General features: G+C 51.5%; 1 protein-coding gene and 1 pseudogene across 1 annotated transcript; one reads left to right on the top strand and one right to left on the bottom strand.

Moving 5' to 3' along the window:
- Window positions 1-29,168: 29,168 nt before the first annotated feature.
- Window positions 29,169-126,095, bottom strand: PGBD5 (piggyBac transposable element derived 5). The gene is made up of 7 exons (XM_032841094.1): window positions 125,732-126,095; window positions 62,347-62,774; window positions 53,287-53,421; window positions 38,130-38,310; window positions 35,578-35,775; window positions 30,888-30,993; window positions 29,169-29,623 (listed from the first exon to the last, which is right to left on the bottom strand). Exons 1-7 carry the CDS (start codon window positions 126,048-126,050, stop codon window positions 29,428-29,430), a joined length of 1,563 nt encoding a protein of 520 aa, XP_032696985.1. The 5' UTR covers window positions 126,051-126,095; the 3' UTR covers window positions 29,169-29,427.
- LOC116857215 lies at window positions 107,048-110,703 on the top strand (annotated as a pseudogene).
- Window positions 126,096-143,227: the final 17,132 nt, after the last annotated feature.

The raw sequence follows: 143,227 nt of genomic DNA, 5'->3' as shown, positions 1-143,227 counted from the left end.
CGACAGTAGGAAGCTGTCCTGGGCTGTCATGGGGCAAACTGTGTGTGTCCCGTGAGCTGGTCCCTGGACTCTGGAATCCGGCCTGCCCACGCTGTCCCTCCCTGGCCCAGGGGCCTGCTTTTGGTCATGGAGGATTCTGGCAGGAGCAGGAGACTTGTGTGTTAGGAAGCAGATGTCAGTATAAACCACAAGCCTGTTAGGAACTAGAAGTCATGACAGGAAGAGATGCCCAGGAATGTCCCTACAGCAACCCCCCTTGCCTTTGCGGTGGCCCCACGGTGACAGGGCAGTCCAGGCCTCCTACGGAAGGGCCCAGACCTCCTTCTCCCTTTCCACATGCGTGCTCTGAGACCTGGCCACCGTCCTCTGAGGCTGGCCACCCCGCGTGGTGGGACGTGTGTCAGAAATGCACCTCCTTGGGCCCCGAGGGGAGGGCCCAGGAGGTCACAGAGTGAGAAGTGGCCCCAGAAGATTCTGCTGGGTTGATAGTCTGCAAAGTGCCACTCTCTTCCCTGCCTGTTTCCCGTTTCCAAAAGGGAGCGCTACCTTTTTTTCTTCCTTCATTGAAAAGGCCCATGTGTGTTTGCTCTGGGTCACCGGGATTGGGCGTGGAGGCGTGGCTGGGGGACTGTCCTGCCCTCCTTTTGGCCTCTGCCCAGCAGGCGGACATACGCTCAGTGGACAGGGAGGCCGTGGCTGGGTTACCGCTGCACACCTTGTCTCAGAGGCCGGTGTTGACTACGGGGAGGCCTCGGAGAGAGGGCCGGGTACCCGTGCAAAGCTGTTGAGTGCAAGTGGGGCAGGACACAGACTCAGCCCGGGCACCTGGGTCCTCCTCTCAGACCCTGTCCCCTGTGAGCCACTGCCCGTGTTCACCAGAAAAATACCCCATGGCTAGCAAACACATTTGGCTTTGATGTGCAGCAAATTCAAGTCAGGTCCTTGATGTGTCCTTTCCTCGCACACCCCCACCCCACCCAGAACCCTCATGGCGCCTGTACCATCAGGACGGGCCCACCTGGCTCCTTCTGGGGTTGCTCCTCGACCCTGAGCTAGGGGTGCGGGGGAGTGGGCACGGCAGCCTGGGACCCCGTGAGCCTTGTGAGCAGAGGTGCGGCTGGGCGGGCTCCCTGGAAGTGAGCTATGTTTACAAGACAACAGTGTGCCAAAGTGACTTCCTGTGGTTGCGTATTTCTTAGTCAATGGGACGATCCCACCCTCCCACTCCGGTTTTTACAAGTACAGATTCTCTCTCCTAAGAGCCCTTTGAGCAAAGTGTGGCGAAGCTAGTTGTCCTCTCTGTGGTGGTCTTTCTTACGTCTTCATCAAAGCTAAAATGATGGTCTCTGTGAGTATGTTTTGCAAATTCAAAATATAGTTTGGTAATTTTTTTTCCAGTTGATTTTTAAAAAGAACTGCTGTACAGAGCTTGTACTTTGTCCATTTTATAGATGGAAACCATCCTTGAAAATTGTTTAACTTAAATAAAGAGAAGATACTTTATAGATAACACTCTGGCAACGGCTGCAGTCATTCTTGGTGCGTTACTGGGGGAGGGAGGGTGACTAGCATCTGGGGTGGTGGGGAGACGGTCTTTCTTCTCTGGGGCCCCCGACTCCATGACCATTTCTTTTTTTTTAAAGATTTTGGGTTTTGGGGGGGTTTTTTTTGACAGAGAGTGAGCACTGGGACACAAGCAGGGGCAGGCTTCCCACTGAGTGGGGAGCCTGATGTGCGGCTTGATCCCAGGACCCTGGGATCACGACCGGAGCCAAAGGCAGACATTTAACCGACTGAGCCACGCAGGTTCCCCTCCATGACCATTTCTTATCACACTTTTAAAAAGCATTCGCTGTTTACTGCTGGGCCCTCATGGTGTTTATTCTTACTTGTAATACCATTTCCATCTGTGGAGTATTCGTGATGTGCCGGGCACAGAGCCAAGCCCTGGAATGCGTTCCCCGTGTCTGCTCGCAGTAACCTGTGCGACAGTGCGACAGGCTGCCTTCCACAGCTGGCCCCAGAGGCTGCTGCCTGAAGCCCTTAACCTCCTCAAGGTCAAGGGCTCACCTGCTCAAGGTCATACCACTCCTGAGTGCTCACCTGGAGTCAGCCTGGGGTCTGCTTGTCCAACTGGGCTGGAGGGAGGGGGCAAATATTTTCAGCGCTTTTATGGTATTTAAAATCCATACTTTTGGGTCGCCTGGGTGGCTCAGTTGGTTAAGCAGCTGCCTTCAGCTCAGGTCATGATCCCAGCGTCCTGGGATCGAGTCCCGCATCGGGCTCCTTGCTCCGCAGGGAGTCTGCTTCTCCCTCTGCCGCTCTGTCTGCCTGTGCTCACTCTCTCTCTCTCTCTCTGACAAATAAATAAATAAAATCTTAAAAAAATATAAATAAATAAAAATAAATAAATAAATAAAATCCATACTTTTTTACCAACTATGGGCCTCCCAGTGCCATCTGAGGCTGGCTGAGGTCCTTCCCCCTCATCCTCAGCCTTTTAAAATGCCTACCCTTGGGGCGCCTGGGTGGCTCAGTGAGTTAAGTCTCTGCCTTCCGCTCAGGTCGTGATCTCAGGGACCTGGGATCAAGTCCCACATCGGGCTCTCCGCTCAGCTGGAAGCCTGCTTCTTTCTCTCCCACTCCCCCTGCTTGTGTTCCCTCGCTCGCTGTGCCTGTCAAATTAATAAATAAAATCTTTAAAAATAAATAAATTAATTAAAACTCGGTTCTCCTGACATCTGAGAAACCAAGAAAGCTCTATTGTGCAATGTCCCTCAGAGTGGTTTAGGAGTGTGTGTGTGCGTGCGTGTGTGCGCGTGCGTGTGTCTGTGTGGTTCCTGCTTTGGCATCAGGAAAAAGTTTATTCATTCACTATTTATTGAGAAACTCTGTGTGGTCCTGACTGTCCTGAAGACCCAGCAGGGGAGGAACTATTCGACTCCAAGCAAGGGGACGGGGGCTCTGCAGGCTCCGAGTGGGGTCTTTTCAGAGACATGACTGGGTAGTTGAGTCAGGTGTGGGCTCCCGAATGCTCTGGAAGGAATTTCTGCTGATGGGGAGGGGGCGCTGCTCTGTGAGCTCTGGCCTGGAGTGAACAGGATCCAATTTGCAACTTTTTAAATAATAAAGTGTGTAACCTGACCCAGCTGTTTGATTCTGCAGGCCACTCCACACTTTTAAAAAATATTCAGCCAGAAAAATAAAATCTCTTCTCATGCTCTCCTCTACCTGTGGACCTACCTCAAAGAAAATAAGAAAATTCTCTTCTTAGACTAATTTACTGTTTTTCCTAACCAATTTACCAAAAATACAACGTGTCAGTATTTTGATATTCTGTATTATGGGTGCTGCAAATGATACAAATCGTTTCCAAAAAACTGTGGGACCGGAGGGTCCCAAAGCAGTGATGACCGATGGCTCAGCAGCCCCTCCTGAGCCCCTGGGGACCCACCGTGGGACAGGGCTGCAAAGTAGACCATGTAGGCCTCCCCCCAGGTTACACCCGCGGGGGAGCCAACTCTGAACCAGACCTTGAATGCAGTTTTGAGACTAAAGACTGTCCCAGAAAGGCGCAGGCCTCCTTAGAACCGTCTGGGGGAGGGGGTCACCCCCCGGGGCCTGACACGTGAGACCTTGGCGTGGCCGACGCGGGCTCACTGAGGCACTTCCAGAAATGAGCTGTCCCGTTGCTCTTGAACTGGAGAAGAGTCTGCTGGAGCACTTGGAGTCAAGCGTGAGAAATCTCAATTACGTGCGGTTTAAATTAAAAGAGACATTTACTGTCTTGTATAACAAGGAATCCAAAGGTGACAGGGCTCCAGGTCAACCCCGGGGCCCGCCGTTGTCAGGAGCAAAACGAACGGCTTTCTGCCTGACCAGCCCTGCCTCCACTCCTCCCGCGCAGGCTCTTTGTCCTGGCTTTCTCCCCTTCCTTCCTTCCTTTCCTCCTCACCCTCTCTCCCTCCTTCCCTCCTGTCTTCCTTGCCCTGCCTTCCCTTCTCCCTCCTCTTTTCCTTCTTTCCTTCCTCTCCTCAGAGAAGACACATCTTTCCCAGGGAGCACCCCTTCCCCCCCAGACCTCTCAGGCCCCACAGCCCAGAACCAGGCACCCGGGTGCTTAGCCAACTGGCACCTGTCCTCTCCTGGGGCCTCGTCCTCAGTCATGGATGTGGGTCCTGCTGGCTAGGACAGGGAGGGACTAGCTACCCACTGGGCCACCACCACACCCGCCACATTTGCCATCCCTGAGAGAATTCTGGAAGCAGCTGGATGGGCCCAGGCAGCCCCGTGGTGGCGGGATTCCTGTATCCTCGCTGAGCGGTGGCTTCCGGGTCTCCTGATGTCTGCTGGCAACGGGGAGTTTCTTCTGAGGTTTTCAAATGAATGAAACACATGGCCTGGGATTACAGAGACGACTAATTAGACTGAGACACAATTATCAAAATATTTTTATAACATGTGCTTCTCGGTGCATTAAATAACAAGGCCTCACATCTAATAGCTACCGTAATTTCAAATTTGGGATGAGCATGAACAGCATTTTGAAAAATCTGCCTAATTAATGTAATATGAAAATACCTGTGATTTTTTTTTTTTAATCTAAACTGGTGACAGAGTTCCCAGTTTTGTAATCATATGGAGGTTCGTGGAAATAAAGACGTCATTTTTTTGGCATCAGAGCTTCTGGACCCCCTGAATTCTAAGCACCTCAGTGTGGATGACGTCAGTGAGTGACGTCTGTGGTCTGGGACCCTCCCTCCGCTGGAGGGACTCTGTCTCCTTGCTGCGACATCAGCTGGAAGTGGCCTGGGCGGCAGAGCGAAGCAGAGGGGGACCGGATGTTGACCCGGACCTGGGTTCCCGCCCTGATTCCAAAGGCCAAGTAGGGAGAGGCGCCCCGTGAGCAGACTTGGGCGAGCCGAGCGCCCTGAGACTCCTAGTCCCTGAGAAATAACCGCTCGTCAGTGCCTTGGGCAGCGGGTGTGCGAGGGACCCAGGAGGGGCTGCTGGTCCTCAGAACGTCCAAGCCCCGGTTCAACCTCTGACACGCGGGCGATAAGGGGCTGCGATTTTCTGACCAACTTCTGTCCCTATTGGAGCCACATGGGAAATTCAGGGAGCAGAAGACTGTCCAGTGAGCGAGGAACCGGAATAAGGATTTGGTCAAAGTGCCCCTGATAAGAGAGCGCTGTTTCCCGACTGCCGCAGTGCAGGAACCGGTCACGTCCAAGTCCGCCTCACGTGGACTGCGGATCCGGACCTGCCTCCGTGGGGCCCCTCCGCCACGGGCCTGCGGGGGGAGGGGGTGGGGAAGGAGCAGAGGGTAGCCTCCCTCCAACAGCACTGTTGGCTGCCGCACGGGATGGCAGTGCAAGGACCGGGAGGAAGGCTGGAGGCAGGAGAACCAGGGGTGTGACTCGCCAGACCCTGGAATAAATGTGCCGCCTTTACAGCCCACAGAGCAGTTGTTGCCCATTTCACCCTCGGGGAAACTGAGGCTCCCAGAAGCCAAGCCATTTGTCCAGTTCGCTCGTGCAGCCCAGGGTGAAGCACTGATCATGCCCTTTCCGTTCTCGCCCTCGCCCCGTGGGGGGTGCTGGGAGCCGCGAAGGGCAGGGCCAGGGCACAGAGGGTGGTTAGGGGGAGCCCGGAGCCCGGGTGCACGGCTGCAGCAGGGGCGGGCAGTGGACGGAGGGGGCTCAGGAGCAGGCGACCGGTGCTGGCAGGAAAGGCTGTCGATGGCCCCCCGAGGCCTGGTGGAGGAACGATTCCAGAAGGCTCAGGGGACTTCCCGTGAGCGAAAGGTGAGGCCCAGAGCATTGAGACATGATGCTTCCACTGATAAATGTGGTATTTCCACATTTAACAGGGTCTGTGAAATGGGCACAGTTGGCTCACCTCACAAGACGGTCATCAGGGAGCAGTGAGACGGGAGGGGCACCTCCCTCCCAGGCCAGGACTGCGGCTGCCACGGGCCACCCTGGTTTCCCCTGCAGGCTTGTGGGCACGTGTGGGCCCCAGAGCGAAGGGTGCCCAGAACTGGGGAACCAAGGCCATCCGGGTTAGAGACTGAGCTCTCCGTGGAAGGTTACTGTGTGGGCAAGAAAGTGAGAGGTGTGAGGCCCGCCGTCACATGGCCCAAAAGTGGCACCACAGGCCTCAGAAGACGGACAGCTAAGTGCCTTTCGATTTTTTGTTAAAGGTTTTACTTATTTATTTGAGAGAGAGAGAGAACACAAGCCCTCGCACATGTGCACAGGAAGGAGGAGGAGGGGTGAGGGGAGAGGGAGGGAGAAAGGTGAGAGGCAAAGGGAGAGGGAGAGAGAACCTCAAGCAGACTCCCTGCTGAGCGTGGAGCCTGAACTGGGGCTCAACCCCACAACCCCGAGATCATGACCTGAGCCGAAATCAAGAGTCGGGACGCTTAACCCACGAAGCCACCCAGGCGCCCCAGGTCTCTCAGTTCTAAGTGTTCCCCTCCCCACAGCCACATGCCAGGAGCGAGGCAGGGTGAGAGCGTGGCCCTCGTCTCTCCAGCAGCGGATGACATCAGAGGGCCAGCAGGGAGGGGTGGGCAGGACACAGCCACAGAGTGACGTCACTACGCCGTGTGGACCAGCTCTTAAGAGGTGATAAGTGTTTAAGGCTCATTGTGGAGCCTCCCTTATGCCCCCGACCCCCGAAAAGTGCATGCTAAGGTCCTGACCCCCAATCCCGCAGGATGTCACTGTATTTGGAGAAAAGTTAAAACGGGCTCATGGGGCGGGGGGCTCTAATCCACTGTGACTCATGTCCTTATAAGAAGAGGACATGAGGACACTGACACACATAAGGAAGGTCGCACGAAGATACAGGGAGAAGACAGCTGTCTACACGCCAGGAGCGAGACCTCTAACGGAGCCAGCCCTGCCCGCACCCTGACCTCTGGCCCTGAGCCTTCAGAATTATGAGGAAATACATTTCTGCTGAAAAGCCACCCGTCTGTGGTACTTTTCTTGGCTGACCCAGCAAAATAATGCAGATTCTGGTGCCCGGGACATGGGTGGTTATGTAACAATACCTAAAAAAGTATGGAAGTGGCTTCAGAAGGAGATACTGTGTAGAAGCTGGAAGATACTCGAAGAGAATGTTAGAAAGAGCCTCGATGGCCTTGAAGAAACTGTTGGTGGAAACAGAGAAATGAAACACAAGTCTTTGGAGGGCTCCTCGAGAGAAGAGGAGAGATGCGCGCGGCATCACAAATACGAGAGCACCCGAATCTGGGCACCAGGGAGCTCCCGACCTGTTCACAGTTGGGCGTGTGGGACCAGTGACTGGAAGTGGGAGGAAGGCGGTCCTCGTCAAGAAGCGGCCGTGAACTTGGCTGGAGTGTGTTCTAGCATCCTGTGGACAGCAGAACGCGTGAGTGACCAGCTTGGTGCACCGCTGGCTTCCGAGCAAATGGTCGGAGGGACGGCCTGGTTTCCCCTTGCGGTTTATAGTCAAATGGCAGAGAAAAGAGACAAGTTGAAAAAGAAATCAGAACTTGAAGAGTTGGAAAATTCTCAGCCTGTCTACACTTCAAAAAATGAGAAAGAGATTATGGGTGTCACTTAAGGATCCGCTCCGCCGTGGCCACGGCAGCCAGGAATAGAAACGGGCTTATCCAGGGAGGATCCAGGAAGAGCCTCCCGTCTGACGGCTGGGGCCCATCAGACATCACAAGTGTTGTAAGAATTTCATAGCAGCAGAAATGCCAGCTTAGCCCAAGGGGACAGGAGAGAGGACAAAACAAAGGACGGCCGGTGGGCTGCTGGGATCCTGCAGGACTGGCCACCTTCTCCTTCAAGCAGACAAGAATGACCGTGAAGGCAGCCCAGAGGTCCCAGGGCTGCCCCTGCCTCACTGACATAGGCACAGGCCCCAAGGGACAGAGCTGGCTCTGCCCCCATTCCAGGTGGGTCAGAGCTGAGAGTCGGTGCCAAAGAAGATTATTCTGGAGCCTTAAAATCAAACAGAATTGGTCCTGGTAGGTTTCGGACTTGCATGGAACGCTCACCCCTTTCTTCTTCCCAATTTCTGCCCTTGGGATTGGGGATGTTGAGCCTCTGCCTGACCCATCATTACATTTTGGAAGTCGATCGGTAAGCGCAAGAGCGCCTGGCCTGAGGGTCCCAACAGACCAGGTGTAGCCGCTCACCGCTGACCAAAGCCGAAGGCAGAGACACAAGAAATCCAAAGGGGGTGAGACAAGGAAGGAATTGATTTCAGGGAGGCCGACACGGGCAAGGCTAGCATCTCAAAGACCGTCTCTGAAGCGCTGTAAACACTTCTGGGTTTCTGTCAGGAGAAGGCAAGACAGAGGTCGGTGGGTCCACGCAGCTGGCTGTGAAGGTCAGGTGCATCGCCGTCTGCTGGTCAGTCACTCGGTGTCTTACTGGTTCCGGGGCTGGTTTCCTTTCCGGGCCTGGGATGCTTGCCTGCGTTAAGAGATAAGCTGGGAAGAGTTTACCTAGTACAGATGGAGGCCAAAATGAAAGTCCTCTTTCAGCTTGTTGTCTGGTTTGAGACGGTCTAGAACAATCTTACCTCTAGTCTCCCCTGTACCTGCTTTATGTTTAGATGAGCTTTGGGACCTTATGGTTATGCTGGAATGGATCCAGATCTGTGGGGTTGTTGGGATGGGGTGAATGTATTTTGCATATGAGAAGGACATAATTTGGGGGGTCATAAAGCAAAGTATTCTATCCCTCCCCAAAGTGAATGGTCGCTGGGGAGGGCCCTGATCCAATAAGACTGGAGTCCTTGTAGGAAGAGATCAGGGAACACACACACAGGGAAGGTGATGGCCATCTGCTAGCCAACCAGAGGCCTCAGAAGAAACTAACACCTTGATCCCTTGGAAACCAGTGATCTCAGACTTCTAGCTTCTAGAATTGTGAGAAAATCAGTTTCTGTTCAGTGTGGGGTACGTCGTGATAGCTGCGGCCCTGTAAATTCATATGAAGGCTCAGATGCCCTCAGGAACCCCCAGGTCCCCATGCACAGCTGGGCCCAGCCTCCTGCCAGCTCCAAACCAGATGGGCACGGAGAGAGTACACGGGAGCACATCCCCGGGGTAGCCTTCCCAGGACAGGGCCTCAGAGATCCCATCAGAGGGCAAGCTTCCCAGCATCCCAGACCTCCTTCCAGCACTCCTATGCTGTGCCCGGGCAGCAGCTGGGGGGCGAGACGAGGCTGCCGGTTTATCCGGTGAGAGCTCACCTTTACTGAGAGCCCGCAGTTGGCCAGAAACCGTGCTCGCTGCTCTAGGAACGATCTCATTCAGCGGTCACGTCCGCCTTGTCACCCGGTGCACAAAGTGGGGCTTCATTAAACCATACACACGACCCGCGATCAGCAGAACCAAACCCCACTCTCCATAGGACGCTGGCCAGTCTCACACCCGGTGGCCTATTGCAATTCCTTGGGGAGCTGAAAAACAAAAAAACCGAAAGCGGTGACCCACCCCAACCCTAGAGCGACGGAGCCAAGGGGCTGTGTGTCTGCAGAGCTCCCCAAGCCAGGCCGGGACCCGGACCCCGAGTACCCCGGTTTCTCCAACTTGGAGCTTCGGGATCACCGGGGCGGGATTGGGGGGCCGCAGTTCGTGGAAACAGATTCCTGCTTCCACCTCCAGAGCTTCTGATTTGGGAGATCCTGGGCGGGGCCTGAGAATTTATGTCTCTAGGGAGGTCCCCAGTGACACTGAGGCCTCTGGTCCAGAGACTGCACTTGAGGGAGCAAAGCACGTGGTTAGAATCCCACACTTTTTAATTGAAACGTCTGCTACCCAGTCCCAGGGCAGCGCTGAGAAGCCATGAGGTGGCCAGTGTCCATGAGCTTGAACTTGGAATCGTATGCTCCCGGGTTAAGTGCTCTAAACCTCTCTGTGCTCTGTTTTGTCACTGACAAAATGGGGACATGATATGAACAGAGCTGTACAGGCATGATAATGGGGATCTCGACTTTGCTTGTACTCTGACCTGCTTCGTCAGAAAGCCATTTTCCCCGCCGTCTGGAGCTCGAAGGATTTAATATCACAGATCGTCACTTCGCGATTTCAGTTTGGAATCCTTGGGTTCCGAAGCCTGTGAGCGACAGAACTTATCTTGACAATCAAAGCAGAGGATAAAAAGAATCAGTGGCATCACGCGCTCAAGGACGGACAGCGGGAGCTTCATGGGAGTCAAGAGTCAGGTCCTGGGCCTAGTGCGTACCCAGAAAATCGAATCCCGTCCGGCCTCCGAGCTGCGGGCTTAGGCGGGCTGGCTGCTTTCTCAACTTCGGGAAAGGTTTGTATTACAACAGAGCCGGCTGTAACACAACTGTTCTTTTCCTCTTGGATCAGGAATGTGGAGACCAAGAAAATGACCTAGACTGGCCTAACTTCCACTACCTCCCTGGAAGGGGAAGGAAATAAAACCCAGAAATGTGTCCCAGAAAGCGTTTTAGCACAAACGCTCCCTTTTGATCTATATTAGGAGTTTAATCGGTTTGCTCGTATCCGCTCCTGAAGGAAGTAGATGGGCTTTGGGTCAGTTCTCTAGAAGCAATCGGGGTCCAGTTTGGACACATTCACTCCCCAGGCAAATTTTGCTGCACCCCGCCCAACACAAGAGCTCCCCAGTCTGTCCCTTCCTTACTACAATAAAGCCCCAGCCTTTCCACCTACACTCTTGGCTGCAAGGAGCAGGGAGGGGAAGGGGAGGAAGCGGGTTTCCGAGTCCTTGCCACACTCAGTGAGCAGACTGCTCCCTCCAGGGACCGCCACTGTGTCCTCCCACTGTTGGGGACAGCAGCGCTCCAGAGGGGACCCGTGGCTCCCGCCAAGGCGGGGCGTGGAGCAGTCGCCAGAGTGATAAACACTGCTGTCCATCAGAAGTCTCTTCCCATAATGATAGCTGTGGGGAAAGAGCTGCTCAGGCCCGCAGCTCCCGTCTCACGCACCTGACCCGAATTCCATCAGCCGCACCAGTCTCTCTTGCTCACTCGGGGATCACTCAGTTTTCTCTCCTTTCTCTTTCACTGCTGTCCTGGTCTTTCAGGCACGTTAGCCCAAGAGGCAGAAAACCCAACTCCACATTCAGAAGCCCATTCAGGGACACAGCCTGCCTGCCAGTGGCTGGGGCCCGAAGCCTGCGCTGAGAGGTTGCCTGGGGGACGGAATAGAGAAGACCCCTTCTCCACACTAGCACCACCCGTCCCTCTGTCACACCACCTGCAGTGTTCTCATGACAGTCATTTGTCCCATGGAGGCCAGTGTCTTCCAGAGGAGAGAGGATAGGACCTCAAGAAAGCCAGGTCCACTGTCTGCAGGAAGACGGGGCACACGGGGCAGTGGGCATCCCTACCAACAAGCCTGCAGCTCCTCGAGCTTGGTTCCGGGCTCGCTCTTTTTTGTTGTTTTCCGTTCTTTTCTTTTCTTTTTAGAGAAGGGTTAGGGACAAAGTGGGAAGAGAGGCAGTGGGAGGGAGAGAGAGAGAGAGAGAATCTTCAGCAGGCTCTGCCCAATGCGGGGCTCGATCTCACGGCCCTGAGATCATGACCTGAGCTGAAATCCAGAATCCGAGGCTTAACCGACGGAGTCCCTCCCCCCTGCCCCAGGCGCTCCCCGGGGCTCTCTGTTGTGTCCCATTGTCATTGTGGAAATGAAGACCACCCCCTCCGCCCCGCCGTTCCCATATGCTCCTAAATGCTTTTCCCTAAGACACTTTGTACTAAGGCATTTTCCTGCTAGGAAAACACGTGGATTCTCCCAGCACGTGAGGTTGGACCAAACACCATGCTGCCAGCCAGGGTAGTGGGCTCCGAGCACCTTTTGGACTCCGAGGGCGCGGGCCAGTTCTGAGACTGGGACAGGACATGACGAGCACCCAGAGGAGGCTGGGGGTCCAGTGAGCTGCGCGAGGCACCCCAAAGGATGTCCACAGAGAGCTAGGATGGGGGGGAGTCGCCCTAGGCCAGAGCCCTCCTCCGTGCTCCCACAGACTGCAGCCCTCTTCACTTCCTCAGCCTGGGGACACCCTGGTCACTGCAGCCACTGGAGGAAGGAGACCGATCTGCGACCCCGAGGGAGGTCCCGTTACTCCCAGGAACGTCCCCACCACGAGGCCACTTCCCAGATCGCCAGCCGAGAGGGGCTCTCTGCCCTGTCGCGTCACCAGTTCTGATCTCTTCTGTCGCCCTGTGCCCTCCAAAGAGCGGGCTTTCCCGCAGAGAAACGCCACAAATGTCTACGTGAACGACGTCCCTGCCCGTCCATCTTGCTTGGCCCTTCCAGAAAGCCTCCCACAGACTGGCCTCTTGTGTTGCCCTGAGCAAACAGGTAAAGCTATTTTCAGGAGAGCCTGGTGCCCTCCACCTGGTCCTGCTCCTCGGCGGCCAGCGAGATGCCCGGAGAGTGGCCGGGACGGCCGTGTGCTGAGGGGATGCGGGCGAGGAATGCGCCAGCCCTGAGAGCCCCCGGGGGGAATGTGAATCCGTTCAAAACCGGCTCTGCCTGTCCTTGGCACGACCCCATCACGCCAGCCATCGGTCAGAGTGGACCAAAAGGCCAGGAAGAAAGAAGGGCCTGGGAAGGTTAGTTCAGGAAGGGCCAGGGGGCCTGAGTGGTGAGCATGAGGCAAGCTAGCCGGCCCCGAAGATACAGTTATGCTGTAGGTATTATACTCGGAATGAAAAATGCACTTTGGGACACAGAGTAAGTATCACGAACGGCCACCCACGGGTATTAGGGCCCAATCCCTGGTACCTGAGCCCTCGGCCCACAGGCTTAGCCTCAAGCCACAGAAGTTTCTCCCAGACCTTCAGGCCTAACAGAATCCGCCCTGCGGGGTTTCCAAACCGCTTGGGACTGGGGATCCCTTTTCCCTGTCACTGTGCCCCCTTTCAGGATGAGAATCTTATAACTGTTATTCTGTGCCTGCCCACGGTTTGTGTTTTGGGAACGGATAACTTCTTTTCCAGTTTCATAGATAGACAGGAGTCTTCCCCCGGGATGGGGCACGTCCAGAGTCTCGCCCGTAGCCAGTTTCAATGATGGGATTTGGGACTTTTGGTGAGTTGGAAACGAGATTCCTCAACCTGATCTGAAGCTGTAATGGGCTGAGCCTTTCAGGGACAGGCGAGAGTACTTTGCACGTGCACTAGACAGGGATCTGCGGCTGTCAGGGGGTGGCCCACGGGAGGCTGAATAACGGCCATCCACAGACACCGAGTCCTAGTGCCTGGAGCCTGTACGCAGGGAACAGGGTCTTTGCAGTTGTGATTCTCTCAAGAATCTTGACGTGGAGAGATGATCCGAGATGGTCCAAGGGGAGCCATCCGGTCACCAGGGTCCTTATGAAAGGGAAATTTGACACACACGGAAGAGAAGCCTTGAGGAGACGGAGTCAGAAACCGGAGTGATGTGACCACGAGCCAAGGAGCGCCAGTGGCCATTGCAAGTCACAAGACACAAGGAGTGGACCCTCCCCAGAGCCCCCGGAGGGAGCAGGGCACTCCGCCGCCCCGGCTCCGGACTGCTGGCCTCCGGGATGGTGAGGGAACACATTTCTCTTGTTTGAAGCCACCAGGATGTTGGTCATTTGTTACGACAGCGCCAGGACACGAACGCGAGGCCATACAGGGCACGTTCGCAGACTCTGTTTACCGCCCTTGATGGCGCGGACAAACAGCTCAGCCGCACCTGGAAACCGCTGGCTGTTGGGCTTTAAGACGAGACCCTTACAGTCACCGCTTGAGCTGGGCCGTCTTCTTCCTGTAACCAATGAGGAACCCCAGGCTCGAGGTCGCAGCAGATAAATGGGGTCTGGACCAGGATCCAGAAGTCCCCATGGGCACACTTCCCACCACACCAGGGTCTCCTTCCTCCTGCCCATCTGTGGCCTGTGCCGTGGGCCCAGGGCCACCTCCAGCTCCCCAGGACAGGCTCAGCCTGAGAGGAATGGGTGAAAGGCAGAAAGAGGGCTGGAGGGGCCCGCCCTGCTTACAGCCACCCTGCTGGGCCCAGGAGGGTCCCCTGGAGGGAAATCGTGCTTTCTGCGTCCTTCCAGACCGTCCCGTGTCTCCATTCCACAAATGAGGTTCTATCCCGGCGATGGCCCTTCCGGACCCCCGGCCACCACGGACCAGCTGGCGCTACCTCCCCCTTTGCTTTAGGAGACAGAGAAACTCTGAGGCCCCCACGCAGCAGCTTCCCTGGAGACCAGGCCCTGATCACGTGGGTTTGCCCTTTGCCAGGTTCTTCTAAAATCTCAGTTGGGCCAATGCCCTCCCGACAACCCCAGGGAGGAACTGGAGTGAATTTCCTCTCCTCGGAAGCCCAGAAGGCGATCTGCACGCAGACCTCAGTGCCTTGGGAAGGGACCCGGAGATGCTTGTGCATGACCTGTCCCTGAGTTCTTGCTCTTTCCATTAAAACCCGCTCCTTCTGCCTTCCTGCTGGGCCAGGCCCACAGTCGTCAGGCACCAGGTACCTGTCAGCCCTGTCCCAAAGTCCCAGCTGCCCTGAAATCTCTCCGGGGCCTCAAGTCCCCACCCCAGCGGTTTCCTGTCGCTGCGACACATGGCCTCAAACCCACAGCTGGGACAGTAGGCAGGCGGTGTCTTACAGTCTGTGGGTGGGAAGCCTGGCACGGGGCTGGCGGGGCTAAAACCAAGGTGTCCGCAGGGCTGTGCCCCTTTCTGGAGGCTCTAGGGGAGGATTCCATAGCTGAGGCTTTTCCAGCTTCTAGAACTTGTTCCTGCCCCTCCATTCACAGCCCCTTCCACGTTCAGCGGCCGCAGCCCTGCCTCTCTCACCCTTCCCCCTCCCTGGTGAACACACGTGGAAAAGGGACTCACAAAAACCCCTGTGATGACGCCAGCTCCCCTGGATAACCGGAGTAATCCAGCCCCTGATCCCGCTCCTGACCCCCCCCCCCGCCCCACTCAGCCGGGAGCCACCTTGATGCCGTCTGCTACTTAAATTCCCGTTTGCGACAGGTGGTGACACGGTCCCAGGTTCGGAGGACAGCCACCTTGGAGGGTCTTTGTTCTTTCTACGCCTCCTTCTGTTAAGACGCTGTCTTAACAGTGTCTTTATTTAACAGTGTCTTTATTTCGTAAGATTTTATTTATTTATTTATTTATTCATTTATTTAGAGCATGTGAGCAGGGGAAGGGGCAAAGGGAGAGGGAACCTCAAGCCGACACCCCTCTGAGCCCAGAGCAGACCAGGGGCTCAGTCTCACGACCCTGAGATCACAACCTGAGCTGATATCCAGAGTCTGGAGGCTTAACCCACGGAGCCACCCGAGCGCCCCAAGACACTTGTGTCTCAATAGGCGTGACTGAAAGGGAGGCGTCCCCTGGGAGGGCTGCCACCTTCACCACCCACGCACGCGCGAGGGTGCTGGCAACGGGCCGGTGACAGACTGGGACCCGGGAAGGGCCGCAGAGGGCAGGGGCCTCACCCCTCACAGATGACGGACTGTGTAAATCTGAAGAATTCTGTGCACCGGCTTCCCAGCGCTCTGCACAGAACCGTCCTGTCTGTAAGCCGTGGCTGCCGGGGAGGCAGGGACCGGGGCTTCACGGGTCTTCCTTCCTGAGCTGACAACCAGGAAAGAGTGAAAACCCGCCTCCCTGATTTATGCAAGATTCTTCTGGAAAGACTGGCTGAAAGAATTTGAGTGAATGATAGCAATTAACTATTTCACATTAAACCATGAACGGAAGACAGTCTATCTGTCACCCTCCGAGGGCTGAGGCTTTTCTGTCCCATCAGAGAAGCTCTGAAGTCAAAGGACGGGCTTTGTAAGGTGTGAGCGACCATTCCAGACGAGGAGCTGCCTCCTACGGATGAGCAAAGAACGTGGTTTCTCGAGATGGAAACTCGTCCTGGGGAAGACGCTGTGGAGTTTGCTGGAAAGCAAACAAAGGATTTAGAATATCGCAGACGCTGAGCTGAAAAAGCAGCATCAGGGCTGGAGAGGACGGACTCCTCTTCTCGAAGAAGTTCTGCTGTGGGCAAAGTGCTATCAAACAGCATCGCGTGCCACGGAGAAATCGTCCTTGAAAGGACGGATCTGTTGATGCGACAAAGTTCATTGTTGTCTTAAGAAATGGCCACGGCCACCCCAGCCTTGAGTAGCCACCGCCCTGATCAGTCAGCCTCGAGTCAAGGTGCTCCTGGGTGGCTCAGTCCGTGGTGTCTACCTTGGGCTCAGGTCATGATCCCAGGGTCCTGGATCGAGTCCTGCCTGGGGCTCCGGACTCCACGGAGAGCCCGCTTCTCCCTCGCCTTCCGCCCCTCCCCACCAGCTTGTACTCTCTCCCTCTCTCATAAGTAAAATCTTTAAAAACAAACAAAAACATCGAGGCAGGACCCTCCGGCAGCAAAAGGATCACACCTTGCAGAAAGTTCAGATGAAGGCATTTTTAGCAATGAAGTATTTTTAAATTAAGGTCGCATGTTGTGTTTTTAGATAATACCGTTGCACACGTACGAGACTCCAGTGTGGTGTAAACATCACTCGTATCTACACTGGGTGGGATGCCAGAACACGAGTGGACTCACTTGGGATGCTCGCTCCATGGCGGCGGTCCCGGAAGATAGCCTTCCAGATCTCCGAGGTGTACCTGTAGGGCTGGCACCCTGACGTATTTGCTTCTTCTGTGTCTGCCTTATTTCACTCCTAATAATGTTCTCAAGGTTCAGCATGACATCCTCAGGGTTCCTCCACATTGCCACATGGGGCAGAGTTTTCTCTTTAAACATAGAATAATAGTCCAACTTCTGTGTGGCCCACATTTTCTTTATCCACCCATCTGCTGGCAGACCCTTGCTTTGTGCCCCCTCCTGGCTCCCGTGACAAACGCGGCCATGAACGTGGCGGGGGCGGGGGTGGGGGGTGTGGCACGAATCCTGGAAGACCCTGATTCAAGTCTTTGGATAAACACCCAGAAGTGATGGCTGGATCACTTGGTCGTTCTGGTTTTAATTTCTCCAAAGAAGACATGTAAATCAGCAACACGTATATGAAAACGTGCCGAGAGCCCTCATCATCGGGGAAATGCAGCTCAGAACCACAACGGGATGCCATTTCCCACCTGTTAGGATGGCTGTTGTCAAAACAAGAAAAGACAGCAAGTGTCGTGGAGCGTGTGGGGAAGTTGGAACTTTGCACACCGTGCGTGAGAATGCGAAATGGCGCAGCTACTGTGGGAAACAGCCCAGAGGCTCCTCTGTTTTCTCCCTTTTTGTGGGTCAACACGGCTTGAATCATAAGATGTATTAAAACCTTCGGTTTGGCTCTTCTAAAGCACTTGGACACCTCGGGCCCGCTTTGGGCCCTCTGGGTGCTCTCTATATATCTCCATAAAATCTGCCGTGTTTGGGGCACTCACCCCCGCGCTGTGAGACTTGCCTACGTGAGCAAATCTGAGTAGAAAGTGTCTCTTATTACCAGAGGGAATGGTGGGCTCTCCCTAAACAGGGGCGGCTGGGAAAACACACAGATTTCGAAAGGTACTTTCTTAGGGTTCAAGCGGTGTGCTCAGTAGGGAGGTGGGGGGGGGACATGGGGAAGATCTTCAAGCTGTTCTGACCCTCCCAGCTCCTCAGATCTGGATAGGGATTGCTCCCTACAAGCTCCCTACAAGGCCACTTGCCCCTTTCCATCATCCCCCTCCCCACTTCCCTGGACCTGTAATCCCTTCGTTCCCCCCACGCCCACCCATCTGTCCACATTGGCTTCTTGTTTTTCCCCCTTTTTTCCCCCCATTGGGTTCTCTTGTTGCTTGGGGGTGGAGTGGGCAGGAACAGGGAACATGGGAGAGGCCCCCTGTGGGATTTCCTCTTTTAGAGGGTCTAGCTTTCGCCCCAGAAAGACTGGCCTCTCCCTAGAATGTGTCCTGCGTGTTCTGCGTGTTCCCTGCCTTCTACTTGGCCTTGTAGTACCAGAGGGACCCGTGTGTGCCAGGCCCTGGGATGGGGGGAAGGGGGAGCAGGCCCCATCTTCCCGCAGTGACACTCTGTAACACAAAATCACTGTCTCTGTTTCACAAGTGAGAATAGTGAAGCCCAAACAGGCTAGTAGCTTGCTAAGTAAAAACACCCAGGTAGGAACCCAATCAAGAACTTACCTTCAGAAGCGCCACACACCACAGGCCACGGGACTCCTTTCTCTCTCTCTCTCTCTCTCTCTCTCTCTCTCCCTTTTTTTTTTTTTTTTTTTTTTTTTTGAAAAATCTATCTAGTCACACAACAGGTCTTCCTGCCACTACTACACACACCACACCTGGGGTTGCTCTAGAGTCCTCTTCACGAAGCCACGGTTGCTTGGAAGCCACCATCAGAGGGTTGTGGCCCGGCCTCCAGGCCCCTCCATCCCTCCGCCCCGGGGCACTGCAGACCACCAACAGGCAGCGGGAATGGAGGTTATCCAGGGGACCCCCGAGGTTTCCCTGTGCAGGTGGTTCTCCTAGGCCGGACCTAGGTTGCTTCTGATCCACAAGATACCAGGAAGCGAAGGATGAAAGCTCAGAGACAGAAAAGATCCAGACTGGGATGTCCAGGTCGACTATGGCACAGTTTATTTTAGCAAAGACATCTATCTCTCTATTATCTATCTATCATCTATCATCTGTCTCTCTACCTATGCAATATTAGCAAGCTGATTAGGGAATTAATGTCTCATGTGCTAGCCTTTCCTTGGTTAATGAGGGGACAGGTGCACCAGCCCTGGAACACCTGCTGGAAAGCAGGGCTCGGGCTGGCTTGGCTGCACGGCTGTCCCTGGACTGGCACCAACATCCTCCCTGGGTACAAGCAGCAGGGGGATGGAGAGCAGGTGGCCTGCAACAGGGCTCCCCTCCGTGGGCCCCAGCGTTGTCACTCAGCAGGCTGAGCCCAGAGCGCTGTTAATGAGGACAGCGGTGCCGGGGTGCTCACCTCTCCGATGTCGTCCCAGTGTCCTTGGGAAGGAAGCCAAGCCGGTGTCCTTATCTCTGGAAGCCAAGGGCCAGAGCTGTTGCTGACCAGCTAACATGACAGTCTGCACCTGGAGAGGCTGAACCCCAAAGTCGGGTCCATGGAGCGCAGTCTGGGAGCTTTCCGCCGGCAGGAGCCTCCTCCCCGAGCGGCTGCACCCATGAGACATGGGGGAGCCACACGGAGGGCAAGGCTGAGCGGGCAGAACAGCACCCAGAGGGGTTTCTGAGGATTGGGTCTGCCCGGCTCCCTGCCCTGGGGTGGGGCTGGGGACTGATGGGGCCCTCCCGCACCCCTCCCCTGCTCCAGGCCTGTCCCTGCCTCTCCAGTGACCTGGACCCTGTGTGGGGCCCATCCCTCCTGGGGGGACCTTCCCAACTGCTCCAGGCTGCCCTCTCTCGGGAAGCGTGTGGTACTGCATGGCCCTGCTGCGGGGACACAGGAGGGACCTCAGGGAACCCAACACCATACCCCTGCCCCCACCCCCCAGCAGCTCTCTAGAAACCTCCAGGGTGTCCAGGCCCCATGCAGAGCCCACCGACTCTGTATTTAGTATTTCAGGACTGCTCCCCAAATGGAAGCAGACAGAGTCCCGTTTTCACACCCTCCTGAGTCCTAATCAGAAGCCAGGGCCCACTGGCCTCCTTCAGATAGGGATCCAGGGGAACTGTGGAAAGGAGGGAACAGTTCTGGAAGCTGAGCCCCTCTAGAGCCCGGTCCCTATAGGACCACAGCAGCTTGTCCACTGTCCCCGTGTTCTGGGGAGGATGCCGGTCCCCCGACTGTCCGGGTTTGGCTCCTGGGGGCATGGCAGGAGATGAGGGGAAAGGGTAGGAGAAAGATAATGGCTACTTATTCCCCTGGCCCCCTGCAGGGTGGGCTCAAGGCTGCTCCTACCCCACCACACCCCTTCCTCTCCTTCTCTGTCTCTGCCTCTCCCCCACTCTCTTCCCTTGTCCAGGAACCATTTCCTGTCCTTGGCGTTGCTCAGGCCAGGTCACCCCCTGCCCACTGCTCCTTGCTTGTTTGTTCCCAGGTCTCCTGCAACCTGGGCTGAACCATCTTTGTCCCGCTGGGCTGCGCCTGTCCTCTCTGACCCCGCCCCCGGCTGACGTCCTCGCCCAGCTCCCCATAACCCTGTACAGCCACGCTCTCCTCAGACACCCTTGCTCCAGACCCGTGGTCCCTAATGTGACGGGGTGGGACCTGCATCCCCACGTGATCCCAGCACACGAGGCTGAGGGTCCCCGATGCTTCCTTGGAAGGGGTTCCCATCTGAGCCTCCGAACCTAAGCTGACCCGAACCTCTGCCCCATGCCCCCGCATCCCACGAAACCAATTTCTTCTTTTCCCAAACACCTGACTTTCTTTTAAAATACTGCTCAACTACCTTTGTCTTTCTTGGGTCCCCTCCCTACTGCTAGAATGTAAGCCCCAGGAGGGCAGAGATCTCAGTGCTGTCGGCTGTCCCTCGACGCGCCTGGAGCCTAATCTGCCCCCGGGGGAGTGTTTGCTGAAAGAACGCTGATTTCGGCGGCAGGGCCTTTCCCTTTCCGGGCGGTGACGCGGTCTCAGCTTAGTCTCTCTGCGTTTGTTGACTGAACGCCGGGCCCTCCTCTGAGGCTCATAAGGTGTACTCTGCTGCCCTCTGCTGGGCAGATGTGGGAAAGGCGTCATCTCCAAGGAGGTGGACACATTCCAGGAAGGCCGGGGACGGACTAAAAATTTGGTTGGGAAGGTAATTGAACCAAGGTCAGACCAGGTTGTTAAATATTCCTCTTTTGTCATCGGAACACTGTCGAATTCAAGCCAACTGGACTACATCGTCTCCTTCTTCCCGCCCTTCTACCGTCTACTGAGGGGCAAAAATCCTTCCGGATGGCATCCTGTCATCTCCAGGAATGTGCTTATCTTACAGGTCATGGGTCTCGATTTGGGGGTTTGATTACTCATGCCGCTAGACTTTTTGCCCTGGTGGACAGTGAATGTGTCCTAAAAGTGACTGCTACCACAAGGAAGGCTTAACACAGGCTGCCCAAAGTCAGGTTGGGGCTGAGGGCTGGGAGCAGGGTCAAGGAGCCCCAGACAAGTCTTACTCTATCTTTTTCTAGTTCCCGGGACTGGGGAGACGTGGGGGGGGGGGTGTGCCTGTTACAGAGAATCGTGTGTTCAATTGTCTTTGACTTCTTCAGGAGCAAGTTCCTCCCTCCAGAATGGTCATTTCTCCTTTAAGCACAAATTTTCACATGGATGGACCTCACATTCTCTGGCCCCGTAGCATCGGGGTGATCTAACTGGGGCACAGTTGCTAGGCTTGTACCTATTGGCCCAACATTCTCCCAATGGCAAATCCCACAGCCTTTGCCCTAAGAGGAACCAGCACCACACAGGTTCACTCCATCAAACAAACACACTCCCTTCTGTGAAGTGACCGTCACACCTGACCTCTCTCTCCATACAGATCTCCTGTAACAATTCCTTTAAAAACATTCCGCCCCAGGGACAGAATGTGGTTCAGCCAGCACATCCTCATTTCTCGGTGAGAAAATGTGGTCATTGTTCCTTGATTACTCTTTCATATATTATTATTATCTGATGACATGAGGTAGTTGTGTGTGTGTCTCCCACTACTTGGCAGTCCTTGACAGAAAAGACTGTTCTTGTTCATCCCCGGTGTCTAATGGGGATGAACTTTTATTGAATAAAATAAAGTTAATTAAAATAAAATAAAATAAAAGTTTCTTTAATAAATGGTCTTTGGTCCACTTTCCTCTGCTGACCCTCTCTCGAACCAGAAGACAGATGTTGGATTTTCTGAGTATTCCCATGAGCCCTAAGGTATGGGGCTGGGCCCCGAGGGTCAGTAAAGTAAACCTTGTCATCCGTTCCTGGCTATAAAGGGTCTTCCGTCTCCTTGTCGAAACCTCACCTCTTTCTTGGGTGCCTCTGCCCTCGTGATGTCTTTGATACAAAGATCATGTCCCCCACCCCTACTTGAGAGGAGATAAGAGTCCCTGTGGGGCAGTGAGACTTCAGAACCAGAATGCTGGAGAACAGAAAGGAAGAACCCAGATGGCAGAAGGAATGTCCCAGACTGTCCCCCCCACAGAGAGAGGAAGGTCAGGGAATGACGGTGGGGCTCACCAAAGTTCTGTGGGGAAAAGGGAAAAGGGGAGGGTTAGGGAGGGGGAGAACGGGACGGCAGATGAAGGTGAGAGAAAGTGAGGGAGGGAAGAAAAAGAGAAAGGTAGCCATTTGCAGAGAGAGGAGTCAGAGGCAGAAAGATGTAGAAAGGAAAAGTGGAGAGAGGAGACAAAGATGGTGGTTGAGGGAAGTCACCAACTATAGAAAACGATCACCTCAGGGGCCAACAACACACAACGAAGATCAGTTCATCACTTACTAAAAAGCTGGGCAAGCAGAGATCAGAAATCTTTAAAATTTTTAAGAGTGTTTGAAAATTAGTTTGGGGCAAAATCAGAGAGGGAGACGAACCATAAGAGACTCTTGACTCTAGGAAACCAACTGAGGGTTGCTGGAAGGGAGGTGGGTGGGGGACGGGGTTACTGGGGGATGGCCATGAAGGAGGCCACTTGACATATGAGCCCTGGGTGTTATACGCAGCTGATGAATCACTGACCTCTACCTCTGAAATTAGGAACAATAGAAATTATTTTTGGCTTGCAGAAGAACTTAAAGCTTTGCCAGTATGTGCTGTAGTGTTTTAAATCCGATTTTAAGTTGAAAAGCATATGCTTCTCTAAATCTTTTTATTCTTCTGTAACGAAGCGTAGAAAGAACCCTGGAAAGCAGGATCTGACATTTCACTCTACATAAAGATTTTCCATGTTAATGACAACAACTTCCACCTTCCAGTCTTTTAGGATACTGCCACCAAAGCCAAAGTCACAGGCAGCCCCTTTGTTTCCTTGATGCCCCCCCCCACCCTCGTTCTCAATCACAAGCATTTTGCTTGCATCTCTCGCTTTGCTCACAAGGACCTACCTTCTGACAGCAGACGCTCACCCCAGTTTCACGCTTCCAGTTCCAGAAGCTTCTGAAAAGGGGGAGGATGACAGGCAGTGGGGATAGCAGCAGCTGAAGGAGCGTCAGGCTGCATAATCGGCCCTCGATGGTGGAGACCCTTTGTTCCCACCTGGCCCCCCCACCCCCAAAATGAACAAGATGGGAGGCGGGGGTAGAGAAGGGCTCCCACGGGAACCCCCTCCCCCCCACTTTCTCCAGGATTAGCAGCAGAGTTGAAGGCTCAGGTGTCTGGTCATGCAAACGGCACCTGGGGCCCCCCTGACCTGCCATCCCTTACATGTGAGAGAATCTGTAAGGTGGGTTCACCAGGCTTTTCATGAATTTCCTTCATCATCTCCTCCCTCCCCCAGAGGAACCCACCAGAGAGAAGCAAATGCAATATATCTGATTGTATTTCACCGTCGTTGACTGGAGATAAAGATTGCTGAAGAAATAAAAGTCTAGGAATTAAATCACGTATATAGGGGTGTGTGTGTGTGTACACATATGTGCCATACTTTACGTTTTAGAATTCAGAATTTAGCTCACGATATACAAAATCTGTAAAACTTTATTGCAAGCGTGTCTTAGTGTGAAGTCAAAATCTTGACGGAAGGGTCGGCTTTATCTTCCCAGAAGGGATGGGGTGAACGTGGGGGAGATCCCCTGAGGGCTACTTAGGCACAGTTCATGATGAGACTAAAATTTTACTCCCTGATTCTTGACCGAAAACTGTAAGGAAAAGCAAGACAATACAACAGTGCAAAGAAATGTCCAAATAAAATCGCAATCTTTCCGGATTCCTGGACACGGATTTCCGTTGCCGATGGCCGCTCCCCCTGAACTGAGAGGAAGTGGGAACCTCCCTCTGAGGAAGGGGAAGGAGAGGGGCAGCTGGGAGCAGAGGCATGCTCCGGAGAGAGGCAATCATCTCCACACTTGGGTTCCTGCATCGCCAATGGCCTCTGCCCAGCAGCTCGGGGTCGGGGCTTGGCTTCCCTTCAGGGAAGGTCAGGAGGGCGGCCAGCAGAGGTGGCCTGCTCAAGCCCACAGCCTGGGGTTAAGACCACCTTCTGCCCACAGAACGCCTTCTGGAACCTTCCAATGTCGTGAGCTGCCTCTGGTGGAAGACATTCAGGAGCAAGCAGAGCGGTCCTTGCTTTCTGAGACCCATCCTGGTATGGGGCAGCTCTGGACTCTGGAACTCGCTCCCCGCACTGAGCTGAGGCCTGACTCCCGGTGACCAGCACCACACGGAAAAGGAGACTGGGAAGTCTGGAGACAAGTGCCATGCTCCCTCCTGAGTCAGGGCTTCACCACCCAAGCTAATCACCCTGTTTTCCCAATGGCCCCTACCATTTTGTTTCTATGTGGACCCACTGTCCCAGACTCCAGGACCTCCTAACCGGTTGTCTCTTCCTGGAGGATGATGGCCGGGGACTGGACTCACGGATGGACTGGCACAGGATCGAGTAGAGCATTTGTCCCACTTTGGGCACCGTCCTTCTACTGATAAGTACTGATAAGTGGACATACTTTAAAAAGCCACAATGAACTATAATGGCATTAGGTTGAAATATATGAAAGTGACTCCAAAAATGCCTCCATAAAAAATTCCCACAATCCCACAACTCCGGATCTTAAATTTACACCTAAAAAATGTGTGCAACTATTCTGTTCTCTCTAGTCTATTGCAATACAAGAAACCCCAGCCCCTGCTCCCTTCTTTTGTTCATTCCTCCTACATTCTATTCACCGGGAGGAAGTTCTCAATTATAGAACTCTGATGCATTTTTGGTTTCTGGTATCAATCTAACTGAAAAAAAAAAAAAAAGGCAATTCACTCCCACTTTCCGTCCCCTACTTCTAGCAACTACCTAGATCTCTAGTTCTAAGATCTAGACCTCTAGATCTATGAGCTTAATTATATATATAAATATATTTTTCTAGATTCCACATATGAGAGAGATCATACATGTTTACTTTTTCTCTGTCTTGTTTCATCTAGCATAAGTCCCTCGAGGCCCATCCCTGTTGCCACAAATGGCAGGATTTCCTTCCTTCTTAAAGGCTATGTAATACTCCATTATACACACACACACACACACACACACACGCCACATTTTTAAAATCTATTCATTCATTGATGGACACTTAGGTTGCTTCTATGTGTTGGCTGTTGTAAATTACACTGCAACGAACATGGGTCTGCTCACACCCTTTCAAATTAATGTTTTCATTTTCTTTGGATAAATACCCAGACAGGAATTGTTAGATCATATGGGAGTACAGTTTTGTTTTTTTAAAGTAATATCTATGCCCAACATAGGACTTGAACTCACGACCCTAAGATCAAGAGTCACGTGCTCAGCTAACGGACCCAGGCAGGGCACCCCTGGTACTACTATTTTAAATTTTTTGAGGACTAGTGCATTTTATAGAAAGACGGCCAAGACAAGGGAAAGAGTTAGCAGCTAAAATCTCATCTCCCCAGTGAATGATTTTTTGGTACCACTACTTTTGTTGAAGTTGTGAGCCTTTCTTATTTAAATGAGGTAGGACATTAGGAGTTAAGGAGAGACAAGAGAACGCTCACACCAGCTGTCAGGCTGGAAAAAGAGGGCAGGACCCTATTCCCCTGGAGAAAATAGAACTAAGTGTAAGCCACAAGGGCAAGGAAGGAAAAAACATGGCGTAGCTGAGTGTTGGTGCTTATGAGCTAAGAAACTTTCTTCCTGCTGGGTTATGACTTCTGGAAGAGCTGGGACCACTTTTAACTTGTTGCTCACACGTGGTGCCATGCTTTCCAGAAATACTCATGTAACCTTGGCTCTTGGGGCAAGCATTTTCCAAGGACACTTCCGTGTAATTGGCTGCATGGCAAATTGGCCATTTTTGGTCAGAATCAGTCTGGGTCCAGTCTTCTGAGGAGGCTGGTTCTGTTCTTTCCAGAATAAGCCAAGCCATATCTGGAGTCTTTTCTGGAACAAGCCAAGCCCTATGCCAGGGTAAGTGCCCCACATTTCACAGAAGGTGTGGGCTGCTGTGCCCACGGTGTCTGCCCGCTACCCTCACTGCCCAGTGCTGAGGCCGGGCTCATCGGCCACGCACGATGTCCAGAGCCTTCCTGTCCCTGTCCTGGCACCTGCGGTCTTCTTCTCTACAACAGCTGTAGAGTTTATTCTATTCTGGCGGCTGGGCCTTGCTTGACGGAGCCAAGAAACCAAAAGTCTTTGCCGAGAATGATCCAGATGCCAAGGTTTTCCGACGTGACTCACCAGAGTTTGGAAATAAGGCCTTCGTATTATAATGTTCCACTGACCACAGTCAGACCTTGTTCAAAACTGAGGTTTTGGGGGCCACAGAGTGAGGGGAGAAGAGACAAGGTGAATGAAATAAAGAAACTGATCGGGAAGGCGAACAGAACAGAAGCCCACCCGCGTTCCCTTCTCCAAAGGCTCACCTTACCCAACTCTTGAGTACGGCCGCCGTCCTGGGTCTGGGACCTGGACCACACGAAAGCTCAGTGCACTTGGTCTAAGAGAGCTTTTCTTTGGAGAAGCTTCAAGGCTTTTGTTTTGTTTTCCACAAGGGTCAGGAAGCTCCTTGCTCTGGTTTTCATTTTGAGACCCGCAGCAAAGCCATCTGCCAGGGGAGCGGACGCCGCCACAGCAGGCCCCGGGTAGAAAGGTCTCATTGGGCAGGGACGCACGGGTGCCTGCTGCCTCCCCACCTTTGCCGGGGCTGTGCTGGCTCCCCCTCTGCTGACAGCCACTTTCTGGGCCCTTCCCCTAGCACCAGCAGTGGCCAGCTGCTAAAGGAGTCCGTCCAAGGTCAGGCTGAGGGCTTCAAACCCAGGGGGACACTGGAGCCAGGTGGATTTGAACTGGAATGATTCCCCATGGCTCTCAGCCTCACATCATCAGTGGGGCGAGGTGCCCCTGGCTGCGGGTTTTCCTCATCAGTACTCCATGTCACTCTGTCCTCCTTCCAGAAGGACAGAAACTTCCCAACCTGCAGGGGCTCCACTAGAAGTTACTGTCTGCTTCGAGCCTTCGTCTGAAAACAGGGGCTACCATGTAAAACCCAGAGCCCTGGAACGGTGTAAGTCCCCTCAAATTACTTGGCAGGGCAGAGTCACCCACCCACCGTCCCAACGGCGCCTCTCTTGGTGGGTGTGGAGGATGATGGCGACTAGAAGCAACAAGGAGGAAGCCCGTTTGGCAGGCATGTGCAGATTTTCCCCTGGGCACCTAGAATACAACGTTCTCATAGGGCCAGCCTGTGTGCTCTCCCTCTGTCAAATAAATAAAATTGGGGGGAAGATTTTATTTATTTGAGAGGGAGAGAGAGAGCATGAGCGGGTTGGAGAGGTAGAGGGAGAGAGGAGGAAGCAGGCTCCCCCACTGAGCAGAGAGCCCAACCCAGGGCTCAATCCCAGGACCCCGGGATCGTGACCTGAGCCAAAGGCAGAGGCTTAATGACTGAGCCCCCAGGTTCCCCTAAATAAATAAAATCTTGAAAAAAAAAAAAAAGGCTTAACTGCATTTCTTTTTTAAACTGCTCAGAGGCAAAGGATACTAAAAACAGTTCAAGATTGTATGTTCTAGATGACCCGGTAAGAAGTCGAGTCTTTAAAAGAGGAGCCGGTACTTTTGTCCCTGATGTTGGAAAGCAATCCGCATGTCAACAAAGAATCAGCATCTAAATAGACTTTTATTTTTTTCTTTTACTTATTTGGACAGAAAAGAAAATTCATCAGCTTTCATCAGAGTCTCCCCAAGTGTTGGAAACACATTAGACTCAGAAAGAGTGGACCTCGTAGAAAAGCGTCACAAATTAAAAATATATTTCTCCATGTGGTAAAAGTGCTTTCCATCCAATCAAAGGACACGGTGAAGGTGTTCTGAAACACAACTGAGAATGGGGCCTACAATCCGTGGCATCGAATTCCAACCACAGGGCGTGGGGGTCCTCAGGAACCCGGGACACGGGGATGACGCGGAGTCGGGAGCATGCTGTCAGCCACGCTGGCAATTAGCTGAGTGTGAACAAACAACAAAGTCCCAGAGCCTGAGTAGAAGAGATTTCGCATTTGTAAAAAAACGAGGGAGCTACATAAATTGGGGTGCAAGGGGGGGTCGTGTAATTCTGGAAATCACTGTTTCTCATCTGGGGGCGGACGGACAGACCAGTGGGCCAGCCGGGTGAGGCCTCCCGCGGAGACCCGTGGACCTGCGTTCCCACGGGGCCCAGATGCTATGGCTCAGGTGTGCCAGCCCCGGGCAGACACTGCCAGGTCACCTCACGTGGTGGGGGTGGGGAAAAGCAGCAAGTGTCCTCCCCAGACCTTCTGTCATTTGCTTCTGCGACGCTAACAGGTTTTTCGCCGATGGTGACGTCTGTGACAAAGCGTAAGGCCCACAGGCCCCCGTGATCCTCGGCGGAGTGGGACCGTGTCTGTTCTGGAAGCCGGCCGCCCCCTCTCGCCCCGGTACAGTCCCAGGGCCCAGAACGCCGAACTGTGCTCATGCAGGGAGTCACGGCTGGGGTGGGGGCGGGGAGGGGGCGGAAAAGGAGGGGGACGTTTTCCTTTTACAGAAGATCTTAAGCAACAGTAAGAAAATAACCTGAAGATATATTTAAAAATAAAAAATAGCATCACACATCACTGCGGTTCTGTTGGCATTTTCCCTTTCCCTTCCCACCCCACCCCCCCAACCCCGGCCACCAGCCAGAGAAATGAAATGAGCAGGGACGCCTCATTGATCAGCCAGAACGGGCAGCCGCTCCCCCATTCCACCCCCGTGTCTCATGGCCCCCTGCGTTTCTTATTCCAGGAGACTTGCCCAAGGCGAGTGCTGGAGAACGCTCTGGTCTCCTGCCCGGCCGCCTGAGCGCCACCGGCTTGCTTCTGGTCCCCTGAGGACGAGGCACGAGGTGGAACCAGGTCACCTGTGTCTTGACATCCTCCCAGCGCAGGCCTTTCCAGCGGGACACACTAGGGCTCCTCCCACCCCCGGCGCCTCCGGTGGCGACAGCCTTCCCGGGTCCCCTGTTCTGAGGTGAGCTCCACGGGGGTCACAAGGGTGTGGCGCCCCGCTGGGCAAAGGCCACCCACAGCGCCTGGCCTGCATGTAGAGTCTGAGTTCGGCCCCGGCCCTGGGTGGGCGGCAGCTTCTGTAGGGAGGACGTGCTCTTCTTTGAAGGGGAACCGGGACAGCAGCCATCGTCTGACCAGGCCCACCTTGGGCCCTGCGGAGGCCCAGGGCTCCCCAGTGGGCCGGGCCCAACCCCCCAGGGGCGCCCCAGGACTCTGGCTGGGCAGGTCAGAACGGCAGTCTCTCTCCCTCCTCCAGGCTCCCGTCCCTGGTCCTCCCCTAAGCCTGGCCGTGGCGGCATCAGTGGGTGGGGGAGGCCTCCTCCAGGCCCAGCAGCTCCCTCACCAGTCTCTCGCCAAACTGAGCCCGGCTGTACCTCTTCACGTGGTAGGCATCAGACATCTTGTAGAGGATGTAGGCGTTGTTGACGGCAATGCTGACGGCGAACCAGAACACCTGTTGCCAGGTCTTGTTCGGTTTATGAGAGATGAAATACCTACGAGGACAGAGGAGTCGGAGAGGCTGACCCCGGGGCTCACAGGCACCCGGGGCGGGGTGGGGCGGGGCAGGGGGGTGGGGTGGATGGTCCCAAAGGGCCTCATCATGGTCAGTGCTGCCACGGAGCCATGGGGTGGGAAGCTGGCCGGGGGCCGGCTCCCGCCGAGGCTGTCACAGGGAACTTGACCTAAGACTAAGAAGATGAAAACTGCTCCTATCAGAGGACTGGGGTGGGGGGTCGCTGGAGATGCTGGAACGGGGAGCTGGCCTTCCACGGCAAGGCTCGGAAGCTCCCAGGGAACAGGGACCGAGGGGCGGCCCTCTTTGCCTAGAGCCCTCCTCAGACGCTGTGTCCCAGGCACACTGACCGCTTGCACGTCCCAAGGGCAAGTTCATCCTCAGCTGCAGGCATCTGTAACGTGTCCCCTTCCTCCCAAGTGCACGTCTCTTTGCCACCCCCGGCTTCCCTTCAGATCTAGGACGGATGTCACCTCCAGGGCCAACCCAACTTAGGACTGCTCCCTGCACGGTGTCCCCGTCACTCGGCACCTGAGGGGTGTCTGAAGGTCAGTGTCCTCACCGCCAGCAGCCCAGTGTGGTCCCTAACGTGTCTGTTAAGTCAAAGCGGGTTTCTCTGTTGGAACCGCATGGAATCAGCAGGTTGCAGGCCGTGAACACTGGCTCATGGACTCTCCATGGAGTGGGGCTCCCCTGCAAGGGAGCCCGGGGAGAACTGGGTCCTCGGTTTTCTCTCTGCGTGAAGAAGCCCTCTCTGCGTGAAGTAGGCTGAGTCAACGCCCGCCTGTCCTGGGGGTTACTCCAACTCTGTTCTAGGTTGTGAGGCTCAATCCTGGCAATTAACAGTCACACTCAGGCTCACTAGCAATCGCTCTTTGGGTTCCTGTTACGGTGCCATGGGTGTGCACCTGCTGCGGACATCCAGAGGGGAAAGAATTACGAACCTGCGCTGGGAAACGGGCTGCAGCTGTGAGGGACGGGGGAAGGGCAGTCTGGCCGGGGTGGGGGCAGGGGGGCAGGCTCGGGGCCCAGTACTAAGAGATGGCCACGCCCGAGTGAGTGGAAGGACGGCCACCTCGGGCAAGGGTGGCGGGGAAGGAGACAGGGTGCCCCGATGGCCAGGACGAGGGCTTGAGATTTTGTCTCCCAGGGGCCTGCTCTGTTCATTCTGGAGCGGGGACTCCTGAGCACCCAGCCACCTCTAGTCCGTGCTCTCCCGTGGCTGCGAGCCGCCACGCACTCACTTGCTGTACTTGTCATCGTATCTGCAGATGTAGCTAAGGTGAGCAGCGAACGCCTCCACGGCCAAGGGGCAGGGGATCCCCCCACTCTTCCTCCTGATGATTACCCCTGCGGAGAAGACAGAAGGTCACACCCCCGTCCGCACGGTCTCCTGCCCATGCCCGCGGACACAGGTGCCTATCTCCACCCTGCCTGGCCCTCCGGGGAGCCAAGGGGGAGGGGGAGACAGAGAAGCTGGATGCCAGTCCCTAAAAGCTTCCGGGGACTTGAGGACAACATAAAGTGAGGTGGGTGTGCAGGGGTGCTGCGGGCACGCGGGGTGATGACGGGACCAAAGGTGGCTTTACGTGGCACCAGGGAGGGCGAAGCACCTGGCTGGGCCTTCAGAGAGCAAAGGGGAGGTGCAGGACTGACTCTCCCCTCCTCCCCCCTCCCCACATGAAGGCTGACCCTCCCCAAGCCTTCAAACACCTTCCCTCTATTGAATGCAAAAGGGAATGTGTCCAGGGACATGTCCCACTGACCAGGTGTGAGGAGCAGATCAGTGAGCCCTCCTCACCCCGCTGCCCGAACTGCTGCGGGACGACCTCGTTTCTCAGACCCACCCACAGGCCCACAGCTGCCGTCCAGAGGTGACACAGGAGACGTGAGAGAACGCTCAGGTGAGGCTGGGGTTTGCTGCCATCTCCTCCGGCCAGCCTCCCCACACAGTATTACGGGATTATGACAGAAGCCATTTTTTGGTGTGTATATATATATTTTTTAAAGGGATCACTCTGAAGGATTGGCAAGTTTGGGGACTACTTGAGTGGACAGAGTTGAAGTACAAGAGGAGGTCCCCTGCGGGCCTGAGGGGCTCCACCTAGTGTGTCTCCCGCCCTCTCACCAAGGGACCACGGGACACCAGCATGCGGGGACCCATTTGCACGGACTGAGCCCTGAGCGGGGGTCTTTCTGTTTCTTTTGGTTCCTGTCCCCCAGCCATGTCCCCCGATACTGGTTTTTCACACCAAGAAGTCCCTGGAGAACTTGAGATTGGGTGACCGCTGGGGCTATAATTCCTGGACTGCCCCGTCCCAGCCTCCCCAGCCCCGGGGGGCCTGCTCCAGCCCTTCGTTCCCTCCCCACCACTCGGTGAGGCTCTGCTGGAAACCTCAGCAGAGCGGCGGCTTCAAGGCCTGGGTCTGCGCCCATCTGCTTGAGCACTTCCCCCACTTTGTGAATCCCCCGTCCCTGGCAGTACTGGGGATTCTCAGACACTGTTCCAGCTACAAAGGGTGGGGCTGCTGTCCCGTTATATCCTTCTCCGAGCACCAACAAGCCCGGCCGTGGGACACGTTGACAAGAGGTTGTGTGACATTTACTGGCTTTGCTGACGTCGCCCTGGGCGGGCCTCACACAGTCATGGCTGTATGCCAGTCTCCGTGCCTAGCTGTGCTCTACGCACGTACCTCCGCGGCACCCCACGATCTGTCTGACCCGGTGAGACGTGTGCTCACGCACAGTGGCAGTCCTGTCCTTCCCCTCCCGAGGCCACCTGCGGTGTGCTGATGTTCCTTCCGCCACCCCGTGAGGCTGAATGAGCCAGGCCCCGAGTCAGTCCCATATGCACGTTCTGTATGTGCGTGGGTCCTGTGGAGTCTGAACCCCACATGGGCAAAGGCTCTGGTAGGAAGAGGACAGCTCCAAAACGGACTTCAGAAAGAGAGCGGGATGGCTGGGTCCTCCGGATGGATGTCCCTGGATATGGGATTTCTAAGAAGCCAGTGACCGTGCTCACGCTCTCTGAAGGAAGGGACATTTCTCCTTAGAATCCAGAAGGAATAAGAAACCGATTCCTAGAATGTTCCTGACTGGTTGTCTATTTTCTAAAATTAGAAATTCCCAACTTTTAGAAGAGCGCGTACATCTATGATCACAGCAGGAAAGAGTATGAAGCTGAGAGGCAGTCTTTCCGATATTTGAGGCTTCCTCTTCTGAGTGATATTTTTAAAAAGTAGAAGAGTTTTTCTGTAAGTGGTTCAGGCACGGAGGCAAAAACCGCTTGGTCAGGCCACTCTTTACACTTAATTTAAAAAAAAACAAAACAGTAAAAACCCAGCTGATAGTGGGTTACTGGGAAGAGCGGAGAGTCAGGCTGTATGGTAAGCAGGTGATCTTAGCCGTTATCCAGCCTTGGCCCAGAGCAAGAAATTTTAGAACAAAGAGCGTGATCAACAGATCTGCCCGTGCAGAAGGAAACGCAATTTTAGGTTAAAAAATACCAGTCATAAATAAAAGCAAAAATAAAACAAATGCAGAAAAATACCTGCTATAGCATAAAATAAGCTTTCAACAAGCGCTTCAAAGGACAAACTGAGAATACGAAGAAATCACTGTAAACTGGAGGCAAATACACAGATGCTCAACCCCACCAGTGGTCCTGCAATTTAGATCGAAAATTCTGTAGCATTTTCATCCCCCAGACTGACAAGTTTAGGGGGGGAAAATGTGTTGGGAAACTCAAGAGGAGTGTTGGTCTCACCAGAGCCCATCTCAGGGGTTAAGTGCGGTCTTTGGGCAACACATCATCAAAGGTCCTCCAGATGTTCTGACCTGGGCAGGCACTGCACTCCCAGCTTTATTTTGAGGAAATGATCAAAGATGTTCCCCAATGTATGGAGATAATCACTATTATCATTATTCATATTATGAAGAAAATGGATTATGAATCGGGGGGAGGCAGAAAAATGATGACATTTAAGAAATGAAATACTTGGGCACCTGGGTGGCTCAGTGGGTTAAGCCTCTGCCTTCGGCTCAGGTCATGATCTCAGGGTCCTGGGATGGAGCCCCACATCGCACTGGGCTCTCTGCTCAGCAGGGATCCTGCTTCCCCCCCGCCTCTCTGCCTGCCTCTCTGCCTGCCTGTGATCCCTCTCTGTCAAATAAATAAATAAAATCTTAAAATTTTAAGAAAGAAGAAGGAAAAAAGAAAGAAAAAAAGGAAGAAAATGAAATACTAAGTGGTTTAAAAAAAAAGAAAATGAAATACTAAGTGGTTTTAAAAAATCATGTTTTTTAAGTACACTGAAAGGAAAATATCTCCCTCTGTTACAAAAAAAAAAAAAAAATCACCTGAAGATGTAGACTAGTTAAAGGATGTCCCGCGGGGAGGAGAAGTGGGACACCCAGCCTGGGCACTCCACACCCCCTCCCCTGCTTCCAAGTGCTCCTGGGGGTGTTGTCAGAGGGCTGAGGCATACTCCCTGGGGTTTTTAAGGGATTCTAAGATTTGGGAATTTGTGAAATTTTTTTAAAGATTTTATTTATTGGAGAGAGCATGAGAGAGAGAGAGAGAGAGAACATGAAGCGGGAGGGAGAGGGAGAAGCAGGCTTCCCACTGAACAGGGAGCCCGATGCGGGGCTCCATTCCAGGACCCAGGATCAGGAACTGAGCCCAAGGCAGATGCTTCACCGACTGAGCCACCCAGGTGCCCCAGGACTTTGTGATTTAGAGTACTTTAGAAATGGAAACCATAACTGAAGGAAACACAAACACTAAATTCTGGCATATTTAAAGACCAATCCTACCAATTTTCTCTTCTTCCCGATCAACATCCTCTTTGCTGATTCCTTGGTGACGGATTTAAGGCTCCCAGCCCTTGAGATTGGGGTTTTAAGGTTCTGTCATCTTAAATCACATTGCATAATTTATAATCTGTTATGCATAACCTGGCGGGAGGCAGCTCCTACACTGTCTTCCTGAATGCTCTCCCTGTGAATTCTCTTGCCGCATCAGGAGAGTATAGAAGTCCAGCTCAAAGTCTCACCTTTGGCTCGCAAGGTCAATTCCAAACATTCCCTCTAAGTGCCCTTTGCACAGCCCTGGAGAAGCTGGCAGCTTTCTATAGCTCTCTACACCTAAGTCCCACGAGCTTGTGTCCCCAGATTCCAGTCTCCGCTGAAATGGGATGTAGGTGTGTGTGCCAGGCGTGAGGAGCAGGAACAAACGAACAGCAGTTAATTAAGCACAGCCCCACAAACATACACACCACACGTGTGCAGACCACGTATGTCTCTCTCTCTCTTTCACACACACGCCCCCCCCCCCACGCAACGGAGCCCCCGTGGAGGTCCTTCCGAAGTAAAGAGAAAAGATGTCTCAATCAAAGGAATATAGAGGATTTTCAAACACACCCTGTAACCACAGATATTTCTGTCAAGTGCCTCACTGTCCTTTCCGGTTCCTTGTCAGCAGTTCAAAAGTCCTTCAGCTGCAGTGACCCGAACTCCAGAGTCCTCGCTCGCTAAATCCCTCTGCTACAAACCGATCCTAAACCCCACGTGAAATTAACGATGGAATCACCCGAATGCCCCACCATGCCCGCGGTTAACCTCTAAGGAAGACACCGAAGGGATAAGACAGTGGGTACCCCCCTCTCGTTAGAGAAGATTCTTCAGAGAATCCTAATGGGCGGGTGATGGGGGACATGCCATTCGGACACGGCCACTCAGAGCGGCCGCACACGAGCCAGGGGACACGTAAGTCCCACCGTCGTGGCTTCCCTCCCCGCTGCAAAGCCTGGGGGGGCAGCCCGCGGGCCCAGGTGGCTCCTGCCGCCCTGCCCCTCCCCGACCCCAGCACCGACGTGGCCGAGGAACGGGGGCTTCCCGACTCCAGGGCGGCCCAGAGCCCCCGCCAGCCCCCACCTTGCTGCACGGGCGAGTAGGCATTGGTCAGGAAGCGGAAGTGCCCTTTGTTGTACCAGCAGATCAGAGACATGTTGCCCTTCATCTTGATGCGGTGCTGGCCCCGGGCCGGGGGCGTGGCCGGGTTGGTCAGCATGGACAGGGGCAGGCCGGTGCAGTCGCTCTTCCTGGAGCTGAGCAGGCCGCAGCAGTAGATCTCTGCAGGGACAGGGACAGGGACACAAAACTGGGTCCACACGGTCACAGACAACCCGCGCACGCCGGCACCGAAGAGGGACTGCCTGGCTCTGAGGCCGACACGCTGGGAGGACGGGCCGCCTAGAAGTCCCGCAGGGGAGACCGCTACAGTTCACGACTTCTATCCCAGAGGACTTCTCTAAGGACCTTGAAGATGACACGCGAGACCGTCACAGGCGCCATGAATCGGCAGTACCTCAGGAGTCTCGTCGCGAGCGCTCACGACACACCAGGCACGGCGCTGAGCGTGAGCACCGATTGTCCTACCTGCCTCTAGAAACTTCTGCACTCGGGTTATCCCACCCACACTGAAGACGGACTGCAGCTCCAGAAGTCCCCAGGCTCCCAGCGAGGAGGGCAAAGGCAAGGACTAAGCCCAGGTCTGTCTGCTGTCCAAACCTGACTGCACTCAGGACCCAAGGAGCCCCAGGCCCAGACGGGTGCTTGTCTGCATGGCACCTGGAGGCAGCGTGCAAAACGGAGCCACCGTCCCCTGGGAGACAAGTTAACCCCAGAGGAAAGAATCATCGAGCGACATGCACCAAGCCAGCGTCCTGCCTCTGAACACAGAGCCACTAAAGGGAGGAGTGGCAGTGTGGCCTTCCACACACAGAAGCTTCCATGGGGCAGGAGAGATGGTAAGCACAGGCCAGTGTGCACAAGGAGGCCTCGTTGAACTCCGCCCTGGGCTCGAGGCCTTGCCTGGCCCTCCCCTCGCACATGCAAGCCTGCTCCACTGCTCGGGTCCTGGGAAGCCTGCTTCTCCCCGCGGCCAGCTCTGGTCCGGATGCCTACAGACACTTCTGACTGAAGTCACTGGGGACGGTCTCGTCCTCCGGGTCTTCAGTCAAAGACTGAAGGTCACTGAGGACTGACACTGTATCGTCAGTGATCTGAAACATTCTGTACCCCATGTGCATGTTTCCCTCGGCCCTGCATGTCCACCCCAAGGCAGTTCCAGGGACCCCAGGCCTTCCTGGCCACGCGCCCACCCTGGGACTGGAGTGGGCGGGCAGGTGGGCGGAGATGGCAGCCCAGGCTCTCATCATACCGCCTACCATGGGAGCCCATCCTTATTCCCAGGTGGCTGGTAACACATGAGGGCCAATTTTCTGCAACTTGACTTCCACGGACCCTCTTTGCATAGTCTGACCTCTGCACCCTGAGTTCTCCCCACAGGTAAACCCCAAGCCCTGTAAGGGTTCACAGAGGACTGAGACCCAGCAGAGCTCAGAGTCCCAGGGCTGCTGCTTCCTTGCCGTGGCCGAGGTCAATGTCAGAAGCTGCTGGCTCCCCGTGACTCGAGAGGATTTTAAGGCCAGATGTGTGACCCGTTGCTAAGCAATAGGTCTGCAATTCTAGCGGCTGCCATGGCAGGAGAGAGGCTTTTTTTTGTCTCTCCTGACTTGATATAAATCCCCCAAATGTGGGACGAAGCAAAGGGTAAGCAGCTCACCCTTGGGCTCCTGGTCTCGGTCCAGATCTTTTTCAACAGCGGCTGCTTCTGCCAGAGCCATGAACGGATGAACAAAGCATCCCGGCACCAAGAGCCACAAAGAATTTCCCGAGACCCACCGCACAGCAGCCTGTGCTAATCTGCATAAATCCCTGCATCGTCCCTGTCAACCGCAGGGCCCTCACTGCAGACAGGGCTGAGTCTAGACTGGAGATCTTCCGTAGGACCAGTGTCTAGGTGCACAGAGCAAGTGCGTGTGTCCCCCCCAAATTCCTCGGCTGAAAGCCGCAGGCCCCAGAGGACGGTGTTCCAGGTGGGGCCTCTGGGAGGGCCCGGGGTCACAAGGGTGGAGCCCTCATGAATGGGAGGAGTGACCTTGAGAAAAGGGACCCCAGAGAGCCCCCTGGCCGCTTCTGTCACCTGAGGTCTGCAACCCAGGAGAGGTCCTCAGGCGACCATGCCGGCGGCGCCCTGACCTGGGACTTCCGGGCTCTAGAGCCACGAGAAATAGGTGAACTGCCAGCAGTTTATGAGCCACAGCGTCTCAAGTATTTGGTGACAGCAGCCCGAATGGACCAGGACGCCAGGACAAGCCCTGAACAGCCACGGTCTCACCAGAAAGGACACAAAGGTGCCGTGGGCAGAGCACGAGCCCGTGGCAGGTGTCCCTTCCGATCTCTGGTGCCCGGCGGGGTCCAGGGACAGGGCGGGCACTCGGCCGGCTGAAACCGTGTTCCCTCCTGGCCAAGGAGGCCTACGGTCCTCGCCGGTCACGACCTCGCACCTGCACCCCTAGGGCTCCCCACAACTTCTCCGGGGGGCAGGGGCCCCGCTGGCACCGGCGCGCCACACAACCAACCTTGCTTTTCCAGCTCCTCGAACAAGGTCAGGCTGGTGATGCTGGGCCCCGTGAAGATGATGTAGTTCTTGCCCGCCGCGTTCCGGCACAGGCTCCGGGCCACTGCGCCGTGCAGCTGTGGCTTATTCTTCAGCGCGTCCAGCCCGTCGGGGCCCCCGCCGTCCTTCAGGTGCACGTAGATCTGGAACAGAAACACACAGCGGTCAGGGAGCTCGTGCGGTGCCAGGCTGGGGCCCAGACTGCTCTCGCTGGGCCCCAAACGGGTGGGAAAGCCACCACTCCCTTGAGCCACTGGTTCCGCAGCCCCTAACACATCATCACCTCCTTGGCCTGTGGAGGCTCCCGGTCGCCCCCAAGGCCACCCCACAGTCGAGGCGGCAGTGGCTCTGCCCATGACTTTCCGGTTTGGAAATGTCAAAGTAAAGAAGAAAAATGTCAAACTAAGACGAGCAACGAATCTGGCAACAAGGTCCATGCAAACACACCCCCCACTGGGAAGCACGGGAGGGACTTCAGTTTATGAGAGACGATAGTTTAAGACGACCTCACCTGTAAGGATAAACTTGTCCATGTACTTTCCATTTGAATACAATTGTGGGTTTTCTATGGGGTGGGGGGAGTGAGAGGAGCAGAGGGAGAATCTGAACCAGGCTCCACGCTCAGCACAGAGCCCGACACAGCTCAGTCCACGACCCTGAGATCATGACCTGGGCTAAAACCAAGAGACGCTTAACCAACTGAGTCACTCAGGGGTCTTTTTTTAAATTCACAAAGTGCGTCTGCATTCACTGCTGCCTTTTTCTCTACAGTAGACACCACAGAGAAGAAGAGGAGTCAGGATCAAGGATTAAAAACTCACCAGCAAAGAGGACATGCTGGGATTAGCAAACTACGCTTACACTCTTTGTCCCGTGAACGTCTTCCAGGAAGATCACCGAAGAGGAAATCACAGGAAATGGGAACGGATTCAAGAAGGGTGTAGGCCTCCCAGTGACGGACCGAGTCAGGAAGAAGAATCTGTCATACGGGCACTAACTACTGTTCTCCTTACGGGAGAGGAGTTCTTCTTGTGGAATGTTCTAGGTGCCTTCACTGGCAGCACTTCACCAGCTAATGGTGCTCACCTGTGCCAGTCAGGGGCCCCAGGGACAACAGACACTCAGTCGGCAAGGAAGTTAGCCCTGCCTGTCCTCCGACATACAGAACTGCCCAGTGCACGTCTGTCCACGCAGACAGTCGACGATGCTCGGCTGCGAAAAACCAACATGGCCCCAGGAGGACCCAGTCCCGTCCATAACACCCTTCCTTGCTCAGATGACTTCGATCACATGCTCTGATGTTCCTGAGGCCAATGAAGGCAGGCAAATGTGACTCCAATTCCAAAAGAAGCTCCTCTTCTGAGGGCTAATCCTTTTCCAGAAACTCACCTGAGATGTCCTCATGGAGGACCCTACTTTCCTGTGCCCTGGCAGGCAATGGCTTGATGACACAGAACATCTTTTTAGACAACTCAGCAGCACTCCCAACATTTCATTTTGGAATCTCTATGGCTCTTCCACCTCAATTCCCAGAAGAAATCTCTTTGATACAGAAGAAAACACAGAGATAGAGCAGCCAAGCTCTGCTTCTGTCACACATCACGGGTGATTCTGGCTCAGCCAGGCCATTTCTCAGAACGTGTCTTCCCTCCTTCAGCAACATCCAATCTTGCGGCCACTACCATGGGTTTCTGCACCTAAGGCTTGGATTCATACCTACCTCTCCCAGAGAGCCTACCTGAAATCCCCTTGTACCCACGCTGGGCACTGTGTCCCCTGAAATCCACCGCAGAGACAGTGTTTGTCCCATGTGTCATTCAAAAGGAAATCCTCCGTCCAAACCCCAGGTTCCCACCAGGGAATGGGAGGTGTGTCGTGGGCACGCCTCAGGCCCAACCATGATGACACCGCACGTGGCTTCTGAGGGCCTCCCTGGGGTATGGGGCAGTCACTGGCTCACTTGGCCCAGGGCAGGCAAAGTTTAACAGGACCCCATGGAAATTCCCTCAACCAAGCTAAAAAGCAACTGTATTGTGTACAAGATGTAAGACATGTGACGGAGCAAGAATAGTGTTAGCAAACAAACTCGAAAGCCTTTGGACATGGTCACTGGGTACCCTGAGCAGCCAAGTTGGCGGGATCTTGGCTTTTTACCATGGCTGCTGACCATCTCACTCTTCTCTGCCTGAACCATAATCAGGTCTTCTAGCTGCCACTCTTCACAAGGCGTAAGGAGAAGGGTGGCGGGCTGATGGGTCAGTCTACTGGTCGGCATTCACAAAGTACCACAAACTGGGTAGCTTCAACAACAGAAATGCTCTTTTGCCCAGTTCTGGAGGCTGGAAGTCTGAGATCTGAGATCGAGGGGCTGGCAGAGGCCTCCTTCCTTGGCTTGCAGAGGGCTGTCTTCTCCCCGTGTCCTCACAGAGCATCTTCCTGTGTCTCTGTCCTAATCTCCTCTTCTTGGAAGGACACCAGCCATGTTAAATAAGGGTCCACCCCAATGACATCTTTTTAACATTGATTATAAGTTATCTCTTTAAAGGCCCTATCTTGGGACACCTGGGTGGCTCAGTGGGTTAGGTCTCTGCTTTTGGCTCGGGTCATGATCTCAGGGTCCTGGGATGGAGCCGCAAATCGGGCTCTCTGCTCGGTGCGGAGCCTGCTTCCCCCTTTCTCTCTCTGCCTGCCTTTCTGCCTACTTGTGATCTCTGTGTCAAATGGATGAATAAAATCCTTAAAAAAATACATAAATAAAAATAAAGGCCCTATCTCCAAATATAGTTACATTCTGTAGGACTGGGGGTTAGGACTCAAACACATGAATTTGAGGGGCGCGGTTTGGTCCATAACAGAGGGAAAGGCGCTAAACTGGGAGAAGGAACACAATGTCAGAGAGAAGAACCAGACCGCACACACAACAACCTCAGGCGTCCCGACAAAGCTGCATGGCAGACAAGGCCCTCTCCACATAAACGTGCAGCCCTGGGTTCATGTGGGATGGAAGACTGAGGTGAGCAGGCCATAGGGCAACACTGCCCCGAGTCCTGACAGCAAAGAAAACAAGGACTTTCTCCTGGATCTTAGAATAACCTAGAGGAGATCACGTCTTCCCAGTAGTTTGTTGCCGGGAGCTGTCCCGGCTGGGGCACTGGGCAAGCCGGGGACCCATCTCATCTCATCACGGCTCTAAAGTCAGCCCTTCGGAAGGCAGATTGGCCGGGTGCCTGGCTAACGGGCTTCAAAGCACGGCGCACCTTCAAAACGTCGTCCCTCTGATTGCCAGACTAGAGTCGGTTGCTCAGACTGGTGTGCTCTCCCTTGCTCTTTGCATGCTGGAAGCGTGCATGTCCTTGGGGTGGGGCGTGAGAGCACACAGGGGCTGCGTGGACCCGTCATAGTCCTGCTGGGGCGATGCTCTAAGGGAACTGGAGAGCTTGACCTGGGAGCCAAGAATCCCTCACACGCACACTCGAGGAACGGGCCACTTCTACTCACCCCAGGACAAGAAGGGAAGCGTGGAGGCAAGTGGCTGAAGGTGAAGGGGGTGGGGGAGGGGCACCTCCCAGCTCAGTGGGGGCAGAGGCAGCCGAGGCAGCGGCTACAAATCACCAGCGATCGGCAACCCTTCCCAGTAACCGAAGCTGGAGGCCATCCCTCCATTGAAATCACCTCCAAAAGCAGCTTCCCCACATCCAGGGCCGAGGGTAAGGGCATGCGTGCCACCATTGGTACAAACGCCCGCGTCTCTAACCGAGGTGGTTTCAGGCTGGGTCGTGACTTTCAGGGGCCCTTCCGCTGTCCTGCGCCTCTCTCCCTCCATACGGAAATTACATTTTACATCTGCGCCGGTGTAAAGACCAGTACATTCACAGGATATGCTAAAGCACTTTCCTCAGCTTTAAAGGTGGGTGTTTTTTTTTCCCCTTCTGATTTAAGGAAAACAGAAAGGCTTTCACGTTTTCCCTGAAAGTGTTACGGGAATAACTGGGAGAAGGTGTGCGCGTACTGGGGACAGGAATCTTTTGAGCGTCTTCAAGACCTGCCTACTGCCCCATACTGCTTCAACAGCAGCATTTCTATGCACCTGATGAACTCCAGTTTTTTTTATAATGGCAAAAAATTAGCAACAACCTGGGGGACCTGGATGGCTCAGTCAGTGAAGCATGTGACTCTTGGTTCTGGCTCGGGTCACGATCTCAGGGTTGTGAGATCGAGCCCTGCACTGGGCTCTGCACTTAGTGGAGTCTGCCTCTCTCCCTCTCCCTCTGCCCCTCCCTGTGTGTGTGCTCTCTCTCAAATAAATAAACCTTTTTAAAAAAATTAGCAACAACCTAATTACCTCCCGTGAAAAGGAGGCTGATTAAAATCAGTAGGTATAACGGAACACAGTGTAATTTTTCAAAATCACGACCTAGAAAAGTTACTGCATAACATAGTAAAAGGTTCACAACATCTTCGTAAGTGAAGTAACAAGATTATAAAATGGGGGGTTTGTGTGCGTGTTTATGTAGATATGCTGACTCTATCCTCAAATGGCTGTCTCTCTACACCAGAATTACAGATATTTTGAAATATTTGTTTTTAGATGCCAAACATATAATACAATTTCATCACAAAATGACTAAACATTATTACAAAAGAACTTCCCTATCAGAACTACTCAAGCGTGGGTGCATTCGGAACTTGCTGTATTTGTTCCCAAAGGCAATCCCGATCGAAGCTAGCGACTGTTAACAGACCCTGAGCTAAGCACATGTGTGCAGAGGGTGACTGCTCTTGGTTGGGGCCAGCCTCTTGCTCCCCTGGGAGACACACAGTCCCCAGAAGCTAGTGGCACGCGGTCCCGTTAGAGGGCCATCCTGGACTTGCGGAGCTTAGTCTGTGCACGTGGGCCCGTCTGGACACTGGCATTTCCCAATGTCCTAGCCAGTCTCTTCCCGAGGAGCAGGCGCTTGGTTGCTCCAACACAGGAACAGGGGACAGGTGTGGAAATCAAAGGTCTTTGAGTTCCTATTAGGAGATCTGGAGGAAGACCAAGGGACAACCGTCCAAGTCCAAGGATGGTCCCAAATTTGGGGCACTCACTACTATAAAATAATGAGTTTATTTTGTTTTTTTGCTAGGCATGATTTCTTAAAATATTTCATTGAAGTTTAGTTGACACATAACAACACTGTATTATTATTATTACTATTAACTACATTATTATAGTATTACATGTAATGTACTATATATAATAATATACTGATTTCAGGTGTAATGACAATCACAAGATGTGTAGTCACGATCTGTCACCAAAGTTATTACAATATTTCCGACTATATTCCCTATGCTCTACTTTTTTTTAATCCCCATGACCTACTTATTTTATATCTGGAAGTCTGAACCTCCTAACCCCCACTCACTTATTGCTCCTAGCCCCCACCCCTCTGGTGTGAGTTTATTTTTAAAGTGAATATAAAATTGGATCTACATTTCAATAAGGAACACATAAAGCTGTAACTCCCCGAGTCCCCGTCGAGGGGCACAACTTGGAAGAACGCTAGCTGGGCGGTCAAAACCCAGCCACGAAAGGGCTCGGCCCGACAGGCGCGGCTCATCTGAGGGTCCGTCCAGTCCACTACCCCACTGGTCAGGGTGGGCTTTGATGGAAGTACTTCAGTGGGCCGAAGATGTCAATGTGGAGTCCTCAGCTGAATGAATAAATTACAAGGCTATGAACAAACCATCGCCTTCCACACAATCTCATCCCAACTCCACCGTCACAGCAACTGCTGCAGACACACGAATGAATCGTGTCCAGGGTCGAAAGCCGGCCCTAAAGATCATAATGGGAGAAAGACAGCATCGCTGGCCATCCGCACACACGCTCATACTCCATGCGGGGTGCCTTCTGCAAGAGCCTCGGACGGCGCTGTAGGAAATACCCCTCCGGGAAACGTGGACCTCCTGGCTGGCATGCCTCCCACAAGTCCCGTCTCACCTTCCAGGCCTCTGGAGCAAGCATCCTTATGCTGAAACAGTCCCACCAGCACACAGAGGCAGAGAGCATCATCTAGCCCTGTGAACTTGGAGTATGCTGCTGTGAACTTTGGAGTTTGTGGCTCTAGAGAGCCACAGGCTTTTTGGACTAGTCTTTAGGGCAGAAAAATGTATCTTTCAATTGCCAAGCTTTTCCTTTAAAAAGGTTTTTCTTGCTCCCGTGGTTTATTAACTTTTAAATATATACATTTATTAAAAAAGGAAAGGAAATTGATATGCAGCATTATACTTTGCCCCAGAATATTACTCCAAATGTTGCGTATTTTAGAAACATTGTAACAGAAAGGAGCATAGGCGATATGGATTATAGTAATACCTGCGGGGACGCAACCCACTTCTATCTCAGCCCATTTCTGTGATGCCCCGAGACCTGGAGAGGAGAGGCCTGGCTCCTGTGCCCCTTCCCCACTCCACCCTCTTAAAAGGACCCTGGTGACAGCCGCAGTAACTGACGGCTTGAGAGCTCATTAAGATGTACCCACAAAGCTGTCACTGGGGTTTCTGCACTTTCCCTGTTTTGGGGTAAATTTGGTTCAGCAATGTTGGTCTTGAACCATCAGAACGGAAAAGAATCTGGTCTCCCTGTTGCTGCCATGCCCCCGTCTGAGCGCGGCATATCTGGGGATGGCGAAGTCACTCATCATTAGGGTCTGTGATCCTTGCTCGAACCCTTTAATCAGCAGCCATGCCGGACACAGGTGGAGGGTGGCATTGTCACAGCGGGAAGCAGGGGGCACGGGCACGGTCTGTGCTGCCTGAAAGGTGGCAGGGTGAGCTCCCGGGGACCTGGGAGGCTGGTGACTGGGGCATCCGACGGCGGCCACCTGTGAGAGCTGTAAGGTGTAAGTAACGGTCACTGGCCACGAGAGGAATGGAGTCTGCCACACAGAGAGGAGTAAGGCAATTTCGGAACTGCTGGGTTCCGTGGGCATGGGCTCTGCCCTTCACTGGCTTCTGCGGTTTGAGGCAAATTACTTAATTGCTCTGAGCCCATGGTTTCCTCATTTATAAGGATCACTTATGCTCTGTGTACCTCACAAGGCCACTGTCTGCAAGCGAAAGCTGTGTGTAAAGGTGATTTCTTTTTAAAATAGCCAAGCTCCACACCCACTGTGTAGCCTCTAGACGCACACGTCGCTGTTCTGTGTTAACCAAAATTAAGTCAAATGAGACATTCAATTCCCAGTCATACCAGTTACATTTCAAGTACTCAACAGTCATATGGCCAGTCGTTGCATAATGGAAACTTCTAGGGACAGAGCTGCTTTATGCCTCCTTTGGTTGATTAGCCTGGTTATTTTCCAGCAAAGTCTGCAAACCACCACCTGAGTGTTGACTCCTGCCACCAACCGTCTCTTCTGCTGCCTCTCACCTTGACCATGGTGCCAAGGCTGTCCTCTTCGCTGGCTGGACCTTCAGCACCACGGACCCTTGCAAGAACTGGGCTCAAATCTTGATGAGGTGTGGTGGAGGGATGGGTGCTAGCATTCTGTGGGCTTTTTGCACCCACCCACATCAGCACAGTTGTAGAGTCTAAGTTCCTTGGGGGAGAAGGCCATGGTTCGATCTGGTCCAGCCAGGGCCTGACTCCCTACGATGGGCACTTAGTACTGCATTGTCTCCTCTGAATCCTGACATGGTGACGAGGGCTAGGCAAAGGAGCCCTACCCAAAAAACGAAGGAAGAAATGAGTCCTCCACTACTTGCTTGAGGACACGCAGAGATGATGTGACAGATGTCTCGTTCCCCAGCCAACTCCATCCTGTGACATAACCACATCCAAGCCGGCCAGGAGGGAGGCTCGCGTCCTCCCCAGGCGCAGTGAAACAGATGGATGGACGCCCTGTCCTGCCCGGTTTTGGACTCCATGAGCAAAATCCACTCTAGTGGATTAATCCCACTAGGACCCTCACATTCAAGCGAATCCAGTTAGTGATCAGTCAGGACCAAATATAAAAAAGACTAAAAATCAAACATGGACAAAACCAGCACTGACTCCTCAAGTTCTTTCAATCTACGAAGCAAGTCTCAAAATAAGAGAGAGCAGTGACAGCGGGTAAGTAACAGGTACGTGGTTTCTGTCTACAATGCAGAAAATTCTCTCAAACAGCCTGGTGGGTAAGAGGGTGGACCCTGGGATCAGAAAGGCCACCTTTAACCGCAGGTCTTCTGCTTTACGGCTGACCCGGTGGCAAGGCAGCTCACTTCATCGTGCACCATAAGGTTCTGGGGAAGAAAAAATGAGTAATGCAGAGAGTCCCTAAGCACGGAGCTGGCACAGAGCTGGCACTCCGCCGATGCTAGTGATCCTTTCCTGAACCCCAGAAGAGGCTGTCGTGATGCCACAGATTAGGCTGAAAGAAAGAGAGATGCTTCCAGATCAGCGAGTCCCCCAATACCATGCGGGGCAGGGACCTCCACAGCAGCCCCCCTCACAGACGCCCATCTGGGCTCAGCCTGGACATGCTGGGGGATGTGCAGGGGGTGGGAACTGGGGGTCCGTTGGCCTGGGAGTTTCCATCTTGAATTCTGGCTTCTGGCTTCTGAGGTTCAACCACCTCCAGCGAACGTCAGTTCCTTGAGCCAGAAACCAGGGCTTTGCCTGGTTCTGTCCCTGCCCCACGCGGCAGCCATTCAAAGCCCTGGAGACGGCCCAGCCTCTCCACCGAGTATCCCTTAAGGCCACGCACAAAGTGCGCTCATGGGCATGTGTTCCTCCCACCCCCTTCTTGGGGCTCTCCCGCCTGCCAACAACCCTCGTGGGAACCCTGGGTCTCACCCTGCAGAGGCAGGTGGCCTAGCGCAACACATTCAGGAGAAATTTGCTCTTTTTAACTACAATGCTTTGCTTTTTTTCCCTCAAAGAATCTCAGGGCTCTGTGGTCACCGTGGGTCTATGTAACATTAACCAAACTGTTGGCCAGTTTTTTCCCACTGGATTCTCCATCTTTCTGACCTAGTGGAGACAGAACAGCAGTCTGTAGAGACAGCGTCTCCTTCTGACTCCACAGGAAGGTCACAAGCTTCCAAGATGAGCAAATGTTAAGGTCTCAGAAGAAGGAATTCCAACCTGTCGATGACAGGGCTTTCCCCTGAGACTGGAAGTCTCAGCTTCTGTATAAATCTCTCCTTTCAGTACCCCCCACCCCCCCAGCTCACAAGGGAGACTGCACAGGAGGGGACAGGTCTGTCTCCTCGGCAGGCTCCCTTTCTAAGAGACCCTCTGCAAATGACACGAACTAGAGGATGTGCTGGGGCTGGGGACAGCTCTTGGCAGACCTGGGACACAGGACACACAGAGTATACTCTTGAGCATGCCGTAATCCTCAAATCTGAAGACAGCAGTGGTTCTACCGAAAAAGAAGGCATCGGCTGTGGTCTCATATGGTACAGAGGGTTTAGAACCCAAGGAGCTATGATGTCTCGGGATTTTCAGAGCCTTATTTACGGGACTCCCTGTTGGCTCACTCCACCACTGGGAAAACCTGGGGTCAAAAGCCTAAAGATCTTCCATAAGCCTATGCCAGGGTGTGGGCATGGGAGGGATGAAAGGAGCCTCCATTAGCCCTGGTAATTTTCTACTGTAGATATAAACACACCATGATCCCCCTGATTCCCCTTAAGTGGACATCTGAACGGTGAGTCCCAGAAATACTGTCCCTGTGGACTCCCATGTCTGAGAGGACAGATGCCCCACACTGGGCTGTTACTCCTTCCTCCCTTCCTGAGGGCCCTGGAGAGTGCGACGCAGGCTGCACGGAGACCACAGAACAGGGAGCTCATCAGCCCTTTGGCTCCCATATCGGCTCCACAGCCTCTCGGCCTTGAGTCTTGGGGTAAATGACACACACTCTGGGAGCTTCCATTTTCCCAGGTGTACAGTACGGACAAGCAGGCTCAGCAGACGTGCCTTGGCGTCTGGCCTGCAGGGAGGGATGCTCCTGTTCCCGCCCTTCTACTCTTGCTGCCACAGGCGCCTTCTGTGTCGGTACATCCCATGCCCTGCTCTGTACCCCCGCAGAGCCCTTCTTAGCCCCCAGGTGCCCTCCTATGGCCTTGTAACACTATGGGCATTTCTCACGCTGGACCTGCCACACTGTACTTACGGATGGCTTTAATACATTTGTCTCTCCTATGAGATCACTCACCTCTAAGCCAGGTGGAGGGCAGGAGAACCCTCTGCAGTAGAACCAATACACACACACACACACACACACACACACACAATCACTTCCCTCTACTAAGAGAGAGAGAGATTTATTTAAAAAGCAATTGACTCACATGATTATGGAGGCTTGGTAAGTCCAACAGGACAGGCTGGTGGGTGGAGACCCAGGAAAGAGCTGCAGGCCAAATCCAAATCCAAATCCAAATGCATTTTTCTAGGAGATTTCCCTCTTCTTCCAGGTAGATCAGGTTTTGTGCCTCCCCACCCGCCACCCATTAAGGTCTTCAACTGATTTGACGAGGCCCACCCCTTGTGGAGCATAATCTGCTTTACTCAAAGTCTACGGATTTGTTAATCTCATCCAGAAAACACCTTCACAGACACATCAAGAATAGTGATTGACCACATATCTGGGTACTGTGGCCCAGCGAAACCGCCACACACAGTTATTCATCACAACCTCTGGGTCCCGCGGAGGTCAGGGGGTGACACCAGAAAGGCCAAGTTGGGAAGGGAGTGAGGCGGAGCAGGTATTCCCCGGCACCTCGCATCCTGCAGAGCTGCCCGAGGACAGGGTGATTGACGCCGAGGTCCCTTCATGGGATGCAGGTGGACGACAATGGGGCCCACGACCACAAAGCACATTCACTGTCCTGGTTACTCCACTATCTGTAGCTGGGAATCCATTGGCCCACAGCAAGAGCCTGGGGCAAGCCTGACCGGGGGTTCATGATGAGCTTGGAGACACGGTGCTGAAGGCGCAGCCAAACCCAGGCACCAGGGACCCTGGCTCCGGCTTCAGCAGCACCGGCACCGGAAGTGCAGGTGGAAAGTACCTTTGCTCACAGGGAGTTCACTCTTTCTGCGTGACAGTGTATGGTCCCCCAGCTAAGACCTATGCTCCCAGATGCCTGGGATGATGAGAAAGTTCTGGAAACGGACAGTGATATGGGCTGCACAGCACTGGGAATAAACTTCCTGCCACTGAACAGACACTTACAAATGGCTAAAAGAGTAAACTGTATATGCTGTGCACATTGCGCCACCATAAAACAGAAATGCTCCTTGAGGACAGGCCCACGCCTTTCCTTAACAACCCCCCCACTTCACAATACGCATTCCACTCCTCACCATTCTTCCTACTAGAGTCCACCAGATGGCCAAAGGCAAAAGGCCCGGGGCGTAGCAGCGGGAACTGACTCCACAGAGTAACGTGAACGGCTCTGAGCGTCGCAGGATTCAGGGTCAAGTGGCCGGTGCATGGTGGACCACCAAGACAGACATTTTGGGCGGAAGGACTCTGAAGGTGAGTGGACCTACAGGTCAGCTCCACGGACGCCAAGTGGGAGCCCAGGTCCAGCCGTCTGAGCCAGAACCTCCGTAAGAGCTGGCTGGGAGAAGGTCCAGAAATGAGCTCTGGGGGCAGAAGGTGTCACTGTACCCAGTGGGATGCCGCTGACATGGGCGTCCCTTGCACCCTCTGCAGCTCCCAGAGCTCAGCAGCCCCATCCGCTGCTCCTTCCTCCTGAAAACGTTTTACCCCCACCTCCTGCACTCTCAGAAATGGCAGACTATGAATCCTTAACTTCCAGACTGAGTCCGTATAATCTCTCCTTCTACCTCGCTCCTACCACATCTCTCCCCCATAGACCTTTCCTGGGAAAACACTGAAAAATACCAAGAGTTCTTCTAAACAACCCTCACCATTAGTCTTATTATGATTTTTTAAAGATTTTATTTGAGAGAGGGAGAGAGAGTGAGCACACAAGTGGGAGGCACAGAGGGAGAGAATTCCAAGCTGACGCCCTGTTGATCGTGGAGCCCAACGCGGGGCTCGATCCCACAGCCCGGAGATCACAACCAGAGCCCAAGCCAAGGGTCGGACGCGCAACTGACTGCACCACCCAGGCGCTCCAGTATTATTTTTGTCTAGCTGTTGGCACGCCCTCGTCTCCCAGATGCCCTTGTGGGGAGAGAAGCCCCCACCTGAGGCACAAACAGGACGAGTCGGCCACGCTGAGCTCCTGCTTCTTTCCCACTAACCCTCCCTGAGCCGCCAGAGAAATCACTGACCAACGTGCAACTTTCTTCCCCTCCCCGTCCCTTCACCCAGAATGTTCCAAACAGAGCTCATCCTCAGCCTGATGGTGGTTCAGAAGGATGCAGTTCAGCCAACGAAAGCTGAACCTTGGGGGGATGAAACAGCCAAGTCGAAGCAAGGCCTTGGTTTCTGCTAGAAACGCACCTACACGCCCACGGTTCCTCTAAGACATCAGCTCAGTACGATCTCAGTAGCTGGAAGGGAGCTGCCCAGCCGGCTCTGCGGGCCCGAACTGGTGGGCCCTGGGTCTTTTATGTCAACACAAAATCAACTGCTACAGAAGCTCAGTGGCATGTGGAAAAGCCCCACACCTCGTGGGTTTTCAGACCTGAGGGATGTGGCCTAGACACCCTCGTGGGCAGAGTAGAGAAGCCCAAGGAGACTCCCGCACGGGTTGGCTTGGATTTCCTCATGTGTCTACTCCAGCTCGCATCCCACTGGCCGCAGCAAAACATGCAGCCAACCTCAGACAGGCATGGCGGGGCAGACGGCTCCCGAGGGAAAGCAGCAGAATGGCAAAGGGCCTTTCGTGACAGAGGCTGGCCGTGGCCTCCCGAAGGCTCAGCAGCCAGGCTTCTCGGCTGCAAAGTCATGGAGGAGAACATATTTGACAAGCTAAAATGAAGACAGTGTTCTTGTGCACCCAGCCCCACACATTTGCAAAGAGGGGGACCACAGGATCCTGCAGCAGCGGGGACCTCGCCGATGAGCAACCCCAGCCCTTCCCTCCGTGGGGAGGATGCTCAGATCCAGAGCCACACTGTGAAGCGGCAGGAGCGGGACCGCTGCCGGCCCCCAGGACGGGGAGGGCAGAGGCGGCCTGGGGGGTCATGGGACAGCAGCAGCAGGAAGTGCCAGCTCTGCGTGGCCCAGTGTGAGCCTCGGTGGGCACCCCACGTGGGCACCCGGGGTGAGCACCTCCAACGACCCTCCAGCGCTCACACCGCACAGGCTGACGGGAGATGTGGGGGGATGGAGGCATGCAAGCTCTCCTGGGGAAAGTACTGCTCACCCCACCCAGCTGCCCAGGCTGCTGACTTTCCAAACTCCTCAGACCAAACTCAGGATGTGGAGAACCAAGGGAAGGGGAACTAAAGAGAACCCTCCCCAGGCCACACGGCACTCCTCCGTGCGCCCCGGCTCCTCACAGGGAAGGCGTCCTTCCCCGCCTTGCTGCCTACCTCGGGCCCCTTCCCTAGGACCAAGGGACAAAGAGGCCCTGGGGAGACCAAGATAGTCCTTGGCCCACCCCGTCACAGGACAGCCTGTGGCGGGAGGGTAACGGCTCGTGTTGCCCCAGCCACGGTGTAAAGCCTGACTGCTGCTCAGTTCTGGCTTTGAATACAGCCCTTTGCACGGCAGCAAAGACTCCTAAGATCAGAAAGTTCTAGAAACACAAGGAAACTTCAAGGTACCCATCCAACCTTTTTGTCGATGGGGATTTTATAGATTTGACCGAAATTGGGAAGAACATGTCCCGAGGGAGAGTTCTGTGGCCTGTCCAGGTAATAGGCCTGACCTGTAGCCACTGAGTGCTTCCAGAGAAAAGTGGTGCAGAAGCACACAGAGCCTACAAGGGCAGGTGTCCGAGGAAGCAGGGCTGTGTCTCCACGTCCCGGTGTCCGGCTCAGCACTGCAGTGGACAGGTGCTCGGGAAGTACTTACTCCAAGGAGGACCAATGTTCCTTAAGGGTTATATAAAGCGAACCTCACTCCCGTCTCCAGTGAGTGTCACTGCAAAGGACACCATGGAGGTGACAGGAACCACTGGACAGGGGGGCCCAGGCTGCACATGCAGAGTAAATCCCGCTCAGGGACAGGTCCACTGTGTGAACAGCCGGAAGCCTATGCTCAAGCTGGTGCAAATCTGGGGTCCCACTGGGGATCCCAGCCCTCGCCCAAGCTCAAGGTCCCCCACGCCCACAGGGAAAGCAGGGAAGGTCCTTCTTAGCAGCCACGTTTGCCTGGAGCATGTGTGCTTCCCTTCCTGTGGCGAGGAGATGCCCCCTGAATCTTCCCATGACTCCTCCTCTGGCTCAGGGGGGAAGGAGCGTGAGATCCCTGGGCCTTGGGTCTGGGCCAGCAGCCCGGTGAGGACGGTGAGGTGGGGTCGGCTGTGACTGCCAGGCTGGCAGGACTGACAGATGGGAGAGGGTATCCCCGCGCGGCAGGGCAGAAGAAAGCAGCACAGGGCCAGGAGCTGTCACTCAGGTGCACGTTCTGGCCCGGGCCATCTCCCACCTTCTCCTTTGTGCACACCACATCCCGGCTGATCCCGGCAGCCAGACACCGGACAGGACACTTTCTCCTCTCCCGAAAGCCACATCCGTGCCTGCCTGAAGCAGAGCGGAGCCCGGGCGCGGGCGGCCCTGCCAGCTCAGAGGACAGGTCCTCACGGAGCCCCATCTAACCAGCTAGCTGCTGGGGGCCTGTGAAGAAGGATTCCTCAGGACAGGAAGAGGGGAGACAGAGACCCAGCAGGTCAGGGGCAGGAGGGGTCTTCTGGGACCGACACACATTGTGTCCTCAAGAGACATGGAAGTCACCTCCTGTGACCAGCTCTTTGGGTGAAGCCTCCAGCCTTGAGATCAGGGTCCGAGCCGTGATGAGGGTTTATTGTTGTTACTGAGCCAGAAGGGCCGGACAGGATGGGGAAGAACATAAGGGGCAGTGTCGGCGGTACCAGTGTCCCCATGAGGAGCCCCAGCCTGGCCCCAGTCTCTGTGGCAGGTCCTGGGGAAGCCCCGGAAAGGGGTAAGTGAGCGAGCTCATCCCTGGGCCTCCCAGGGCTGTCCCCAGGCTCACCTGGATAATGAAGCCAGTGGAAGAGCACTGCCTGACCCAGAGGCTGAATTTCCGCTTTTTCCTCTTTCGGAGTTCCCGCTCCGTGCACGTGGCAATGAACACAGGGTCCTCGTCAATCAGGGGTTCATGTAGCACCTGCCAGGAACAAAACAGCAGAGATGCTCATGGAAGGCAACATGAGCTTGGGGTGGGGTCATCTGATCAGTGCTCAAATCGAGTCCCTGCCTTTGACCGGCTGTGTGACCTGCATCACTGTACCTCTCCGATCCTGAGTCTCCTCATCTGTAAGAGGGTAACATCTACGCCAGTGTTTTGGGGAGCACAGAGTAAGAAACCACATGCATGGGACCTCACATGGGCCTCGACGTACAGCAGGTATTTAGTGAACGGAAATTTTAAAAGTAATTTTATTTTTATTTTACATATTTATAAAATGATACATATTTAACGTGTATACTTATATATTCATATATTTAATGTGACAATTATAATAATAATTATCATTATTAGGTCCCAAGTGCAAGCTCTTTCTTGGTAGCGGGATCGCCATGGGACCTGACTCCGAGCTGGGCCTGCCCAACTGTTTTCAGGAAAGACCCTCCTGACGGACACCTCGCACTGCTAAAAAGTCCTTTCCCTCACAGATTCAGATTTACCTGCATTTAATCTAAGCCTACTGATCTGACTTCTGTCCCTGTGAAGAACAAAGGAAAATATACACTATTTCTTCAGGCATTCCAGACCACTCTCGCACTGGCCCACAACCCCCTTGCTCCCCCAGGGCTCAGCGATCTCTCCTTCGAGCCTGCCCTGAAATGAAGCCGGTGTCTTGTGGCCTTGTCGCCACAACCCAGCCTCTGGCTCTCCTCCACACTGTCGTGTCCTTCCGAACGTGGGATTCCCAAGGCAATTTTTAAACCTACTCCGCCTTTTCCAATTTCTTTATAACATGGTTGGAAGACGTTGTCAATGACAAGACCATAAAGTAAAAAGAAATGGCTCCGTGGGGTGGTCCAAGTTTGGCTTCTTCAAGCTGAAGTGTTTCTGGGGAGACTTTTGGGTACATTTAGGAATCCACTACACTTCTCCCCACCCCGATCCTATTTCAAGCCTAACTGTCATTGGCAAGTGTGTCTGAATTTCACTGAAATGAAGCGAAGGAGAAATGACAGGATTCCCAGACCTCAAGCCTATGCCCTAGATCCGGGGCCAGCAAACTGTGGTACAGTCTGGTTCACTGCCTCTTGCAAATAAAGTTTTATTGGGATCTGCCGTGTTGTCAATGGCTCTCCTGGACTAGGAAAGCAAATCACACAAGACGCAGCAGAGACCAGCTGGCCGCTGACAGATGACGTGTACCAGCCCCAGCTCTCCGCCGGGGCTCCTGGAACTTTAAGGAACAAACCAGTCACCTGCAGTCTCCCTAAAGGGCAGATTCTGATTGAGTCACTCTGGGGCAGGGCCCGAGCTTCTGCACGTCCAGCGGGCTCCTGGGCAATGTCAGAACGCGCTCCGACAAGAGCCGACTGGAGGACAACACTCACCGGACGTGGACAGTACCTCCCACTCCTCCATTAATGCTCCCCTGAATTCCACTCAAAAAACAACAACAGACCTGTGGGGTTCAGTCTGGTCCCCAGGCTGTTCCGTTGTTGAAAGCACGCAGACAATAAACTTGGCCACCCCATCGTGTGCTCACACAGGGGAGGGCTGGCGAAGCTTATGGGCCACAGTGCCTCCCCAGGCCCCCACGCCTTGCCGACTCCGTGGGCTCATAAAACATTCAAAGCCCCGTTTGGAAACACTGTAGCAAAAGGGAGAAGTCCCACAGGCTGTTGGGACAGGGAGCGGGCGGGGGAGGGTGGGGAAAGGGCAGAGAGAAGCTCTGCGGCCGCCCGCCTGCTCAGGCTCAACGACCGCAGCTCAAGAAGCAGGTCCTAGTCGCCCCCCTCCTTGAGGCCACAGTGCATAGAAATGGTGTCGCTCCCTCATCTTCAGGAAACCAATGGAGCTTGAGTCCGTGTGCACTTATGCAGAAGCAGCCGCGCACTGTGTCCCATCACACGCCCCACCGAAGCACGCCGCACGAAAGTCGGGCGGGCCAGAACGCCTCTTCCCTCTCCTCCAGGGTGCCGGCCGGGCAGCAGCACTGTCCCCCGGCTGTGCACCGAGTCCCCCCACTCTGTCTGACAAGCTCATTTTGCGTGTGGAGCGATTATGGTACAGGAAAGACAAAGCAGCCGCTTACCTACTTGCATAATCCCCTCCCAAAAGAGTCTTCTAATGACCCTGTCCAGTTTTGAGGAAATGCCTCATCTCCCCCCCCATTTGTGCATAAACGTGTGTGTGGGCACGCACGCGCACACACACACAGGACACGTGGCGCGTGGGGTACCGTTAGACTCCGAGAACCATCGGGCTTCTGAAGGGCCTGTGGAAGTTCTAAGCGCATCTCAGAGGGTCACATTTGCCGGAGGAGATGGGCTCCAGAGATGGAAGGGTCAGGCGTGTGTGGTGTGCGAGGCAAGCGTGCCATATGTTTCGAGGACGGAGTGTGTGTGAGGCAGCAGGATGTGGACGGACGCCCGGGAGCCTGGAGCAGATCCACCCACACGTGACGGAGAACTGTGCCCGCGGCTCTCAGCAGGCGGAGGGAAGACCCTTTCCAGGGACCCTGAGGCTCCGGCGTGACGCACGGCCACCCTCAACCAAGCACACCCTTCGATCCCCTTCTACCTGAACGAACGTTCCAGAGTCTAAACAGGGGCTTTCCGCAGAGGAGAAAAGGTGCAACACTGGGAAACCTTTGGAACTTCCAGCTTCTCCCATCAAGATCAGAACAGGGACCTTTTCTACGACACAGAAGCATCTTCAAGAAGAGAGTAAGTGCTGGGGGGGCTGATGCTGGGGGCCAAGGGAAAGCGCCCCTGCCCCTGGGTGAACTCACGGGAGGCTACAGTCTGTTCCACACAGGAAGGCTAATGCTTTCAGGTATACACAGGGCCAAGCTGCTTATCTGCAAAGGAAGGCGTCCGAGGACTTGTAGGAACCCCCGGCTAACAGGAAGGCCTAATCATGTTCAAAGTCAGTCAGACACTGCCGTTCATGAGCGTGTATCCTCTGGTTTGACCCTGCGCCTGCCTGTGGATCCAAGGCTGGCTCAGCGGGGCCCAGAGCCAGGAAGGAGATGGAGAAGGAGAGGAGAATTCCGTCTGATGATCCGCCAACAGAAAAACTGGTCCAAGGGATCTTTGAGTTTCCCGCTGCCTTGTGCTCCTGTCTGTGGGGTGGAGAGTCCTGGGTCTTCTGCTTACCCTCAGGATGTGCGTCCCATCCTTCCCACCCCACACTGTGGCCCGGAGGCCAACCTCTTCTAACCCACACCATCCAGGTCCCTGGCCCAGTGCTGGACTTGTTTGGCCAACTTGGGAGGTGGGAGCAAGGCATGGATGAGGTCTCCTGTCTGCCCACGCTGTCACCCCTATGTTCCTTCGCATGCCCACTCTCTCCCAGGCCCACAGTTGACCTCGGGTTCCCACTGTCACTACCACCCCAGTCATGTCCCCCGGCCCTAGCCACGTGACTCTCCACAGTCCCCGCATCCAATCTTCCTCAGCTCTTCGTCTAGAACACAGGACTGCTTCCTGCAGGGACCCTGACCCACAGAGGGCACTGGCTACAAAATGGTAGCAAAAAGAAAACAACTTCACAAATACAAAGGTAAAAATAAAAATCAAATACAAAGTCTATTTAAAAAAAAAAAAAAAGGAAAGTGGAAAAAAAAAATCCCCAACATGACCAGGGAGCCCCTCCCCAAACTGAGACTTTCTCAGGACCTTCTCTCAGCCTCGTCAACCAGATGCAAGAAGACAGGGTTGGCACCTTGCTTAAGAATGCTTGGATCAACCAGGAGATCAAAGAAGAACTTAAACAATTCATGGAAACCAATGACAATGAAGACACTTCGGTTCAAAACCTATGGGATACAGCAAAGGCAGTCCTAAGGGGGAAATACATAGCCATCCAAGCCTCCCTCAAAAAAATTAAAAAAGTCAGAATACACCAGCTGTCTCTACATCTTAAAGAACTGGAGAATCAACAACAAATCAAACCAACTCCACACATAAGAAGGGAAATAATCAAGATTAGAGCAGAGATTATAGCAGAGATCAATGAGGTAGAAACCAGAGATACAAGAGAACGTATCAATGAAACTAGAAGCTGGTTTTTTGAAAGAATCAATAAGATTGATAAACCATTGGCCACACTAATACAAAAGAAAAGAGAGAAAGCCCAAATTAATAAAATTATGAATGAAAAGGGAGAGATCACAACTAACACCAAGGAAGTAGAAACAATCATCAGAAGTTATTATCAACAGTTATATGCCAATAAGTTAAGCAACCTAGATGAAATGGATGCATTCCTGGAAAACTATAAACTCCCAAAATTGAACCAGGAAAAAACTGACAACCTGAATAAACCGATATCTAGTAATGAGATTGAAGCAGTGATCAAAAACCTCCCAAAAAACAAGAGCCCAGGACCTGACAGATTCCCTAGGGAATTCTACCAAACTTTCAAAGAAGAAGTAACACCTATTCTCCTGAAGCTGTTTCAAAACATTGAAGCAGAAGGAAAACTTCCAGACTCTTTTTATGAAGCCTGCATTACCCTGATCCCCAAACCAGGCAAAGACCCTACCAAAAAGGAGAATTTCAGACAAATATCACTGATGAATATGGATGCTAAGATTCTCAACAAGATCTTAGCAAACAGGATCCAACAGCACATTAAAAAGATTATCCACCATGATCAAGTAGGATTCATCCCTGGGTTACAAGGATGGTTCAACATTCGCAAATCAATCAATGTGATAGAACAAATCAGTAAGAGAAGAGAGAAGAACCACATGGTCCTCCCAATTGATGCAGAAAAAGCATTTGACAAAATCCGGCATCCGTTCCTGATTAAAATGCTTCAAAGTATAGGGATAGAGGGAACATTCCTGAACTTCATAAAAATCTATCTACGAAAGACCCACAGCAAATATCATCCTCAATGGGAAAAAGCTCGCAGCCTTCCCGTTGAGATCAGGAACACGACAAGGATGCCCACTCTCACCACTCTTGTTCAACATAGTATTAGAAGTCCCAGCAACAGCAACCAGACACCAAAGAGAAATAAAAGGTATCCAAATTGGCAATGAAGAAGTCAAACTCTCTCTCTTCACAGATGACATGATTCTTTATATGGAAACACCAAAAGACTCCACCCCCAAACTCCTAGAACTCATACAGCAATTCAGTAACACGGCAGGATACAAAGTCAATGTACAGAAATCAGTGGCTTTCTTATACACTAACAATGAAAATACAGAAAGGGAATTTAGAGAATCGATTCCATTTACTATAGCACCAAGAACCATAAGATACCTGGGAATAAACCTAACCAAAGAGGTAAAGGATCTGTACTCGAGGAACTACAGAACACTCATGAAAGAAATTGAAGAAGACACAGAAAGATGGAAGACCATTCCATGCTCTTGGATCGGAAGAATAAACATTGTTAAAATGTCTATACTGCCTAGAGCAATCTATACTTTTAATGCCATTCCGATCAAAATTCCACCGGTATTTTTCAAAGAGCTGGAGCAAATAATCCTAAAATTTGTATGGAATCAGAAGAGACCCCGAATTGCTAAGGAAATGTTGAAAAACAAAAATAAAACTGGCGGCACCATGTTACCTGATTTCAAGCTTTACTACAAAGCTGTGATCACCAAGACAGCACGGTACTGGCATAAAAACAGACACATAGACCAGTGGAACAGAGTAGAGAGCCCAGATATGGACCCTCAACTCTATGGGCAAATAATCTTCGACAAAACAGGAAAATATATACAGTGGAAGAAAGACAGTCTCTTCAATAAATGGTGCTGGGAAAACTGGACAGCTATATGTAGAAGAATGAAACTCGACCATTCTCTTACACCGTACACAAAGATAAACTCAAAATGGATAAAAGACCTCAACGTGAGACAGGAATCCATCAGAATCCTAGAGGAGAACATAGGCAGTAACCTCTTTGATATCAGCCACAGCAACTTCTTTCAAGATATGTCTCCAAAGGCAAAGGAAACAAAAGTGAAAATAAAGTTTTGGGACTTCATCAAAATCAAAAGCTTCTGCACAGCAAAGGAAACAGTCAAGAAAACAAAGAGGCAACACACGGAACGGGAGAAGATATTTGCAAATGACAGTACAGACAAAAGGTTGATATCCAGGATCTATAAAGAACTCCTCAAACTCAACACACACAAAACAGATAATCATATCAAAAAATGGGCAGAAGATATGAACAGACACTTCTCCAATGAAGACATACAAATGGCTATTAGACACATGAAAAAATGTTCATCATCACTAGCCATCAGGGAGATTCAAATTAAAACCACATTGAGATATCACCTTACACCAGTTAGAATGGCCAAAATTAGCAAGACAGGAAACAACGTGTGTTGGAGAGGATGTGGAGAAAGGGGAACCCTCTTACACTGTTGGTGGGAATGCAAGTTGGTGCAGCCACTTTGGAGAACAGTGTGGAGATTAAAAAAGATTAAAAGAAATTAAAAATAGAGCTTCCCTATGACCCTGCAATTGCACTACTGGGTATTTACCCCAAAGATACAGATGTAGTGAAAAGAAGGGCCATCTGTACCCCAATGTTTATAGCCGTAATGGCCACGGTCGCCAAACAGTGGAAAGAACCAAGATGTCCTTCAACGGACGAATGGATAAGGAAGATATGGTCCATATACACTATGGAGTATTATGCCTCCATCAGAAAGGATGAATACCCAACTTTTGTAGCAACATGGACGGGACTGGAAGAGATTATGCTGAGTGAAATAAGTCAAGCAGAGAGAGTCAATGATCATAGGGTTTCACTTATTTGTGGAGCATAACAAATAACATGGAGGACATGGGAAGATGGAGAGGAGAAGGGAGTTGAGGGAAATTGGAAGGGGAGGTGAACCATGAGAGACTATGGACTCTGAAAAACAACCTGAGGGTTTTGAAGGGGCAGGGGGTGGGAGGTTGGGGGAACCAGGTGGTGGGTATTAGAGAGGGCACGGATTGCATGGAGCACTGGGTGTGATGCAAAAACAATGAATACTGTTACGCTGAAAAGAAATTAAAAAAAAAAAAGAAAAGACGGTGTCGGAGGGGGGAGGGGTAAGAATGAAGCGAAAGGGTCTTGGCGGTCCTTGCTGCGCATCTGAGCCATGCAAGGGAGGGCAGAGCTGCCCAGGGGCGCTGCAGTCACCCATGGCTCGGGGATGGGCTGCACCCCCTCAGGGCACCCATGCCTGGGCTGGGAAGGGACGGGCTCGCAATCTCGGATTTTGCCAGCAGGAACTGCCGTGTGCCCACAAGCTACCCCAGGCTCCAGACACACACATGCACAGGGATCGTCCTGGGGACGGGGCTCGGGTATCTGACACCGCAGTTTCCGAAGGCAGACAGCATGGGGCCAGCTCACAGCAGCACACCCCAGACAGGAGCGTAACTCTGAATAAGCCTGGCCTAGTCGAGGAGCTAGAAGAATCCTCAGCACTCTCGTCTTTACATTGTTAAGTATCAGTCATCCAAGCAGCTGGTTGTTGCGTTCTTAAGAGATTCTCAGCCGGAGCGAGCCCACAGCCTCTGCCAGTAGCTGTTCAAATGTTTGACCCCGAAGATGGTCAGAATACTGCTCTTTTCCATTTGCATCCAGCCAGTAGGGCTCTGGTCTGGTTCATTTCCAATCACGCAAATATTCAGTGAAACAGACCAAAAAACGTGCCGAGTCCTGTGCTTGGTCCTGTGGGGCCTGTGTAAGGCAGGGCTTGTGTCCCGAAAAGAGTCCACCTCCTGTTTGGAAGGTAAGAGCCACAACGGGAGACAAGGAAGAATGGGACTCAGCTGCCCTATAAAGAGTGGGGGAATTCAGGAAAGAGGAGCCAGCATGGGAGCGCAGGCCTTGCACTGGACCCCGGAGACTGGGTACATCTGCTGAGGCGGAGAGGAGGGAGAAGCTTCCGGGAGTCAGAAAGAGCATGGCAAACACCTGGAAATCATAATGAGCCCAGCGCATTTGCAGAACAGCAGGCGGAACGCTTCCAGAAACTGGTTACAGGCTCCCACAGACCTGAAATAGGACGATATCTTCCCCCACAAAAACCCTGTGATTTTTCAGCTGCACAGGAAAAAAAGGCAAGATACAGAGTCAAAAAGGATTTGAGCTTTAGGAAGAAGGCCCTTAAAGGAAAAGCCCAAGAAAGAGTGGGGTAGACTGAGAGCCCTTTAAGTGTACAAATAAAAATGATGTCAGTTTTTGTTTCTGCATCGAACGGGTCAGGGAAATCAGACTCCCATGGGCCAAAACCTTCCTCTAGCTTCGGTTAGAGGCATCCCCGAAACAAGCCACCTCCTCAGTTGCTAGACCGGTTCTCCAGTTTTGAGGTCGGTTCTGAACCTCGAATCTCCCTGCAGCCCGGGGTACCGGCCACACATCAGCACCAGCAGGCAGGGGCTCGGGAGCTGAGAACAGACAGCACCTTCTAGAAACAGGGAGGGAAGCTGGGAAGGGGGCCATAACGGCTAGGTGTGGGGCTCTACTGGACCCCCGCACCCGAATGACTCCCGGGTACCTGACGAGTGGCTGAGATTCCGGCCTCCCTCCCCGTGCCGCCTCCCCGGCCTCACCCCTTCCACCAGCAACAGCGGGGTACGCGCTCAGAGAACACGGGCTAGTTACCATCACAGGTTCTCCTTCATGGAAGAAAATGCACATCGGCCTGTCAAACATGGGACCTGGAAAGACAGCAGCACTCCGGGGAGGGAGAGTGTGGGTGAGGAGGAGGGAAACCGAGTCCAAGCAGAACCCCTGCTTTCTGACCTCCCCGGGGCTGGGAGCGCTGAGTCTGGAGTGGGGGCTGGGGGACAGAGAAGGGCAGGGGCGCCCTCCGGGTGACAGCGGGCTGCCACCGGGGAGGCCCGGGGTGGGGGCGCTCACCTGGGTTTGGGAAGGCCTGAAGGCAGAGTCGAAGCTGTTCTGCAGGGAGTCGAGGAAGGGCTGGACCTTGTAGAGGCCGTGCGTGGTCTGGCTGGAGCGGAAGGCCACCACGTGGAAGTACTTGAGAATCTTCTCGAAGCGGGCCTGGCTCATGACCAGGGCGAGGCTCCGGTTGCTGTAGAAGCCGCCGCTCCAGATGCTCAGGACCGACTCGCAATGGGAGATGCTGGTGGAGATCATGTAGCCCAGGAACGCCTTCATCTCCGTCAGCGTCACCTCGGCCCAGGCGCCGTCGCTGCCGAAGCGCTCCTGGAACTTCTTGGCGTACATGTTCGTCTGCACCACCATGTTCTTGAGCACGTTGTCCGGGACGAAGAGCTGGAAGAAGTCCATGGCGCTGGCGCCGGGCGGCATCTTTCGGGTGGGGCCTGAAACAGAGGCGGCGGGGGTTGGGGGCGGGGCCGCACCGTCCCCTGCGCGCCGGGGACCCCGCACTCCCCGCACCGCACAGCCTGCGCCCCGCGTTCTCTCCCGGCCAGCACGGACACCGCTCCGCCCAGAAAGGGACATGCGACGGGCGGAAGGACACCAAGGGAAGGTCACCGCGCGCCAGCCCGGGGGAGGTGACTTCACTACGGATGCCGGCACCCCTCCGGGCCTGAAATGCCCGGAAACGAGACTGCCCTCGCTCTGCCCTACAACTGCATGCCTGGCAACTTGAAATGTATTGCTCAATCTGAAGGGGATCCTTTAGATCATTTCACCAATGTACAAAAACCTCACAGCTCTTGGCTAATGCAGGGAGAGCCGTTGGAAATACACACATGCACCCTGAAGAGATAGACTTTCACTCTGGACAACAGCATGGAGGTTCCTCAAAAAGTTGAAAGTAGAGCTACCCTATGACCCAGCAATCGCACTACTGGGTATTTACCCTAAAGATACAAACGTAGTGATCCGAAGGGGCACGTGCACCCGAATGTTTATAGCAACAATGTCCACAACAGCCACACTATGGAAAGAACCTAGATGTCCATTCACAGATGAATGGATAAAGAAGACATGGTGTACACACACACACACACACACACACACACACACAAATGGAATACTATGCAGCTATCAAAAGAAATGAAATCTTGCCATTTGCAATGACATGGATGGAACTAGAGGATATTATGCTGAGTGAAATAAGTCAATCAGGGAAAGAGAATGATCATATGATCTCTCTGATATGAGGAATTTAAGAGGCGGGGGGGGGGGGGGGGGGTCCGAGGGGGAAGGGAGGGACAAATCAAACAAGACGGGACTGGCGAGGAAGACAAACCGTAAGAGACTCTTAATCTCAGGAAGCAAACTGAGGGTTGCCAGAGGGTGTTGGGGGGTGGGGTGATGGACACTGGGGAGGGTATGTGCTATGGTGAGTGCTGTGAACTGTGTAAGACTGATTGAATCACAGACCTGTACCCCTGGGGCAAATAATACATTATATGTTAATTTTAAAAAAGAGAGAGAGATGGCTTTCAATTCCATATAGTGATTTAAACCAGGCTAACAGTGTGGAGGGATTTGTAAGAGACAAGCTTTTTCTTTTTTTTTTTTTTAATCTTTTTTACATAATCTCTATGTCCAACTTGGGGCTCGAACTCATGACCTGGGAGACAGGGATCCATACTCCACCGACTAAGCCAGCCAGATAACCCTGCAGGAGATGGACTTTGCAATTTCTAATAAAAGTTATGCACGCTCTTCAGAATTTTTACCATCCCCCCCTTTCTCCACTAGTGGTGTAGGCAGTCTCTGAAAAACAAGTTTTTCCCAGCAAAATAAGACAATGACAAGGCAGTCCAGGTTTTAGGTTAGACAGATTCGGGAGCCGAAACCCTGAATTTACTTGTAGCTAAGTGCACAGTCTTAGATAAATATCCCCAAGTGCAGTGCCCCACGTGGAAAATGGAATGCCTGCTTTTTGCAAGGCTGTTGTGGAAACCTGGAAATCTTTCCTGAGGCATCAGCCACAGAAATCCTGTGACTTGGGCTGAGGGCTTTCAAATGCTCTAACTGCCCTCATTTTATAGAAGAAAAAGAAGAAGAAATGGAGGCCCAGACAGCCAAGCGGCCACCATATTTACGGTTGGTCACCAGCCATTTTTTGGGAAGGGCATCAGGCCATCTAACTGCCCTTGGCCACAAGCTGCAGTGACACTGAGGCCAGCAGTCAGTGGGGCCCCGGGTAGCAGGAACAGCCTGCTTCCCCACACCCATTCTTAGTGGAAATCATTGTGTTTCAGCTTTCAGCGAAGACTTACAGCCTCCAGTGGGTGAAGGCATAAATTATTCAGGGGTAGCTCTCAAAGAGGAGGAAAACCAGCATTTTAATTGCTCCATCATGCTGAGTAAGCAGAATGAAATCTTCTCTTCCAAAAGTTAGCTTTAAAGGAATTTTGGCTCCCAGGCAATTTCCAAGTGAGTTCTCACAGCAAACTCTGCCCTGGCCAACTGCTTCAGGAAGCAACTGGGAAGTAGCCAGCACCCTCTTATCTGTTTGGTTTGGATTTCTGAGTCCTCTACTGTCCCCCTCCACTCTGTACCCCCCCCCACTTCCTATTTGAGAAGTGTTGGCACAGGCCAGTCACCAGGAAGAAAGGAGGGAGGGGGGGAGGGAGGAAATGCCATTCAGATTCAATCCATATCACTACCTTTGTTAATATGACCATTGAATAATATGGCCCTGGGGGTGGGCAACATCCCCAGCCAAGTGAAGCCGCTCTTATGTTTGATTCATTTATAGGAGCTTTTCCAGATTCTACCCAGGTGAGCCTCACAACGTCCTCGTCCTGGTGGATCACCATCCCCTTCGGCAGGTGAGGAACTAGAAGCTCTGAAGTATTGGGACACATCCCCAGGTCACTCACTTCTAAGCGCCTTACAGTGAACGTGACCTTCATCCCACCTGGCCCAGAGCCAGTCCAAGAGCACGTGCTGCCTGGCGTAATTATTTCAAAGTGTCCCTTCTGCTCTCGTGAGCAGACAAGGAGGCATGTGGCTGATCTGTGCACAGCGTGTACACACACACACACACACACACACACACACACTTCAGCCAGGTATGTGGTCTGTGAAGCCCACCAGCTCCCTCCACATCTGCTGGGCACAGCTTTCCCTGTGGGGGATGGAGGGTCACGGCGCACAGCCAGAAGGAACTCTGAAGGGAAAGGGAGAAACTGCATTGCCAAAAATGCGAAGGCAACATGGGACTGGGCATGCGGATGGGGGCAGGCTGGTAAGGGAGGGCCCAGAGGAGGAAGAGCAGGTGTGGGTGTGAGCCCTTAGTGTCTGGGCTGGGGTACAGGGCTCTGCAGGTCCATGGTGCCGATGCCGTACTGCCCCATCACAAGCTCGTATCGTCTCCCTCCTCTCCGCCTCTCCGCTCCCCTCCCTACCCCATCATGTCAGCCCTCAAGGCCCCATCACAATTGCCCATCTGGTTCCCTCGGCCTACCAGGGATCACGTGCTCCCTCAATCCCAGGATGCCACAGCAGGCCCACAGAGCCAGGGTAGCGTCGAGAATGGCTCAGTGATGGGCTGCCCAGGTGCGCAGTCTGTTGCGCTTCCAACTCTTGGTTTCCCCTGAAGTCATGACCTCTGAGTGGTGGGATCGAACTCTGTGTCGGGCGCCGTGCTCAGAGGGCAGTCTGCTGGAGATTTTCTCTCTCCCTCTGCCCTTCCCCTCCCCCCCCCCCCCATGCTCTCTCTTTCTAAAATAAATAAATCTTTTTTTTTTTTTTAAAGGAAGGAAGGAAGAATGGTTCACTAATGCTCAGATCTCCCAAAGAGACTCCTCCCACCACCCCAAGCTAGGAGCCAACCCCTCTTTCCAGGGGTGATTACAAGAACAGGTGTCTTGTTCAGAGAGGGGACTTAAGGCAAGGGCAGCTGTCAGAACCACTTACCCAGTGAATACCTCAGGGTCATACTGATCCTGGGGACAGAAAGGAGTAAGACACAGTGTTTTCCCCCTGGGCGTTCTCAGTGTAATGACAGGAGCAGGCAGCAGACAGTGACCCAGTGATGTCAGGCAGGGGGATGGGGGTGCCCATAAGAGGGACCTGAGTCCAGACGCTGGGGAGGTGAGGTCTCTGAAGCTCCCCAGAAGGGCTGCAGAGATGGCTGTGGACACGGAGGGGCACAGGGCCGGGACGCCCCCCACAGAGCACGCGGGGCTGTGAGCGCCGCAGGCCATGCTCATGCTTTAGGACGAACCCCTGCATCCCCTGCTGCATGCGGTACGTGGGGAGGGCCTGGCCTGTTCCTGAAGCCAGTGAGCTCGGGCAGGGACCTCACTGAGGGGTGACCACAGCGGCCCCCTCTTCTGGTCCTGCACCTCTGTGCCCCGCACCGTGCTCCACTTCCCTATACGTGTGCTGGGCGGGGGAAACGGACTACAAGTGACCCAGGGTCCTACAGGTGACCTGAACCCTGGGGCCAGGGCCTCCACCAGCCAGCGGCCCTCACCGGCATATCCTTTCCATTTGCACCAGGACATGAGCGAGGCTAGTATCTTAAACCACACGAGTCCGAACTGAAACTCCAGATCCCTCGTCCTCTCCCTTTCTTCTCCTCCCCGCCAGCTCCCTCTGGTTACTTCAGGCAGAAACCTGAACCACCGTGGATTCCTCCCCCCACACCCCCACTCCCACATCCAGCCCGTGGGCACATCCGGCCACCCCCACCTCTACAGTGCGTCATCACCCAGGGGCCACCACTTCTGGCCTAGAAGACAAAAACAGCCTCCCCCAAATGATTCCTAGCAACAAGAAAAAATTTTTAAGGAATGTAAACCAGATCACAACACTCCCCTGCTTCATTAAAACTCTCCTGTGACTTAAAGCACATGAGGCCCTGCCTCCCAGGCCGCTCTCCAAGGCCAGGCAAGAAGGTGCGCAGGCCCCGCCAGGGGCAGGCCCGGCCCTGGCGAGCCCCTTCCACCCCAGAGCCCATGTCCACGAGGACCCATCTGCCAGATGCAAGCCCTCCTGGAGCTCTAGCTTCCTTAGGTGGTGAAGCGGGTAAGCGGGGAGGGTGAGCGGGGAGGGTGAATGGGGAGGGTGAGTGGGGAGGAAGGGCATCTTTGCTGACCCCAATGGGAAGGATCTGGTTTCTGGGACAGCAGCCCATGTTAATGCCTGGTAAAAAGAACAGCTAGAAACATCTGTGTGGAAGAAGATGCCGGCAGGGCAGGGGTGGGCGAGGCTGGAAGGGGTACAATACTTTGCAGCTGGGCTCACCTCGGCTGACTGTGCAGGGAGCCGGGACAGCACCTGCCCCACCTGCCCACACCTCCCTGCAGACACACGGAAGGTCTGGGGAGCCAGGCAGGGGCAGTGTGTAAATCCTGGGGAGGGAGACCACCTGGGAAGTGGGAACAGCTGATCAGTGGGCAGGACGTGGGAGGGGGAGTGTCACCGACGACTTCTGGGTCCCCAGCTCAGGTGGGCAGGCTCTGGGTATTGTTTTGTTCAACTTCCTGCCTCTCTGAACTGGTAGAAATCACTTTGGAACTCTTTCTGGTCCTCCCCCTCTGTCTACAGCTGCTGGTTATGTGACCTTGGGCAGGCCACACACCCTCTCTGCACCTTGGTTAACTTATCCATCACATGGGAGTAAGAAGCACTGAGGAGTGAATAAAAGTCCCAGGACCTCAGACACAGGCCACGGCCCATCCTGGCCAGTCCACCACGAGTCCCACTGGGAGTGAGCGAGGGTCCTGTGGGAGCAGCCTTCCCTGTGCCCACTGCATGACCACATCCGCATGGGGCCCGGATCCCCACCTTCACGCTCTCTGGAAGGAAAGTGTGGCTTTCTGAAGTCCAACCCTCTGGAGACAAAATCATTCACTTTGAGAGGAGATCGGCGTTTTGCATACAATGGCATTTGCGGTATCAATTGTCTGTAGTCTCATGGCACAGATAAGGATCGCTTAATATTCAGAATGAAGGGATTAAAAAAATGAAATCATTATCTCCAGGCAAAATCAAGCGGTTATAAAAATATAAAAGAACATCCCCCATTATCACAAAAATATTCCTCTCAGTGTAGAGGTTAAAAAAAAAAATTAAGATGTTACATTCTATAAAAGGGTAACATAGAGCGTGGTCAAGCCTTTGTCCTCAGTGCTGGCTGCAGCTGGGTTTTATCTTCTGCTACAAGGATCCTCAGTTCTCTCCATTTCTTTCTTGCCACAACGCCCCAGCGGCTGACGGACGTGCCGGAGGAGAGGTCTGTCTGACAGTCTGTGCGGGCCCTCCACGGTCTTGGCTGCAGAAGCCAGCCACACGCCCCTCTAGAACCCCAAGCCTTCTTTCCTGGTTTAGCCTCGTGGCCCACAGCTAAGAGAGCAGTAACAAGTTCGATTTGTAGCCAGATCAAGGAAGTCTGCACACTCCCGGGCGGGAGCCTCGGGCATGGGTCCCGGCCCTGCTCCTGGCCACCCTGAGGCTCGGCACCTCATCTGTGTGGCCTGATGGGGTCGCCCACACCTGTGTCCCCGGGCAGCTGTGAGTGGCGTCCAGTGCCCTGTCCTGTTGTGCTCTAACCCGCAGTGCTTACCCAGCTACCGACGCAGGCTCAGATCACAGTCCTTCCTCTCCATGGTGCCTTTCCACGGAGCACACGGCAAGCTCCGAACCATTCTCCGGAACCCTTAGAAAACACGCAGATACTCGGCCAGAGAAGCCCAGGGGCAGCATCAGCTGTGCTCCTGCTTGTGGGGCCCCCGTCAGGACACGGAAGAGGACACTCTGCCTGTGGTCTTCCTCAAGGAACACAGCACTGCGGCTGCCAAGCACAGCAGCAGCACAAATAAACAGTTCCTGAATCGGACCCCTGAGCTGAACTGATCGTAGGAAACACGGGCCCCAGAACAGAGGGTGTGCGGCTCTTCCAGAAGGGGGCTCGTGTGTTGGCTGATGCAGACATGAAATCTACTGCCGTGACCAGATGTCACGTGACAAAGAGCTGCTTGACAGAGAAGGGATAACGTGCACCTGAGGTGGCCACGTGAAAACTGCCCAAGACAGCTCACCTTCAAAACCACTCGCCACCCAGGGCACCTGTACACATACATGAAATAGTCTTAACTTACATGAAACATACAATTCTATTCAAGTGAGACGGCCAAGGCAAGTACTTGATTCCTGCAGCTGACCCTGTGAAGCATCTTCAGGGGCGAGGGGTGCTCTGCTGGGCAGAGGTGACCCTGACCACCCCCACATGCAATGAGCTCACGGGCAGCAGCTGAAACAGAAAGGGTCAACTCAGCGCCACCCACCTGGGCCCGAGGACCTTCCGTGTCCTCTCTATCCAGAGCTGTGGCTGGTACACTACATTCCAGGCCAGGACTCTGTTAATGAACAGAGATCTGCTCCCACCTGCTTGGACAGACAGAACAAGGGACGTTTACCACCCCCCCCCCCCCCCCCCCCCCCCCCCCCCCCCCCCCCGCCCACCGGATCAGTTTCAATGCAAAGTAACGAGGCAGGAAGGGTGTTAACAGAGTGTCCAGCACACACACGCCTACAGAGCAGCAGTTCTGAAGTCAAAGGGGTGAATGAAGGCTAGCAGGTACAGAGCCTCACTGTGACTTGGACTCCCTTGGTGGCAGGACCCTAAAGGCCGGGTGACAAGTCTATTCCATGGCCATCCATGAGTTTGTGAGCCCTCCATGGCTAAGTGTGCTGTATCCTTCTTCGGTCCATGTGGCCACTGAGAATGGCTGGTCCAGGCTCAGCCCCTCCACCTAGGACCCACCTTAGGCACTAGGACACTACCCCACCCCCCACCACCTGCCATCCCCACAACCACAGATCTCACTTCTCCTTAGAGCTGAGCTGAAACACGGTCGAGAGAGGTGTCTGTAAGGATGACAGGTAGAGTCAGCTGCAGTTGGGGTCAGGGGGTGAGAGGGACTGGCAGGAGCTGGCTCTGTTCCTGGTTCATCCACTGTCTCACTGAAACAGTGGGAAATTGAAGTTTCTCTGGGTTTCCGTTTTGGGTTGATAACCTGCTTCATCTCCCTTTCACGACTGATGAAACAGTAAAGACAATGATGGAAGTACCCTGAGGAATGTAAGAGAACTGTACGAACGTCTCCTATCACACGATGTTGAAATAGTTGTTGTCCAGGAAAGTCAAGGACCCAGACCGGGCTCCAGCTCCGGAGCTCATGAGCTGAGAGACTTAATCTCTTAATTGTCATGCGTGGGGACCACCATGACAGACCAGCACAGGCTGGGTGGCCTGAACAAGAGAAATCAATTACCCACAGTTGTGGAGAGGAAGTCCAAGATCAGGGTGTTGACAGACTTGGCGTCTGGTAAAGGCCACTCCCTGGTTCACGGAGGGCTGTCTTCTCGCTGTGTCTCCATGCAGGGCAGGGTCCGGGGAGATCTTGGGGCTCTCTTTTCTGAGACACTTATCCCGTCATGAAACCCCCTACCCTCATGACCTAAGCACCCCCCCCCGAAGGCCCACTTCCTAATACCATCACCTTGGGAATTAGGTTTGAGCACAGGAATTGGGGTGGGGGCAGAATCATTCAGTCTATAGCACTCGTTGAGCCGCAGTGTCCATGTTGGTAAAGCGACGCTAACGTACCATGACATTCACAGCTCGGACACGGATGGAGTGGGAGGCGCCTCTCTCAGCCTCTGCTTCTCCATGCGCGCCCAGTGACGGGAGTGAATCACACGCACATCAGCGGCTGCCGGTCCCATACCCCCGGTTTCAGTCCCACTTCCCAGAGCGGACGTACCAGATGGCTATGACAGAACAGCAGCCATAGCAACCACAGTTTATATTTCATTCAGACACTGCGTCTCTTTTTCACAGGAAGCTGTATTTTTAAAGCCTCTGCTTGGATACAGAAAGGGCAGCAGGAGCGTGTTTCCCACCTGGGAAGAAGATGATGGGGAAGGGACATGGCGCTGAGGGGCTCCTGGGCCACCCCACCTCAAAGGCCCCATTTCGTGCACAGTGACCAGCAGGGAGGGGCTGCACAGATAATGTGCTCATTTCCTCCACAGCTTCACAGCTTTTCTTGCTCCCATCTTGCTGCCCCAAGTACGCCCACAGCGGCTCTTCATCCCGAACTAAACCAGGCTCACATCCGGGTTCTATCTGGAGTGCACCTGCTTCCTCAGCTTCCTTCCCCGAACCTACCTCCTCCCATGCGCTGGGCCTTAGCTGAGCCCACAGACTGAGCCCGACCCCACCTTGTTGCCAGCTCTGGCCAGTTCCACGTGGCATGGCACATGTTCGCGAGGACCACCCTAGTCCTTCCTGCAAGAAAGGCAACAGAGAGAGGGACCATGTCGCAGGCACACAGGGAGAGTGTGAACAATGAAAAGGATGGGCAGTTGCCTGGGCTTTAAGAGGTGTGTTCCAAATATGTACCTGACCGAACAGAAAACCCTGGTGTGCCTGACAGAAGGTCTTCCTGGCATCAAGCACTACAACGAGCAATTCCCTGACCACATTTAATTATCACAGGAGCCAACCCAAGAGGTCCTGGGACACCCACTTTGCAACTGTGGAAGCAAGAGCTCGGGAAGGACCTGCTCAAGGTAATAGGAGCTGGTGAATGAAGGAGCTGACGTTCCCTTTCCCACCACCACGTGCATCCCACACGTGTGGGCATGAAGACTCCCAGATGGCTGAGTCTTTCTAGGCTTGTGGTTCTTCCGATTTTCCGCAGGTGTGATGAAGTTCTGACCCTCAGAACGGATGTGAGGGAAGGCACAGAAGCATCGGAAGGAGCAGAAAGGCTTAGGGAGAGAAGACAGAAGCTGAAAACTGACTATTTAAGTATGTATGGACTTGGGAATTGTTTTCTCGGCTGAAATAAATTCTTAGAAAGAACTCTGAGCTGAGGCACATCGCCACCCGCGCCCCCAAAAAAGGCGTGGGGATGGGGACCACGGGGGCCGCCAGAGCACACACCGCCCATGGGTCCGGCTGCTGGAGAACAAACGGGAAGTCCCGCGTGATTCTGGAGGAAGTCAGCAGGGACTTGATCATTCACGGCGAATGCCTAGGGAGAAGTAAGCAGAAGGGGTGTGTGTGAGGTCCACACGGAAGGGGAGTTTTGTCTGTCGGGTTCCCTGCTGTGTCTTTACCGCCTGGAGCAGTGTCTGGTCCACTGAGGGCTCAGGAGAGATCTTGCTGATGAGCGAAGAGGGAGATATATTCAAAGGCTAATGATCGTTCATATTTCAGGGTCACCAGCAGCATCCTGCAGCTCACGGAGGTCGAGAGCACTGAGGGGGCTCATGAGAAAACGTTGAGGGAGAGGAAGAGACTGAGAGGGTCAGGTCCATGACGCCTGCCCGGGGTTTGGGTGCCGGGACCCCTTGCAGGTCAGCCTGAGGCACAGGGAGGACCACACGGTGTGCACGTGCGCAAGCAGAAGGCGGCGTGCGCATGCGTGGGCCTGAAGAAAGGGGCAGGGGTGTAGGGGGGACCCGCGCGCCTGCATCGCACAGTCCTCGAGACCCTGGATTTAGACTCTGTGCTTATCTACTAAGGAGACTTAAACACAGAGTTACAAGGAAGCACAGACAGGGCTGGGCATATAAAATGTGCCATTTTTGTCATCCAGTCTTAGCACTGAAAAAGTACTGGGAGCCCAAGGAAGCAGACAGACAAAAGGCCGTTGGCACCGGCCCATCGTGACCTCCGCAACGTATGGGCCCCAAGCCAGAGAGAATGCCAGGGTCTGTGGAGAAGCCAGAAGGCTCTGCGAGGCCCCAGGAAGAAAGGGCCTGGCACTTACCAACCCCGAAGAGAAGGTACTGGTCACACCGCCACCTGAACCCAGCTAGTGGCATCAGAAGGGCGGCCGGGACTTCTGCTCGGGGGCTGGAGAAGCGGCTCCCGTGTGACCACGGCCAGGGTCAACAACGCACAGGAGAGCAAAGACGACTACATGGAACTGGGCCTCCGGGCAGATGCGAGTGGGAACAGCTCCTCCACCACCGGCCCCTCCCGTCCAGGGTGGCCTGGCTCCTGGGCTCCCCTCCCCATGCAGGCAACTGGTTCTGCCGGATCCGCGCATGGAGGCAGGGGGATGGTACCCGACTCCCTCCCCCAGAAAAACCTGTTAGGACTAGGGTGGTGGCAACTCCCCTCCTGGCTCAGCATCACCAGCACAGCCCACTGCCGCCTTTCACAGCCCAGCCCAGGTCTGTGGACCGCACACGTGGCTCCTCCTTTCATCAGGCCATTTGTATTTGTTGTGTGTGTGTGTGCTGGGAGCACCAGAGAGGGGGGGCACTGCAGGATCACCAGGGTCAGGAGGGAGAGCAGAGGGCGTGCCTTCCAGGGAGAGTGCCCATCCCCCTTTCTACTACCTTGGGCTAACCATGGCACTCTGCAGGGACAGATGGTACCAGGCCCTGTCTCAGCACAGCTGGTCCAAGAAGAACGATGGCAAGCTGGAGGGGCTTTATCCCTGCGCGCTAATTATATCCCTCTAATTCGCTGCACAGCTACCCACACCCTGGGAGAGGGAATGTGAAATGAGAAAACTTAAGACAAAGGGGAGCAGGGATAGAGAAACAGATACCAGAGTGATGGAAAGAATGGAGTGCATCCTGGTAATGACTGTCCCCAGGCGAGTGAGCAAGAAGCAGCCCGGGCCTTGGTGTCTTCGTCCTAAAATGAAGGTAGGGCCGATGCCAGATAGGGCAAGAGACAAGGGCAGAGCTGGCCAGTTAGCGTAAGAGTCTGTGTTCACGCTACAACTCACAGAGATAAGCCAGTGGGGGGAGCACTGGAGGCTGACCCCGTCACACCCGCCACCCTATAGCCTCCAGGACAGGTGGCACCGACAGCCTCACTTTCCCAGGAGGAAATAAGGACGGGAGAAGGTCAATGTCATGGTGACTGAGTGGAGGCAATTCTGGCCTCCAGGCTCCTACCATCCTCTCCTTCCTAGAGCCTTTCGTTTCTCAGGGTCACACGCCCCAAGTCCAGCTCCACAAGGGTTGTTCCGGGAGGGGTGGATTTTATTTATTTTTCAGTAAATACGGAAGAATGTGTATTTTGTTTAGCATACACATATACATCACTTCTGTTTTATGTGCGTTCTGCTTTATACATGGTAACTTTGTTCACTTATTCCTGGATGACAGCTCTGAGAGATCTGTACCATCACTGACCCCCTACCTATCCGATGAGGAAACCGAGTCCCAGGGTAAGGGACTTGCCTAAGCCAACAACCAGCAAGGGGCAGAACCAGAATCCATGCCCAATGGCTCAGCCTGAGTCCACGCCTTTGACCACCACACTATGGTACCTCTTTCTGGAAGATTCTCCCAGTTCTGATGGCTCCCACGACACCCCCCAACACATGCAGCTGACAGCCGCAGAGGCCTCTACAGAAACGAGGCAGAGAAAACCAAGAGCCTCCCCGCAGACTGCCCATCTGTGATCTGACTCCATGTACTAGCTGGAAGGCACCCCCCCCACAAGACGTCTGCAGGAGCTCATTCTACTTCTTTTCCAGAATATGCTCCATAAATGTGGGCCTCCTTTCCCAAGCCTCCAAGTCTGGGCTTGGATGGGACCAGGCACTCACAGACACAGTCCAGGGTCACAGCCCAGCTCAGATCAGGAGGACCAGTGGCTGTCTCACCAGCACACGCTCTGAGGCTCGGCTCACCCGTGCCATGTCCTAAACTGCGGCTGATACTTGCTAACACAAAAGCCATTGCAATCGCCCTTTCTTATGGCAATATTTTGGGGTTTTTTCCCCCTAAACTTCAAAGTAGGCTGCTTCAGGGTGAGGTTCTTAAAACAATGCAAGCATCACAGAGAAAAAACAGCCCTGGCCAAGAGCGGCAGCTTCCACTTGGGCCAGTGGGGGCTGTCCCTGAATCAGTCCTGGGGGCCCGCTTCTAGCCACTGGAAAGAACCTGCTGCGACATGAATCCTAAATAATTCCGGGATGTTTAAGAAACACCTGCTCTTTGAGGATGACACACAGGTGACGGCCACCTAGCCCCAGGCCACTGCATCAAGGAACTTAAGAATAGAAACCCAGAGTGTGTTGTGCCGTGCCCAACAGATTCGTTCGAGTTGGACAAAAGGCAGATTATTCCTTCTGGAAGGAAGCCTCTGAGGTACATTCTTTAATTCCACAAGGTACTGAAGTTTGAGGTGTCCAGTGTGGGGAGGGGACACTAACCTTAGTTCAGAGGTGATGATGTGCCCATATGGATTTATGTACGTTGACACCACATTTCTAAGGGAAGTTTTGCAGACGTGGAAACAGACACAGAGCTTGGGCCACCCGTTCAAGGTCCGAGCATGGGTATGAACCCAGGCTGCTTCCGTCCCCCACGTGGCTGCCTTGCCATGAACACACACCACCCCAGGCAGCTCCCCACGTGCCGCTTCACGGCAGGTGCCAAAGCACGGAGGATGGGGAGGGTGACGGGGTAGGGTGGAGGAGAGAGGGGCACGCTTCCCACTGGGAGAAGCCCTACCCAGCCACGGCAGAGGCAGACAGACAGCAGGGGGAGAACTGCCCATGAAGCCCAGGCAACTGCATTTCCAAGGTCATAAGTCAGGAAAGAACAAGCTGGGGCGCTTATGATGGAAAAAGCAGGGTCCTCGGTGGCTCAGCACTTCCCTTCCGACGGATTAGATTCCCACCAGACTGCACTGCGACCCCATTTAGACAGCACTTTCGTAGCTCTTGGGTGTCTCCACATCCCCTTCCCGGGCAAGGCGACCCCACGCTAAAAAGGTCAATGGCAAAGCACATATACCTTTTCCTAATCTTCATGCATAAAGACCCAAAAGCTGGAGTGACTCATCAGAAGGGGAAGCTGCACAGAGACACAGAACACTACGCTATACCCAGCAAATGCCGTCAACGTCTTCCTCAATCAGCCCACAAATGTTCTCTTCTTGAGAAAGAGGTTCCTCCTGGAGAGTAACCCACGGAAATGCTAACAACACAGAATTTACCCTTCAAACGAAACCCTTCAAATCAGGGTGCATGTGGGAAGGCTGGCACGCTTCCATATAAAACCTAACTTCACATCTTCCTTACACAGGGGTGTTCTCTGCAATGGCCCGTGAGCTAAGTGGTGATGGAACGGAAGCTACTACCCCACTCAGTCCCGTCACACAGCAGTTGCTGAACGGAAGCCGATCAGCCCTTGTGAGATGTGGGTCCCTTCCCCGGGCCCTCACTGTGGCCAAACGAGGTGTGGGCAAGGAGGTTCTGGGGACCCGGAGCAGGTGGCTTTGTTTCTGCTGCCACCTCCAGCTGGCCCAGGCTTTCTCCAGGGTGAACCCCCCCACGCGCCCCCCATGACCCAAATTCTGCAGCACTGCCAGGATCCTGACTGAGAACTGGAGTACCAGCGGGTCATGCCTTCACGTAGGACCCTTCCCGAGGGAGTTTTCCTTTTAATAAAGGCTTCAATTTCCTAGATCGCTCCAGTGGTAGATGGCAAGTGACTACCGAATGACAGGGACTGGGGTGAAGCCTGGGGGATCGCGGTCTTGCAGAGTATCAGCCATGGCGCTTCCCCTACACATACCCACTCACCCCCCCCCACCCCGGGAATGAGTAAACCGAGAGCTGTGCACACCTCTTCAGAAGCGATGTCAGGCCCTGATTCAGAGACGGCAAACGGGTTCCGGCTCTTGCGTCAACATGAGTAGGCAGTACCCGCCTGCATACACGTTAAGGAGGACAGCGAGGTCTGTGGCCAGGGGCAGGGTGGCTCTGGGATGGACGAGCCGAGCCCACTGAGGCTGGAGGTGACCAGGGAGCTGGGGCCACGCATCTGCCACACGTAGTGGGGAAGGACAACACGAGACAATACTCTCCCCCAAACGTTCACACATATGGCAAAGACCAGCCCCAGTATGATCTCGAGCTCACATAAACATACTGCTTATGCAAGTATAAGAACTCCCAACATTTCATTCCTTCACTCATTCATTCACTGAGAGAGAGAGAGCATGTGGACACGCTCTTGAGCATGAGGGAAGGGCAGGAGGACAGGGAGAAAATCCCCAAGCAGACTTCCCGCAGAGAGTGGAGCCTGACGTGGGGCACCATTCCCGGGCCCCGAGATCATGACCTGAGCCAAAATCAAGAGTCTCACAGGCGGGGTGCCTGGGTGGCTCAGTGGGTTAAGCCTCTGCCTTCAGCTCGGGTAATGATCTCAGGGTCCTGGGATCGAGCCCCGCATCAGGCTCTCTGCTCAGCAGGGAGCCTGCTTCCTCCTCTCTCTCTGCCTGCCTCTCTGCCTGCTTGTGATTTCTCTCTCTCTCTCTCTTTCTCTGTGTCAAATAAATAAATAAAATCTTAAAAAAAAAAAAAAAGAGTCACAAAGGCACCTCAAAGGCATAAATTTTTTAAGGAGAAATGAGCTTTTCCAAAGCATTCACAAGCTTGGATGTTATTCTAAGGGAATATTCAGAGATGTACATGTGTTTTACAAAGGAAAAACAGTCCAGATAAACTAAATGTCACCAAATAGGGAACATTCGTGATATGCAATTCTCTAGACATTAAAAAGGAATGTTCCTGAGGACTATTTAAGTGCATAAGAGAACTGTCACGAGACCATCTTTAGAAAGATTAGAAACCACAGTACAAATGGTATTGTCCAAACTTAAACAAAAAAGGGTCTGTAAACTCTAAATGATGGAAAAGATTTCAGTCAAGCATTCCCATGATATCACCTTGGAATGGTAAGATTATAAGTCATTTCCATTTTTTTCTTTATGCTTCTCTGAATATGATTTCTGGTAACAAATGATATCATTCAATGTATGGCCTTTAGAAGCAGAAAAAGAACAGTGGGGGAGATCCTGATGTCCTTCTAACTTCCCTTTCAACATCAAGGGTGGTTTCATTTGCAAGACCAGAAAGAGGGCCTCAGAGATTTCTAGAACCCTCCCTGATATCCTGTGTGCGGTGGCCTCGCTGCCTCAGACATCACTCTCCATTCCTTACACAGGAGGTCACAATAGTCCATGAGAAGCAGGAGGGACCTCTGGTCCCAGGTCACCTTTCCAGAGCCTGCAGCTCCAGCTCTGTGCCTGGAGTGTCCCCTGCCTGCTAGCCCCTGCCCCCATGCTGAGGGGGCTGCAGTGAATTCTCTCCAGACAATTCCAAAGTCTTCCAGCCCCCCTTTCTACTTTGGGATTTCCTCCTTCCCCTACGTACATTTCTAAGAAGGCCTGAGAGCAGACAGACAAAAACACCCCAAACTTATGGAGACTGAAAACAGCAGAGACCTCAGGGGATGAATTTTTAATGAGACTACAAAAAAAAAAATCAAAGAATCCCAAAAATGTTAACATAGCAAACACTTGTTTTGTGCTGGTTATAAATATTCCTCTTTGTGGCAGGGGTATTGTTTGTCAAGACTCTGGGAAGGAAAGGCAGCTGTTAGCAGCTGCAGGCAAAATGCAAGGAGAGCCTTGCCTGGTGGGGTGCGGGGCTAAACCCGCAGAAGGGAGGAGGGCGCAGCTCTAGCTCAGTGCCAGAGAGGCAGGGAGGCTCCTCCCACACTCTGTGCCAACTGTCAGTGGCCTTAAAGGCAGAGAGCAGGTGCGCCGGCTGAAATTTCCTCCCTGGATGCTGGAGATGAACCAAGGAAGATAATCCCCTACCTTCCTCATCCCTTACGTGTGAGATACATAGATGGCCAGGCAGACTTGGAGTTTTCAAAGACACGAGCTCATCTGAGCTTTCTCTCGTTCTCTCTCTTAGAGGATGGAAGAACCTCACAAAGATAAAAAAATATCCAGGAGGATGTGGGCAGAGAGCAGGAAGGAGCGTCTCCCTTCCCTCCCCAAACGTGTACCCATTTGGTACACGTTTGGAAGTGCTGCTGAGGGCGCAGACGCTAGCAGCAAGAGCCTGGCTGTGCATCTGGCCACTGGTGAGCCATGCGGCCCGGAGACGGGCTACCTGCCCGGCAGCGCAGCAGGGAGGGCTAAGGGAGCGAGGACACATCGGAGCGTGCTCAGGCGCGACGGGCACTCCTCCTGCCGCTGACCTCGTTATTCTGTTGTCAGGCACAGCCCCCTGGTTTGACAGGAACCGGCAGAGCAGAGCGTGCGCAAAGCGCCAGGAGCCGTCCAACCCGGGGCGCGCAGGTTCCTTCCTTTCTACGCAGTCACCGTTCCAAAGGGATGCTTCAGAGAAGAGCGGCTTTGTGAGCGGCTTTCCTAGCACACTTCACTAAGGAGAGAATTCCAGCTGGCTGGGAGGTGCTGCTCCCCGTCTCCCACCAACCTGGAGCTCGTCCAAAGTGTCTCTGCGGAGCCCAAGCCTCCTGGCCTCGGCTCGCCTTACCTCCTCCTTCCACACTCTGGGGTTCCTCCAGAGCGCTCCAGAATGACAGCAGAACACAGAGGGACCATCCACACCACTGACGAGTGGGCCAACAGAAGCTGCCCCGGTTGTCCCCCCGGTAGCCCCTGCCTGGTGTGAAGCTGCCCCCAGGGCTGGCACGGTCCTCATTTAATCTGTTCCCGTGACCATGACTCAGAGGTCACATGCCAATCCCGAGGGTCACTGTGAATGCACAGCACAGGGCCAGGACTTGATACAGAGCCTGCCCCATGCCGCCCAGGTAGGCGCCCGCAGTGTGTGAGGACACCAGCGGGGGGTGGGGCATGATGTGGGGAGCAGCAGACAGACACAGGAAGGTGCCAACCCAGTGTCCCCACGGAGGAGCAGCCCGATGCTGGGCACAGGGCTACTTCCCAGGAGGGCAGAATGAAGGGGTTGGACTAAGGCCATCTAAAGGTCTTTCTGGCTCTTTAAAACACACAGCTGTTGTCCCCAGTCAGGAAACAACCCTAAATTCATGTCTACAGCCACTGCCATAAGAAGGGGCTAAAACTGTCCCACTCACAGGATGGTGGGAGGGGGGTGACAGTGACATCTGAGCACTTCTTGGGAACGCCCTGCCTTGCGTGTACTGAGTGCTCAGCTAACAGCAGCTCTGATGAGCATCAGGTAGGAAGGCGAGCCCTCACTGAAGGAAATCTCATTCCTTCTAAGTGAGTGAAGAGCGGCCCTGCCTCTGGTGGGAGAGGGAAAGCCCCTTCCTGACTCCGAGTGTGGTCACCCCGCCGTGGGACAGAACCCTACATGCACGGGTGCGAGGTGTCAGGTTTTGATGCAGCAAATTCCCTGAGGTAATGGTGGCAATGGCGCCTTATCCCCAAGCACACGGGGGACAGAAGTCCCACAGATGACTCGGTCTTGATCCCGATGCCATGTGGCCCTGGGGCTGCAGAATCGGAGAGGGGAGCGGTGACTGCCACAGGCACAAAGAAGAAATGGCATTGCAAAGGCAGGCTGATGCCCCTGGGGACAGCCCGGCTGGGATGACAATGAGGCCGGCAACACCGTGAACAGGACCTGGTTCCTGGCCATGGAAGGGCCTTTCTGAGACAGCTCCGCCCGACAACCGAGCACTCGACCACAGAGCCTGGCCGGGCACGAAGCTGAGACACGGCAAAATCTCCAGAATGCTCTGTGTGAGCGGCACGGGGGCAGCAGCCAGGCGGCTCTGCCCCATCTGTAAAGTGGGAAAGCGGACAGCACCCGCCTCTAAGAGCGATCCTGAGGACGAAATGAAATGCTACAGGTGCAGCAGAGCGCGGGCCACAACCACGGAAGGACAGAGAGAACCTGAAGCCGACTCTGCTGAGTGCGGAGCCCGGAGGGGCTCAGTCTCACAACCCTCAGATCGTGACCTGAACCGAAATCACCAGTCGGACGCTTAACCGACGGAGCCACCCAGGTGCTCCGCGCCTCCCACTTCTGATGACGATTTAAGTCCCCCACACAGGACATGGCCTTCCCTCCGCTCCCACCTTCCACGGCCTCTCTGCAGAGACAGGACCTAACACAGCACCAAGGAATCCCATCAACTCCTTTACGGGGACTATAATAAAAGGGGTCATCAAGTAGTTCTTTCATTAGTAAGATCTGCTATAAAGCTCATGCTGAGTGCAAAGGAGGGAAAGTGCCCTTCACGGCTCGCCCTCCACGGCCATACCTGCCATTCCTTCTCCCTCTGCAGACACAAACCTCCCAGCCACCTGCAGCGGAGGGGCCAGGTCACACGTGCTCGCCCACATGCGCTCATGCGTTCTCTAGTGTCCCAGAAGGCACAGCACTCGGGGTACCGCCAGGAGCTGGCGGGGCTGGGTTAAATCCCATCTACGTGTGGTTCCTCACATGAAGGGGCTGCTTCTCTCTTCACCTCCATTTGAACCTCCTACCTGCTCCTTTTCTGCTCTATATAAACCTCGCAAGGACAAATGTCCCCGTAAAAGCTCCTCCTGAGCTGCCACGAAGCCCGAGCACAGAGGCTTCCCCTGCGGCTGGATGCCAGCCAGACCCAGAGCTCCGTGCAGATGAGGAGCCTCTCACAGGCCTGCATTCCCTTGGCCTTCTCTGTAGCTCTGCGGGTTGGGCTGACTTTAGCCTCCTTTATGGTTAAAGACACTGCTGAGAATCAACCCAAGACAGCTGTTGTCCGGGTTCCTCGGTGACATACACAAGATGGGAAGGATCTGACTGCCAAGCCACCTGGGGGTCCTTTTCCTGGCCCGTAAAGCCACCTCAGAAGGGGCAGGACCCGGAAGGGCCTCCTGTGCTGCCTCACCACCAGCCGCAGTCCTCAATCTGTGACCTCCGCCCCTCACCCCAGCTCCTGCCGCCCTCTGGGCTGTCCACCTACATGTCCACCCCGGGGATCGCCTAACGGGTGACCCACTCAACCCTCGCTGCTCCTGCTCTCCCTGCCAGTGGCCAGCACCTCATCCCAACCATCCCCTCCCTGGACCCTCTTCTCAACCCTCCCGCCGCCCACTCCCCAGTCCCAGAACGACTGCTCCCGCCAATGTCCCCGGCACCTCCCCAGGAGAGGCTCCCAAGTGCCCTTAGTCAGTCTCTCCAGCTCCACCATCATTAGTGCCAGGCTTCACGTGGGACAGCGTGACCGTCATCACGCCACAGCCCTCCTAGAAATGCCCCTCGGCCCCACTCTGCCTATGACAGAGAGGCTGCCTCCCTCTAGAAGGCTCTGCAGGTCTGGTCTGCTCCTCCCCTTGGGGTTTCTACCTTCACTCTCTGCACCTGCCATTCCGGTGGGGGCGGCCACACGAGCAGCTCCTGTTCACCGACCTGCCAGGCAAGTCAGGCCTCCTGCCCTCAGTCGGCGCAGTCGGCGCGCCCGGTTCCACGTAATCCTACTGTCCCTCGTCCTGCGGCCCAGCCAGCCCCTCACTGCTCCGTCTGCGCTCCGATCCTCTCCTGTGATCATCGAAACAGCTAGCAGAGGAGGTCAAAGGCACAAACTTCCAGTTACAAAAGAAATAAGTCCTGGGGATGTACTGCAGGGCAGGGTGACTGTAGTTAGTAACACTGTATTACGTACTGCAAAGTTGCTAAGACGGTGGATATTAATAGTTCTCAGGCCAAAAAAAAAAAAATACTGTAACTTTGTATGGCAGATGTCAACTGCTTACACTGATCATTTCACTGTATATGCAAATATCAGAGCATTATCTTGTATTCCTGAAACTAATCTTACACGCCAGTGATACCTGAATTTTAAAAAGCCAGCAGTTCCTTCGCATCTCCAAATAAGAGCCAGTGCTAAGCCCTGATACATTTAGTCTCATTTAGTCTCCACCCTACACTTTAAGAAGTTACTGTCCCCATTTTAGAGATGCAAGGAACTAAAGCAGGAGACTCGGTGACTTGTCGAAGTGGCTGGATCTGAACCTTGAAAGTCTGGCCCCTGTACGCTTAGCCACAGTGACCCATTTCCTGTTCATCGGTGGCCGCGCTTGGCTAGTCCTGCTGGGCAAGGGGCACGTGCTACTCAGGATGCAAACCCAGGAGCCTCTGCCCCAGGGCAGACGGGAGCCCACTGCCAGCCAGGAACGTGTGCTGGATGCCTCCCAAGATATTTAAACCAAATGGCCCTCCCGGGTAATAAGGCATGGAAAAGCCTCACGTGGGCGCGAGCCGTGGGGAGGAAATGAGCAGTACGTCCAAGCCATTTTCCTTTACTTCATTACACAGAGAAATTAACCCCCGTGCAAGTTCCTAACTCAGACCCAACCAGTGTCCCAGCCAAGCGCCAGGGACTGCACCTCCCAGAGTGGGGCCCTCAGGGCACACGGAGACGCCCCCCCCCCCCCCCCCGCCTGCTGCAGCCCTCCAGGCCAGCCCCCAACCCTAGCCCTCCCTCTTACTCTTGCTCTGCACAGAGCTGCAGGTGGGCGGCTCAGGGGCAGGGGTGAGGGGTGAGGGGGCTCCTGCCAGAACAGCCCCTGTGGGTTGTTGCAGAGAGGAGCAACAACGAGGAAAACACCCTCCGTGCACACAGCGCTTTACAGTTCATAAACCACTGCCACACACGTTGTCTCTTCCCATTTTCACGTCAGACCTCGGAAACAGCTATTCCTCTGCCCATGTCACAGATAAACCTGAAGGCTGAGTGACACTGAGGAAGGTACATGAACTATAAAGTCAGAACCCCAACAGATCCCAAATTTTCTGTCTCCAAGCACCAAGAGCGCTTGCCTTGTCAACTCAGCCCCCCCACCCCGGCAGAGGCTCAGCCATAGGACAATCCTACGGCCCACAAGTGTTCCTCATACCCCTCAGGGCCAGCAGGTGCCACCAGCCTCCTTGCCGGGTGTCCCTGGGGAGAGCGGCTGACACTGCCCCAGCCTGGAACCTGGAGCTGCTCTCCTCCCTGTGTCTGTCCCGGGGCTGCTGAGGTCACTGTCGCCTTCTTCACTGCAGAGATGGCCACTGCAGAGAGCGACACTCCTCGGGTGCACCCAGGCTCTGCATCCTTGAGGGGGGTGTGGGGAGGGTGGGGGTGGATGTGCTACCCACCCCCCGGCCCCCTGTCCAGGCTCACCCATCCCGCGAGCACAGTGCCCCGCTGGCCTGCACGGACCCTGCCCTACAGCGTGCAGCAGGTACCCCGACCGCCACCCACTTCGGTATAAGCAGCACCCTGACTGCCAACCTGGGTGAAGCCCTGTTTGTGGGAGCCCGGGAGCCCCTCTGCATTGGTCCAAAAACCACCACCCTTCAAGCCCAGGCCCTCCCAGGGCCTCCACACTCCACAGAGCCCGGCACCCAGTACAGAGTGCCAGCCGCCCCTTCCTACCTTGCCCATCTCATTGTCTACCTCTCCTTCACCGTAACCCTCACCGACCCCAGTGTAAAGGACGACCCAGGTCTCCAAGCCTGTGCCCAACGCCGTTCCCTCAGGAGAGCGCACCCATCCGGCCCCCTCCAGCCCCATGCATCCATTCTCTACCCAACTGCAAAACCGAGCTCAGCAGGGACCTTCCTCAGGACACTTCTCCTATTGTCTTTGTCTTCAGACAAAATGCACTCCTTCCTCTGGATTCCCAAGCACTTTACACCTTTCTGGTACAGATTTTAGCTTTTTTACTATGGTCTGCTCGTGTTTACTTGGAGATAAGGGGCCTCTGTCCTTATCTCCTTCCTTGGATGTCCTCAGCAAGTCAGCCAGCCCTGCCTGTTTTGGTGCAGAATGACCCTCTTGTTGTTCAAGAAGGTACTGAAAGCATATCCTGTTCACAGCCTCTGTGAGCCCCAGAGCAGGTGGAAAATACTGCTGAGGGCTCCCTTCCTGCCAAAAAAGGTGAGCCTCTTTCTCCCCACCAGCCCTGCTTCAGCCACCTGACCCAAGGGCCCAGCCAAGCATGCCAGCACAGCCTTCTGGCGGCCCTGCATGCCCACCGCCAGCCTGCTGGGCTCCGAGAAGCTAGGGGTTGCTCTCCGAGTCTGGGGGCCATCTGGGGCCAGCTTGGACTCTGCCTGCTTCGTCCTTTATTCTAATTCTGAATCTAAACCACACCAGCTCCTTAAAAAGCAACTAAATCAGGGTCAAGAGAGAAAGGTACTTTCAGTAAGGCTAATTTATTGTTGGCTCAGAAATAATGAATCCTGGAAATGAGGTTATAAGTAAGGTCGTTTAGAAACATGAATGTCTTCAGAGCACATTTCTGGTCTATGTCCCTACTCTCCAGTTAGAAATGTTATGATTTTATAGAAATGAGACTCCATATATACTACTACCCATCCACTATGATATAAGGTTTATTTAAAAAATTAAAAGTTCTTCCAGCTCCAAATTCTTAAAAAAAAAAAAAAAAAAAAAAAACAACAACAACAAAAGAAAACACAAAACACACACAAAAAAAAAAAACAATCCAGCATCAAGAAATAAAAGAAACTGGGAAATGCCCTTGGTCAAGTTCAGTGAGGTTCTCTGGAACCCTAAGGCAGCTGGGAAACACTGCCTTGGCTTAGGTTTGTTCAGTGAGAACCCTGAACCCACTTTTTCCCTAAGCAATGATTTCCATGTTGGTTGAGGAGAAAAGGCTCTATAGTTACCATGCATGTACCCTCCCAGTTCAGGCTTCCTTCCTCAAAATCTCTTCCTGCTTTTGGAACATAATCAAATGCTGGGACAAAACATCATGTTGGAAATGTGAAGTATATTTGTAACACATTTCAAAGACTTAATATCTAAATATACCAAGAGTTCTTACCATATCAAGTAGAAAAATGACAAACCACCTCAAGGAAAAACAAAGGACCTAAACAATTTGCACAGTCAAAACAAAAGGCTAATAAGTAAATGAATTCACATTTAACCCCACAAGTATCAGGCACATTGCCCACTGGTGATGAGGTGACAATTATTTTTATCAAACTATCAAAGATTTTTTATAAAGGTAACTGCCAGAATCGCCTTGGGAAAACAGACACTCCTACTTCTGATGGGACGGAAATTTGGCAACTTTCATCAACGATCTTAAGAGGGGAGTCCTCTTCGACTAAATGTATCCCAGGCTATATATTTACTGAAAGATATTTAGTTACTATATGATTTTAAACAGGGGGAAAATTAGCTTACAAATAATAGAGTACAAGCTCATCTTTAAATTAAACACACAGGGACGCCTGGGTGGCTCAGTTGGTTAAGCAGCTGCCTTCGGCTCAGGTCATGATCCCAGCATCCTGGGATCGAGTCCCACATCGGGCTCCTTGCTCGGCAGGGAGCCTGCTTCTCCCTCTGCCTGCCATTCTGTCTGCCTGTGCTTGCTCTCTCTCCCTCTCTCTCTCTCTGACAAATAAATAAAATCTTTAAAAAAAAATAAAAATAAAAATAAACACACACACATACACACACGTGCACACATGCACAGCATCTAGAAAGATGTTTACCAAAATGTAAACAGTGCTTAGCTCAGAGTGGTGGGAAACGTGTATTTTTCCTTTTGCTTATTTGTATTTTCTAACTTTACCCACAAAACGAAACAAAACAAAAAGTCTTCCTTATATACCCTGAAAACAGTGGGGCATAACTTGACTCTGACTCAGCACACTTGCAACACGTGGTGCCCTTCCAAGATGGCCCTGACAGTGGCTTAGGACTTTCCTGTCCTGCCCTTCGCTTCAATGGAATCTCAGTCAGGCTTCCTCTTCCAAAACCCCTTTTTCCTCAGGAAGGAAGGTGGAAGTATTTCAAGGGTTCACTTCCTTTTTCCTGTCATGTAAAAGCTGCGAGTCTGGCTCTTTAAAATGCTGCTTAAATTTCTCCCTTAAAAAACAAAGCAATTACTTGCCAATCCCCTACTGTAGGAAGGAAACCTTGTAATTACCAAGCATCTGTCTCTCTATTCAAAGTCAAGGCTGCACAGCCAGAAGACACTGTGATTCAGCAAACAGGAGGACAGAGTGAGCTATGGGGGAATCTGCATCCAAATCCTAAAGTCCCCTCTGCAGGAGACTAAAATTTCAAGGCCAAAGCTGGGCATGAATATATCATGAGAAAAAAGAAAGCCCATTCCACTTGCCACGCCAGGCCGATGGGCATAATAAAAGGCAGTAATTTTAACTGTCACCTTTGCAAAGAGCAAAGCTGAGTTAAGTGACTGAAAACATATTTATTTAACAACAGTCCTTTAACCTGGGTCCCGACTACGGCTCAGGATAGAGTAACTAAACTGAGACACCTGGAAAGGCTCTGGACCGACACCGGTATTTCTGAAAACAGTTTTTTGTTTTTTTTTAAGATTTTTTATTTATTTTTATTTGACAGTGAGAGATCACAAGCAGGCAGAGAGGCAGACAGAGAGAGGGGAAGGGAAGCAGGCTCCCTGCTGAGCAGAGAGCCCAATGCGGGGCTCGATCCCAGGATCCCGGGATCATGACCCGAGCCGAAGGCAGAGGCTTAACCCACTGAGCCACCCAGGGGCCCCTGGAAACAGTTTTTAAAAAAAATATTATTGAGGTCTAACTGACACACAACATTGGTTTCAGGTGTGTAACATGATTCTGTATTTGTATACACTGCAAAATGATCACCACAATAAATCTAGCTTCCTTGTTACCATATACCATTTAGTTACATAATATACACTACGGTATTACCATGATGTAACTTACATCCCCATGACTTATTTATTTTATGACTGGATGTTTGTACTTTTTGACTCCCTTTCCCATTTTGCCAGGCCCCCCATATCCCCTCCCCTCAGGCAACCACCAATCACTTGTCTGCATCTCCAAGGCAGATTTTGTATTTTAGAATCCATGTATAAGAGAGAACATACAGTATCTGTCTGTGTCTGACTTATTTCACGCAGCATAATATCCTAAAGGTCCATCCACGTTGTTGCAAATGGCAAGATTCCATTGTTTCCGATGGCCGAGTGGGATTCCGTTGTATTTACGTGCTGCAACTTTATCCATTCATCCATCGATGAACACTCAGGCTGCTTCCCTGTCTTGGCTATTGTAAGTAATGCTGCAATGAACATAGGAGTGCACATGCTATCTCAAACTGGTGTTTCCATTTTCCTCAGAAAACTACCCAGAACTGAAATGGCTGGATCATATAGTTCTGTTTTTAGTTTTTTGAGGAACCTCCAGACAGTTGCCAACTGTGACTGCGCCAACTTACGTTCCCACCAACGGTGCACATAGGTTCCTTTTTCTTCATATCCTCCCAAACACCTGTTACTTCTCGCTCTTCAACGACCGCCATGCTAAGTGTGAGATGATATCTCACTGCGGTTTTGACTGGCATTTCCCTGATGCTGAGAGATACTGAGCATCTTGTCTTATGCCTGTTGGTCATTTGTGTGTCTTTTTCGTGTGCCCGTTCAGATGCTCTGCCCATTTCTATATCAGGTCAGTTTTTGTTATTGATTTCTAGGAGTTCTTTACATATTTTGAATGTTAAGCCTTTATTGAGTATATGATTTGCAAAGATCTTCTCTCATGCGGTAAGTTTTGTGGATGGTTTCCTTTGCTGGACAGAAGCTTTATTGTTTGATACAGACCACGTGTTCGTGCTTAATGCCATTGCCTCCGGGGTGCGTCTACCTTCAGCTCAGGTCCTGATCTCCAGGTGCTGGGCTCAAGTCCCATGTCAGGCTCCCTGCTGAGCGGGGAGTCTGCTTCTCCCTCTCCCTGTATGCTCCCTCTCTTTCTCTCTCTCTCTAATGAATAAATAAAATCTTTAAAAAAAATTTTTTTTAAATATATTGCCAGGAACAACAAGGGAGCTTACTGCCTATGTTTTCTTCTAGGAGTTTTATGGCTTCTGGTATTCTATTCAAATCTTTAATCCATTTTGAGTTAATTTTTGTGCATGGAATAAAACAGTGGCTCAGTCTTCCCAATATCATTTATTGAAGTGACTGTCCTCTCCCCAGTGCATATTCTCAGGTTCTCTGTTGTAAATTCATGGACCACACATGCTTGGATTTCTTCCTGGGCTCTCTATTCTGTTCCCTTGATCTACGCATCTGATTTTATGTCAAAACCATACTGTTTTGATTACTATATCTTTGTATTGCAGTTGGAAATCAGAGCGTGATACCTCCAGCTTTGCTGTTGTTTCTTTTTTTTTTTTTTTTTTTTTTAAAGATTTTTATTTATTTATTTGAGAGAGAGACAGAGCATGAACGAGGAGAAGGTCAGAGGGAGAAGCAGACTCCCCATGGAGCTGGGAGCCCGATGTGGGACTCGATCCCGGGACCCCAGGATCATGACCTGAGCCGAAGGCAGTCGTCCAACCAACTGAGCCACCCAGGCGTCCCTTGCTGTTGTTTCTTAAGATGCTTTCCACGTTCAGGATCTTTTACCGTTCCATACAGATTTTAGGTTTGTTCTAGTTCTGTGAAAAATGTCATTGGAATTCTGATAGGGACGGCATCAAACGTATAGATTGCTGTGGGTCATATGGACATTTTAACAACACGACTCTCCCAAGGCCATGAGCATACAGCATCCTTTCATGTATCTGTATCTTCGATTTCTTTCATCAGTGTCTTGTGGTTTGCAATGTATAGGTCTCTTCCGGCTAAATTTATTCCCAGGTATATTATTCTTTTTGATGCAATTGTAAATGGAACGGTTTTCCAAATTTCCCTGATAGTTCATTTTTCCTGTGTACAAAAGTGCAACAGCTTTTTGTATATTAACTTTATATCCTCCAACTTTGCTGAATTTATTAGCTCTGATGGTTTGTTGGCAGAGTCCTTAGGGTTTTCTCTCTACAAAATCATGTCACCTACAAGTACCAACAGTTTCTCTTTCTCCAATAGGGATCCTTTTTATTCCTTTTCTGACCTCAATGTTCTGGCTAAAATTTCCGATACTCTGTTGAATCAAAGTGGCAAGACTGGGCATCCTTGTCTTGTTCTTGGTCTTAGCGGAAAAGCTTTTAGCTTTTCACCACTGAATGTAACGTCAGCTGTAGGCTTGTCCGGATGGCTGTTACGGTGAGGTCCATTCCCTCTACACCTGCCTTGCTGACAGTTTTTAATCATAAATGGATACTGAACTTTGTCAGATGCTCCGCTGTCCGTTCCCTCCCTTTCTTTCTCCCTTACTTCCTTCTTTCCTCCCTTCCTTGGAGCAAGCACGCAGGAGTGGGCAGGGTGGGGCTGGGAGGGGCAGAGGGAGAGGAAAGGAATTTTAAGCCCACTCCGTGCTGAACAGGGAGCCCAACACAGGGCTTGCGGTCTCTCCCAGGCTCGAGAGGCTGGTCACAGAGGGCCTGGGGTAAGTGTCAGCCAGCTGTCTCTGCAGTGTCCTGGGGAGGACGGCCTGCCGAGAATTGCCTCTCCAGTTGTCCCAGGTCTATGGGGCCCAGAAACACAAGCCCCCTGGGCACCAGAGCCACGTGTTCAAGGGGGGTTCCCTGCATGGGCTGCCTGTACTCGCTGGCTCTGGCAGGGGTGTGGGGAGCCCTGCGCTGGGGCATGCCTGCCTGACACGTTTAGCAGCGTGGAGCCACAAGGAAGCACCGGGCCAGGACAGGCCGCACAAGCAAGACAGAGGAAGAGCGTGGACATGGTAACCACCAAGCACCTCCACTCCCCGGAGAGACTTACACCACAGTCCCGCCCGGCCAGCAGATGCTTTAAAAAGTAGTCAGTGACTTTCCTTCCCATATGGGCTAAGCACTTGCAACAGGCTCCTTTTGCACGCCATCCCAGGGAGAGTGGGTCTGTGCATGGGCCCTATAAGAGCACAGTCTCGGTTTCACAGCCCTGTGGGTCTCCTGGGTGTAAGCCTTGTCGGTTTTCAAAGCCAGAAGTTCTGGGGGCTCATCTCCCCAGTGCAGGTCCCAAGGGCTGGGGTGCCTGAGGTTGGACTTGAACCCTTCACTCCTCGGGGAAGTGATCTGTGGTCTGTGACATCTTTCCTGCTTATGGACCGCTGTGCTGGGGGTGAGGGTTTTGGCAAGACTGTGTCTCCTAGCCACTCTGATGTGGCCTTTTATCCTCAGTTGTGAGAGAGCTGTTCAAATAGCTTTCAAGGCTTTTTCAGAGGGAATGTTCCACACGTAGCTGTAGGTTTGGTGTACTCATGAGAGAAGGTGAGTTCAGGGTCTTAGCTATGCCTCCATTTTGAATTGCCCTCCTGGAAATAACAAAAAACAGCTTTGCAGAGGACTGAAGAAACACGGAAAGAACAAAGGAGATGGGGAAGGGAACCTCCGGGTTTTTCCTCCCCATGAATCACTCCTATCCTGAAGGCAAAAAATGATAAATGACCAACGGCCCCGAGACCCTTGTTCTGTCCTTACCCCCTATAAGATGCTGGATGAGCCACTATTATCCTCTAAGTTTCTGCTTCTTCATTTGTAAAATGCACCCAAGAGAACGACTTCCCATACCCGTGAGGTTGAATGGAGGGCACATCTGGTGATTTCCCGGCAGAACGCCTAGCATGTGTGTGCTCAGCAGAGGGAAAGCACTAACAGGAAGGGTGAGGCTTTGCCTGAAGACCCCAGATCTGCGTGCCAGAAGCAGGATTTGAACCCATCTCTCTGCACACGATCTCACTACATGTTGCATACAAGCCGGGCCATGCCTCCAAATCACACAGCCCTCAGAACCCCTCTCCTTTTCCCAAGTCCCACCCATGCAGTCAGAAAACTACCTTTCCCCAAACTAGCCGAAGTCAAAACATCAAAAGTATTAACACACATTCGCTCCTTGGCTACTCTGCCTCCTGGTCTTATCAATACGACATTCAACGATAATCTTAAACCAGACCTAAGTGGTGGAAATACGTGATCCAATACTTCCCCAGGTGTCAAGTCACCTCCCCCACCCCTTTTCCAAAAAATGTCCCCCAAAGAAAGCAGGCATCTGCCTGGCCATAAAGCTTACTGACCCCTTTTAAGTCAAGAAGGTTTTCCATGGCTTGACTGGACACAAAGGCACTTTTGCCTGGAAAGGACAACTACGCCGTTTCCCCGAGCTCTGCCGCCAGCACTGGTAATTCCTGACCTCGCCAGGGGCTGAGCCTGTGCTGCCCATCTCCAGCTTGGCTTCTCTCACCGTTTCCTTTCTCATCTCTGCTCACCCTGTCAGCCCCAGAGGCCTCTCGTCCACAAGGCAGAAGCGCAGAGTGCCTTCCCCCAGAATAGGTTTTGTCAGAGAAGCTGGGAATGGAGGTCAAAACCAGGAAAAGCCAGCCGACGGTCAAGTGCTTACAGCTCTGCTGGGCTCTGAGCCATGGCGCTCGCTCTCAAATGTCCGCAGAGCTGAGAGCTCTTCAAAGGCCCCTGGCTGCAGAGGCTGCCTCTGTGTCACTCCTAAGATCAGGCACCATGAGGTTCCCGGGAGACAGTGAGTGAGCTCGGAAGCGCTAGCCACACCAGCTCACTGCCATCAGCTCGAGTTTAAACAGCAGGCCGGTATCCTCGCAGTGAGGTGGGACCGACTTCTGACATTTAAGGGCTCTTAACCTTGGCACATGTTTCTAAACAGGCACTTCTCCCACTCTCTGGCGACCAACCATCCTGTTCTGTCTACAACCAACCAAGTTTTAGGGCTGCGAGTCCTGCATCCCAGGAAACCCTCGGTCTCATGCAAACCTGGATGGCTGGTCACCCTCGTACCCTCAAGGCAACAAACGAATGATCCAACTCTGTGAGATCGGGGGTGTCGATGATGAAGGCAAGAGCTTCACCTGGAGGCATCAGCTGGGTCTGCACAGTCTTGTTTGGTTGCCCACAGCTGGTAAACTATGAGCCTGGCATCCACAGCCCTTCTCTTTACCATGGAAAGTTTCTCAGCAGTAGAAATTCTAGAAATTCCATCATTAGAACTTCACTCCTCTGGGTCAAGACCCTTGTCTCTGGTTAAAAGTTAAAACACCCCCAAGTGCTCAGGTAGGGAAATACAGCATTAGCATGAACACCTTCCCAGAAAGACTTTATTAGATCTTTCTTAAGTGTCAAGACAAGCTTTTGTAGGGAAGAGGGAGGAGAAATGGCTCACACGAGGGTGAGGTCAGCATGGGACCTGGGCTTCCAACACAAACCCCACCTATCTCACGGTAATTCAATTTTACGTACCACCAGCTTTAAGCGGAATGGCTGAGACAGTCCTCATTTATTTTATGCATGCCATCTTATCTCGAGGTGGCACCAGGAGAGATCCAGGACAGACATTAGACCAGGCCTCTTTGCCAAGATGATTGCCATCCCTCAGATCCATTCCCTTCACTGAACACACAAATACACAATGAGCAGGGTTCCTGAAACTCATATGCGCCTAGAAACCTCTATGGGACTTCACTGTGCTGCTGCTGACCCAGGGGACCTGGGGTGGACCCAGATCTGCTCTCAAACTGCATTTCCAACCAGCCTCAGGGATTCACCCCCACCCCCATTATAAAGAAGGGAACTAGTGTCCAGAGGAGGTGGGCAGGCGAGAAAATCAAACAGAGCCCTGAAATTGCTGAAGCCGGGCTGGGATACTCCCCGCCGAACTTAGGATGCCCTGGGATGCAATAAGCATCAGATGAGGCCATCCCGTCGTGTGAGGGGACACCAGGCGGAGGGGCACTTTGCAACCATCAGAATAACTAAGCATCTTCTGCTCCGTCTACCACCGGTGGCCACTGCCGCTTTGCCCATGCCATCCCAGCCCCACGGCAATCCTCTACCTTCCAGACAAAATGGACGAGGCGCTCTCCTGCTGATGGGTCCGGACACCCCCCAATGTAGAACTGGCCTCGGCCTCCTCAAACCTGTTGGAAAATCACCCAGCAGAAGCCCGATCCCTGCACAGAGCTCCCTCCAAGGCCCCTCCTCCAAGCCAGCCAGTCTGGGGCACGTCCTCAGGGCAGCAAACTCAATCAACCATCATTTATTCGGCAACAGTTGTGTTCCTGTCTGTCTTTGCTGCTGGGCTTCGACAAGAGTGAGGGCAAACTAAGTCTAAAGCTAGGGGGTATGTCGCCCAGAGCAGCGATCCGGGCTCAGAACTATCGGAGCGTTTCCTGCCTCCACTCCCCAGCCCCCCACCTGCCCACTCCAGGGAGCCCAGCTTGCACCTGCTGTTCCCAGCAGCTGTGAGGCCGACTCAGCGGGTGTGGATTTTAGCAGGGGCTCGGGGCCAGCTTCTCTACCTCCACTTCCTACCGACTGGCCAGAGTGACCGGCTTTAGTAGGTCACCAGGAAAGCAGGGCCTCATCGCCAAGGACAGGGTTTGCTGAGTATGTGTGTGCTGAGTGAGGGGAATGGGGAGCTACTGCCAGCCTGTCTGTCACCGACAGCCGACATCTGGAACAAAGCAAATGGGGGTCAATTCACAACAGGCGAAGTGAGGGTCTCACACAGGGTCCTGACTCACGCTCTTGGTCATCACAACACTCAGGAAAGATTCAGAAACTGCATATGGTACTACAATTTAGCAATTTTCCAATGCTGCCCCCTCATTTTCTCTCCTAGGGGAAAAAACATGTTTGCTCTGTCCTTCCCTATAGGGAGGTAACAGAGGGTTTACAGAGAGATGGCTTCTCAAATGGCGTCCTTATAACGTGGCGTATATTGTGGCGCAACCCACAGAGGACACCAGTGTCCGTGGAAATGATAACACCCTGTACAGATGTAACAGCAGCCCCGCCCCGCCCCCCACAAGGTCAAAGCCTTATGTGCTAAGTTACAACACGCCTTCCTCTCTGTACTAGAACACCTTCTGGGACCAAACCGCGTGCTCCTGCGAGGACAAAGAGCGGTGCCTGGTCATCCACAGAACACGGCTCCTGGGGTCCTTTTGGCGCAACTAAGAGGGTGTGCTCTTTTCCAGGGAAATAAACCTCACCCGTGCCATTTCTAATAGCCCGTAAATAGAACGGCCCTTACGATTATTAAGCAGCACCAAACGCCTGGCACTGATCTTCAAGACAGCATTAGATGAAATTGAGGCCACAAACTGCGTGACTTTCTTCCAGGCTCGCTGGCAGCCCAAACCTGCCCCAGAGAAGGGGGCCACGGGGCGCCAGCTGCCGGCGTCCTGCTGGGCATTCGCTCATTTAATGATGTGGTGAGAAAAGAGCAGAGATGAAATGAACTTTTTACAGGAAAAGGCAGGATGGAAGCTTACCAGGACTGTGAAGCTTCATACCCAGATCTCAAAACCTAAATGAGAATCTTACTTCCTTTGAACTTTTTTCTTTTAAAGTGCCTTGGTGAACTTGCAAGGTGCTGATCGCAGCTGCTGAGCGGGCCCTCCTCGGGCTTCGGAGAAGCCCCCACAATCGGGCGAGGCCGGGAGGCGCGGAGCCTCCTGGAGATGGCGAGTGAGCTCGTTCCTGCTTCTGGCCAAGAGAGGACCCTCCTGATCAGTGGGAGGGGGAGGCCACTGGAGGCATTCGTGTTTACGGGCTTCTCGATTTCACACATCGGTCACAATTTAAAAAACTGAAGGGAACCCAAATGGCTCCAAAGACTATTTTGCCAGGAGTCCCCTCCCCCACCAATCCTCAATCATGATTTTAATCATTTTAACATAAGAAAATTTAAAAGAATGGAATTGCAATCAAAATCACGTTTGGGGGGCGCCTGGGTAGCTCAGTGGGTTAAAGCCTCTGCCTTTGGCTCGGGTCATGATCTCAGAGTCCTGGGATCGAGCCCCGCATCGGGTTCTCTGCTCAGCAGGGAGCCTGCTTCCCCCTCTCTCTCTGCCTGCCTCTCTGCCTACTTGTGATCTTTCTCTCTGTCAAATAAATAAATAAAATCTTGAAAAAAAAAAAACACGTTTGGCCTTACGCAGCACCCCAGGGTCCTTATTATTCCTCTTAACTGGGGACTGACAATAACTTGACCGTAGACCAGCTGTGGTTTGCTGGGGAATCCCCAAAGAGGCAACACGTGCCCCTTCCCACTCCCCCGAGGGGCCTTCCGGACAGTGAGCACACACCCACACGTGGATCGAGCTGGGAGCTGTGGTGTCAGGCCAGGTCTACACCTAGAGCTTAATCTCTCGGGATCTCAGCTCCCTTCTGTCTGTGAATTGAGGGGTTTCTATCTCTAACACAATGAACGCTGAACACCTGATTCCAGGCTGAGCATCTTCTTGGTGCCCCAATCCCCCCAGGGGCTCCCTCATCTGGGGGTGCAGGGTGGGGCCCTACCCAGGGCCAATGAACAGAGGACGTTCAGACAGAGGACCACACCTGCATCGGCATCAAACACTGCTTCTCCATCTGCCTCCTGCTCCCTTCCCTTGCCCTGGGTCCTGAAGGCTGGAGCAGAGAAGGGAACTGCCACTCGGGTTTCTACCAGGCCCTTCCATCGCAGGGCTTGAGCCCTCACTGAGGAAAGTCTACACCCATAGCATGTGCTAACTGCAGTGAGACAGAGAGAAGAGAAACTCAGAAAAGGACAGAAGACACATGTTGGGCTTGGTCTTGGACACCCACTCCAGTTGGCCTCCTGGTCCCCATTCCACACAGGGCTGTGCTGAGAAGTGTGGAGAGCCCCGTATAATGGGGGCGGGGGTGGCCCTGAAGAGGAAGCCGCAGGGTATGAGGATACCCAGGCCCACCTCCACTCGGCACCAGAGTCTTGGGCTGGGATGACTTTGCAGTCTGACCCACTGGGTGGGAACCAGCGGCTGGGGACGGCCAAAGCCCAGTCGGTGAGGCAAAAGGCTTTGACGACAGGCCACCATCTGAGCCTGTTTTAAGTTAAAGCTTCAAATGTCTTTTACTTCCAGGCAGCTCTTCCCCCAGCCAAAGTTCATTGAAAAAGCACCTGGAGCTTTGTCACTGTCTCATTCACTCACAAGAGCCCCAGAGGGCAGCACCATGGCATGGTGCCCAGCACAGCCTCACCAGGACTCTGTCCGACCCTTTTATCCTCTCGTCCATCCTTCCAGAGCACCTCGGAAACCCATCCTCTACCAGAGCAGTATAGAGATTTCCAGCACCCACACCATTGCTCTGTGGCCCCGAGGGCCCCCACCTCCTTCTGGGTCCACATGGCCCCTGTCCGTGACCTGTGTCCCCAGGGCCTGAAGGGTTCCTCCTCTGACCCACACTCCCATTCCAGCTTGGGATCTCAAGTCCCCCTCCAAGCCTTGCCATCCACCCCACGGGGCCTGGGGAATAATGCAACAGACCCCACAGAGCTTAACCGAAGAACCTAGAGCAGCAGGTGGGTGGTGAGACAGAGGGGGACCCTCAGTTTGAAGGGGGGTGGTGAGAAGGGGGTATGCGGAGGTGAGGAGGGAGGTGCTGTGGAATGAGAGAGGGGTTGGGGAGGAAAAGACAGGAGGAGTGTGTGAGCTCCGGAGCAGATGCGAGTTCAATGCTGTGACAGGGGACACCAGAACTCGGGAGCCGCATGGTGGACAAAAGGAAAGGAAGGACCGACTCTGTGACATCCCATCCGGGAGGGTCTGGCCATCCTACAGCATGGACCAACCACATCTGCTCCGAGAGGCTCTGGCCCAGTCCCAGGATCCATGACAGGCCAAGAAAGGAGTTCAGAAAAGAGGGGCTATCCCCTGGGGCCCCCACCAGTCCACACTCTGCTTAATCCGGGTGGATTTGAAAATGTCTGCTCTGCCCCCTGCAGGCTCCCGGCTGCAGAGTCCACCGCTGCAGCCCCCAGAGCCCGCCCCTGGCCACAGCCCCACAGCCCTGGCTCCAGCCGCTCCTTCCTCTCTAGCTCTTTCAGTCTCCCTGGCTGGACTGTAAATCTTCCATAATCCCAGCCTTCTCTCATTCAAACCCTACCTGGGGCTCCTCAAAAGAACCAGTCCCATATGCTTTACCCAGGTTTTCAACAAAATGCGCTAATCTCTTTTTAATCTCCCTGGAGACCACCTACCCCTTGGTTGGGACTCTTTCCAGAGCACAACAGGTAAGGTGCCCCCTCCCACCCATGACTGTGAGCCAAGAGAGCACACGGGGTGAACTCCGCCAGCCACCCTCACAGCCCCCACGGACTTCCCCATGAAACGTCCAAGGGACTGTCCTTCCGCCGTGCTCAGCAGCGTGTCTGAGGGCCAGGAAGGCAGATGTTCCGTCTCTCGGCTCCCATGGCTCCTACTTCTCCTTCCCCCGCCCCAACTCCTCTTTCTCCCCAACCCCCACTTTCTCCCCAAGTGCCTCCTCCACACCCCAAGCTCCCGCCCCCTTTGGGGTCTCCACCTTAGGATTGCAGGACTGTTTCCTCTATAGGGTGTGGGGAGGGGCGCCTCGGTTGGCCAGCCAGTTAAGCATCCAACTCCTGGTTTCTGCTCAGGTCAGGATCTCAGGGTTATGGACCACCGAGCCGGAGCCCCACATTGTCAAGCTCCCTACTTGGTGGGGAGTCTGCTTCCCCTTTCTCCCCCTCTGCCCCTCTCCCTGCTCATGCACATACACACTCTCTCTCTCTAATAAATAAATAAATCTTTAATAAAAATAGAGGGTGGCAAGCCTCCATAGCTAAGGTGTGCCCAGGACCCCCCCGGCGGTACACATCCATTCCCAGAGTTGGTGACCCTCCACATGGACTCCACGATGCTCCATGGAGGCAGAGGACAGCATGCACGAGGGGTGCCACAGAAGACCCTGGGCTCCAGGCTTGCAAAACCCAGGGTGCACCTGACTTCTCGGGGCCCGTGTGAGCCTCTATCCCTTAAACCAGGAGTAAAGCCTCCCTGTGGCACAGCCGTGAGGATCAGACAGATGAGTGTAACAAGCTTGTTCATAAGGTACTGTGCAAAGCACTCACTCAGCTCTCTAAAATCAGTAAATCAGACGGGGCTTCTTGAAAATTCATGCATCTACAGACCATGTCTAGGAGTCCGGAGTTACACTCCAGGATCCCTTTTTTTTTTTTTTTTTAAAGATTGATTGATTGATTGATTGATTGATTTGACAGACAGAGATCACAAGTAGGCAGAGACGTGGGCAGAGAGAGAGAGGAGGAAGCAGGCTCCCCGCTGAGCAGAGAGCCCGATGTTGGGCTCGATCCCAGGACCCTGGAATCATGAACTGAGCCGAAGACAGAGGCCTTAACCCATTGAGCCACCCAGGAGCCCCCCAGGATCCTTTCTAAGTTGATGGCTGGGAGGCACGTTGGCGCTCCTGGACACACAGTTCCCTTCTGGTTTATGCTAAATCCTCAGCTCTCTACGGCTGAGAGAGGGAATCGAGACTCCACTGAGGTCTACAGCCACCTACCCACGTGCACACACACAGGTGCACACACATGCACATACATGTCTACATGCCCACATGAAACCGTCAACCTCGCCACCTTCGACCCTGCCTCTGCGGATGAAACCCCCTCCTGTCTGGTCAGCTCAGACCTCTGTAAGGCCAGTGGGGAGGGGAGGGCAGGCTTTAAGCCACACTGATGTGCTGAGTGGAACTACCATTTGGCTTTGCTAATAACCTCACCAGCTAACTTCTCCAATTTAAGTTCAAGAGACTGTTTCCCTAACTATAGAATCTAAAGCAAAAATCTCCCCAATACCATCCAAATGGAAAAAGTAGAAATTCTACGAGACCAACAACCTAGAATCAAGTTTTGCTGTCTCCCCCTCCAATTAACCCAAGTCTTCAAATTCCTATTTTTTTTTTTAAAGATTTTATTTATTTGAGAGACAGAGAGGGAGAGCATGAGCAAGGGGAGGGGCAGAAGGAGAGGGAGAAGGAGGCTTCCCGCTGAGCAGGGAGCCCAATGTGAGACTCGATCCCAAGACCCCAGGATCATGACCTGAGCTGAAGGCAGATGCTTAATGGACTGAGCCACCCAGGCACCCCTCGAATTCCTAGTTTTTGACTGGCCAGGTTGTATTTGTGAATTCTAATTACTCAAAGATATCTCTGCCATAAAAATAGCTCCAGGACAATATTATTTTCAAAACCTCCTCCAGGAACACACGGGCACCCACATACGCAAAGATGCATCGAGCTGAGACTTACAATCGTGCACTCTTCTGCAGGGATGTTACAGCTAAAACACATAAAGGAGTTCAATCTCCTCCTGGAAGATCAATAGTCTCAGAGCTTCTTAAGTGACTTGCCTTCTGTAGCGCTCACACGAAGATGCCGCCAGGAAGAACCTAGCTCCAAAGCTGTGAGCCTGAGAAAACACAGAGCTGGCTCTGGGGGCAGAGGGCCCAGCATGAGCTCCTGGGCCCTCTGGCCAGGAACCACCAAGGCCCGGGCTGGGGACCAGATGAATCACGGTTCACCTTCCCCTCTGACATGGCGCTTCCGGTCCCGGGAAATCCCACAGGCTCCTGATGGTCCCAAATGGCAAAGGCCTGAGAGGCACACACCACTGAGGCCGCCTCCCTCAGCCCCTGGAGTCCCGCCTGCCTGCCTTGGTGACTCCTGGGTCTGTCACACTTCCTTGTGTCGTCTGCCAGAGACGCTCTAACAAGTATCACAGACCTGGGGGCTTAAACAACAGAAATGTGTCATCCCTCAGTTCTGGAAGCTAGAAGTCCAAGATCAAGGTGTGGGCAGGGATAGCTTCTCCTGAGGCCTCTCTCCTTGGCTTGCAGATGGTTATCTTTTTGCTGTGTCTTCTCCTAGTCTTCCTTCGTGGGTATCTTTTCCCCAATCTCTTCTCGTAACAACACAGTTGTACTGGATAGGGCCCACACTGACTTCATTTTAACTCTATCATCTCCTTAAAGTCCTATCTCCAAATACAGTCACGTTCTGAGCTGCTGGGAATTGGGACTTGAACATATAAATCTGGGGTGGGGGGGACATGATCAGCTCATACAGACAGGAGGTGGTATCTAGCAGAGCAGATGCTTAGGTCTCCCCAGAACAGACCATAAGCCCTTAGAGGACAGCGCCAGCCCAAGGCGTCTGCGCTCCTGGCACCTGATTCCACCCCTAGAGTTCCCAGTCCTGGGTTTGCAGGGGCTAAAGACCTCCCTCAGGGCCAGCACCCTCAGATCTGCTACAACTTAAAACCCAGCAGGGGTTCCACACCTCATCCCCTGGAACAACTCATCTGGTAAAAACAGAAGAGGAAGGGCAGGACACACAGGGTGCTCTGATCCGAGCTCAGCAGGAGGCCCTGACTCTCCGCCCAGACAACGGAGACGAACCCAGACAGGAACCCAGCAGAACCTTCTCCCCACAAGATTAAATGCTTCTTTCAAAGTCAAGTCCTGTTACTTGGCAACCCTGGCAGGTAACTAAGGTGGCAGACTCTGTCTCAGGGGCAGCCCATCAATTAGCAAGAACATGCCAAGAGAGGGTAGCCAGATTTAGCGAGACGTAATACAGGATGCCTAGTTCCATGTGAATTTCCGATAAATAACAACAGGTTTTCATAGGGACAGGCCCACTGACACATTTATTATCTGAAATTCACACTGAATTGGCATCCTATATTCTATCTGGTGAACCTAGTCTCCCCCCCCGCCAAAAATCTCTCCCCGTCGTGCTGATGCCACCTGGTATCTCCTCAGGGAGCCAACTACTCAGTGAGCAGAAGGTTGTGCCCAGAGATGCCCAGGGGAGCCCTTCTTCTCAGGAGGGTCCTTCTGCAGAGCTAACCCCTCCCATCGGTCCAGCGACTTCAGCATGTGCTCCACTTAGAGGGGAAAGGGGTTAGGCCCACCTCTTTGACACCAAGGATCTCAGCCACCACGGGCTTCTACACTGGTGCTCGGACAGCTGTCGTCAGTACTGCTGTCGCTGTCGCCGTCGCTGGTGACGATCATCTCAGGAGGCAGCGGACGTGACCGCACAGGGTCAGGAAGACGCTGTTGAGGGCACCTTCACTCACTACTGAATGTAAACTTCTAGCAAAACGATGCCTATTTCCTCTCAGCACTGGCGGGGATTCCTCCAACGCTCGGTTCCCAAGGTCGGATCGGCCAGTCCATGCGCGTGCCTGGCTGGGCTAGGTCCAACACACACCTCAGATCTGCACACCTCGCAGCGTCCTCTCCTCCCCCATCTCCTATCAGACTGTGGCGGGGGCCACATGCTGTGCTTGCCCCCGCCCCCCGCCCACCCAGTGCTCCAATCTCAATCCTGTGCTCAGAGTAGCTTTTCCGAATTTACACTGGGCCACATCATCCTTTCTTAGGAACACTCCAAAGGCTCTGACTGCACGCCAAGTAAAGAGTCACGTCCTTAAGATGCCCTAGAAGGCTCCCTATGAGCCATCTCCACCCTTTACCCTCGAGTCCTCCTCCTCCTCCCCCCTTACTCCCTCCCCAGCAACCTGCCCCCCTGGCACCTGCCCTCCTGGCACACTTCCACGCGGGCCTCATGCTCTAGCCACTTGCCCACCTGGATAGGAGGAAGACCCACCTCCCAGGTATGCACTTGGCCAACTCCCTCGTGTCCTGAAAGCTTCGCTCAGATCTTATCTTCTCAATGGGGCCTATCTTGTCTGCTCAATTTAATTCCATGATTGAGCCCCCTTCCCTGGTCCATCATTCCCAAGCCCCCCGTCCTGTCTGCTGTTCCTTCCCTCTGAAACACCTCCATTCTGATGTCCAGATGGTTGCTTCTCTGCTTCCCCCTCCAGAAGACAAGGATCGGCTTTGTCTACTGATGTACCTGCACGAGGACACACTCAATAAATACTTGTTTGGTTCACTCTCCACCGTGTGGCTACAGAACACCAGTAAGAGGACAAATGCCAGCCCTCACTGAAGACCTCATCTGTGCCAGGCACTATGCAAGGGACTTTATCTACATTAGACACGTTCATTTTCCCAACCATCCTCTGAGTCTGCTTGATATTCTCCGCTTTATGAGAAAATGGGCTCAGAAAGGTCCCTGGGGGCCCAGGGTTGGGATTCTGACAGAGCCAGTGGGGCACCGGCGATTTCTCATGACTGTCTACACTGGAAGACCACTGTCCCCTTCAGTGCTCTGTCCCTCCCACCCGACTCCTGGCATCTCCCAGGAGGGACTGCTCCCTGCAGGCTGTCACACAGGGACAGGTTGTATGGTCTGAGGAAAGGACATTGGCCTTGGCTCCTGACTCGCAGGAGCCCCTGGGGTCACAGACCCCCCAGGTAGTGAGCATCCTCGTGGGTCACCTTGACTCCAACCCTCATCCACCGTGGGAGGCAGACAACACACGTCAGACACAATGACGCTCACAGCCCGTGGGGGGGCATGAGGGGGTGGCCCAGGGCTCAGTGTGCAGACAGGCTAGGTGACTGCTGCTGACAGCCAGGCCTCTCCTCACGGGGAACTCCTGACTGTCCCCAGAGGGACCTCGGCACCAAAGGCTCGCTGTTGGGGCAGGAGAGGAGGGTGAGCAGCAAGGCCCTGAGCAGAGCTCCAAGCAGGCCCCGAGAACAGGCCCCTGTCACACAGCCTGCTCGGAGGCCGGAACGCAGCCACAGGGCCCAGAGGGCTAGGTCCCTGGCACGGTCAGGCTGGGGAGCTGCCCGGGGCTTCCGGCTCAGAGCCCCCAGGGCGGCAGCGCTGGGCCCTTCCCTCTGAAGGCGGAGGTGGTGGCTGGACCCAGAATGAGGAAACACTGCGTGAGATGTTCACTCTCCGCTCTTTTCCAGAAGTTGGAAGAGACTGAAAGCATGCCGGCATTAGAAAGGAATCGGGCTTCACACTTCCTCGGTTTCCTGCTCTGGGACTTCTGCTGCCTGGCATCTCCCAAACTAGAGACCTCCGGCCTCCAGCCACATTCCCTGTCACTGCTAGTCCCTGGCATCCCCCTTCACCCCCCGCCGTGCGCGGGCCTGTGTGGGGCCCACCCATCCACTGCCCCCGCCTCACCCCCCACCGCACAGCGCTAACACCTGCCAGCCCCCGACAAGACAGAAGGTGACCTGGACAGGAATGTAGTGTAGAGAGAGCAGGGGTTGGGGGCTCAGGGGCTCCCAGACTGTCTCACCTTCTAAGACAGCAGGCCCCCAACCCAGAAGCCCCTGCCAGGAGCGATGGCTGATTGCTGATGGGGGGAACTGCCGTTGGGTTCAGCTAAAACCTCTCATTTCTCAGATATCCCCAGTCTTTCCTGGAAAAAAAGAAATGACTAATGCCAACCATTACTCATCAGATTCTATAACCAAATCTCATGAGCAACAGATTCCCTGAGGATTGACTCTAAGTGACACTGACATCCACGTACACATGTGAGTAATCACCGCAAAGGGAGGAAGCCTGGGGTGCTCACTGACCAAGCAAGCCCGACAATAACTGTTTACCCTTAAGAAAAGCCAGAAAGGGTTCAAGCAGCAGAGGGGAGGGAAAGGGACGCGTGTTCACAGAGGATTTTCTATGGGCTTGATGCTACACATGCTTTACAGACACGTGATCCCTTCCAAAAAGGCAGTAAGGTAGCTACCATTCCCCCATTTTCCAGATTAGAAAACTGAGGCTCAGATTAGGTTACTTTGCCAAGCAAAATCAGTAGAGACAGGAAAGTTGGAGAATTCCAGGATTTGGCTGGACTCAAAGGAGACTCAGGAATTTTGACTCAGAAGTCTCTTATTCTTTAAAAGTCTCAAACTTAACCCGACATTACATCAGAAATGTCCAGGTTCCCTCAGATCTGGCACTGGCTAAGCTCTTTGGAGGATGCTGACATGGCCTGGGCAAAGGTCTCGCAGCCCGGCTGAGCCCGCATCAGGAAACCATGCCCGCCTCCTCTTGGCTCTGAGAATCTGGTCTTTTAATCTCCAGGTAGAAAGTGAGGAAAATAGGTCAAGCTAACCTAAAAGACCAAACCCAAAGCCTTTTATGTTCGCAGCAGCAACCTTTTAATATGCCTCAATTATGTAATATTCAGTAGACGTAGAACGCATGCCACCCCTGCCAATGGCAGCTTCAAGCCTCTGCTTACACGGTCACTAAACCTGGTATTTGAGAATGAGGTTCTTTGGGGCAACTTCTGCCCTCAATGGCTTCTCACATTCATCCAAGCAACTACCAGACCAAGTCCTTGTTGAAAAGTTTGAATAATGGGCCTTGGAGTGCCTGGGCGGCTCAATCGTTTGGCATTTGCCTTCAGCTCATGTCATGATCCCAGGGTCCTGGGATCAAGTCCCGCATCAGGCTCCCTGCTTGGCGGGGAGTTTGCTTCTCCCTCTCCGACTACCCTTGCTTATATTCCCTCTCTCGCTGTGTCTCTCTCTGTCAAATAAATAAAATAAAATCTTTAAAAAAGAGAGAGAGAGAGAGAAACAGAATGAAGGTGAATCCAAATATTACAAATATTAAGAGTATGTTGTCCAGATAACTTTAGAAAGAATATCTTTCCTTTTAGAACTGATGGTTGGGGGCACCTGGGTAGCTCAGTGGGTTAAGGCCTCTGCCTTCGGCTCGGGTCATGATCCTGGGATCAAGCACCATGTCAGGTTCTCTGCTCAGCGGGGAGCCTGCTTCCCCCTCTTTATCTCTGCCTACTTGTGATCTCTGTCAAATAAATAAATAAAATATTAAAAAAAACAATTATATAGAACTGATGGTTGTTCGCAGTCCAGGATGTAAGCACAGGAGGACTGTGAACTCCCCTCTTCCCACAGACGCTCGGATCTACAGCTGGGTATAAAAAAGCTCCCTCTGAAGACTTGAAAACTAGCCGAACAGCTCTCCCACAACAGAGGAGAAAAGGCCACATGGAGGTGGGCAGGAGAGGCGGAGGCATGGTCTTGCCCAAAACCCCACCCCAGGGCAGTAACCCACAATCAGGAGGGCTCTCATAAAGTGGGAGCTTCTCCCTGGGGGGCCGGGGGTGTGTGCCCCACAGCAAACATCCAACCACTGGGACCTGCACCAGAGAGATGAACCCCCAAAATGCCTGTCTTTGAAAACCGGCAGGGCTTAAGTCTAGGAGACCCTGAAGGCTGTAGAGGCTGCACACTTGAAGGGCTTGGGCACACACTCGCTCATCCTGGGGACCAGAGCAAAAGCAGCTCCACGCTGAGCACGGAGCCTGATGCGGGCCTTGATCCCACAGCCCTGAGATCACGATCTGAGCAGAAATCAAGAGTCAGATGCCCAGTCAGCTAAGCCACCCCGGCGCGCTGTGAAAAAGACGTCTGATAATCTTTAAGAGTCGGCCAGAGGGGCAGGGTCCCGTTGGGACTCTCTCCTGGATGGAAGCACTGGTGGGCACCGTTTATGCACTCTTCTACCTTGCTAGCGCTGCTAGTGCAGGCAGGTATGTGTAGTCCTGGCAATCCCCCCCTGCCGGCCAGAGTGGGGGGTGTGCCCACCCCTGTACTCTCCAGCTGCTTCACTAAAGCCAGCGAGCGAGCGCGGACCACACAGGGGACTCTCCTAGATGCCCCAGCGGGGGATCTTTCTTCCTGACTCCCACCCGACTGAAACAATCAGAGAGACAGCTCTTGGCCGGCTGCCAACCCCAGGGCACTGCACAGACAACCAACTGAACGCACACCCAGATTTCCTGTGGGGGGGAAAAAAAAGGCCTCTTCACGTGTCCTAGAGCTTCGGCCCGAGAGGCGGCCTTCAGATTTTCCACATGTCTTGAGGCTCTGAAGGTGCTCTCAGAGAGCAGAGCCCAGGACACACCATCTGCATGCTCCATAGGTCCTGCTGTAGCTCACAGTACCTCCCAGGGAGGAGCGGATACATTCATCTGGAGCCCTGATTTTTGCACCTGCTGCCCAAGGTCTGTTTGCAGGTCCCAAGGGATCAAACCCCTCACTCCTTGGGGAGAAGCTCCTACTTCTGTCAACCTCTGGGCTGCCTAGTCTGGAAGCCAGCAGGGTTCACAACGGCAGCCCCATGGGACTGTCTGTAGCTCCTCACCTTAGGAGCGATGGGGTGAGGTTTCTAATCAGTCTGAAACCAGGAGCCGACTGAGATCCCCCCGCCCCCTAGCTTTGGATCACTGGCAGGTCCTGGCACACGCCCAACAACTGAGACCTATTGAGTACAAGAAACAGACTGCTTCGGCCGTCACAAAGGTTCGCTAGACAAGCAAGGGCCAGGGCAAGGCTGACCCACCAGATTCATCCCCTAGGCTAGCCCGCTCCGTCAAGACTAGGAGTGGAACTGCTCTGCCTAAGACATAAAAACAGCCAAGCAAATGAGGAAACAGAGGGATACGTTCCAAACAAAAAACAAGAAAAAAAAAAAAACAGGAAAAAACCTTAATAAAACTAAGATGAGTAATATACCTGATGAAGAGTTCAAAGTAACGGTCATGAAGACGCTCACTGAACTCAGAAGAATGGATGAACACGAGCCTGGGTGGCTCAGTCGGTTAAATGCCCGACTCTTGATTTCAACTCAAGTTGTCATCTCAGGGTCATGAGATCGAGCCCTGAGCTGGGCTTGTGCTCAACAGGGAGTCTGCTTCTCTCCCTCTCCCTCTGCCCCTCCCCCAACTTGCACTCAACTCATGCTCTGTCTCTTAAATAAATAAATCTTTAAAAAAAAAAAAGGGGGGGGGGAAGGATGAACACAGGGAGAACTTCAATAAGGAGACTGAAAAAAGTACCAAATAGAAAAAAGTACTAAAAGTACTAAAAAGTACTAAATAGGGCGCCTGGGTGGCTCAGTGGGTTAAGCCGCTGCCTTCGGCTCAGGTCATGATCTCAGGGTCCTGGGATCGAGTCCCGCATCGGGCTCTCTGCTCAGCGGGGAGCCTGCTTCCCTTCCTCTCTCTCTGCCTGCCTCTCTGCCTACTTGTGATCTCTGTCTGTCAAATAAATAAATAAAATCTTTAAAAAAAAAAAAAAAAGTACTAAATAGAAGTCACAAACTGAAGAATACAAAAAAAGATGAACCCCAAAGACATCCACGCCAAGACTTATTATAATTAAAACGTTAGAAGTTAGAACTGACAGAAAACTTAAGCAATGATATAAGGCAGAATAATAGAGATTGGATGATATCATAATTATAATCTTTATAGAATTACTTCATGTATTAACCTTCATCATACTAAAGCAAATAGCCCTAAAGAATTTAATGTTTTAGTCACTTAATTCAGGCTATGTGTATTTTTTTAAAGATTTTTAAAATTTATTTGCTTGAGAGAGGTGAGAAACACTAAAAGATCAGGAGAAGCACACTCCCCACTGAGCAGAGAGCCCGATGTGATGTGGGGCTCGATCCCAGGACCCTGAGGTCATGACCTGAGCCAAAGGCAGACGCTTAGCTGAATGAGCCACCCAGGCACCCCCAGGCTATGAATATTTCAAGAAAAAGTCCTATTTGCGAATTCTTCATCTAGTGAAGATGAATTAAAACCAGAAAGTCAACTCTGCCACCTTAAAAATCCAGGAACAGAAAAAAATTCCACGAGCAGGTATTAACACTATCCACAATAAATCACTTTCAATCCAGCCCTGAAAACTAATACAGAGTAGGAAGAAAGCATTACAGAAAAATTTTGTTTTCCTTAATCAAGCTGGAAAATAATGGGCCTTATACGAATGCCCTTTAGGAAGACAATTCTTATAGTTTTATGTGAACAGAAACTAACGATACATTCAAAATGGATGTTAAAACGATGACCGTAGACTAACTACCACTTTCAGTCGTCAGAAGATGAAAAATGGTCAAGAGTCACCCAAACTGAATCCTGGTTCCTCTTGGAAAATGTGTTCCTAAATATTTTTCCCCTGAACTACTGTGCTCTTTCTGTATCTTAGACAGCAGACACCGTGACACACAAACTCATCCAGAAGGCCTTTGAGGGCTGACAGCCTGCTGGAGCAATGAGGAATTCACCCGGGTTTCTGTCTTTCTGCCGGGCCCAGAGAATTCTGGGTAACCAAGGTGACGGGTCATGAGAATACAAGTGTTCCTCACACCATACGTATCATCTCCTCAGAGTAGACACCAAAATCCGTGTTCGTATATGAAAATCTGAGAGGCGTACAGAAATCAAGAGTGATTTTGTCATCTTGAAAGAAAAACACACTGTTACGATGCCACATGCCTCATTTCCCTCAAGTGACTGCAGGAAGTAGCAATTGCAGTCAGAAATCTCAGAAAGAAAAATTAGAGTAAGGGCAACACCTGAAGTTTACTCCTGAAAATACTTCGAGAACAACTGTGAGCAATAAACCAGGGCTTAGTTCATGAGACTGTATCAATGAGCTTATACCATCCCATGTCCTGGTCAAATCCTCATGTCTGGGAGATCTTCCAGAGCTACTATTAGGGAAAAAGGTAGAGACAATACTGACAGAAGTCCCTACTTCAGCAGGAGAGCCAAAAACACCTTGCCCCTCCATAATCCCAAATGAAAATAAACATCTCGGGGTGCCTGGGTGGCTCAGTGGGTTAAGCCTCTGCCTTCGGCTCAGGTCATGATCCCAGAGTCCTGGGATCGAGCCCCGCATCGGGCTCTCTGCTCAGCGGGGAGCCTGCTTCCTACTCTCTCTCTGCCTGACTCTTTGCCTACTTGTGATCTCTGTCAAATAAATAAAATAAATAAAATCTTTAAAGAAGAAAAAAAGAAAAACAAGAAAAAAAAAGAAAAGAAACATCTCATTTTACTAGTGTGCAGCAGTGACTATGCAGCAGGAGAAATTATTATTATTATTATATATAATATATTATATGTAATATAATATATAATACATAATATAATATTATTATTAGATAACATATTATATTATGATTATTATTCTTGTACTGTATTGTCAACCTTTTGAATTCGGACACCTGAAATTTTTAATAAAATATGAAGGCTTTTTTTAAAGAACAAAAACTTCAGACTATATCTTTATCCTAGAAGTTCCCGCCACAACTGGCTTCTGTCTTGGCCAACATTTACCCATTCAGATAGAATCCGTATTTAGTGCTTCGTGTGTATGCATGTGTAAAATAAGAGGATAGTCATAAATCTTTAAGATTGTGTATAATAACAGTGAAATAAGGATTCTTGATACACAAGGTCTGGTTCTGGGGAAAACAGCTGGAGAACAGTATGCTGTTTTCAAAATGACGGAGGGGAAATACGCATTCGGTTATGAGACAGGGAAGGAGAACAAGACCAAATATTATTAAAAGGGAAAACAGCTTTTTCTGCCATCTTTCCATGCCGCAGTAACAGTGTGAAAGAATGTCCCACAGATGCCCTCAAGAACATTAACAACGCTGAAAGGAGAGGAAAGGCCAGGTTCTTAGGAGGCCCTGCACCAAAGTCATCGTCCTGTTTCCTCACTGTGATGACGAAGCAGGAGTACATTGGCAAATTTGAAATTATTGATGACCACAGAGCTGGGAAACCTCACGGGCAAGTTAAATAAGTGTGGCATGACCAGCCCCAGACTTGATGTATAACTGAAAGGTCTAGAAAAGTGGCAGAATAACCTGTTCCCTTCCCCTCAGTTTGGTTTCACTGTACGGAAAAATTCTGCTGGCATCATGCACCATGAAGAAGGAAGAAGCCACACAGGAGGGAAAATCCTGGGATTCCTTTTTCCTAGAAATAGAATATACTCGTGCACGTGAAATGCCTCAATGGGGAAAAAAAAAAGGGAAAATAAATTACAGTCAACTGATGTTCGACAAGGGTGCCAAACAATTCAATAGAGTAAGAACAGTATTTTACTCCCAAGCAGCCACATGCAAATAATGAAAGAGGAGCCCTGCCTCACACCATACAGAGAAAATAACCCAAAATGCATCAAAGACATAAATGTAAGCATTAAAATGATAATGTTCTCAGAAGACAACACAAAGGTAAATGTTAGTGGTCTTGAATCTAACAATGGCTCCTCAGCCATGACACCAAAGTACAAGCAACCCAAAAAAAAAAATAAACAAATAAATGGGACTCCACCAAAATGTCCCAGTTTTGTGCTTCCAAGGACCCCACTGACAAAGTCAAAAGACAAGCCACTAAATGGGAGAAAATATTTGCAGATCATATATAAGGAACATACGTCCAGACTGCGTGAAGAACTCTTACAACTCAAATAAAAAGACAGCCCAGTTAAGAAATGAGCAAAGAACCTGAATACACATTTCTCCAATATTCAAATATATACATAAATATATAAATGTATATATAAATATATAAATATATTTTACATTATTTTATATATTTATATAAACTTATATATTTATGTAACTATATTTATATTCTTAAATATATATTTAAATGTAAATAAAATATGAAATATATAATATATATTTATAAACATATATATAAGGTATATATAAAATATATGGGACAATAAGCACATGAAAATAAGCTCAACATCACTAATCATTTGGGAAATGCAAATCAAAACCACGGTGAGATACCACCTCCCACCCATGTGGATGGCTACTATCAAAAAACCCAAAAGCAAGTGTTGGCAGGATGTGAAGAGCTGGAACCTGTAAATTGCTGGTGGGCTTGGAAAATGGCGCAGCCAACAGGAACAGTAGTTCCTCAAAATGCTGAAGACAGAGTTGCCATATGACACACCGATATCACTCCTGTGTATATAGCCAAGAAAAATAAAAACTATGCCCACACAAACTCTCGTGCATGAAGGTTTGGAGTTTATTCATAATAGCAAAAAGCTGAGAACAACTCAGCTGTTCATCAACTCATGAACAGATAAATAAAATGTGATCCATCCAACCAGTGGAATATTATTCAGCCTTGAAAAGGAATAGAATTTTGATACATGCAACGACACAGAGGACCCTTGAAAACATTCTGCTGATTGAGAGAAGTCAGTCACAAAAGACCACATATTGCATAATTTAATTTATCCGGAATTTCCAGAATAGCTAAATCTATGGAGACCGAAAGTAGATTAGCGGTTGCCTAAGACTGGTGGTGATGGCTAAAGTTTTCTTTTGGGGATGATGAAAACGTGCAAATAGTTCAGTATAGTATAGTTAACTATACTAAAAGCCATTAAATTGTGCACATCAGATGGGTGAGTGGTATGGCATGTGAATTATATCCCTATTAAGCTGTTATCGAAAAATGCAAAGAACTTCTATATTTATCAAGTAGAAAAAGAATGAACTTGATTAAAAACATCAGAAATGGGGAAAATAAAAACAAACCAAATAAGATGGGAGGAATAAAATCATGACTATTTACCATTACTTTAAATGTGTACAGACTGACAACTTCTACTAAATCAAAGCGCCTATCCGGGGGTTACAGATCCATGCTGTTCAAGAAACATACTTAAAATGGCAAAAGGGATTGAGAATGTACTGGGCGAGGAGATACCATGCAAAAGAGAAAGCAGGAATGGCAAAATTCATCGCAGACAAGTTGGGTCTAAAGTTATAGGTACTAAGATGAAGAGGGACATTTTTAAAGGCAGAGTTTGGAAAGAAGATGTAAAGGTATAAGCAGGTATACATCTAACAACATAATACCTAAACACTCTAAAAATGCAATAACAAGGTAAAATTTTAGCTTTTCAAATGGGAGTATCTACTAGAGGGAGGGAAAAACAAGGACACACAGAAAATAGACATCCTTATTTCCCTCGGAAAACATTTCTTTCTTACACCTAGAAAAGCCATATTTGTAAAGATTAATTGCATACTTGGCAACAAAGAAAACCTTTACAAGCCTTCCAAATTAAAGATTTAAAGAACAGTTCTTTGATCACAATCCAGTAGAATCAGAATTAGATAACTAGGTAACAAAAAATTGAAACTACATACAAGTTAAGAAATATAGTCTTCAATCAAAGAAGAAATCATAAGAGGACTGAAGAAAATCTTGAAAGCAATGGAAAGGAGACTATTTCATACCAAAACTTACAGAAGACACCAGAAGTTATACTCTAAGGAGACTTTAGTGTCAAATGTCTTCAATTTCAAACATTTTTTTAAATAAAAGAAACTGTACTCATTTAAACCCATCAGAAAAGGGCAGCTCAATAAATCAAAAGAAAGGAAGTAATTATAATAAAGATAAATTTTTAAACTAATAAAAAATATAAGAGGGGCAAATAAACTCAAAGTTGTTTCTATGAAAGACTAATGAAATAATAAAAAAAACTTCACATTCCCTATTAAGGATAAGAGAAAGGGAAGATGGGGTGTGGGAGGAGGTGGGGAGAGAGGGAAGGGGGTTGGGGAGAGGGGGGTTTCAGGGAGGAGGGGAGAGAGAGAGGAGAGAGAAAGAGAGTTGCAAAAGAGATAAGGATTGGGAACAGAGATATAAAAGCAAATGCGTAATATAAAAGCAAATAAAAGAATCACTAAACTGCAAGGCACTTTATACTAATCAATTTGATAACCTAGAAGAAATGATGATTTCTGAGGAAAACAAAATCATCAAAATGATTCAAGAATGGAAAATTCAGAAGATGAGTACCAAGACCAGACAGGTTTGCAGCTGGATAACCGTCATTCTACTGTTAAATGGCAACAGGCAATTAAACAATAATAAGCCAATTCACTTTATGAAGCTGAGCACAATTTTAATACCCAAACCTGAGAGGGAGGAGAGGGGAAGCTATTAACAAATCTGGCTTAGGACCGATTAGTTAACAGAAACTGAACTAATGTTAGCAAATAACAGAAGTCAGGCATCTATCAAAGGGCTATATCCTGACACCAACTTGGATTTATTCCAGGAAAATAAAGGGAGCTCAAGACTAGAAAATCAATAAGATTTACCTCATCACTAAATTAACTGTGAAAAAACTCTAAGACCATAGCAATAAATGTATTTGATAAAAAATAAAGACACCTGATAAAAGGTGAGCAGCCATTCTTTATAAAAATGAAGATAAAAACAGAAGGACGTTATGCATGAGGGATTATTAAACGGGAAGCACTAGATCAAGAGGTAGATAAAATGAGCCCGTATTTTTAAACAATGACAGAGCCCCGTGCGTGCGTGGATATGGGCAAATGTGCTCATGGATGAGCACCAGGCTGTCAACAGGGATTACAGGGACAAAGGCAGCGGTGAGGAGAGGAGAGTCTTAACAACAGGGAAGAAGGTAAAAGGAGGATTGCAGTTAAAAACTGTGCATGATACAAACACGTGCAAATAAGACCGGATATTTTCCCATGTATAGTTTTTAAAACCCTGCGCACAGTACTAGAACTACCAACTCTTGCTTTCAGCTCTGCAGCCCTCGCGTGCTTTCCCAGTTCCAGGATGCAGGGGAAGATCCTCCGTTGGTGACATCCTATGTCACTGTACTCCTTAACGGACAGGTGAATCAGCAAAGGGGCTGCAGGTCGGAACTCAGGCATCGCCACGCCCACACCAGCTCCCTGCTCTCCCAGCTCCCACTCTGTCTCTGAAGCGGCGGGCACTTGGAGCTGTTAAGAAGCAGGGATCTGAGCAGTTCTCTGGTTTCCCCTGGAGCCATCTGCATCCATCATCTTTCCCACAGCTCTCTCCGAGTGTTGGTGCTGGCTCCCCCCGAGTGTTCCCTCAGCTCCGAGCACACCCTTCTTATGAGAGCACCTAGTACTCCATGTCACAGTGCTCTGTCGATCACCCGCGTCCACTGATCGACTCTGTGCTGGCTGAGGGCTGGAGCCCCCTCCTGCTAACTTCTCAAGTCCGTTTCTAGTGCAGCAGCACCCAGCGCATGAGCACCCTGTCAGTATCTGCCAAATGAATGAAATGTACTCAAAACACAGTATGAAGTCTGCGCTCTGAAACTCCTTTTTGGAGCCGTTTGCTTTCGTTTTCCCGGGCAATTTAAAATCTCCAGCCTTGCTGCCAGTAACCTGAAGGGGTGAAGGAATGCCGGCATGCCCCATGGGACACGTCACTCTGGTTGGTCCTTTGGCAGCAGGGACGTTGATACCGCTCTTCCACACCCAGCAAGATGGTGGAAGGGGTACGTGGCTGAGTGCCTCCTGTGTCTGACCCTGTGTGACGCCACCTGGTGCCTGCAGCTGCCCTCTGGACGGTGTTGCTTTAGCAGCAGAGCCGGGAGGGCACCGAGCATGTGTCTGTCTCCAAAGTCCTGGGCACCACATCACAATGCCTTCCTGAGAAGCAGAATCAAGGACAGTTGCTGATCTTCATTCCTTCCCACCAAAGGTATCTCATACACCATCTTTGGAAGTTGGGGCCAGGGGGCGCCTGGGTGGCTCAGTCGGTTAAGTGTCTGCCTTCAGCTCAGGTCATGATCCCAGGGTCCCGGGATGGAGTCCCACACATCGGCCTCCCTGCTCAGCAGAACCTGCTTCTCCTTCTCCCTCTGCCATTCCCCCCACTTGTGCTTTCTGGCTCTCTGTGTGTCAAATAAATGAATAAAATCTTTTTAAAAAGTTTGGGTCATACTCTTCAGCCATTCTAGTTTCCCTGGGGTAATTTGCCACCTCCCTGAATTTACCTGCATCTTTCCCAAAAGCTACTTCTTATCTTCCAGCCTTCTTGACCATAATGAGTCTATAAATTTTCAATAGACAGTGTGAACTTACACTTGCTAATAGTTGCATAACATGCACCTCTTTCGATCTCAAGGAAAAGCTTCACACCGCAATGGTCTCTAATCTCCAATTAGGTTCTGTTCCAGGATCCCACTGGAATTCTGCGCACATGTCCCCTAAGATGCCATAAATTGTGGTCCAGTTTCCCAGCCAGCCAAGGAAAGCACATGGGAAATCTTGCTGAAGTATTAGTAAGAGCCAATGAAAGGGAACATATTTACCTGCCTCGAATGCTGGGACCTAAGAAAAGCAAGTTTCATTACAGACAAATCAGGAAGGAGGTGCAGATTGCTTTATATGTCACTCTGGAGTGGAGGTCTGCTCACTCACAGAAGCTCAGAATCTTCACATAGGACAATGCCTCACCCCGAGTCAGGTGGGGGTTCTCAGGAAACCTTTAATTGAAGATATTATGGATTCTCCAACTTCCCAAAATGCAGGAGGAACATCTACAAGCAAGACTCTCACCACTGTTAGACAATTACACTTATTTACATTTTTTCCTCCCAGAAAAATCATCCTTTTTCCCAATCCCTGATCTTCTTTTTGTAACAGTTTCCTAAAGAAGGAAACAGGTGTCCTCCCATTCTAGTTCCATCCAAAATAATAAAAATAAAAATCTTTAAAATTAAAAAAATTGTGATTTTTTTGAGAGAGAGCACGTAAGCAGAGGGACAAGCAGACTCTCCCACTGAGCAGGGAGCCCGATTCGGGGCTCGATCCCAGGACCCTGAGACCATGACCTGAACCAAAGGCAGATGCTTAACCAACTGAAGCACCCAGGAAGCCCCAAAATAATTCAATTTTTAATCATTTTTGCCATAAACACTTTTGGGTGGCTTTGAAACATGAGAATCTCATTGACATATCAGTGTCCTCTTCACCACCTCAGAAAGGACTGGGCGCCTCTCAGAGACCTCTCTCCACTCCTGACCCAGGTCCCAGCCAAAGGTCCTTCACATTAGAGCATGAGGAACTGAGGGGCTGCTGGGAAGCGGGGTGGAGTGTGGAAGCACCCTGGGGTGGGGGTGGGGGGCTCTGGGGCCCTCCCACTCCCAACTTCAAAGACAGCACCTGCTTTCCCCTGCCTCATATACGTACCCTGGGTTTGCCCTCTTTAAGGTTCCTGGTTGCTGAAAAGTTCTGAAAATCTCCAAGTAGCACAAAAGCCGTCATGTGCATTTTGGCCACACGGGACAGAGGGAGTTTAAAGGAAGAAAGATAAAGGTCCCTGGAATGAGCCAGCAGCTCTGGGCTTCCCCGCACATCTTTCCTGACCCTCAGAACCCTGGGAAGGAGCCCCTTGGTGCAAAGTCGCAGGGTGAGCCCACGCACAGCCCAGGCCTCCTGCCCCAGGTCCTCTCCAGCCATAAACTGACCCCCTAGCCCCTTCCAAACCGTCTACAGCCTCAAACCACCGACGTGCGGTTCAGCACCCATCGCCAGAGCACCGGACGCACGTGGCTTTCTGGCACCCTTCCCTGGCCGCTCCCAAAGTTACCGTGGGAACGTCCCTTCGAGGAGACAGGAAATCGATTTGTATTCTCTGGGTTGTCTTCCCTCGTCGCCCCTCAGGAGTCCCCATGCAGCAACGCGGCGTGGGCCCTACTGCTCTGCATCACTTCCCCCCAGGAATCCGCTTTTCTTCAGCGTCTGTGTCGGCAAACCCGACTCCTCTAACAGCCCCCACCAAACGTACCATGAACCAAACGGGGAAGGAGTTCATTTCTGGCCGACAAGCATTTAGTCCCCGACAGCTGTGGCTGATGCGGGAGCAGCTTTTCTCCAAACGGTGATTTCGATACGAGGTCCTTTTGCCTGCCCCCCCAACATCCCTTATGTGTGGCTCCGAGGGGCCTCCACGCGGCTAGGCCTGAGAGTGGAGCCCACCCTTGGGCTCATTTTCCACTGCCCTGAATCCAGGCAGCGGCCCCGTCTCACTACAAAGGGTGCTGAGAAACGAGGTGCCGCCACCAGGAAGAGAGGCAGCAGGTCAAACAGATCTGGAGAATGACACTGGCCTTCGAGGGCCCCTCACAAGGGACATACCATTTTAGCAGATCTGACCAGATATACTGTGTTCCACATTCACGCTCTAAGGATGGGGTTTCCTCGACCCCTAATCAAGGGAACTATTTTACCCGAGACCACTTGACCAATCAGTGACTCAGTTTCCTTATACTAAAAGTGGGGATAATAATACCTCACAAGATTGTTTTGAGGAGCACACACGTTACAAAGTGTTTAGGGGCGCCTGGGTGGCTCAGTGGGTAAGCAAGCATCTGACTTCAGCTCAGGTCACGATCTCAGGGTCCTGAGATAGGGCCCTGTGTCAGGTTCCTTGCTCAGCGAGGAGTCTGCATGTCCCTCTCCTTCCCTCTTCACCTCCTGTCCTCTCTCTCTCAAATATATAAATAAAATCTTTAAAAAAAAATGAAGATCTTAGAACACTATCTGCACACAGTACAGGACACACAAGCACTTGTTAAACAGATAAAAGGGTACAAGAGGCTGGCTTCCCTTCAAATTTCTAATAGGCTCCTGTCTGGGGGTCTCTAGCTCTTAGGAAGTGGGCAGGCCACAGAAGCCCAAGGTTGCAGAGTTCCTCCGAGGCCAAGTTCAGTTTTCTATGCAGGACAGAAAACCTGTAAAATACATCCCAGACTTGCTTTGCTGCTTTCCTAGTAGGGAATCCATTCCCTCAAGAGCGGTCCAACCTCTCTTCCACTATTTGGGATGTAGAAAACGTTTAGCTCCTTGTAGACATTTCTCCATTGGTGCTGATTCCATCCTCATTTTTAACAATCTAGCTGGGTGTTCATCTGGTCTTCTGTTCGTTCCTTTATTCAACAAACATTGAGGACTCACCGTGTCCTAACTGTGACCAAGACATCCAGCATCTCATCCCACAAGGGAAACGTATTAGCCTATGTGGCAGCGAAGAGGGACGGGGTAAGGCAGTGACATCTGAACCAAAACCAAACTAACAAGCAGAGCCTGCCATGAAGAACGTTCCAGGTACGGGCCCCACAGGCATGAAGACTGAGATGAACAGATTTTGTGCAGATGGCAGGACAGGGGACTACAGGGGACACGGGAAAGGAAGGCTGCGGAGCAGCTGTGGGCATTGGAGGCCTTGCAAAGGACTCTGGAATTCCCTTTGGCTTCAGCCAGAAGCCATGTGAAGGTTTAAGCGGGGAATCAGCAGATTAGCTTATGTTTGTAAAAGATCGCTCCTCTTCCACAGAAGAAATGGGAACGGGGTGGGGGTGTTCACCAGACTAGAAGCTGGAAATCGAAGCAGATGAAGTTTCCAATATCCTGGCCAAGGAGTGAGTCTGTCGCAGTGAGAGTGTAAAGATTTGCAGTTCTAAACTTTTTAGTAAAGTGGCTTATTAAGCAGACAGCTAACCATGGCCCGGGGTTCCTACTTTTGTAATAAGTTTTTTCTGAAACTCACAAAGGGGAGAGGGGCTCTCTGCACCACGTGCCAGTCGGGGCGGAACATCATCGTCACATCACAGGGTGTTTTCAGAGCCTGTTATCCTTTTAGTACGACATCCCTCCCACCCCAGGACAGTACCATGCTTCCTCCCACCAACGCGAGTTGAGTTGTTCCCTTTCCCTCTTCCTTCTTTCGAGGGCAGACCTCAGGGCTTCTCCACTGATTCCATCCTCTCCAAGTTCGTATATCTCACCGAGCCAACCACATTCCCCTCCCCGTGGGGGCCAGGAAATGCCAGAAACATCTGTATCTGAGCCTGAACGTAGGAGCTCAGATCTCATCTACAGTTACTTGCGCTGTGGTAACGATGCCATCATGTCACGTTCCAGGACATTTTCGTCAAAAAGGCCTCAGGTTGGGATGCTCAGGGTAGGAAAAGGGTGGGCCCGCCCCTGGGCCGAGTGGCATACCTTCTCTCTCCTCCTGGCCTTTGCCTGAGTTGGAGATGCCCTGTTCCTTCCTCTTCAGCTGAGTAATCTTTATTTGTGCTTCAAGAAGCCGCTCAGGGGGCCACCTCCATCAGAGAGGCCACCTCCATCAGAGGGGCCACCTCCTCCCCAACCCCGCTGGACCAGGTGGACCCCCCTGGAATCCCATATAAATCCCTGTTAACGTTGATCCCACTGCTTCCCAGAGGCTCTTTCTCCTTGTCTTTACTTTGTCTCTCCTGCTGGACCCCAGGAGACAGGGCTCATTCATCGTTTTATCCCAGCAGGGTTCAATATGTTGCTGAATTAACACATGGCATGTCCCGCACATCACTGGCGGCTGGATGAACTGGAACGCAGTGTGGCAGCATGTACTGAAGCAGGGGTTCTCAGAGCACCAGGGGGCTCGGTCGGTGAAGCGTCTGCCTTCGGCTAGGGTCATGATCCTGGAGGCCTGGGATCCAGCCCTGCGCCGGGCTCCCTACTCAACAGGGAGTTGGCTTCTCCCTCTCCCTCTGCCCCTCCCCTCCCTCTCAAATAAATAAATAAAATCTTTTCAAAAAATAAATTTAAAATAAATTTTTAAAAAAATTAAGCAGTGGTTCTCAGCTGCAGGTGATTTGGCTCCCCAGAGGACCTATGGCAACGCCTGGAGAAACGTTTGGTTGTTGTAATTGGAGGAAAGGGCGCCACTGGGCATTCGGTGGGGAGAGGCCGAATGGAGGCGGCCAACATCTGGCCATGCACAAGATAGGCCTCCTCAGCAAAACATCAGCCCAGCCCATGAGGTCAACAGGGCGGAGCGGGAGACCCGCATCTAATCTAGGACCTGGCAAACCTTTGCCTAGGTTTACGTGCTCAAGGGAAATGTATCTGTCCGCCAAAAACACGAGAATGTCTGAAGCAGCTTATCCACAGAAGCCCCAAACTGGACGCCACGTAAAAGACCATTAACGGGAGAGCGGATAACCGACTACAGTACTTACATGACCAAGACTACACACGATATGAAATTTAAGACACCACATACGCAACAACAAGAAGGAATCCACAGATATCCTGAGGAACCAAACCACCAGAGCAGGGTAACAGGCAAACTTTATCACTGGTGATGGAACAGGAGCGGGGAGCAGGGAGTGACTGCTGGGAAGGAGCAGGAGGGAACCTCTGGGGTGCTCGGAACGTTCCTGATCCTCATTTGGGTAGTAGTTACATACAGTGCGCCACGTGCTAGGACTCACACGCTGTGTGTGTGTATTACACCTCAGCAAGCTTTACCAAAGGCAACGGTCCTCTAAGAGCCCCAACGGGCAGGAATCACGCACTGAGCGGGTCCTCTGAGCATGACTTTCTATTCTAAGGCTTTCCGGTGCACGGCTGGCAGGAGCGTCGTAGGTATGTTTCTGGAGACCTATTTCACCACAGACACCAAAAACCTTACAGTGGGTCCTCGATTCAATTCTGCTTCGGTCATTCTCTGCTAAGGACTGTGCTACAGATGTGCACACAGACTTAGGCTTCAAGAATATTTATCACAGCAGAACAAATACAAGGGGGAGGCGGCAACAACGCCAACCCAGAGGGAACTGTGTGATACCGCAGACTCATTAAAATTGACATTTAAAAATGTAAATGGAAAACGACTACATTATATTAATTACAATTAAAGAGCAGGTCACCCAACAAGGTGTCACCTAAGATATATGAAGGATATACTCAATATGATCAACTATGATTAGCTAAGGTCATGAGGGGTTATGGGATTTCTTAAAATTTTATCATTTTTTCCCTAAAATGTACATATAGTACTTATTAATAAGAAAAAAATACACAATCACACTTCTTAAGAATGAAGGTGAGTTTCTGACTCTAAAACTGAGTACCAGACCCCGCACAACCCCCAGATTCCCCATGGATTCAGAGCCCCACTGCCTGCAGAAGCGCTCTATCGACGCTCATCACAGTGGCTGAGACAGATTAAATAAAGAGATAACATTCCAGATTTTCTGTCTCTTATCCGACTGTGCGGATTGGTTACACAAATCCATACACGCATTAGACCTCACTGAACTGTATGTGCCCCAAGAAAAAGTTACAAGCAATTCCCTATAAAAATACAAAAGTATTTCTGACGGCAAAAGTTTTTAGATGCTGTAAAGAAAAAAAAAAAAAAAGGCACGACTTTCCCTGATTAATCAAGTCTCCCTCGTGAGAAGGCTACCACTTCCCCAGGTAATCTCATCGCCCCAGACGTAACCGTGTTTCTCTGTCAAGTGGAGGTGATCGCGGCTCTCTCAGAGTACTCGCAAAGGTTCAGCGTGGTTATGAAACGGAACGCTATGAATGGGGACCACTGGTTGTGGTCACTGTCACACCCACTGCCTGAACACCACTTCCCTCCAGGAAGCTCCCTTCTCTGAATTCTGTGTGGTAGGGGCACGTGGCTGACTCTTAGGGAGCACTGCATAAGATGTACCCTGTCGCTCGCCCAGACGCCTGGCTCCTCCCAGAGCCACCGAATGCCATACAGAGCTAAAGGTGGGAGCAGAGGCTCACCGTGGACACCAATGACGAGGGCCCAGATACCTCAGCTCACAAACCCATTACGAGAGTATCCATTTAACTCTAGCTTTAAGATGTTTATCCTCTTACTTGTCAGTCAAAAAAGACTTTAAGCCGAGTAAACCCACAACAAACCCTAAGATAAAACATTTAACCATGTTCATTTCCAAAGCCCTGTGGTCATCTTCAGCTTCTCAAGGTCACACCTCCCTGCTGAATGATTACCGAGGGTTGCTGACACGGTATGTGGAGAAAACACTCTTAGGATGTCCAGCCTCTAAGAGAAAAAGCAAACAGCTCAGAATCCAGCCAGCCACGGCAAAGGAACCACCGACAAAGCCGAACACACAGGAGCCCCTGAGCACTGGGAATCTGCCTGTTCCTTTACCTCCTCGGAGGGAACGAATCACAAGACTGCTCGGAATAAGAAATGAAAAGGGCAGAAGCCCGGAAAGCAGCCGGGCCTGAATTTTGTGCTGCTTCCAAGCAGTGAGCCCGCCTGCTGTGTCGGTTATTTGCACAGTGGGCAGGCGAGAATGACAGCTTGAGGGGGTTATTTTAGAGGGAGAGCTGTAAGTCTGATCAGGAGAAGGTTCTGGACCCTGGGCTCGCAGCAAGCATCTCCAGCTTCCAGGCTGACCCTCCCTTCGCACAGGGGTTAAGAGGCAGCCCGGCAAGTATGGTCTTTGTATTTAAATCATCTCAAGGGGGCCCATATCTGCAGGCACAACCAGAACCCAGGGAGGAGAGGGAAGGGGGAGAGGGAGAGGATACCTCCACTCATACCTGCTGGCTGCGCTTCTGGAGCGCCTGATCCAGGAAGGTACATGCATGGACAGAACAGAAGGAAGAGTCTGGGAAGACTAGAAGAGCTGCTAGCGGACGAGTCTCAACCTGAACCACAGAAACACCTCTGCCTCCCTGTCCTCCTCCCCTCGGCTGGGCACCAGGTGCCTCCCTACTGTGTGCACTCCAGATGCAGATCCAAGCTCGGTGGTGCCCAGTGCCGATGCCTCTCTCAGGCACAGGGACTCTAGGGCATCAGAGGGGCTCCCAGACAGCACCTGTAATCTCTAATTTAAAAACAAAACCAAAAACCCCAACCAACCCAAGCCAGCACGAGCAATACATATTTATGTATAAGACTCCGATGCACACATACACGTTCACTTATCTACACACACACACACACACACACACACACGCTTTTACAGCAGAAGGCAGGCAGGAAACCTGTTCCCTAAGTCCTTTGCTTTCCTCATCTGCTTCTAGCAGCAACAGCCATTTCTGCTACGGATTTTCTTTTACGAGGGTTGATCACAGATCCAAATGCCACCGTCCTGCTTGCCCCCCTTTCCTACCCCACCGGCCCGCTGAGGTCTGTCAACGAACCAGGGAACAAAGATGGAAGACAGGCCCAAGAGTCCTTCCTTGAAAGTGGGGTTAGATTTGACACTTTAATAAACCTCAGAGCCTGAGCCTCTCTGCTCTCAGAGTGGCCAGGGTGCAGCTCTCACTCTTAACAAACCCGTCCATCTCTCTCCCCCCACCACTGGGCACAAGGGTTTTCTCTGCCCAGCATTTATTTCCAGGCCCCATAAATCATATCCCATTGTTCCAGGCCGTCTGAACTCATGCTTAATAAACCATCCACCTCACCCTTCTGCCACCACCCCGAATTTCCCACAAGGAAAGACTGTTTCAAGAAGAAAAGGAAATTCTTCATTAGGGCTGGATTTTAAAAGCAAGCTTCCACACAAAACCGGAAGACAAAATTGGGTATAAATACCATCCAATAACCACTAATGTCTTTGGTTAAAGTGCCTGCCTGCCTGTGATTCTCAGGTCCAGGTGTGAGCTCAGTGCACATCCGAAGGAAGCAGAATTTGAACCTGATGCTAAATGACGAATGATCCTGAACTTCATGACCATTTAAGTGCCGCAGTGGCTAGATTAAATTGCTTTGATGCAGAATTTCTCCCAAGTATAGGTTACTGAGAAACATAATATTGCTTGAAAATGTATTTACGTGTGTTCATCCTTTTCATACCAACACTCATGGCTCTTAGTCATAACCAGGCTTAAGCTAGCACGATTTCCCTATTTTCCCCGGAGAGGGAGGGAAACAAGAGGACATGTATCTCATGTTCCAAGATCAAACACTGGATCACAGCACCCACAGCATCGAGTATGCCAAACCTGAGCTCTGGGTACGTACAATCATTAAAGAGCTAATTGAATGGAAAACAGCCGTCTGGGGCTGGAAACCCTTATGACATTCTGGGGAATGTACGGGGTTTAAAAGGATTATGCAGGGTGACGTGACTTTGAAAATTCCCAAACTCAGAACCGAAGCCTAAATGAGAATATATTAAATTCACCCATTCCAAAACACGGCACAGTTGACTTGGACCCTATGAGCCCAGCTGTAGCTCAGGGTGTCCACACTGCAGCCTGTCCGTGGGAGGTCTGCAGACCACTCCCTGCTCAGAGAGTCCAGCCAACCCAATCAGCCTACCAGCAGGCTGCGGCACAAGGTCCAGATCCAAGCCCAGGCACCAGCCAGGGTTCCCTTGGGTCTGCCTTCCTATGGTTGAACAATAATCAGGAAGTGCCACAGAGAGAGCCGCATCGGGCCCAGTACGGCCACTCCCTGGTCCTCGACAACACTGGTTGCACACTTCCACACACGAAAATGCCGTACAGAAACAAGGGCCTGCCGCAGTAGGCTGCTGAGCAAGGAACAGAAAGCATCAGGGGACAGGTGGGAACTGCTGGCTGGTCTCCACCTCTCCCAGAGGGCAGAGGGCAGAGGCCGCAGAGCTTCTGCAGACTAAGCAGAGACGTTTCAGAACTACCTTCCCAAAAAGAAGGCAGTAAAGGAGGACTTCAAGTAGCCACAACTGCCAGCAGGCCAGCGACCTCCAGATATCAGGGGCTTGACCATGACCGTGTGGGTAAGCAGAACACACAAGTGCCTTCCGGAGCGAGAGCAGACACCTTAACGCTGCTAAACTTGTCCTCTCACTCTTCTCTGCTCTGAGCAAGTGATCCTGAAAGGCATGGACAAAGTTGTCAGATTCACTGGAGAAAGCACGAGCCAGGGAAGACGTCCCGGCTCACACCGGGCCTCCCTCCAACGGTTAGCTGCCCCACTCCTGGCACCTGGGTAAGGCTGCTCTGGGGCCATCCACACAAAACGATTTACGCACCCACCCGCAACACACACACACACACTCACACACAAGCTGCATCAGGCTTTACTAACCTAACGCAAACGCACCCCTAACGAGCAACCCTACAGGTGTGACTGGGCTGGACACTCCCAGCAAGTGAGGGAAGGCCCCCTTCTGGGTCCTTGCAAGCGTCAGGGTGCCGGCCCGGGCCTCCGCCTCATCCTCTCTATCCGCGAGGAAGTCGGAGCGGCCCCCACCAACCACCACCACGCAACCAGATTGATTCTCGCACTTCAAATCCCCGCTGCCGCGGCCCCATCTGTGTGCTGACACGAACAGCCGCCCTCGGCCAGCCGGCCCACCGAGCGTCTGGAGTTCTCCCCGCCCGGCGCTCAGGCCTCCCCCGGCCGCCCCCGCGGGCCGCGCCTTACCGCCGGTGTCCTCGAAGCGCGGGGGCGGGCGGTCCCGCAGCGTGGCACTCCAACCCGCGCTGGCCTCGTCCTCGTCGGACTCCTGCGCGTCGGGGGCGCCGGGCGGCGGCGGGGGGCCAGGGCGCTCGTGTTCGTCGTCCGAGGAGGCGGCCGAGGAGGAGCGCGAGGCGGCAGACGTGCTGTAGAAGGGGTTCCCGCCGCTGTCCGGGCCGGACTCGCCGAACACGTCGTCCGAGATGTGCAGGCTCTCGTAGCGCGCGCGGGCCGCCTCGAGCAGCGCCGGCGCCCTCCTCCGCGCGCCCCCGCCGCCCTCGGCCATGGCCCCGGCCGCCGCCCGCGCGCCCGCCCCCCACAGCGCCTCCCAGCCGCACGCGCCGGGCCCCGGGCCCGAGCCGCGGCCCGCCGCCCCCCACCAGCGCAGCCCGCAGCACAGCGCCCGCCGCCCCGCGCCCGGCCGGCCCGCCGTCTTGGCCGCCTCGGGCCCAACGCCCGGGGAAGCGCCCTCGGAGCTCGGGCGCCGCAGGCTGCGGGCCTCGGCGGGACGCAGGGCGCGCGGGCGGGAGGCAGGGGCTGCGGCCGGGCCCAGGCGCCGCCGCTACCGCCGCCGCTACCGTGGCCGCTACCGTCGCCGCTACCACCGCCGCTGCGTCTCCTCGGCGCCCGCCGCGTCCCCGCGCGCCCTCCCGCGCCACCCCGCGCTCCCCGGCCGACCTTCCCGGGCGCGAGCCGCCAGAGGCGGACCCCGCCTCCTCGCACCTCCCGCCCGCCGGCCAATGGGGAGCAGGCCGGGGCGGGGCCGGCGCGGGGCACGCCCCACCTCCCTCGCCCGGGCTGGGCGAGGAGAGCAGCGGCGGCTGCGGCGGCAAAGGGGAGGGCGGCCGGTGGCTTCCTCGCCTGCGGGGACGTGCGGCCCGGGTCGGCCCCCCGCAGGCCCCGCGCGGCCCCGCAGGGGGAAGGGAGGAACCGAGTGGGTGTCGGGGGTTCGGGGGTTGGGGGGGACGCAGCCGGTTCTTCCCGCCGCCCGAGCCGGCTCACGGAGCGCGAAGCCCGCGCTCTCCGTGCGCTTCCGCGGTCGGCGCCCGGCGGCGGCGGGGAGCTGTCCGCCCCGGTGGTTCTGAACCAGGCGCTGCGGAAACTCCAGGTAGGCGCCGGGCCCGAGGGTCACGATTCCCGCGGCTGCCGCGGCTGCTGCTGCTCCGTGCTCCACAGCCGGCTGTGCTGCGAGCTCTGCAAGCACGAGGGCCATCTGGCTTCCGGGAGCCTTGCTCTAATAAGGAGCCCGCCTCGCCGGTCCATTCCTGGGGTCAGTCAGGTGGTAACTCAGTCTCGCTTCAATACTCCTGTAATTTGAGGGGGGGCAACATCCGGTCTTAGTCATTCCTCCCGTCTTTGACCTTTGACATCTTTTAAACTCAAAATATTCATTACCTTCCAAATATTAATTACTCGAACACCACTATTGCAACATCTTCACCCATACGTTTGACACCCTTGTCTGTTAAAATATAGCACAATCACCCAGGCTTCAGTGTTCTGATAAACAATAGATCAGAAAGGTTTCATCCATCCCTCTGCCTTGGCCAGGAGTGCGTGGCATTCATTCCGTTGATGACGATACACATGATCAGGCTGTTTCTTGCTCCTCTCTCCCTCCCACAATAATGCAATAAGTCACAATGAAGGTAATTGGGCCATAAAGTCACTTGCACTCTGAAATAAAATAAATCCACAGAGATGTGAAGGGCTTGCAAATCCTACTGGTTATTAACTAAATAAGGATTACACGAAAGGGAAAGGCATATTGCTATTTCTAAGCATGCATAAAGGATGAAGATGTTGGGACCACCAGCTACGGTCAGTTCTAACAGCAGGTGAGCAGCTTCTGCTCTCGCCCACCCCTCGCAAGCCCCTGTTTCCTCCTCGCAAGCCCCTGTTTCCTCCTCCCAAACCAGAGTCTCTGTACCAGCATGAATTCCTGATCATCACTGAAAGATGATATATAAAAAGGAAGGGATTCACATGACATTGCTTTCTATATGAATTGGCTGATACACGTGAAATTGTTTGCAAAGCATTTCAACTCCGTTGGAAGAATTGTGTCACAGAAAAGAACTGGTTTCCCGCACATCTCTATACTGTGTTAACCAGGGAAAGATTCTGAAGAGAGTTCATACAGGTAATCAGACTTAAAAAGGTCAATGACACATAGATTGAAGATGAAAAGTAAGACTCCATAGCTCAAGTTCAAATTCTGCAATTAGGAATTCTGTAATACTCCTGTAAAATTTAATGATATATATTTTAAAAAAAAATAATTGAAAGGGATCAAAACACTGAAATACAGAGGCAAGAATTCCTTCTCTTCTCCAGGCAGCCAATGAAAAAGTCAGCAGCTAAAGTGAGTATGTATTTTAAAAACAATGGCTTACTTTGCTACCCAGAGGAAGCACAAAGTAGAGCCGTAACAGTTACAAGGATGGACACAGTCTTCCATTGTCGCAAATTTGCATTTGTATGGTGCTAATCCCAAAGAAACCTTAGAGTCTGTGTTTATGAGCTCACAAGTGCTTGTAGCTCACACAGCATGCAACACTGCGGCCTTTCACAAAAGAAATAGACTGGGAAATGAAATTGTTATCCAAACCCTGGCCCAACAAAAATGAGATGGCTATGTCCACTTAGAATCAAGGGTTTAGCAACCAAGTGTTACTTTGCTTAAGCAAATGTTTCCGACCAAGAACAGTAAAAATATTTCAGCCTTTTAAAAACAGGTGGCTGATTCTCCTTGTGAAAGGAGAAGAGGAAAGGGAAGAAAACAATTGGAAAACAAAAACCAAAAAACTTTCCCATCTGCTTGGCAACCTCCTACTCAGTGCTACAGATTATGGTTCTACATCATTAAGTTTTACAAGTAATGTTGTCTGGGAGGATAATTATAGAACCAGCATTATACTGAGATCTTTTAACTTTGAGTCATTTAAACACATCTTCCAAATAATACAACTTTGTAATATAATTAAATAATTTTAAGATTAATATTGAGCTTTTGGTTCATAGTCTGCACAAAAGGCTCCAGGGTAGTAAGAACAATCCATTTCGGTAGTAGATTCCTTAGGCTTTGTTAAGCCAGAAAGGTTCATGCTCTTGTGAAACTGGGGATAATAGCCATATTTCATTGAATCTTGGCCTCCTTTCCTGGTATATTTTAATAAGAAACAAAAAACGCTACCATTCAAACTATGATACAATGTTTTCTTTTCATTAATATTTTAACTTAAATGTATTCAAAAAGCTCTTTGGTAAGTATTCAGACAGATTTTTATCATGTATGGCCTTAATGCATACATAAAAATAAACGTTAAAATTGTTGGTTAACGTTTTTCCAAACCTCACATTAAGAATCTCACTGCTCTTATTTACTTTCTGAGAGATTTCAGTGCCCAGATTTTTCTCACAATATGTTCCTCTGAGCCACCCAGAGCTTCTGTCATGCTGCACTTAAAAAATTTTTATTATTAGACCTATAGCTGACATTCAGTGTTAAATTAGTTTCAGGTGTACAACATAGTAATTTGACAATTCTATACATTACTCAGTGATCACCACAGTAAGTGTATCATCACCAGTCACCATACCAACTTATTATAATATCATTGACTGTATTCCCAATGCTGTACTTTTCATCTCCAGATGAGAACAGGAAATTATTTTATTTATTTTATAACGGGAAATTTGTACCTCTTAATCCCCTTCATCTATTTCACCCATCCCCCATCCACCTTCCCTCCCATAACCACCAGTTTTGTTCTTTATATTTAAGAGTCTGTTTCTGTTTTTTTTTGTCTGTTCACTTGTTTCTTTTTTTAGATTCCACATAGAAGTGAAATCACAGGGGTGCCTGGGTGGCTCAGTGGGTTAAAGCCTCTGTCTTTGGCTCAGGTCATGGTGGCAGGGTCCTGGGATCAAGCCCCGCTTCGGACTCTCTACTCGGTGGGGAGCCTGCGTCCCCCTTTCTCTCTGCCTGTCTCTCTGCCTGCTTGTGATCTCTCTCTCTCTCTCTCTCTCTCTGTCAAATAAATAAATAAAATCTTAAAAAAAAAAAAGAAGTGAAATCATATGGTATTTGTCTTTCTTGGTGACTTATTTCTCTTAACCTAATATCCTCTAGATCCAGCCATGTTGTCACAAATGGCAAAATCTCATTCTTTTTTATAGCTGGGTAATATTCCATTAGATTATATTCCATTATATATATAATGGCATAGATAATATTCCATTATATATATATATATATATATATAATGGAATGTATATGGTATATATATATATATATATATATATACACCATATCTTTACCCATTCATCCATTGATGGACACTTGGACTGCTTCCATATCCTGGCTATTATAAATAATGTTGCAATAAACCTAGGAGTGCATATATCTTTTTGAATCAAGTGTTTTTATTTCCTTTGGATAAATACCAAGTACTAGAATTACTGAAGCATACGGGAAATCTATTTTTAATTTTTTGAGAAACCTCCATACTGTTTTCCACAGTGGTTACACCAATTTACATTCCCACTAACAATGCCCAAGGGTTCCTTTTTCTCCACATCCTGGTCAACACTTGTTCTTTCTTGTCTTTTTAATACTAGCCATTCTGACAGGTATAAGGTGATAGATCTCCCTGTGGTTCTGATTTTATTTTCCTGATGATGAGTGATATTGAACATCTTTTCACATGTCTGTTGGATGTCTGTATGTATTTTTTGGAAAAATGTCTATTTAGGTCCTCTGCCCATTTTTTAATTGGATTATATGTTGAGGTTTGGGTTTTGGGGGTTGGTTTTTTTTTTTGGTGTTCTTTACATATTTTGGTTATTAATCCTTTATTATATTTAACATTCACCACTATCTTCTCCCATTCCGTAGGTTCCCTTTTCGTTTTGTTGTTGGTTTCCTTTACTGTACAGAAGGTTTTTATTTTGTTGTAGTTCTAATAGTTTATTTTTGTTCTTGTTTCCCTTGCCTAAGCAGACATATTCACAAATATGTTGCTAAAACCAATCTCCAAGCGATTATTGCCTATTGTCTTTTAGGAGTGTATGGTTTCAGGTCTCTTATTTATTTAGTTATTTATTTATTTATTTTAAAGTAAGCTCTACGCCAAATGTGGGACCTAAACTCACAACCTCAAGATTAAGAGTCGTATACTGTACAGGTTGAGTCAGCCAGGCACACCTCAGATCTCACATTTAGATCTTTGATCCGTTTTGAGTTTCTTTTTGTGTATGGTAAGAGAATGTGGCCTAGTTTCATTCTTTTGCATGTAGCTCTCCAGTTTTCCCAATGTTGTTTTTGAGGAGAATTTTTCCTGTTACATATTCTTGCCTCCTTTGTCGAAGATTAATTGAGCATATAATTGTGGATTTATTTCTGGGCTCTCTATCCTGTTTCCATTGATTTATGTGTCTATTTTCTCCCAGTACCCTACTGTTTTGATTACTATAGCTTTATAGTATATCTTGAAATCCAAGAAACTGATACCTCCAGCTTTGTTCTCCTTTCTCAAGATTGTTTTGCATGCTATACTTGTTATAAAAGTACTCTGAGGTCATCCAAATTGCCACCCCTCCATTCTGTTTGGTTTGATGCTGGTGGGGTTTGTGTTTTTTTCCTTTTTCTTTTTTTTTTCCTTCCTTTTTTTTTTTTTTTTTTTTTTTTTTTTGCCTTATCCGAGATCTTCATATAATAACCAGTTCATTTTCCTTTTTCAGATGGTCCTCAAAAGACCTCTGGCTTGGCATGCCAAGGGATGTAGATGATCAGGTGTGCCCTAGGAGTGGTAACCACATGGCACAGGCTCAGGCTGTGGTAACTTTATAGGGACTTCCACCTGCTCAGCTCCAACTATAAGACAATTCCTGATGTTGGAGATGTGAAAGAAAATGGGAGGGAAGGGGCATCTTAAAATCCATAAAATATGTTGTATTTTTTCCTGTTTGTACTTTTACAATTTCTGATTTTGCAAATGGCCAAGCTGCAGCAGGCAACAAAAATGAGGTCCTAAGGTGGCAGAGACTGACCTGGCCAGCCCTGTACTACACAGGCTACGTGTTGCTGGATCAGTATGAATGGAGAAAGCAGGGGTGAGTCAGGGCAGCTACTGCCTCTCCCTACATTGCCTTCATCACCCACAAGGAGGGGGCCCAGAGCCAAGGAGAACCTCCCGGAACTGAGACAGGGGAGAGGAGAAGAAAGCTGAACCATGCCGCAGCTGCTGAACCATGACCAACATATGGGGGAGAAGGCTGGAGGCAAATGTGCATGGTACAGTGTGACATTTGGAGTCCTAGGTGACATAGAAGCTTAAGGATCCAACCTTGCTCAAACTGATTTTATGTGATGAATTTATTTACTAGGCAAGCCAGAGATGCAGAGAATGAAATAGGGCAATACTATAGAAAACTCTTGGGAGAAATCGCTCTTAGGATTGAGATACCCTGATATTTCCATTGATTGATTAATTCGTTGATTCATTCATTCATTCATTCATTCAACAATTATGTACTGAGTATTATATGTCAAATCCTCTTCTGGGCACTGAGAATAAATCAGGAAAAAAAAGACGCCACAAATACCATTTTTATAGCACCTACATTCAAGTAGAAGAGAGAGAACAGACAATAAATAAATAAATATATATGTCAGCTGTTGATAAGAGGTAAAAAGTAGAGAGGGACAGAAATTATGTTGAGGGGCGTCTGGGTGGCTCATTGGGTTAAAGCCTCTGCCTTCAGCTCAGGTCATGATCCCAGGGTCCTGGGATCAAGCCCCACATAGGGCTCTCTGCTCCGAGGGGAGCCTGCTTCCCCTCCTCTCTCTCTGCCTGCCTCTGCCTACTTGTGATCTCTGTCTGTCAAATAAATAAATAAAATCTTAAAAAAAAAAAAAAGCAATTTTGTTGATTGTGATGGTGCTGGTGCTGGTTGTATGTGCTGTTAGGGGAAATTCCTCTGATAAGAAGACATTGGCAGATCCTTGAGTGGATTCAGAGGACAAGATGGGTACATTTAGGAAGAGGAAACAAGTGCAACCCCCCAAGGGAGGCACGCACTTGCTGTACTCTGTTAAACACTAAAGAGGCTGGTGAGCGGAGGCAGAGACAACTGAGTGAAGAGGCAGGAGAAGAATTGAGAAGGAAGTTGAGTGTTAAATTTTGTAAGACTGGATTTTGTATTGAGTGAAGCGGGGAGCCACTGGAGATCTTAGAGCAGAGAAATAACAAGGTCTGACTTGTGTCTTAAACGGATCGCTTTAGCTACTGAGCGGAAAATAGACTAGAGCAGAGCAAAGATGGAATCCAGAAGACCAGATAGGAGACTATTACAATAACCCAGGCTATAGAAGACGGTGTTTTGGACCAGAGTGGAAGTAACGAAGTGAGGAGAACTGGTCAGATTTAGAATATATTTTGAAGATAGAATCCATAGCTTTTACCAAAGAATTAAACGTGGGCAGTGAAAGAAAGAGATGAATCAAAAATGACTCTACAGTTTCCTGTTTGAGCTATTGCAAGACCAGCAGAGCTGGAGAAGAATAAGAGCTTGGTTTTGAACATGTTGGGTTTGACTCATCTAGGTAGATCTGGAAAACAGGTGGTGGAAGAAAGTTCAAAATCCAGGTCTGGACTGGAGGTAGAGATGTGGAGTCATCAGCAGATAGATGGTAGAAGAGGGACAGTCACCAAGGACCTAGTGTAGAAAGAGGAGAGGTATGAGGTTGGGTCCTGGAGCACATTCATATTCAGAGATCAGGGAAATGAGAAGAAACCCCAAGTGGAGGGACTTGTCCTCACTCAGAAGGGATTGGAGTGGGGCGCCTGGGTGGCTCAGTGGGTTAAAGCCTCTGTCTTCAGCTCAGGGTCCTGGGATCTAGCCCCACATTGGGCTCTCTGCTCAGCAAGGAGCCTGCTTCCTCCTCTCTCTGCCTGCCTCTCTGCCTACCTGTGATCTCTGTCTAATAAATAAAAAAAATCTTTACAAAAAAAAAAAAAAAAAGAAGGGATTGGAGTAAGGGTTCCATCCAGGTAAACTTAGTGGGATTCTGTGGGTCTTCTTTCCTTACTGATTTGATTTTCTTTTAAAGATTTATTTGAGAGAGAGAGAGAGAGCAGGAGCACACATATGCAGGGGGAAGAAACAGAAGGAGAGGGAGAGAATTTCAAGCAGATTCCCCGCTGAGCACGGAGCCTGACCTGGGGCTCGATTCCATGACCCTGAGCTCATGACCTGAGCCAAGATTCACACGCTTAACCACTTAGCCACCTAGACACCTACCCAATTTGCTTTTCTTTCTTTTTTTAAAAAATATTTTATTCATTTATTTACTTGACACAGAGAGAGAGAGAGAGAGATCACAAGTAGGCAGAGAGGCAGGCAGAGGGAGAGGGGGAAGCAGGTTCCCTGCTAGGCAGAGATCCCAATGCGGGGCTCGATCAGAGGACCCTGTGACCATGACCTGAGCCAAAGGCAGAGAAGCTTAACTCATGGAGCCACCTAGGTGCCCCCAATTTGCTTTTCTCAGTGAAGTCATCAGAAGGGTCGGTCATCAACTGTATCTGATGGAAGGTGTTCAGTTCTCACTCTGAACAAAATGGCTGTACATTAGAATCACTGGGAGAATTTTAAAAGCACACTTATATCCAAACCCTAATTGGATATTAATCTAATTGGTTCTACACCAATTAGATCAGATCCTCTGGAGGTGGACACTCCTGTGTTTTATTTTTTTTTTTTAAGATTTTATTTATTTATTTGACAGAGAGATCACAAGTAGATGGAGAGGCAGGCAGAGAGAGAGAGAGAGAGGGAGGGAAGCAGGCTCCTTGCTGAGCAGAGAGCCCGATGCGGGACTCGATCCCAGGACCCTGAGATCATGACCTGAGCCGAAGGCAGCAGCTTAACCCACTGAGCCACTCAGGCGCCCCACTCCTGTGTTTTAAAGGCTTCCAGGTGATTCAAAAGTGTGGCCAGTGTTGAGAAGCCCTGGCTTAAGATTGGAGGAAAGAAGATGTGAAATAGTCAAAATATTCCACGAGAAGAGTGGAGATTCTGTTGGTCAGAGAAACATACTTGGATTTGTGGCTGAGAATTTAATGTGAAAGCCGCCAGCGTTGTTGCTTTTCTCTCCAAACACGTTCAGCTGCCAGGGGCAGACGTAGGGTGGACAGAGGGTTGGGTTTTTACCAAGGTGGGGTTTTATCAGGTATGTATGATGTATGATGGAGGTGAGAGTATGGGACAGGGATTATAGTTATGGGAGCAGACTCTGTGCCAGCTGAGGAGGCCTATGAGAATTTGGGGGAAGGATCAAGAACCAGTGAAAAGGAAATAGGTTAGTGGCTTCTTCTGAGTGACTTAGATAATTAATACTTCTTGAAATAATTTAGTGCAGCCAGACTCTTGCAAAGCAGCACAAACAACTCTGATGAGTGCTTCAATCTACCGTTTCTTCCCAGGGTTTCAATCAATTGCTTTCAACAAGTGAACATTGTGAGATATTTAGAGCAAAGGAAAAAAATACATATTGGAAGTTCGCTTTTTTTTTTTTTTAAGATTTTATTTATTTATTTTACAGAGACACAATGAGATAGGGAATACAAGCAGGGGGAGTGAGAAAGGGAGAAGCAGGTTTCTCCACTGAGAAGGGAGCCCGACGCGGGGCTGGCATCTCAGGACCCTGGGATCATGACCTGAGCCGAAGGGCAGATGCTTAACAATTGAGCCACCCAGGCGCCCCTGGAAGTTAGCATTTTACATTCTTGGAAAACGGGATTTTGTACATTAAGGTCCTTTTTCTGTCCCCTTGTGGATATTTTCCCTCTTGAAACACACCAAACGCCTGCTCCACAGTTGTCCGGTAAAAGAAAGTGATCTGAGTGCCATCCCCAAAGTTCACTCGCGTTTGAAGGAGAAACAATCCTGGGCAGCTGTTTTACACAAAAGAATAGATTGCTCAGTGGTAGAAACTCAGGTATTATAAGAAAATGGGAGAGATATTCCTTACTAGAGGGGGACCTGCTCAGCATTTCTAAATTCACATTGGTAGATTGTTGAACTGTTGTAGGCTGAGTGTTAAAACCACATCTTTGGGGCACCTGGGTGGCTCAGTGGGTTAAGCCTCTGCCTTCGGCTCAGGTCATGATCCCAGGGTCCTGGGATCAAGCCCTGCATCGGGATCTCTGCTTGGCGGGGAGCCTGCTTCCCCCTATCTCTCTGCCTGCCTCTTTGCCTACTTGTGATCCCGTCTGTCAAATAAATAAATAAAATCTTAAAAAAAACACACACACATCTTTCCCTCAGTTTTCTTACAGAGACAATGATGGTTCTTTCAAAATTGTCTGTGAAAGGCTAGGCACCTGCAAAACCATGCATTTGACCTGAGCCATCACCCAAGTAGAATGTAATCCGTTCTCAGATCATAGGAGAAAAAAAAAAGAGAGAGAGAGAGAGAGAGAATCCCAAGAAGAAACACTCATGTCAGAGTTTGCATCAAATTTAGTGCACATCTCACCATTTATCTTCATTTGCGGTAATTTTCTTATAAACACTAATGTTGAATTGCCCTGGGTTACAACGAGCAACTCAATTATCAGAAAACCACGAGTCTCCAACATTTGTTCTAATTACTAAAGCTGAAGAGCGGACAGAGTTTAGAAAATTTTCAACAAGGCTTAAACAAGAGAGATTTTCCACTTTTTTCTAATCAGGTCAACATAGATACCACTTTCCCTACAAACTTGTAGGCAGTTGGTATTTTTCAGAGATACCATTTGGTTCTTTATAGAAGGCTAAAAGTTGGAGGTCCATAAAAATGATAATCAACTTTTATGTGTGCCTTCTATAGTCCAGGAACTGTGCTAAATGAACAGTATCTAATTTAATCCTGAGTAGTACTGAGTAGGTCAGTACTACTGACTATTCTCACTTCAAGGGGGGCAAAGCAGATGCTTCAAGAGTTGAACTCAGTTTTCCAAGTTCATACAGCTCTTATATGATGGAATCAGGACTTGAGCTCAGTCTAATGCCAGGTTGGACCCTCAGTGGCAGCTACTGTAGTTTTTTGATTGTCACCTGCTCCCCTTCCCCACCCCCTCCCCCATCTCATTAGGAATAATCAGCAATACCTAAATGACAGTGGCCAGACAGGAAGGGTGGCTACTGATTTTAATTATTTATATCCAGGGGGAAGAGCTGCCTCATACATTCTGCTTCAGCTCTTGCCCTGCCCAGGAAAGTAGCCATCCTTCAAACCATCAGTGTTAATTGCTGTTGAGGGATGACTTAGGCGGCAGGGGTCACACACAGTTTACTAGTCATGCATATTTCTTTCAGAATACCTAAGTACCATTCCCTTGGAGATGAGAAGTAATGATAGGAGGGATGTTAAGAGGGACTCCCAGAAATATTTCTGGACCAGTCATGATCACTAGCCCTTATGATACTCTTGGAGTCATTTTATTGGTTCTTGAAATGAGTGCATTTGCCCTACGATGGCTTGGCCCCTCCTAGTAATCAGAAGCTCCCAGGATGGGTCAACAGGTTACTTCATTTGCTATAATTCTGCAAGTCGAATATATCTATCAGCCATTTCCTGAGAATGCTATTATGGGGCAGGAGTAGGGGGATGACTATGGGACAGAAACATATCAGGTGAGAGGGAGCCTATGCTTCTGTATGAAGGAGAAGCCCATTCCCCTTGGTGATGGGAGTTTCCCTTCTGCTCTGACTCCTCCCCAGCCGGGATCAGTGGGGTGCCTCCTTTGGGCAACAGGTCTCTTTCTTTCTAAATCCTCTTTTTTGAGCCAAAAAGAAAGACTAAGCAAGACTTCCCTTCTTTTCATCTTTCAGCTTTATCATCCTGGCCAATGACACTCAAACACCCTCCCCCGCAATTTGGGCTGCTAGACTTTGGCAAGAGGCCACATACTGGGTATATTACCTCAGGCTCAGTGTTTGGACTTCACTGAACCTTAATTGTAACATCTGAGAAGGGGGTGGGGGGGAGAGCGGATGTTGTGAGGATTCATTAAGACAATGTTAAATTTTTATCACCGAGTCAAGGAAGATCTCTTGTTAGAATGTGTTCCATCTTACCAGAATAGAGGGCAAAATAGCATTTTATTTATTTTTTTTTAAATAAAGTATTTCTTTTTAAAAAATTATTTATTTGACAGAGAGACAGAGCAGGAACACAAGCAGGGGGAGTGGGAGAGGGAGAAGCAGGCTTCCTGCTGAGCAGGAAGCCCAATGTGGGCCTCAACCCCAAGACGCTAAGATCATGACCTGAGTGGAAGGCAGACGCTTAAGGACTGAGCCACCCAGTTCCCCGCCAAACAGCATTTTAAACGATATTTTTATTTTATACGTATATATGTAAACATAGAATTGAATATATACATATAAATGTAATACATAAACACATTTGATACATATTTATGTTTATCCTAGGACGCAGCACTGCCCTCCTGAGCGGTGCAAGAGGGTGGGTTTTTACAGAGAATTGCCAAACAGCTTGACCCAACTGAAGGGCCAGCCTTGCGCTGCTGCTGAAGAGAAAGCCTAGAGTTGGGAAAGGTTTGACAAATACTGAGAAAAACCAGTCAATTAATATGGAAAAAACACTACCCAAACACAGTATAAACCATTTAGACACACGGCTTTAATTTTGACTTTAGTCTCCAAAGCCTAGAGGTCCCCGGGAAAGGGGGCGAAGGGAGAGACGGGACCAGCGCCACTGTGGGCCAGGTTTGCCGGGTTGAGCCCAGCCCTGCCCCCAAAGGGAACGCCCCCACCCAGGGCTTTGCTCCCAGAAGGCCCCGCCCCCAGAAAGCCCCTTCCCAAAGGGCCCTGTCCTCAAAGCCACACCCTCGGAGGTCCCATTTTTCCCCCCAAGCCCCGCCCCCCAAGGCTCCACCCTCAGAAGGGCTCTAAGGTGAAGTCAGTGCACTTCTCTCACTGTCTGGGAATTACTCAGTTTCATTTTTGACCTTATGTTTTATGAGCGAAGTGGGTGGTGTAAGGACCTATTTTATATTTTTATATTTTAGCCAGAGGCTTCCATTGAGGTTAAACAATAACCTTGTTGTTTAACCCTTAAGCTGTCCCTGCTCCCTTTCCCCCAGGGGACTTACTTAAAAACAAGTCCCGGAAATCAGCCTCAGGTAACAAAGCCCAGATACAAGAGTGGGTCAGGCCAGGTGGAGACATCCGGTCAGTGGGGGGTTGCATACAGTCTCCCTAGCTACCAAGGAGTATAGGCCCCACCCTTTGGGAGCCTTTTGGGCCCCAGTTCTGACCAAGGTGATAGGCTAGGTCAAATGTCTACTATAAGGTAAGTTGTAATTCAATTGGTCACCTAGCATCACTGTGCAGCTTTCTCTGGGTGTTACGATTTCATTGGCCACCTGTGCGTGGCCAGGCCCAACCGCATGGCCTTTGCCCTTAAGAGCTAGTCCGTAAAGGAGAGCCGGGTCGCCCTCTCTGTAAGAGGCGAGGCCCTGGCCGGTCAGCTTGATTCTTGATGCTTGGCGCGAAATAAAGCTTTGCTTGACCTTCGCTTTGTATCAGTCTCGCTCCTTTAATCACGGACCCATTATTGGGGCATAACAGGTGGGACAGTGGAGCACAGCCCACCGTGGGTGTCCACTATTCCTTGCCTCCTCATTTGCAGGTACTGCTCGCCCTGCCCGGTGAGCACAGCATGGAAGTGGACACCTCGTGCATGGTGGTCGGCGAGACCCGCTGACCACATGACGTCTATGACCGAGTCAACCGGAGCGCACCTTCCCTACAGACCAGAGCTTGCTCTGAGCACTGGCAGGAGGCGGTGGCCTCTTGTGAGCAGCCCAGAACCCTGTCTAGTCCTTTCTCACTCATGTCACCTCCCTGTGTTAGCCAAGCCTTGGAAGTGGTGACTTAGGAGGGAAGGGAGAGAAAGGCAGCCCACGGCTCCTGGTCTTTTCAAGTTCCTTACTCATCTGGAAGCGGAGGGCAGCAGGGTAGGTGGAACAGGCATGAGTCCCCAGGTGAGGTAAAGACGGCAGAGCTGGTCTTGTGCAGGATTTCCACGGTTCTGATAAGAAGAGTGCACGTGGGCATGCCCCAGCTGTACAGTCCATGCGTGAATTATTTAACACTGACATTGTACCCTGCGAAGATGAATGGCAAAAATCATGCCCATAATCACATTTTAAAATTTTTATTTGCTTGGAATGACATTAAATGCAAATAGAAAACAGCAGCCATGCCCCTTCAGAGAGAGACCATGGAGGAAATGAGCTTTCTAATTTAGTACCTTTAACAAACACTTCCTCCCTGCTTTTGCCCAAAGGGCCCTATACCTTCATTTTGCATGGGGCTTACAGATTATGTAGCCAGCCCCGGGAACAGCTGTGCAGTGTCTCAATGACCCAGTGGGGGGAATGGCAGGAGCCTCCCTCCTTGATACAGTAGTATCACACAAGCCTCTCAAGCTGAAACAGAACTTTAGGATAAAGTCTGGGGGCCGGTCCTCAAATTTCTGAGTCATGGGCTGCCGTAAACAAATTATCAACAGGCGGGTGGCTTAGGCAACATACAATTTATTTTCTCACAGTTCTGGACTCTGGAAGTCCAAGATCAAAGTGGCAGTAGGGTTCGATTCTTCAAACGTCTCCCCTTGGCTTGCAGATAGCTGTGTTCTCCACTCTGTCTTCAAATGATTATCCTTCAGTGTGTATTGTCTGTGTCCTAATCTCCTCTTCCTATAAGCTCACCAGTCGTGTTGGCTTGGTGCCCACCCCCAGTGAGCTCGTTTTCCCTTTATCACCTCTTTAAAAATCCTGTCAACATAGGAATCTGGGGGCATCCAACTAAGCCCATAACAATAGTCAAAACTGGATCCGAAACTGAAACACATTTTAAAATTCTAAAAGAATATATATATATATATATATATATATATATATATATTTGTGGTAGGCCTGAGATGGTTGATAGACTGAGATGTATTTGCAATCTTTGAGGGAAACATCCTTTGGAATGATCAAAGAGAGCTTCTATGTAATTCCATACATCCACAATTAAACCCCAGAGCTTTCTAATTTGGAATTTGGCTGTTTTGTGCTTGGTGGCAACCAAAACCAGCCTAGGGCTTTTCTTTTGTTTTGGCAGAAAAGTAGGAGGCAGAGGACTTGAGCATTTAGACAACTTGCTGCTCTTTGGTTTAATCATACTCTACTGAGTTGCCCAAAACTAATTAAGCTCTTGGCTCTGTAGAGGAGAGATGATGTTCATTACATGTCATTGGCCACAATGTCCCTTTTTTTAATTGTTGTTAACATTTGTGTTATTTTTCGGTATAAGAGACAAGAGACAAACAAAAATTATTATGTTAGTTGGGGCTGATGTAACAAGAGCACCATAAACTAGGTGCTTTAAACAAGAGATATTTATTTCTCTCAGTTCTGGAGGCTGGGAAGTCTAAGATCAAGACCCTGGAGGATTCCGTGTCTGTTCAAGTGCCCACTTCCTGGGTCACAGATGACCATCTTCTCCCTGTAACCTCCAAGGTGGAGGAGGTGAGGGATCTCTGTGGGGTCTTTCTTATGGAGACACTAATCTCGCCCATGAGGACTCCACCCTCATGACCTAAATATCTCCCAAGGACCCCATCTCCTAGTTATGTCCCTTTGGACATTAGGTTTTCAACTTATGAATCCTGGAGGGATACACTGTCTACAGCAAGCTTCATCGAACATCTTTTATGTTCAAGGCACTGTTTTTTGGCAAAATTAATCATTTCCTACACATCCTTTGAAGCAAGAGTATTTCTGCACTTTGCCTTCCTTTAGAACTTTTCTCCAGAGAGGATCCTAAAAAGTTCAGAAAAGACTCAGAAGAAACCCGCTGGTTGGCTCGTTTTAATTTTAGAAATCCAGGCGAAGACACTTCGCTTGAAAATCATCTCAAATGATCCGTTTTGTTAGTATGAGTGATGGTAACTATAAGATCAATAGAACAACTTTTTGTTCTACTATGGGCCTACTGTGTGCTGGGTACCTCGGAGCACCTGAGTCGAACCATCTCGTGATCCTTTCAACAGCCCACTGAGGGTCACACTGTCTTCTCCTCCACGTTATGGATGAGCCTTAAGTCTGGGCCAGAAATCACACAACTTTCCCAAAGCCATATTGCTACTGAGGGGCCAGCTGGGATCTACGCCCACTCTGGTGCCAGAGCCTGTGATTGCAAACGTGGGCTGCACTAGTTGTTCAGAACAAAGGACTGCTCATGGGGGTGACACAGCAAACCCGTGAGACCCACCACCCTTTTCCCTAAGGTCATCCCGGTACAGCCTGCAGTGATGGCCAGAGTTAAGGATTCGAACTAGGTGCTACATAGGGTGTGTTTTAGGGACAAGATGTGGTGGTAAAGGGGGTCTAATGATGCCCAGAGGGAATGGAAGGAAATGGGACTTGGGGAAATATCTGGGTCCCTGGAGCAGTGATCTCCATTTATTACTGTGCACCTCTCTTTCACAAAAATAAATACATAAATACATACATATAAAAATATTTGAGGACATACCACCAATTTAAGCAAATTTTTGATAAATTATAGACTCTACTACTCTACTAAATTATTATGCACATTATAAATGACATGCAAAAGGTAAACAGTTAAATGGATGACATGAAATACGAATAAAACTTGTAATATTTTCTTCCAGCCCCTTACTGGACTGTTTCTCAAACTGCCTTTGGAGACTTTTTAAATATTTATTTATTTATTGAGAGAGAGAGAGAGAGAGAGAGACACATGTCTCTGCACATGTGAGTAGGGGGGTGGGGCAAAGGGAAAAGGAGAGAAGCAGACTCCCCACTGAGCGCAGAGCCCTTATTGGGGCTCAATCCCATGACCCTGAGATCATGACTTGAGCCAAAATCTGAGTCAGACATTCAATCAACTGAGACACCCAGGTGCCCTGGAGAAGACTTTTTAAGAAAAAGATAGGACACTTGGATTTGTCGCATTAACTCCTAGAATTAATCTTTAAAAGTGGGAAGATAGAAATGGTTTTTATTTGTTTTTAATTTTTTAAAGGTTTTCTTTATTTACTCATAAGAGATAGAGAGGGAGGCAGAGGCAGAGGAAGAAGCAGGCTTCCCGCGGAGCAGGAAGCCCAGAGTGGCCCTTGATCCTAGGACCTGGGATCGTGACCCGAGCTGGAGGTAGACGCCTAACCAACTGAGCCACCCAGGTGCCCTAGAAATGGTTTTTTAAAGACATAATGGTAAGTATTAGAAAATACAGGAGCTGTCAGTTCCTGCTCTACTGATCCGAGATTCATCCGAGTCTGAAAGCACAGCTCTAAGACCAGACACTTCTCATCCCAGACTTGCCAATCCAAAGCTTTAAAAATAGATTTCACTTAAAATCGATATCATCACA

Source organism: Lontra canadensis, unplaced genomic scaffold (assembly GCF_010015895.1).
Source record: "Lontra canadensis isolate GAN:19392208 unplaced genomic scaffold, GSC_riverotter_1.0 scaffold120, whole genome shotgun sequence".
In the NCBI taxonomy this organism is placed as follows: Eukaryota; Metazoa; Chordata; class Mammalia; order Carnivora; family Mustelidae; genus Lontra; species Lontra canadensis.
This window is presented reverse-complemented; position numbering and strand designations above follow the sequence as displayed.

Excerpts from the sequence above, each read along its gene's own strand:
- PGBD5 (XM_032841094.1), bottom strand. The coding sequence starts at position 126,050 with ATGGCCGAGGGCGGCGGGGGCGCGCGGAGGAGGGCGCCGGCGCTGCTC. Across the intron at positions 62,775-125,731 it reads GCGCTTCGAGGACACCGGCG|GCCCCACCCGAAAGATGCCG; the intron begins GTAAGGCGCGGC and ends CCTCTGTTTCAG. Across the intron at positions 29,624-30,887 it reads TACGATGACAAGTACAGCAA|GTATTTCATCTCTCATAAAC; the intron begins GTGAGTGCGTGG and ends CTGTCCTCGTAG.